The sequence below is a fragment of the Phoxinus phoxinus genome (assembly GCF_949152265.1).
Source record: "Phoxinus phoxinus genome assembly, chromosome: 12".
Taxonomy (NCBI): Eukaryota; Metazoa; Chordata; class Actinopteri; order Cypriniformes; family Leuciscidae; genus Phoxinus; species Phoxinus phoxinus.
The window spans coordinates 32122513-32266691 of NC_136887.1; the positions used below are offsets into that span (position 1 = coordinate 32122513).

Sequence of the window (144179 nt, forward strand, 5' to 3'; positions counted from 1 at the left end):
ATGAAGAATCTATTCATTTGTGCGAATGGGAACGATTTTAACGTGAGAATGAGGGCCTGTCCTTAACTTTTATGGCATAAATAAATGCTTTCAAACTTAAAAAATAGCTTACATAAATTACACACACACACACACACGTATATATACACTATATATATTATTATTTTGTGTGTACAATTATGTATTTATGCATTCATCTAGCTAGCGTGTATATATTTTACATTTAATATATATATATACACATATACTGTATATATATATATTTTTTTTTTTGTGTGTGTATATATATATATATATACATACACACACACATATTATAATAAATATGTATATATAATTGAATTTAATAAAATATAAAGGATATATAAAACATATGAAGGATACATATAATATGATATAAATAATATATTATTTTAATGTGAAGTGTTTATTTATTTATTTATTTTACATATATTCACTTGGCCAAGCCGACAGCTGCATTCATAGTATAAATTTGTGCAGTATGTGTGTAAATAGTTATATAATATATGATAAAATATAAAGGATATATAATATAAATCATATATAATAGTTTGATGAAGTGTATATTTATTTGTGTATTTATTTATTTAGCATGTTTTATTTTACATTTATTACTCGACATTTGCATTCATGTTATACATTTGTTCAATTTGTGTTTAAGATTTTTAATAATTATAATAAATATCTATATATAATGTGATAATATAATATGATAAAATATAAAGGATTTATCATATATATATGACACAATACAAAACAATACTGAGCTAATAATTCTTATATATATATCATTTCCAAATTGTTAACAGCACCCCCTGGAGGTTTAAACTTATGTTAATCTCTCTCTCTCTCTCTCTCTCTCTCTCTCTCTCTCTCTCTCTCTCTCTCTCTCTCTCTCTCTCTCTCTCTCTCTCTCTCTCTCTCTCTCTCTCTCTCTCAGCTCTATAAGTTCTGATGAGGAGACGGTCTCCATGGAAACCCCGAGTACTGAACCCGAGCGAGAGGAACTGCTGCCGGAACATTCTGGAAGTCCAGAAGTGGAGGAGAGCTTCCTGTGACGCATTCCTACTTCCTGTCATCATGAAGTAATTTTAATGTACATTTTGAGCAGATTATTTACAAATTGTATGCATCAATTCAAAAGAAATGTTCATAAATACATCAGTATGATATGCTAAACCTCCTCGTGTGCTCTTAAAGGACCGTCTGTGAAGGTTGAGGCTTGAACCAGATCTGTTTTTAAATTTGTTTTTATTAAAATGGTACAATGCAGTATTATAAACTGCAGAAGGCAACGTTACAATCAGCTGATACTGTACATTATTTGTGTTATTCAAAAGGTACACCATTTAAAAACAAACACATCAGAAATATGATGTTTTACGTTATAGATGGTTTTTAATTTTTACTTTGTGTTTAAATCATTCTCAGCCTATTTTGAATATTATTGAAAAAATTAAGTGCATATTTCATTTCTGTGTTCAGGCAGCGGCCTGTGACTTTTGATTAACTTTTTTTTTTTTTTTTAAGATTCTTGTAGCAAACTTGCACTTTAATGTTTATGAGTAGTTGAAGCATATTTACACACACGTGATTGTTTATGATTCTGTAAAGGGAAGCAACACAGAACACAAGACTACACTGCAAAAATGATTTTCTTACTTGGTATGGTCTTGTTTTCCAACACAAATATCTAAACATTCTTAAATCAACATTTACTTGAGAAGCAAAATGATTAAAGATTTTAAAGTGTTGTTTATTAGAGAAGCAAAAAGACATATTGCGTCTTATTTTCTGAAAAATGTATCAAGTGAGTTTATGCTTAAAACAGGGGAAGAAATGTGGTCAGAAATATAAACTTAATTCAAAGGGGAAACCATTTTGTCTTGTTTTCCAGCTAAAACTTGCTTAATTTTTCAGAAAACAAGTCTTAAGTCTTAAAGGTACACTGTGTAGGAATTTCTACCATCTAGCGGTGAAATTTTATTTTGCATTAAAACGAACAGTGCTCTCCAGCGCCTCGCTTTTTCAAATGCGTGTTGTAACTACGGTAGCCGTTATGTACCGAGAAGCGATGACAACATGTCTTCCAATAGCACTTCATCGGGTTTAACTATACATGTTCTACTGTTATGCTGCCTATATAATGAATTACACAACCAAGCAATGAAAAAAGCTTGTAATTCAGACCGTAACATTATCTTACCCGTCGAAAAGAAACCAGGCAACTTCAGCGTCCCTTTCAAAGTCTTTCTCCTTCATTAGGAGTGGTTGTACATGGGTGGTGTACATATCTACCCTGGTTTTTTTAATTCGCCGGTCACATTTCCTTTTAAATTACATTTTTTGCTTTTTTGGCGTCGAGGATTCCTTCTCCTGTGGCTCGGCATAAGTATGATCCTGCATTATGAAGTACCGTGCAGCCTTCCAAATTTGCCGGGACAGCGACAAGCGCCTCTCGCTGATCTCCTTGTCCGTCTCTGCTGGTTTCAGTCACGTGACACTGGCTCTGAACGAAAACGTGTTGTGGAAACGCGTTGAGGTAGCCTAGTGCTTTTTGTCCCTCTCTGCTATTATAGTTTTTCAAGATGGCGGAACGACATGGAAGCCTCCGTGGACTTACCCGTCCCATGTAAATAAAGATAAGAAATTCTTCGAGTACCAGGATAAGTCGGATCATTGGCCGAGGTCATTTTACACTAATGAGGACATATTTATGAATAAAGACATTGATTTTAACTAATCAAATTCTTTAAAAACTACACAGTGTACCTTTAAATAATTTTGCTTCTCAAGTAAGTGTATATTGATTTAGGAATGTTTAGATATTTGTACTGGAAAACAAGTCAACAATACTGAAGAAGAACATAATTTTTTGTTGTACAGAATCAAGTCGTTCAATGTGTCGTTGATAATAATAGTATATCTGAATGACTCACGGTACATTAGAATCAAAATAGTCTGTTTATCACATTAGTATCAGTCCAATAACCGTTCCACACAATGTTAGAGTACTTCGATTTTCATGCAAACACGTCATATACCCAAACAGAGTTTAAGAAGGTGTTTGTATGGCTTCATCTTGTTTATTCTTCATTGTCTTTATGTCATTATAGCAATTTAAGTGTTTTTATGTATGCACAAGGCCTTATTAAATTGCACATTTCAATACATATATCACATAGTAAAGTTACACACTCTAAGGTACCAAAGCTATATGTATGTTTACAAGTATATTTTTGTATAGATATTTTGTACATTGCTCTTTTACACAGTCTATGTATGATAAACAATAAAAGCTGTGATAAAGTCTTTAATAATATGTCTGTTGTTCTTTTAAGCCCCAGAACAACAATATAAGCGGTTGCTCTTTCACGGCTCAGGAGAGCTAATGGAGATATTAGTTACACCCTAAAGGATCAACTTTGCCCCAGAAATAACAGCAGACTTCAGCAGAAGTCTCCGTTCACTCTTAATTTAGTGGTATTACTGTCTCTGAGAAACATAAATGCATTTATAAATGTAGTTTACCGTAACTCTTTACTCAACATCAGGGTTATAACTGAAACTATTAAAAGCATTTTTGTTAATTGAAATGAAGTTGAAATGTTGGCTAACTGAAATAAGTTTACTTTTAAGCACTTGAATGACTATCTGGAAATAACTGTGGTCATAAAGGGATGGATATGGTTAGAAACAATACTCAGGTCGGCTGTGGTGCTTAAATGATGCTCAATTGGTACTAAGAGTCTCAAAGAAAATATCTCCACAGCATTACAGCACCAGCAGCCTGACCCGCTGATACATGGCCGGATCTTTAGTGTTGTTTACGGCAAATTCTGACCCGACCGTCTGAACCACGCAGCAGAAATCGAGACTCATCAGAGCTTCCAATCTTCTATTGTCTAATGTTGGTGAGCCCGTGTGAATCGCTGTATCTCTTCTGCTTCAAGCTTCAACATGCTGTGTGTTCAGAGATGCTCTTCTGCACTTCGGTTGTAGCGAGTGCTTATTTGAGTCATGTTTCCATCCACACGTTTTTATCCGAATTAAGTGATATCGAATGAAAAATGCCTTATGGAAACAGTAAAATTCGATTGAATTTCATGAAATGCGTTCGATCTCATCGGATTTTATCTTGATCGATATACGGCTTATGTTAGCCTGGCTAACGCCAGACCCAATTCTCGTTGAGACTTGGGTCTGGGAACCACATGTTCATTTTCTCGTATTTGAGGCGTGGTTTACGAATGCGCCGGCGCCGTTTATTGGGTGCTAAGAATGTCTATCAAATACGCCTGTACGTAGCTCATAGCCAATCGTTTCCATTATACCAGATGACGTATGTAGAGAAATGGTTTAACGCCAAACGCTGCTCTTTTTTCTAAATAAAATTGCGTTCTAAACTACTTAGAACAATATCTAAGGCTGCATCAAAAGGTAGCTTCGCGTCTGCTGCCATGTTGACTCCATAGATATAAACAAACTGCTTCGCAAAGATGTCGTCATCGTCTTGCTGCTCCCTCCCCGTTCTGTGATTGGTTCCCTGAACGAGGCGAAAATCAGGTCCATGGTTTCCAGACTGCCTTTCAGCGAGAATAAAATCGCGCTGCGCAAAGGCAGTCTGGGGAAACCCAGGCTAGGCTTATGTAGCCTACGGCTGATGGAAGCGTACTTCGTACTTATTGCCGAATAAATAATGAATAGCGTCTTGTCTAGCAAAACTTTGTTCGCAAATGTTGGCTTGAATGTTGTGCGATTCAGTGCGAAAATGAATGGAATCACCTTAAAATCTCTCAAATCAATTCGATTTACCAATTTGATCGCAAAAAAGCATGTGACGTCATTACGCACAGGTTTTTATTCGCTTTAAAGCCGTTGGATGGAAACACACTTTCACCAGCTTTATTCGCGTTAGTTTTTTAACCGAACTTTAGATAATTCGATTGACAAGTGGATGGAAACTTAGCCACTGTTGCCTTTATCAGCTGAACTAGTCTGGCCATTCTCCTCTGACATCAAGTCATTTTCTCCTACAGAACTTTGGATATTTTCTCTTTTTCACACTTTTACACATTCTCTGTAAACCCTAGAGATGATTGTGTGTGAAAATCCCAGTAGATCAGCAGTTTCTGAAACACTCAGACCACCCCGTCTGGCTCCAGCAACCAGTCATGCTCAAAGTCACTTAAAGGATAATTCCGGTATTTATAGTCAAAAACTCGAGAGAGGAACTATTGTCAAAAAAATTTTGTCCACCACTCTTGTTCATCCAAAACAAACTACAATATAGACTCAAGGTGTTAAATACCGTAATTATCCTTTAAATCACATTTCTTCCTCATTCTGATGCTACAACTTCAGCAGATCATGCATGTCTACGTCTAACTGCATTGAGTTGCTGCAATGTAATTGGCTAATAAATATTTGCATTAACGAGCAGTTGAATAGGTGTACCTAAAGTTGCCAATGAGTGTATATTAATTATGTAATATAGAAAGTAAACTAAAATAACTGCTGGACACTTCAAGAAATTAGCAAAACCTCTGTCAAGCTAATACTGTAATGTTTAGGCAAATATCAGAGGTTTGTCATCAGGATCTATATAATCTGATTTCAGTATATCATACTAAAGACCTCTCAGTACTAAGATCTGAGTGATTGAGTGCACTAAAAAATCGAGTCGGCCTATCTCCTTCTCCAAACCCTCACAGTCCACACAAAAGCAACATAAAAAGCCATAAAGTGAACAAAATCAATTATCCACTGATCTCAGGCAAATACAGCTGCAGTCTTTCTTCATGTGATATTAAAAGAAGCTGTTGATGGCCTGTTTTTCACATGTAAACACTGATGTTCACCGCGCTGATCATGAGGCTGTCTGAACACTGGATGGTTTTGTTCGAGAGGTCACGGATAGACTTCCATAACTCCCGCAGATCTCAGTGTTCAGGACCCGCATTGGTTTCAGTTGAGTACCGCAGTGCTGACGGTTTGGAGGAGTGTGACCGTTCGAGGCCCGCTGAGCTTCAGACTGGACACGCAGCAGAAGGTTTGATGAACGTCTCCTCATCTGGATCTTTAGAGCTTCACTGACACTCAGGTAAATGAACCTTTGTTTTTGTTTTTTGTTGCACTGCAAATAATAATAATAATTATTATTATTAGTAGTATTTTTGTATTTTGTTTTTGTCTTTTTCTGTAGAAATATCAAAACTTTCTTAAAATTGAGATGCACACTTGCGATGCACACTGTACGATATGTTTTCCGATAAGATTAAGTGAGTTTATGCTTAAAAAATATCGGTAGGGTAAGAAAAATAAACTTGCTTTCCTTTTGAATTAAATTTATATTTCTTACCCACGTTTTTTAAGCATAAACTTAATTAATTTTGATCAATCTTTTCAGAAAGCAAGACCTATAATAGGTCTATCTTGTCATTTTGCTTCTCAACTGCAAAAAAAAAAAAAAAAAAAAAATGTTCTTCCACGTTATTTTTGTCTTGTTTTCCAGTACAAATATCTAAACATTCTTAAATCAATATGCATTTATTTGAGAAGCAAAATAACATAAGATATTAAGTATTATTTTCTGAAAAATACTTAAATGCTTATGCTTAAAACAAATAAAAAATATCAGCCAATGAGGACCCTTTGAATGAAGTTAATTTTTTTGACCTCATTGGCCGATATTTTAGAATTGTTTTAAGCATCAATTTTGGCATATTTTTCAGAAAATGTAAGTTACTTAAGTTATTTGGCTTCTCAAATAAATGCATCTTGATTAAAGAATGTTTAGATATTTGTACTGGAAAACAAGACAAACATTCTGAGCAAGAAAATAATTTTTTGCAGTGCATGTTTTTGATTTTGCGTAATTGGTTTATTTTGATTGATGAATGATCAGCATAATTTTTACACACCAATAGACACCAATTGTACACACCAATAGAGTTTATCTCCACAAAATGTTTATTTTTAATTCTGTTTCTAAGGATTTTTGCTCAGTCAGCTAATTCCCCTCTGTTGTCATATCCTGTCAGGCAGAAATGAGAAGTCTGTGTTGAAGGAGCAAAGGTCCTTATTTCCTCCGAGACACTGAAGACTGATAAACTGTTGAACAGGAGCCGCTCTGAGATGTTTGCGGTCCTGTTCGTCTGCGGGATCCTGTTCGCTCGAGCTCAGGGTAAGAGTCTCAACATTTACATTACAGTAAACACAGAAGAAAACTTACTTACTTACTTACTTCTCAGAAGTTTCTCCTGACAAAAGTCATAGTAATCTCACATTTGTTTCAGAAGAGATCTGAAAAATGTCTGAAATATACAGAGATGCCAAACTCTGTATTCAGAAGTCATAATATGAACTCATACATTCCTAATCAATTGGGACCTAGGACCACAAAACCAGTCACATGGGTCAATTTTATGAAATTGAGATACATCATATGAAAGCTGAATAAATAAGATTTCAATTGATGTATGTTTGTTAGGATAGGACAATATTTGCCCGAGATATGACTATTAGAAAATCTGGAATCTGAGGGTGTAAAAAAATCGAAACATTGAGAAAATCTCCTTTAAAGTTGAGCATTTATGTTCACGATTGTGCTGCATTCACTCACAAAAATACATGTTTTATATATTTATGGTAGGAAATGTACAAATTCTTAATCTCCTAATGATTTTTGGCATAAATGAAAAATCTATCATTTTGACCCATACAATGTATGGTTGGCTATTGCCACAGATGTAGCCGTGCGACTCGTGACTGGTTCTGTGATCCAGGGTCACACTTGATCTGATATGCTTTCTCCATTCATTTAATATCTCTTATACTCATGCTTTTGACTCGTGTTTGTTTCTTATAAGCAATTTTAGTAGAAACATCTGAGACAAATTTGATGAAATGAGACGGAACTGAGATAGATCTCCATTAAATCTTAAAACTATGAAAAGGCAGCTCGGTTTCCAAAATGTGTGATGCCGTATGAAGAATCTTGGTTTGTTTTTGTATTGATGTGAACCGGTTCTTGATCTGGTTCTTGTTTCTCACACAATTGTGGATGAAAGCGGTTCTGAGGTGGATTTGAAATGTTGTCTATGGATTGACTCTGTTTATCGTGTCATGTGACCAGCGCGGTTTTGGTTTACTGTAGCTTTTGAGAATTAGACTGAAGTGTGCACTTACCCCGTATTTTTTTTATTTCTTAAATCTTAAATCAAGATAAATTTACTTGGGATGCAAATATATTTTATTTTGATATTTGGGGGGGGTCCCTTTGAATCAACATTTCTTTTTCTTACCCTATTGGCAGATTAGTTCTTGTTTCAAGCATAAACTCTTAAAAATAATGGTTCTTTATTGGCATTGATGGTTCCATGAAGAACCTTTGACCTCCATGGAATCTTTCTATTCAACAAAAGATTCTTCAGATTACTAAGATGTGACCCTGGATCTCAAACCCAGTCACATGTCGCACGGGTATATCTGTGGCGATAGCCAACAATACATTGTATGGGTCAAAATTATCCATTTTTCTTTTATGCCAAAATTCATTAGGATATTAAGTAAAGATCATGTTCCATGAAGATATTTAGTACATTTCCTACCGTAAATATGTAAAACATGTATTTTTGTGAGTGAATGCAGCACAATCGTGAACACAAATGCACAACTTTAAAGGAGATTTTCTCAATGTTTTTGCACCCTCAGATTCCAGATTTTCTAATAGTTGTATCTCGGCCATCTCCTAACAAACCACACATCAATGGAAAGCTGATTTACTCAACTTTCAGATGGTGTATACATCTCAATTAAAAAAATTTACCCATGTGACTGGTTTTGTGGTCCAGGACAAAATGTATTTTTTAGAACATTTCACCAAAAGTGGTTTGTCAATGGCATCACTGCGAAAACACCCTTTTGAAACCTTTACTTTTGAGAGTGTGAGCTTAGCACCCTATATCTGAAGTCATTGTGCATCTCAAGTAAATGTTTCTGGATTCAAACTGTTTTGATATTTGCGCTAGAAAACAAGACAAAAAAAAACTGAGGAAGATCATATTTTTTTGCAGTGAACTCCAAAACTGTTTTTTTCAAGAAGATGCAGATGGTAAATTACTAGTTGTTAATTGATGCTAAATTCTCATTGAAATGAGTTTGAATAAAACACACAAAACACAAACATAAGGCTTGTGCCATTAAATGATGGAAAGAGACGTTTTTCAGTGTTTTACTGTAGACATGCAGATCTTATTCTAGTTCATGCGTCAGGAAAGCAGAAGTGAGAGAAGGATCGGGATGTTTTTGATTGCGCAGTGCGGATCACTGACTCCTCATCATGTTCTCTCACTGAACACACACACACACACACACACACATATATATATGTGGTCAGATTTTGTGTGAAAACCAGAAAACGAGTTACCTGCAAACAGTTTATTTACACTTGTAGGTTTGTGGTTTCATTGCCGGTGAATCTAGATGAAATTTCCAAATAAAACACTTCTACATCTCTATACTGTTTCACATACTATATAAAAAACAGTATGCAGTATATAGTGTGCAGTATGCAATACACTCGTGTTTCAAAAAGGCCTTGTGCTAAATTCAAATCAAGTCACCATTATTTCTTTCTGTAGTGCTTTAAACTATACAGATAGTTTCAGCTTCACAGAAATAAACAGGAACTGAGTCATTGATGGAAGTTATATCAAATATGAGTTCATACTTGTTCAAAAGAGTCATTATTTAGTTGTCTAGTGCTGTGGGAATCTGAACTGGGAGTGTAAAGTTGTAGCGTTTGATGGAGTTTCAGTAATCTGTTTAAAGTGTAAGGACATCTGGGTTAATGAGAGGTCAAGAAAGGTCATTATTGTGAGTTATGAAACATCCATTGTTGCAATATAATCAGAGAAGCTCTGGGTTGTTTATTTCTATCTAAATGTATAGATCTTATTTTCTCTTTAATGGTTTTTGGAGTAACATCTGAAACAAACTTGAAACTATAGAGCCATATTTGATACACACATTTCTAAGGCGTCTAAATGATCAACATGATGAAAAACCTGTCTCACACGATCTACTACATGCCTTCTGCTGTCTGAGGGATAGTTTATACTCGTGATTGGAGATATAGAGTGACGACTGATATTTATAGGGTTATTCTGTTATAAAGATCTCATTGATTTACATTACAAGCTCTTTTACATTTCATCTTAATTGTGCACCACATTACATATTTTTACTCCGTTTGGGCCGAGCTCAAGTATGAGCCTTTCACTATCATACTATGTGAGCCATAAAAGCTTGATGTATCATAGAGGTTTATTAAACTGTGATTGTGATTGTCAGGTTTGTCTGAGCCGCGGATCAGACTGAACTCTGGCGCTCTGGCCGGATCTGATGTGACTCTCAGCTCCGGTTCTCCTCTTCATCTGATTTGTGAGGGCGACGACCCGGTGACGTGGCATCCCCGACTGGCCAAATTCAAACGTTACATCTCCAAAGATGTCGGAAACATCCGGAGCTTCCGTGTGGATAAAGCCGCGGCGGATATTACAGGAACATACAAGTGCAGTTATACGAACGGAAATTACTCAAACGTGTCGTCTTCTGTTCATGTGTTTGTCAGGGGTGAGTGAACAATCTTTCATTTCTCCTTACCAGCTTAACACTTTAAATTTAACACCTGAAAAATTGTTTTTATAATATATATATATATATATAAGGTAGGGCTGTAACCGATTAATCGTGATTAATCGAATCCAAAATAAAAGTTTGTTTACATAATATACAGTATGTGTGTGTATTGTGTATAATTATTTTGCATATATAAATACACACACATGCATGTATATATTTAAGAAAAAAATATTATTTATATATAAAATAGTTATATTTATATATAATATAAATCATATAAAAATATATATATGCAGTATATAAATGCAAATATTTCTCAAATATATACATGCATGTGTGTGTATTTATATATACAAAATAATTATACACAATACACACACATATTATGTGTAAACAAACTTTTATTTTGGATTCGATTAATCGTGATTAATCGTTTACAGCCCTAAGGGATAGTTGACCATATATAGACCAACTTGAGGGTGAGTTTTTGCGTGAACTATCCCTTTAAATCAAGATACATTTACTTGAGAAGCTAAATGACGTGAAATATTAAGTCTGGCTTTGTGAAAAATGTATAAAAATGAGGTGAGTATATGCTTAAAACACGAATAAAAGGGATCAGAACAGACAATGGGATCAGAACAGTACATTTAATTCAAAGGGAAAAGGAGATTATTGGCAGATTTTTGGATATTTGTAATGGTAAACAAGACAAACCAGTGCAGTGCAGAAGCACGTCACGAGAGTAGTTGTGGTGTAGTGGTTAGAGATCTGGTCACTGGTGCAGTTGAATGGTCAATAACATGTGAAAGCGCATCTGTGTGGTTCCAGATCCCCAAAATCTCTTCGTCTCATCGGGTTTCACTCAGCCACTTGTGCGGAAAGAAGGTGAAGATCTGTTGCTGCCGTGTCTTCTGACCGACCCCGACGCCACGGACTTTACGCTCCTCATGGAGAACAGGTCAGCGATACCTTACGGCATGAACGTGACCTTTGACCCCAGGAAAGGTGTCCTGATTCGCAACGTTCAGCCTGGATTCACCGCCGACTACATTTGCAGCGCTAGAATTGGAGGAGTTGAGAAAGTGTCAAAGATATTCAAAATAAACATCAGGCAAAGTGAGTTTTATTTAAGCTGCTGTGTTTAACTCAGCAAAATGTATATATATATTAATATTATTATTTGTATATATTTTTATAAGTATTTTTGTCTTGTTTTTTAGTCCAAATATCAGTATACATTTATTTTTATATCAAGATACAAGATTTGAGAAGCAAATATTTCAAAAATATTACATCTTGCTAGCTCCAGATTTTAAGAATTAGAATAAATTAAAACTTTTTGGAATTTTGTGATTTCACAAACTGTTCCAAATATGAAAAGTTTGTAAAAATTCCAAAATGTTGCAATTTATTCTTAATACTGAATGAATAATGTAAAACAGGGTTTTCCAACTTGGAGTTGATAAAAAGCTAGTAATTAATTAAATCATAAAAATAAAAAATAAATGTAAAATGTATAATTTGAAAAAAAAAATTGATTTACATATTATGTAGTCTGCTATAATGTTAAAAATCTCATTGATTTACAGTAAAAGCTATCAGAATGTCATCTTAATCTGCAAAAGCGTATGAGAATCCATGATGTGCAACATTCAGGACATCAAAATTGTAACAAAATATCAAAGTTAATAAAAGCTACTTATTTAATATCTCTACTGTATTTTTTTAATCAGGGTTACGTTTTCCACCGTACGTGTTCCTGAGGAGAAACGAGTATGTGAAACTGGTGGGAGAGAGCTTTCAGATCATTTGCACCACTAATAACCCAGACTTTTACTACAACGTCACATGGACACACTCCACCAGAAAGGTACGACCTTTGACCTTACTGGGTAAAATATTTTCAGTGATATATCAGGCCTCTTTCAATACACTATATAGCCAATAGTCCATTCTAACATGTTTTTGGGGAAACAATTGATAAATGCTTTTCTTTTGAACTTTCTAGTCATCAAAGAATCCTGAAGAATCTTGCTTTATCTTGGTTTCCACACAAAAATGAAGCATCACAACTGTTTTTAACATAGCTAATAATCAGAAATGTTTTGATCACAGGAATAAATTACATTTTAAAATATATTCAAATAGATGACAGTAATTTTGATCAAATAAATGAAGCCTTGGTGAGCAGAAGAGACTTCTCTACGCATGTAAAGAGTCCAGTGATGTTGTTCTTCTCCCAGCTGCCTCAAGCAGAAGAGACACCAAAGATGCAGGGCGATCGCTTGGCCATCGAGAGCATCCTCAACATCCCGGCTGTTCAGCTGTCTGACTCTGGCAACATCACGTGTACGGGTCAGAACGAGGCCGGGGCCAACAGCTCCACCACACAACTGCTGGTCGTGGGTGAGAATCATGCTTGATGTGTCACAGTTTTCAGTCATGACACAGAGACCTGGAGGGCACAACCATAGATATCATATAATAAAGGCTAGATGTCTCGTCCGCGCTGCTGGCCAATGGAGGTCGACGTCCGCACACGGCGGCCATCTTGCCACAGTCAGCTCGCTCACTCGTAACATTGTGTTTTAATGGTGCATGTACTTTTAAAATAACCATAACTTGCTCAACTTTCTACTAATTGTCAAACGGGTTGGTTTGTTATAAACGCCAGAGATGTAGTTATGACACTGCATACATATTAATAATTATAATATTATACATTTCAACATGTTCAAGAATCCAGATTCTTGATAATTCATCCAGAATTGTAGCCGTCTTTCTTGTAAATCCGTCAAGATTTCAGCGAGATAAGAGGATTTGTGCTTGTGCTGATCACTCACCTTACATCAGGAACCAGAGAGCTCGCCAGAAAGCTTCCCTGTGACAAGATGGCCGCCGGTGATGCCGTTCGCGACTCTGCCTTAAGACATCTAGCCTTATATGGATATCTATGGGCACAACATCCATAGAACTGAAGCACGGGCCGGTTCATTTTTCATTTTGAATATTTAGATCACCTCTCAAAAGAAAATAACTCCAATATGTGAACAGTATTGGGCACTTGTGATCCATAGAAAGCACCATCTGCAGTATTTCAATAGTCCTGCATACGTGAAAAACACTTAACGTGCCTTAATGTACACTGATATTAAAGGATCAAATTCAGTATACAACTTATTGATGTTGCATACTATATACTTGTGTTGAGCAGATGAGCCCAGAATGTGAACAACACGCTAAATGGTTAAGCGTTTTCTTTATAATGGTTTTCTATGGAAAGGCACTTACAGTTTTTTACGATCGCTATGACAGTTTTTTCAATACATTTAACAATTTTCCTAAACTCTTAACGCACCAACACACCTAAAACACACAATTGGCAAAACGGTTAATTTCATGCTCAAAATCACACATTGTAAACTAAACTCCAAAACTATTTTTCAAAATACAATAATACACTAACACAATACACTATGTCTAACAAAACACTGCAAACATGTTTCAAAATCAAATAATTATTCAAAACACTAACACATGTTCTCTTCCAACAGGAACATTTAGTCATTCATAACACAATGACAAAAAAAACACTAACATTAGCTGAATTTACAGAAACTGCATTATGTTATGTGTCAGGTCTGCCCTTATACAAAAGACAGTACATTGTATTGATCATATATAGTGTTTTGCACTGTAGTTTCTTTTGAAGGCGCTCTACATTTTTTTTTGGGGGGGGGGGTTTAGTAAATGCATGCATTTTGTTTCTTTTGCTGCAGAAATTCAATACAAAAAAATAATGACCATCTCAGAGTAGCTTTATGTACAGTTTATATAAAAAAAATAAAAAAATAATATAGCTGCAAGCAGCGATTACGGGCCCAAGCCGGTGGCACCGCCACCCTGGTGCCTTTAGTTACACTAAAGGCACCGGGCTGGCGCTGCCACCGGCTTGGGCCCTCCATCGCTGCTTGCAGCTATATTTATTTATATTTATATATATATATATATAAAAAGCCGCCACCCCCGTTGCCTTTCGGGTTCCTGTGCACGACGGGCAATAACGTAACCCCGCTTTGACTGTCGAGAAGAAGTCTGCTTTAGAGCTTGCATCAGTGTGAGTCTTTCTGCTCCCCTCCAAACACACACAGAAAAGGGGGGGGCTGTCTGTGTGTGTGCCCGACCCCCCCCCCCCCCACACACACACACACACACACACACACACACACACACAGAGAATGGCAGGGGGAACTCTGTCAGAGAGAGACAAAACCACATTCAAACCAAAATATCTGACTTCCTGTTGGTCGGAGCTTATGACTGTAAATGAGAAAGTTGTCCGGATCGATAAGCACAATATAGAGACCGAGTTTTGTGACTGTAGGTAAAAATAACCCACCCACTTTAGTCAAAAGTATCTTGAAAGTAACACACTTCCTGCTGCCAGTTGGTGGCGCTATAACTTTGACTCACAATAGTCACATCCATGTGATCGCCCTCTTACAACAAACACACTGCTGAAGTTTCATCAAGATCAATAAATGTATGAAGACGTTATAACACATTGTGTTTTTCTTTTCTCGCCATAACTTCGTTTCCTCGCCACAGCCAAACCGTTCGAGATATCAAAAATCCGTCCGCAATTTAGCGTCCTCAATGTCTTGACTTCATGCTGACCGAGTTTGGTGGCGATAGGATAATTTTTCTTGGAGGAGTATATCAAATTCCAGGGGCATGCATTTTCATACAGCCCATAATAGCAGACTTCCTGTTGGACTGGCGTAAAACTTAGAGCACGAAAGTTGTTCGGCCCGATTAAATCTATATGTGTACCGAGTTTCATATTATTACATGCAAACGTGTTTGATATATGGACCAAGTTTTTCGGACCACGTTCAAGGGGGCGCTGTTGAGCTCCCCTGCCACGCCCGGGTACCAGCTTCAGCCCAGCCCTGATGGTCGCAGGTTCTAAACTGTGTGCAAAGTTTCAAGAGTTTTCGAGCACGTTAAGGGCCCCAAAAGTGCCCGAGAAGTCCCACACAGCAGAGAAAGGGTTAAAATAAAGCCCCCCTCCTCTCTCACACACACAGACACTGAGAGAGACTGGCAAAATTCCCATCAAATCACATTCAAACCAAAATATCTGACTTCCTGTTGGTCGGAGCTAATGACTGTCAATTAGAAAGTTGTCCGGCTCGGGGAGATAAATATAAATACCGATTTTTGTTACTGTAGGTAAAACTAATACCCCATTTTTGACTAAAGGTGGCGCTACTGAGCCCCTCCACCGCGCCCGTTTCTGAAACTTCACACATGCCTAGTACCTAATAAATCTGATATGCATGTTGAGTTTCATGCAATTTGAAGCATGTTAAGAGCCTCAAATGCACCCAAAAAGAATATTAAAGTTTGATGCGTTGCCATGGCAACAGTATTTAAGATATCAATAATCCTTTCACAGGTCTACATCTGCCGTGTGTTTACATTATACAGATGAAGTTTGAAGCAAATCGGGTAAAAATAAGAGGGTGATTTCAAAGCATTTTGAAAGTGACACACTTCCTGCTGCCAGTTGGTGGCGCTATAACTTTGACTCACAATAGTCACATCCATGTGATCGGCCTCTTACAACAAACACACTGCTGAAGTTTCATCAAGATCAGTTAATGTATGAGGATGTTATAACACACTTCCTGTTTCCAATATTCGCCATAAATTTGTTTCCTCGCCACGGCCAAACCGTTCGAGATATCAAAAATCCCCTCGCAATTTAGCATCCTCCATGTCTTGACTTCATGCACACCGAGTTTCGTGGTCATCCGATGAATTCTCTAGGACAAGTGTTTCAAATGCCAGAACATGCGTTTCCATACAGCCCATAATAGCCGACTTCCTGTTGGGCTGGCGTAAAACTTAGAGCACGAAAGTTGTTCGGCCCGATGAGATCTATATGTGTATCGAGTTTCATATTATTACATGCAAGCGTGTTTGAGATATGGACATGTTTTTGAATCCCATTCCAGGGGGCGCTGGCGAGCCCCCCTGCCACGCCCGGGTCCCAGCTTCAGTCGGGCCCTGATGGCCGCAGGTTCTGACATTTGTGCAAAGTTTCAAGAGTTTTTGAGCACGTTAAGGCCCCCAAAAGTGCCCAAAAGGTAGTAAAATAATAATAATAATAATAAAGAAGAATAATAATCCGAAGAAAAACAATAGGGCCTTCGCCCTTTCAGGGCTTGGGCCCTAAAAAATAAAAAAAAGACAGACACAGAATTGCTGCAGTAAAGACTTTATTTGCAAAAGGACATTACTGCAAGATATACCTCTTCCTTGTCCTGGTACTCGTCTTCCTCTCCCTCGTACAGGCTTTTCTTTCTTTCTTTCTTTCTTTCTTTCTTTCTTTCTTTCTTTCTTTCTTTCTTTCTTTCTTTTCTTTCTTTCTTTCTTTGGTCATGAATGGTCATGCGATTGAAAGAACCTCAACACCCGAGTGTGCTTCTGGATGGGAATCAGCTGTAGTTTATATATTTGCATAACTTCAATAAGCTGTTTCTCAGTAGCAATGGAATACAATACAGGGAATATATTTGTGTTTCAATTCACAATAACAGCTGTTCACTTTGACTTTAGCCTATAAGTTATGTTTAGAACATGATGTTATCTGTTCTGACATACAGTGTGAAAGCATTTGTAAATTTGGCAGTAAAATTACATAGTTTTGGTATTGGTTGAGCTTGTGTGTAAAAGAAGTTCAAGCATTTTAAATTTGTGTTAACTATATGCATTTTGTGTCAAAGCAACAAGAAATGTGTTAATTGTATAGCCTACAAAGACGGATGTTGTGCTAACCGTGTTAAGAGTTTAGGAAACTTGTTAAATGTATTGAAAAAACTGTCATAGCAATTGTAAAAAACTGTAATAAGAAACTGCATGAGGAGATTACTGACTGTGATCGTACAAACCTAATGAAAATAACTGGCGGGCACTGGAGGAAAGCCTTGTTTTTCCCTCCAGGTCGTTTCTATAAGTTGGTGTTGGTGTTGTTTGGTGTTTTTAAAACTATTAAAGCACTTTTTTGATTTGTGGCAGACGAGCCGTACATCCGTCTCTCCCCGAAGCTCTCTTCTAAACTCACTCACCGCGGTCTGTCCATCGAGGTGAGCGAAGGCGAGGATGTGGATCTCTCGGTCTTGATCGAAGCGTATCCTCCTCTGACCTCACACCAGTGGGAGACTCCAACGTCCCACAATGCCTCACTCCCAGAGAACAAGTTGTACAACTACAACGACAGGTCAGTAGAAAGCACACATTGAGTGAATAAATGATCTTATAAATGACAATATATAGCCAAATGCATTGCAAGCGAGATGAATTTCCACACGCAGGCTGTGATGTGTGTGTGTTTTGTTGGGATATATTGAGCTCAGTGTTTGTGGATGTGTAGGTACGAGGCGCTGCTGTTCCTCAGGAGACTGAACTTCCAGGAGATCGGCAGCTACACACTCCATGTGAACAGCAGCATGAAAAATGCCTCCATTACTTTTAATATCAAAATGTACAGTAAGTACAGTTAGTGTGTGTGTGTGTGTGTGTGTGTGTGTGTGTGTGTGTTTGTGTGTGTGTGTGTGTGTGTGTGTGTGTGTGTGTGTGTGTGTGTGTGTGTGTGTGTGTGTGTGTGTGTGTGTGTGTGTGTGTGTGTGTGTAGCTAACATTTTCTGAGTATATAAGCATTTTTTTATTTACATCATAAAATAAATTGATGTTTAAATTATCGGAGCTTTAGTCTGAACTCATTTCACTTTTCTCACTATTTTTTGCAATAATTTTTGCTTTATCACATTATTTTAAGGTGACGTAGTTACATGTTACTACATGTTATACATTTTTAATTTTAATCACAAATGTATTTATTGTTTAGACTTTTCTTTCAAAAATTGAAAGACATTTTTTTCTTAAAAAAATTGCATGCAAATGCTTGTGGTAGGAGTTAATATACACTACCGGTCAAACGTTTGGAATAATTACAATAAAAAAATTATAAAAAAATTATACATTTTTTTGCAGAATGATTTCTGAAGGATCATGTGACACTGAAGAGTGGAGTAATGATGTTGAAAATTCAGCTTTGATCACAGGAATAAATTACATTTTAAAATGTATTCAAATAGAAAACAGTTATTTTAAATTGTAATAATATTCCCATTTTTACTGTATTTTTCATCAAATAAATTCGGTAAGCAATACATTTGGCAGCTTTGCTGAGCATCAGGAGACTTATTCTAATAATTCAAAGCTTTTGACAATGACAGGTAGAGTATTTCATATAACCGTGCACAGGAAAGTCTGTGTATATTTGGATCATTTACTTCAATCACAAGTGCAACGCAAAAATCCCTGAGGAATGAAATCATTTTCTGTGTAATCATCAACACTTCTGATGGAAACTGGAGTTCATTGAACCCAGAACCTTCCTGTGAAGAAATCAGCAACAAAACTCCCGTCTGAGATGTTCAAGCTCACTTTGTTTGACAGAGAAACCGGTTGCGACGGTGAGATGGGAGAACGTCACGACTCTGACATGCAGATCGTATGGATATCCAGCTCCCAGCATCCTCTGGTACCAGTGCGCAGGAAGCAGAACCACGTGCGTGTTTACCTCTCCATCACACGTCTGACAATACTGACACTCATGAGCTGTTGAGTTATAGCAAAATCAAGCCATTTTGCTTTCTAAATATACATTTGGAAATTTATTGTGAATGATTCATTAGTTATCTTCAACAAGACACTCAAATACATCCAATTACAGAAGTGAAACTTGCTATCATATTGTGCTGCCTACATTTAAGATTTTTTTATTTGAATTGATCATTTTTTATTGTGTGGAGTTTGAGGAGATTCCCTGCTTCTATGTAAAGTGCTTTGAGTGCCAAGAAAAGCACTATATAAATGTAACGAATTCATAATTATTATTTAAAATATCTATCCATTTGGAGTATACAGTTTTAACATTAACTATTAAACTTAATGTGATGCATATTTGTCAGTCATATATAACTAAAACGGGTAAACTGCGACTGAAAGTGTTTTAAACACACAACAACACAATATTCATCATTAATAAATGCTCATAATTGTTGTTTGGTCAGACAACTAAACAAAATAACATTTACTAGAGGATCTGGCAACATGTTAATTGCTGCAGGCTTTTTAAAATGTTTAATCTGAAAAAATTTTTTATTTAATAAAAACTGATTGTATAAATGTAATGTGATGCATATTTGTCAGTCAATATATTCAATGAGTTAAAATACAGTAGTCAACATTTAAAGTTGATCAAAACCTTTCATCAAAGTTATACATTAATTTTGAACAAAACCCGTTCTTGTCTCAGAACAACTTTGATGAGCCGTTTTGATCCACTTTAAATGTTGACTATTATTACTACTATTTATTGTGAATGATTCATTAGTTATCTTCAACAAGACACTCAAATACATCCGATTACAGAAGTGAAACTTGCTATCATATTTTGCTGCCTACATTTAAGATTTTTCTATTTGAATTGATAATTATTCATTGTGTGGTGTTTGAGGAGATTCCCCGCTTCTATATAAAGTGCTTTGAGTGCCAAGAAAAGCGTTATACAAATGTAACAAATTCATAATTATTATTCAAAATATCTATCCATGTGGAGTATACAGTTTTAACATTAACTATTAAACTCAATGTGATGCATCAGTCAGTCATATATAACTAAAACGAGCAAGCTTTCTAATTCAGCGGACTGAATGTGTTTTAAATACACAATATTCATCATTAATAAATGCTCATAATTTTTAGTCAACATTTAAAGTGGATCAAAAAGGTTCGTCAAAGTTGTCCTGAGACAAGAACGGGTTTTGTTCAAAATGCATGTATAACTTTGATGAAAGGTTTTGATCCACTTTAAATGTTGACTACTGTATTTTAACTCATTGAATATCGACTGACAAATATGCATCACATTACATTTATACAATCAGTTTTTATTAAATAATAATTTTTCAAGCTGAACCAAATAGTTTATTTTCTGTGTAACCAGGTATAACATTCACCATGTTATGATATTAATGTACCATCATCTCGACATTTGTAGAGTATAGATGTTGTCGTTTATTTTTATTTATTAATTTTATTTAATTTTAATTTTTATTGTAATTATTAATTTTTATTTGTATATTATTTTTCTGTGCTTGTTTTAATGTAAATGTTTCTAAAATCAATAAATACAATGTTGAAAAAAAATAAAGGATCTGGTTGCCAGATCCTCTAGTAAATGACGTGTTAGTTTGATTAGTTGTCTGTTGAAACGGTGTAATGTTTGGACGTGTTAGATGCACTGTAAACGGCAGTGTTTGTGTGGAACAGTTGTCCGGAGAACACCACAGACCTGCAGCCGATCCAGACTCAGACGGTGGAGGTCCAGAAGGAGCCGCACGGGGCGGTGGGAGTGGAGAGTGTGTTGACGGTGGGCCCGAACCGCAGGATGACCGTGGTGTGTGTGGCCTTTAATCTGGCCGGGCAGGGCAGCGACGTCTTCTCCATGGACGGCTCTGGTGAGTGTGTTTCTAGAAGGCCCGCCTCAGATGCTTGTGGTTCAGTGTGGTGACGTGTTGGTTCTGGTCTCAGATCAGCTGTTCACCAGTGCGATGTACGGATGTGGAGTCTCCATGCTGGTCCTGGCGCTGCTGCTCGCCCTCATGCTCTACAAGTACAGACAGGTGAGCAGGCCTTCAATCATTCATCATTGATAGATCTTTCTTTCTTTCTGTCTGTCTTTCTTTCTTTCTTTCTTTCTGTCTTTCTTTCTTTCTTTCTTTCTTTTTCTTTCTGTCTTTCTTTCTTTCTTTCTTTCTTTATTTCTTTCTTTTGTGATTTCTTTCACAAAAATATTCTTTCTTTTTCTCTTTCTGTGCTTTTCTTTCATATCTTTCCTTTTCTTTTCTTTTTCTTTTTCTTTTCTTTCTTTTTCTTTTTGTATCTTTCTGTTTCGCTCTTTCTTTCACTCTTTCTTTTGCAAAAATATTCTTTCTTTCTTTCACTCTTTCTGTTTTTTTTGCTCTTTCTTTCTGTCTTTCACTATTTCTTTGATTTGTTGCTCTTTTTGTCTTTCTTTCTTTTGCTCTTTCTATCGTGTCTTTCGCTCTCTTACACTTTTTCACAAAAATAATCTTTCTTTTGATTTTTTTTCTTCCTTTTTTCTTTTTCTCTTTCTTTGGCTTTTTATTTGCTTTTTGCTCTTTCTTTCTTAATTTTTTTGTCTTTTGCTCTTTCTTTCTTATCTTCTTTCTGTTTTTCTTTCTTTGCCCTTTGTATCTTTCTTTCTGTCTTTCAATCCTTTCTTTTTTCTTTTTTTTCTTCTTTCTTAGGCTTTTTTCGCTCTTTCTTTGCCCTTTTTATCTTTCTTTCTTTCACTCTTTCTTTCTTCTTTCTTTCTTTCGCTCTTTTTTTGCTTTCTTTCTTGCGCTTTTTTCTCTCTTTCTTTGCCCTTTCTATCTTTCTTTCTTTCTTTCTTTCTTTCACTCTTTCTTTCTTCTTTCTTTCACTCTTCTTTTGCTCTTTCTTTCTCTGTCACTTTGAGTTGCCCGTCAGTATCATGTTTATGTGTGTGTAAAGCCGTGGACTCTGGTTTATGCCTCTCTTGTCTGTCGGTAGAAACCCAGATTTGAGATCCGCTGGAAAATCATTGAAGCCACAAATGGAAACAACTACACCTTCATAGACCCGACACAACTTCCATACAATGAGAAATGGGAGTTTCCTCGAGATAAATTAAAACTAGGTCTGTACTGGGTCACTGACGTCCAACACGCTATAGTACATATAGCATTGAGATACTATGATAGTTTTTAATATTTTAATTTTGTTTATTTATTTTTGTTATTGTGTGCTTTTGTTTTGTTTTGTTTTGAAATGTCTATAGTCTTTATTCATTTTTATTTCATTTTTATTTTTAGTTATTTTAGTACATGAAATGAGAAATGTATTTTATTTGTAGTTATTTTACATTTGTTAACATTAGTTTACATGAATGAAAAATGAACTACACTTCTACAGCATTTATTAATCTTAGTTAATTATGTTATTAATCTACTAATACATTGTTAAAATCTAAAGGTGTGTGTGTGTGTGTGTGTGTGTGTGTGTGTGTGTGTGTGTGTGTGTGTGTGTGTGTGTGTGTGTGTGTGTGTGTGTGTGTGTAGGGAAGACTCTGGGCGCAGGAGCCTTTGGGAAGGTGGTGGAGGCCACGGCGTACGGTCTGGGGAAGGATGACAACGTCACGCGTGTTGCTGTGAAAATGCTGAAAGGTCAGAAAATAGTGTCATTATTCCACCAAAATGAAAACCAAAATGGGGTTTTCAGTGGCTGTTGCCAAATATATGGAGATGGTTATATTTACTGAACTGAATAGACCTTATTCAGAGCAGCGCCATCTTTCCACTGTTATTCAATGTGTTTTTGGATTGTTCTGCTTCCAAAAATATATATTTCCAAGAAGTATGAGTAAACAAAAAACAATCCACTTTATACAGTGGATACCATTGAAAACACAGCAAGTCTCTCCCTCACAGCCTCGCTTTCATAACCTGTCATGGCGCTGCTCTGAATGACGTCTATTCAGTTCACTAAATACCATAACCATCTCCATAAAAATTGGCAACAGAAAACCCCATTTTGGTCACTAACATTACTTTTCAAATGAACTTGTTGTTGTTATCATGTTTCACTGACAAAACTATTTTCCAAAGCCAGTAAGCGTATTGACCTGTGTTGTGTTGCATGCTGGGAGCAGCCAGCGCTCATCGAGACGAGCGGGAGGCTCTGATGTCAGAGCTGAAGATCCTCAGTCATCTGGGACAGCACAAGTACATCGTGAACCTGCTGGGCGCCTGCACACACGGCGGTAAGAGCTCGATCCTGCTCGCCCGGAACAATATGATGTTCAGTGAAGAACCTTCCACATCCATGCAACCTTCGCAGTGCACACTTTATAGTGGAAAACGGTTCTTTAGATTATTGTGATGTTCTTCACACTAAGACAAAATGCTTCTTTTAAGAACTGATCACTAAGGGTGTGTTCACACTTGTAGTTCGGTTCGCTTGGTTCGTTTAGTCTGGACCAACAAGTCCTGGTCCACTTAGCGTTCACATCGCCATTTTAACACCGAACCTGAAGATACGGAACCTAAAAGCATAAAGATGTTCACAACCTGATTGGTCGGCTTTTATTACGTACAGGTGAAACTCGGAAAATTTGAATATGGTGCTGTTTGTGGAGCCTGGGGTGTCTACAGAGACCGCGTTTTTTGTGACCGTGCTGTATGTGACAAAAAAATGTTTGGCCTAAAAAATGCGTGACATCGCTTAGAGCACCTTTAAAAGGTGAAACTAATATATTATATAGACTCATTACATGCAAAGTGAGATATTTCAAGCCTTTATTTGTTATAATTTTGATGATTATGGCTTACAGCTTATGAAAACCCCAAATTCAAAATTAGAATATTGTAAAAAGGTTTTCATAAGCTGTAAGCCATAATCATCAAAATAATAACAAATAAAGGCTGGAAATATCTCACTTTGCATGTAATGAGTCTATATAATATATTAGTTTCACCTTTTAAAGGTGCTCTAAGCGATGTCACGCATTTTTTAGGCCAAACATTTTTTAATAATATTATTACCGTGCTGGTCACAAAAAACTCGGTCTCTGTAGACACCCCAGGCTCCACAAACAGCAACAAAAACAAACTGGACTAACCCGCACCACAACATAACAAACAGTGTTCCAGCCAATAACCGACAAGAAGGATTTGGGGGTGGGGTTTGGGTTGTTAGTGCGCGGATGAGGAGGAGGGAGGGTCTAGCTAGCCTCCGTTTTGTTTGGCAATAGTTCGAACGTCAACAAGAAGTGACGTCACCCAGGATCGCTTAGAGAACCTTTAAGTTGAATTACTGAGATAAATGAACTTTTGCACCAAATTTTGCTCGACGGAACTTACCGAACATTCAAAACTATGTTGTGTTCAGGAACCTGTTATCATGTAACCTTTATTTTCTAGAGAGTGGCTGGGGGGAAAAGCGCTCAAACTGGTTTTTATGGGTTTTTAGAGCTCTAATTGGCTTGACCAAGATGTCAAAAGCAGATATTTGCCTAGTTAATCAACTACCAGCTCCAAACCATGTAAACCATCGGAAACTGGTCATGGATTTATATGTTTGTGTTCATCTCTGGCCCGTTCACAGGTCCGGTGCTGGTGATCACGGAGTACTGCTGTCATGGGGATCTTCTGAACTTCCTGCGGAGCAAAGCCGAGAACTTCCTGAACTTCGTCATGACGATTCCCAACTTTCCAGAGCCAACGATGGATTATAAGAATGTGAACAATGAACGAATGTTCATCAGAAGGTCCGTTTAATAAACATACACAAATATATCAATCAAATATAGAAATAGATCAAATATATTAATAAATCATATATATATATATATAATAATATATATATATAATAATATATATATATATAAAATAAACATATTACAGCACTGTACAAACACAAAACTTCATTTAGACTCCGTTAATGTGCAAGATTTTATATATAACTTAAACCTCTGCAAAAAAATCAAGTGTTTGATTAATGTGTTTGATTGAAAGTGTGTGTTCAGTTATCAGGGTTAATTATAGTTAATTAAAACTAAAACAATCAAAAAATATATTCCCTTTACTTGAAATCAAATACATGTTAACTGAAATAAATAAATGTTTATACTGTATATATATGAAGTAAAATGCTTGGTAAAACTTTACAATAAGGTTTCATTAGTTAACATTAGTTAATTACATTATAGTTAACATGAATTAAGAATGAACAATACTTCCACAGCATTTATTAATCTTTGTAATTTAAACATTTACTAATACATTAAAATCAAAAGTTGTATTTGTTGACATTAGTTAATGCACTGTGTAAAGTAACATGAACAATCAACAGCTGGATTTTTATTAACTAACATTAACAAATATTAATAAATGCTATAAAAATATATTGCTCATAGTAAGTAAATATTAGTTAATACATAAACTACTGTTAACAAATGAAACTTTATTGTAAAGTGTTACCAAATTATTTTATTTTTCAGCGAGTTGCCAATGCAACATTTGACATTTTCATGCACTTTAACTTGATGTACTAAAATTACTAAACTAGAATAAAGATTAATAAAAACTAGGAAATATTTAAGAAAAATTACAAACACACAACAAAATTACTAAAAACTTTACCTAAAATTAAGAAGAATAAAAAAATTAGAAAAAATAAAAACATAATAGAATAGAATGAGGCATTTATACAGCGCTTTCATATGTACTACTGTACACCCAAAGCACTTTTCAATCATATCAGGGAATCTCATATCATAATAGCGTCTGAATGCTACTAGAATAGTAGTTGCTGTTTTGTTCATCTTCTGATAACGTTGATTATTTCATGATGACAGTGACAGTGGGATTTCCAGCACATGCTCGGATACCTATCTGGACATGAAACCGGTCACATCCAGACCCACAAACTCTGTTCTGGGTGAGTCCACAAACCACCTTCACATCACAGAGACATACTCATCTTTAATGAATATCATATGTTTGATACCATATTTCTTTAACCCAAACATTTACTGTAGTTGTTTTCTTAATTTTTTTGTTTTAGTTTTTTTTCTTCAGATTTTTGCATTTATTTTGTATTTGCACTTTCTTCAGTTCTTGTGTAGTAATTTAAGATTTTTTTTTATATTTCCTTTTAATCATAAATATTGTGTATGTATGTATATTTTGTACATGTACAAATGTGTCATGTTACACAAGAGAAATGAGTTGAGAACATGGTTTTCATTTTGACTTTACGCTCCCACAATAAGAACTGCTGAACTCTTGTGCTCAGGCTCTTCTTCTGAGATTCAGGCAGAGGATTCGTGGCCGGTGGACATGGACGACTTACTCAGATTCTCCTATCAGGTGGCGCAGGGACTCGACTTCCTCACGGCTAAGAATGTGAGTCCCTAAAATACAACTAGAAAACTTCCAGCAAAGCCTCATAAACGACGAGATCTGGAGGAAGTTGCGTTCATAAACTATAGATAAGCCTGACATTGCATCTTCAGTTAATCTGATCTGATGGGTTGTAAATCTTCACAGTGCATTCACAGAGACGTGGCGGCCAGAAACGTCCTCCTCACCAACAGTCGAGTGGCCAAGATCTGTGATTTCGGACTGGCACGAGACATCATGAACGACTCCAACTACGTGGTCAAAGGAAACGTGAGGGCACAAACAACACAAACACTACAAATCAAGTTTAAATCAAACACTAATGTGTGTGTGTGTGTGTAGGCCCGTCTTCCAGTGAAGTGGATGGCTCCGGAGAGTATTTTCGAGTGTGTTTATACGGTTCAGAGTGACGTCTGGTCTTACGGGATCCTGCTGTGGGAGATTTTTTCACTGGGTGAGACAGAAACACAGAACTTCACCTTTTTATTATGTGGCGGGTCAGTTTGACCCACATATGGAAGTAATGGTTAACCTATGATTTATTTCTTGATATCTTGTGACCGTTTTTGGTCTACTTTAGTGTCATGAACATGCATGCAAAGTTTCGACACTGATATGTTATGGAATGTGTGTACCAAATTTCTGTTATGATTATATACACTCTTAGAAGAAAAGGTTCTATAGGCGCTTCGTATTTGGAACCCCTAAAAGGTTCTACACTCTTAGAAAAAAAGGGTTCATTGGGGTTCTATATAGAACCCATGATCTTGGTGTTGATCTTAAACGCCGTTTAAAATGTGTTTTTTTTATGTGTAAAAATAATAATACTTGAAAACTGAAAATCATATGCTCTCGTGTTTATTTATTTATTTGTTTGTTTATTTATAATGTGTGTCAAAAAAAGTCTTGTGTTTTTGACATACTAGTTTTACATACTGTAGTGTGCACCTGCTAGTCTAAAAAACATCACCAGGTCTCTATAAAACATCGAGTCATGTCCAGTGTCACTGCACACACTGCTGGTCTGAGCTGTTCTTGACTCGTCCGCATGTTTCTGCAGGGAAGAGCCCGTATCCCAACGTCCTGGTGGACTCCAAGTTCTACAAAATGATCAAATGTGGCTATCAGATGTCCAGACCGGACTTTGCAGCTCCAGAGATGTGAGTGAGATGTTCATTCTTTATTATGACTATTTCACACAATTTACAATAATATGAAATCATCTAACTATGAAATTATACAAATGGATGTGAGGTGAATGACGTAGTGATTTCAACCATCTACGTGAGGTGCATTCTGGGATGCTTTTAAACTCTTTTAAAGAAGGAATATGTATGGAAGCCCACAAAGAAAAAAAAAGCATGCTTGAGTAAATCTTAATTATGACATAAAAAGTAATAATTATTGTATTAAAAGTAAAATTATTAGATAGTCAAAAATATGAGATTAAAAAAAAAAAAATTCACCTGTCATAATTTTGACTTATCTCATAATTATGACTTACTGTAGTATGTCATAATTCCTATAATTTATTTTTATGTCAATTCTGAATTACAGAACAATTTTTTTTTTTTTTTAGAAATGCACTTCAGAAATGAAATATGCGTGATGATGATGAGGAGCACTTATATGAGAATATGTGTATATTTTAGTTTGTATAGACATCCATAACCACAATATGCTATTTTCCAAAACTAATTTCACACATTTAATCGAGAACATTCAAATGAAAATATTTTAAATATCAATAGTCTAGTCAGGGTTATTATCATCAACTAAAACCAAAAAAAACATTTTCTTTTCTTGAAAAAAATAATAATTTAAATAAAATGAAATAAAAGACAACACAAAATTAACTTATTTTATTTTTGCTAGTTGCCAAGGTAATATTTAATAATTTCACTGAAAAAAATCAAATTAAAACGTAATAAAAACTACATAGACATATTTGAAAAAAAATAGTTTGTTTTTTAAAACGCACAACAAAATAACTAAAACTTGAATTAAAATTAAAAGCAAAACAGAACATTTAAAAAAGTCATTCAAAATATGAATCAAAACTATAATGATATATCAATAAAATGACAGGAGTTGAGTTGATCATGTAGTTTTCATTCTCTTGACATCACGACACGCATGAATCTTTCTAGTGACTAAAAATAAAGCACAAAAATAGAAAAATAAAAGGCATGAAAAATGTGCAATTCTCCACGAGTGTCTGACTCGGACCCTGCGAGAGTCTCGGCTCTCCTGCACGGATCTTTAGTTCTGCGTGTTAATCACATGATGCGACTGCAAGGCTGTGATTGGTCATGCTCGTCTTTATCCACGCCGTGTGTTTACTCTGCTTCACTGCCAGTGCTCTTATGGGAACTAAAACTATTACAACTGAAATCAAATAAATATGACCAAAAAAAAACTGTTTTACTTTTAAACACTTTTGAAGAATGGAAACCCATTATTGCCACAAAAAGAAAACCAAATGCTTTAGTGAATCTTATAATTATGACATAAAAATGTTAAATTGACATACTAAGGTGTAATTTTGACTTTTTGTTTCATAATTATTACATAAAAAGACAATTATAAGGTAAAGTCAAAATTTTAGAAATAGTAGAAATAGAAAATGGTGATCACATGATCTTGTGTGCAGGTACACCATCATGAAGATGTGCTGGAACCTGGAAGCCTCTGAGAGACCGACGTTCAGTAAGATCGGTCAGCTGATCGAGAGGATGCTGGGAGACACTCCTGATGCGCAGGTACAAATCAAGACATCAGATGTTCATTACCCGCGCCGCTATCTAGAAGAATAAATACACCGTACAGCTATTTAGATAATAAATAAAATAGTATAATAAGAAATACCAGTGAACAGCATCGAACAGCATAAACAAGTGTTTCTGTTCGGCTTCAATAACTAGAAGCGAATGACACACATTTAAGTTATGAATGGCCTATTGTTTTTTTTAATATGTGAAACATTTTGTATTTTACATTTTAATTCAAAACTAAATATACTAAAAATGTAAACCGAAATAAAAAATAAAATAACATTTGAAATCAAATAAACATTAACTGAAATAAAATGCTTTTTCAGCTGGTTGCCAAGGCAACATTTCTCATTTTCATTTAGTTTAACTTGATGTACAAAATAAATACCGGTAACTGATATAAATATACTTTACAAATAAAGTGAATGTGGAATATACAAAAATAATAACGATTTATGAATAAAAAAAACTATAATAGTGTGTCAATGATACTAAAATAACATTGCATCACCTCAGCACATAATGCTTTTTAATTTTGTGTTTTACATATATTGTATGTTTTTCATTTCACATTTTCAAATTTGCGTTAAAAAAAACTTTTGGCAGCCTGATCAAATCCTGAGATGGGATGTTAAAAATTGAGGTTGATATCACTTCAACTGCATTGAATTGTGGGATACGGTATCTCGCACTTTTCACATTTGAAAAATGTAGTCCATCCATGCATATAGTAAAAGCGCATATTGTGCACACTACACACTGCACTTAAAATAGTGTGTTATTTTCAGCAGTCCAGTGTTTGTGAGTAATGAACCAGTCACATTCTGTCATTATTTCCATAATCCTTCTCAGGAGACAGAGTACCAAAATGTGCAGTCTGAAGAGCACAGTGACCAAGAGCCAGAGTCATGTGACCCTGTGAAGCATGAAGAGGAGTCGAATGAGACATCATGTGACCCGGAAGAAGAAGATCAGCCGCTTATGAATGCCAACAACTACCAGTTCTGCTGAGGACACCAACTAACATCAGACACACACATGCATCATTCATTCATCACGCTTTCCGTCACAGAATAAAAAATAACAAAGGTAAATGTGACTTTATTTATAAAGTCACAAGTTTATATCTCACAATGTTGACACTTTTTATTTTTTTGTGAGTGTTTTATAGAACTTTTTCTCTCGCAATTCCACATTTATGAGAAAAAAAATCCAAACTATGATATAAAAAGTCACAAATACCTTTTTATTTGTTTATATTCTGTGGCAAAAACAAGCTTCCATGGTTCTCAAGCACAGTCCCGGTGTGATTTTACACGCTCTGATTTCGTTGCTCTGGTTTAATGAAATCTAGTACACTTTGTCTGCTGAGATTAAGAGTGAGCGAGTTTCACTTCCTGCTCGAGTGGAAAACTCCAAAGCTCGGATTTGGTTGACGTGCCTTTTTTGGCAAACGTGTGCCTTTTTTTTTCGTTACTTGAACTTCTCGGTCGCCAAGGTTGGAAAGCAGTGTGTTCAGCGTTTTACACGCATTGCATTTGCAAACACTGCATGTTTCACTTCCACTTCATTCTTTTGCAATCACTGAACAACTCACAAACAAACAAACACGATGTGCATCTCCTAATGTCAGCGCGGGTTTCATGCGGGACGTAATCAGTGGAGGTCAAAGGTCAGATATGAAATCAATCCTCTGCTCTAGTTCTTACTCAATGCTTGCAGGAAAACACGGTGTTTTATTGCTTCCCGCAGTGATAGCGCGAGGTCAGCGCAGGTTTGGAGGACAGATTCACGTCTCCGACGGGTGAAATATTGACACACTGTTGGTGCAATAATGTCTTATTTCTGCAGATAGCTGCAGGGTCAAAGGTTAAATGCATTCTCATTAACCGACCACCTTAAAAAGCTTTAGAAATAGTGAGGAAAACGACTGACCGACCGCACAGAAACCATTTCAGGAAGGAAAACTAACACTTGCTTTTTCCTGTAACGTCGAATTAAGTTTCATTTCATTTTAATATGCACATTTACACTGCAAACATTATTCTCCTCAGTATTTTTGTCTTGTTTACAGGTACAAATATTCTTAAATCAAGATGCGTTTACTTCAGAAGTTTTTGCTTAAAACATATCGGTAACACTTTACAATAAGGTTTCATTTCTTAACATTTAGTTAACATAAGAATGAACAATACTTCTACAACATTTTTTTTTTTATCTTTCTTAGTTCATCTCAACATTTACTATATGTTAAAGATCAAAAGTTGTATTATCATTAATGCACTGTGAACTAGCATGAACATTTTTAGTAAATGCTATACAAATATATTGTTCATGTTAGTTAAGTGTTAACAAATGCGACCTTATTATAAAGTATTTCTGAAATATCCGTCAGTTGCTTCAGAAAAATAATCTTTTCACTTTGAATTAAGTTTATTTTTCCGACCCAAATGAAAGATATTTACTAATATTTATAAGCATAAACTCACTTGATTTTGATGTTGACATTTTTTCAGAAAGCAAGACTTAATATCATAAATCAAGATCCATTTACATGTGAAGCAAAATTACTTAAAAATTAGATATTTGTAATGGAAAACAAAAGTTTTTTAAAATATTTTTTTTTTCCCCAGTGTGAACTCATCTTTGATTATTTAGTGTGAATGAAATACATTTATATGGTGGGAATGTTTTAAGCTGAATGTCACATTTTGTTTTCAAACTTTCTTACTTTTGTCAAACGTTGTTAGTAGTGAAAAATCAGTGGTTTTGTTCTGTAGTTTAATGTTTGAAATGTTTCTCAGAGCGTATATTAGCATCGTAGCATCAGACACACACTGCCAGAGTTATTAACCTGAGATCTCAAAGCACAAACTGCCATGTGTTTATGTTTATATTATAGCATTTTTTTTTTACATTTATATAAAGTTCAATTATATGAGATTTCTCAATCAGAATGATGTCTTTTCTCAGTGTTTATCTATGTATATTATCTAGAAGTATGGTAATAGTTCCCTTGATGCTCTCATTAATGAATTCTGCACCTTGGAGATCTACAGATCTGTATATTTTTGTTTTGCTACTAATAAAGCAGGAACATGTCAGGTGATCTTGTTTTGATCAGTGTTTATTGAGAGCGAGTGTGAGGTCACTCAATGTCGGCTGCTGCTCCAGTGATCAAGTCAAACACAAACTGAAATATTTGAGTCCGCTTCTGTTACTACAGATCAAAATGCACTCAGAATAAATACTTCAACTTGTCAGAGTCTTTCTATGCATGAAAAAAGCTGTCAAAATATGAAATGAAAATAAATACTGTCGGTTTTCCACCTGTAGTGGGTTTCGCTTTTCTGTGGGCGATAAAAAGCTTCTTATTTACAATCATTAACGTGTCAGAAGAACAAGATTCAGAGACACACAGTTATTAATTTTTCAAGGAAAATGAAACTGCCGGCATCATTTACTCGCCCTCATGTTGTTACAAACTTGTTTTTTTACACAAAAGTACGTTCACGCTGCTCTTTTCCACACAATGAAATGATTTATATGGGCTATATGGGCAACATACGCTAAAAAAAAAAAAATGTAGGTGTAAATTTAAGATGTACGCATTTAATTGCATATAAAATATCCATCCATTTGGATTACACCATTTTAACAAACTAATAAACTTAATGTAATGCATATTTCTCAGACATACATAAATTAAACGCTCATGGTATAGTTTACTATTAACTAATTGCAACTATTTGATTTTATTTCAATTATCATATTTGCAAAATGCATTTATTAAAATTGATTAGAATCAGTATAAATCTGCCGATTGCGAAAATAATTTATTCAGCTATAAAGTAAAATACGGCTAGCTGTGGAACGAGCAATATTTAACTAGTTAAAATATCAGATAGAAACAAACTGTAAATATTGATAATAAATATATAAATATTTATCTTCATATATAAATATGATGATATATATAAATAACAATATAATTATTGTGTATTTATCACATTCACTTACAGAAATGCAGTTTCATTCATGTATGAATGATACAATTTCTCACATTTTATTAGTTAAACTAATTATTTATAAATATGTTAAACCTGAAATCCAAATGGATTGAAATGTTATATGTAATTTAAATGTGTAAATCTTAAAGGGATAGTTCACCCAAAAGTAAAAAATATGTAATTTACTCACCCTCAAGTTGTTGAACTAAAAAGAAGATATTTTGAATGGATCTGAACATGAGTAACTGAACAGTTACGGTATTTGGTTACAGACATTTTATATCTTTTGTGTTCAGGAGAAGAAATAAACTCATACAGGTTTGAAACAACTGAATTTTCATTTTTGAGTGAACTGTCCCTATAAGATTAGTATCTAGTATCATAACAGTAAATGAGTGCTATATTAATTTTCTTCTGAAATCATAAGAGACTTCATAAGTCATGAATCATAAGTGTGAAAAAGAGCAGGTTTAAAACTCATTTTGTGCTCCACATTTCCAGATTAAACACCAACAACATGAAGGTGAATAAATAACGACAGAGTTTATTTCTGCGTGAATTATTCCTCACAGTTTCTGTTTCTCTCCACATCTCTTAAATACAACCTGAAGTCATTTTCCAGGCACATTTCCGGCTCGTGTTTGTGAAGTAACCCGTCCCTGAGTCAGTCGAGCATCACCTCCTCAAACACGAGTCCATCTGAGTGTTTGTCCAGCCCTTCCTCCTCCGGGTCAGTGTTGATCTGTGCCACTCCGAGCCTGTAGAGGGCGTCCCGGATCATCACCACCTCTCCCGGCTGGCAGGCGCTCAACACCTCTGTGATCTGCTGGTTCACGATGTCTCTGCTGCTCAGGAAGTCCAGTAGTCTGTTGTAGAGGTAGTAATACGCTGCGTTCTCGAACACCAGAGCCGTACGCCGGTCGCTGTTGCTGGTTTCACCCTCGGACTGGTCCCACATCTCGGACACCACGCCGGCGTACGGCTCGAGCTCTTTGCAGAGGCTCATGGCGTGCGGGGCGTCGTCGGGTCCGTCGGGTCGCACGAGCCAGCGGGACGAGGATTTGGTGAGCGGGTGCAGATGAGGGTTTGATTCAGTTGCTGTGAGATCTAAACTGTACGGTTGATCCTGAAGCTCGGAGCAGGACACGTACTGAGAAAGAGAAGAAGACAGCTGTGAGATTGACATGTTCAACAGTTGTTTTCAAATCTTTGTTCAAGTTCACTGCAAGGAAAATCTAGAATTAGGTATAGAACTCAACACATCTTTTTTAAAGGGACAATAAGTAGGAATTACTCCCATCTAGTGGTGAATTTGTATTTTGCATTCAAACTAATTTTGCTCTCCAGACTGTGAAAGTCTTTATTACTGACTGTGAAAAACATGAAATATTGTAGTTATGCCCAGGGTGCGATTTGTGGGAAAAAAAAACAGAGGGGGGGGGATGTTTTGAAACATTGTTATTCATAAAAATAAATCATGAGAACATGAACTTCATCACTGCATGTGCAGGAATTGTAAAATCTTATTTCTTATTAACTGAAGTAGCCTAACGCAAAATATTTTTACTCTAATAGATTATCTTTCCCCACACATATGAACTGTGATCATGCAATAACGTTAACTTTACATCGCGATGCTGAGCTACAGTGAAATGATAGAAAATACATTATCTGTGAAAGCCTCATTTGCGCAAACTGGAGTAGAATGAGGCTCGCGTCTACCGCGCCGCGCTAAACACCGCGCCGCAGGACCTCTAGACGCGCATAAACGCGTCTTTACATTGAAATCACTCGCGCCAGACGCTCAAGAGTGAGTGAGTAATCATTTTAAAATAAAATTGACTTTAATCAAACCACGGATCCGTGATCAGTTTTGTGATCCGTCTCGCCACTATGTAGCACTATGATCACTTTGAGGGGAGGATACATTTATCCCCACCGGGGATAAAAATAATTAAGCAGAGGCAGGGATACATTGACCAGAAAGGGGGAAATCCCACGCAAGGCAGAGAAGAGAAGCGACCGAGGTTTGTACAATTTATGTCTCGCAATAGCAATGAATTTTCATTGTCTGTACAGTTCTATGCACGTAGCAAAATATTCACAACTTGAGCTAATGGATTGTTTTTGAAAAAGGAGAGCTATATAAAATTAGCCACATAAGCGACATTAACTCTTGTTTACTGTAATCTACGGTCACGTTTCCTTTTACGTTCTATTTTTGACTTTTTTGGCGACGATGTTTTCTTCTCCTGTGGCTTGGCATATCTATGGTCCATAATAACAATGCAATCCAGACTTTTAAACTTGCCGGTGCAGTTTCAAGCGCCTCTCACTGCTCTGCACCTGCGTTTCTGCTGGTTTCGGCCGGCTCTGAACGAAAACGTGTTGTGGAAACGCGTTGGCTTAGTACTTTTTGTCCCTCTCCGCTATTATAGTTTTGCAAGATGGCGGAACTACATGGAAGCCTCCGTGGACCTACCCGTCCCATGTATATAAAGATAATAAATTCTTCATTTATAAGGATAAGTCAAATAATTGGCCGAGGTATTTGTACACCATTGAGGACATATTTATGAATAAAAATATTGATTTTAGATAATAAAATACCTAAAAAGATACTTATTGTCCCTTTAAAGAAATATTTTCATATATATCACATAAATTAACTAATTTCTGATAATTTAATGTCCTTCTTGGAGTTGTCAGTGTATACATTCCTAAACATTTAAAATAAATAAATATATGAGGGTTTAGGAATTAATATATTATACACACACACACACGTGTATATATATATATCCACTTCAAATGTTGAGAACTGTATATATATGAATTCCTAAACCTTTGAAATAAATGCTTAAATTATTTTTTTGCTTTTTTTGTTTCATTGAAGAAATCACAGCAGAATGACTGATAAATAAATTATAATAAAAATAAATTTAGAAATAATTATATAAAAAATAATAATGCATTATGATAATATTATTAGTATCAAATTATACAATTATGTTGATGATAATCATAATAATGATTGTTATATTTATGTTTAAATATATAAATAATTAATCAATGTAATGTTTGTTAATTTAATGTCCTTGTAGTTGTCACTCTAAGATGAAAAGAAAATTGTGTAGAATGTCTGACAATTTTTTTTTTTTAATGAATAAATAAGGAGATGTATATATGGAATAAATGCTTAATTTATTTTACAATTTTAATTTCTTTTTTGCTTTTTTTGTTTCATTGAAGAAATCACAGCAGAATGGCATGAGGATAAATAAATTATAATAATAAAAATAAAGATGTTTTTAATAATAATTATATAAAAATAATAATGCATTATGCTAATATATATATATATTTATATATTAATTACAATGTATTTTTTGGGTGATCTGTTCCTTTAAATCGGTCACCTGTGGTGTTGCCGTAGGATCAGAAAAACATCCCTGATTCTTCTCCCACATCTGTGAGGCCAGTTCAGGGTATAATACGTCAGTGCAGAGCGCCACCTTCTGGGCACAGTCTGTGACGTACACCGGCGGCCAGAAGCGCGAGGACAGCAGCAGGTCCAGGTGATCTCGAGCGCTCTCTCTGCGCACCATATACTTCGAGCCGCAAACCACCTGACCAGAGACCAGACATCACTCATCTGAACTCAGCATCATCACACACGTGCAGTTCAGAACAGTGTGTACCTGATGAGGACAGACTTTACTGAGTCTGCCAGCCGTCATGAGCGCTTGTGGCTGACGTCCCGTCCAGAGTCCGTTTTGTGTTTGTGAATACAGCAAAGACAGCGACTCCAGCAGCCCGTCCTGTCAAACCAAACCAGAAGTCCAGTCTCTACATGTTCTACATGCTTCTTTGAGTCACTATAACATTAAGTTCTTTCTTTTTTTTTATTGTAAAAAAATGTTTTCTGTCAGGCTTAAGTTTTTAATAACTAGCTCAGTATGTAAGCAATAGAAGTTTATGAAATATTCCCATCTAGATAACAAAGTAAACGTGTTTTGCCGTGTACTTTTGCACTGTCTTCTTCAGCAGGAATCCCACATTTCTCCAGCGCGTCCCTGAGCTCCTCTTCACTGTGCAGATCCATCTGATCGGGAACCAGGAGACCCTCGTGGATCAGACGCACCAGCACTGACGGGTCCCCTGAAAAACACACACACACACACACACACACACACACACACACACACACACACACTGCTTTAATCAAGCTATAAACTTTCAGGAATCTAAAACTTAACCTTTTCGCCTTTATTTTGTTATAGCTTTATACAATATTTGATTTTTTTCAAATCAGCTTCACAGAAATAAACAGTAAAATAGCCAAATTAATAATACAGAAGACAATAGTCATTATTCAGCTCGAGTCAGCTGGTTTGGTTCAATAACTGTCAATGTTGCAAAAGTTGATTGAACTATAAAGTAAGACACTTCACCCTTCTTGTGCTCTTCAGTCATTCTGGACCGAATTATTATTATATATATATTTGTTTTACTTTATCTGAATGGTACGAAACTTGGTAAACTTGCTATGTGAACACACACACAAAAAATCATGGACAAATCATGGATTTGAAAAGGTTAAATGGTTCTGAAAAAATAGTCACATTACATTGGAAATGAATGGGAAACATTTTCATCTAGTGGAAACATTTGGTACTGCGCCCAAACAAAATCTTACTGGACTATATCAAGCTCAAATTTGGAAAACAACTTGTTTAAATTTATGGCTTTGATTTTCTCACAGATTTAGAGTAAAACTTGTTTTGGAAAATATATATTTCATATAAAAATTTTAAATAGCATTTTTCATAACAAACGTAAAATTATATAACTTTGCACGTTTCTATTCTATTTGCATTCTATTTTTTTTTTCACTTTAGCAATAATCTGCCAATTGTCTGCTTAAAAAAAAAAAAAAAGTTCACCCAGAAATGAAAATTTTGTCATTATTTACTGTCCCTCGTGTCGTTCCAAACCCGTAACACTTTTGTTCATCTTCAGAACACAAATGAAGATATTTTTGATGAAATCCGAGAGCTTTCAGTCCTTCCATTGGGAGCAACGCAATTTACACATTCAATGTCCAGAACAATAGGAAAGACATCATTCAAGTAATCCATGTGACTCCAGTGGTTTCACCTTTATAGAGGTAAATGATGTTTTTTGGCTCAAACAAAGCACTTAAAATTAAGGTTAAACCGTTGCTCCTAATGGAGAGACTGAAAATCCTCAGATTTCATAAAAAAAGAATGAACGAAGGTCTGACGGGTTTGGAACGACATGAGGGCGAGTAATTAATAACAGAATTACAATTTTTGGGTGAACTAACCCTCCAAAGCATTCAAGATTTATGACAGTTTAAGTTGAAAACTTAATTTTCAGGTCTATGCTCAAAAAAGTGAATAAATGGATTGTAACTATTGCATAAATATAATTTAGAACCATACGATATTAAATAAATAACATTATCGAACTAAAATATAGTACCGTATTTTCCGGACTATAACTTTTTTTCATAGTTTGGCTGGCGACTTATAGTCAGGTGCGACTTATATATCAAAATGAATTCATACTGACTGAGATGAACCAAGAGAAAACATTACCGTCTACAGCCGCGAGAGGGCGCTCTATGCTGCTCCTGTAGCCTACCCCTGAAAAAATGAACTTAACTGAGAAAGACAAAGTCCCCCCAAAAAGAAAATCCTATTCTGCAGATTACAAACTGCCGAAAACGGTAATCGAGCAGCAGAAAGAAAGTTTGGAGTGAGTGAGAAACTTGTGAGGGACTGGCGAAAAGAGCAGAGGTTACAGGCTTTCAGACAGGACGTTCAGTTGCTGCTCGCGCGCACACCGCGGTCAAAGTTCAAAATAGTTTTGCCGCTGCGCTCTGTGACGATTACCAGCTCAAATCACGTTGTATGTGAAGGGCAACGCTGAACCCAGCGGCCAGCGCCGCGCATTTCACGTCCTGTCTGAAAGGCGCTTAACTGTAATTAAGAAAACAAAGAAAGCTAATCGCGGGCTGAAAGCAAGATGGCCAGAGGACTCGTATGTTCTTTATGCTATTGTGTGTAGCTGAATAACTGTTAGTGTGTGACGTTAACACACCGGACACTATTCAGCTGTTGTTCTGTGTGCTGTTGTGGAGCTGAATAACTTGCCTTTCCAGATTAAATGTCTGTTCTTGGTCTTGAAAAATAAATTTCTAAATACGACTTATAGTCCAGTGCAACTTATATATGTTTTTTTCCTCTTCATTGTGCATTTTTTGACTGATGCGACTTAATCCGGAAAAGACATTAATTTCATTGAAATGCTTGTTTTAACACGAGCAGCACCAGAGGACTGAACACGTGCATCTGTACCTCTGTGTTGAGCGTCAGAGGAGGTCTTGTCCTTCTCCGTGTTGATGGCGACCGTGTTCCTCATGAGCGGAGGGATGAACGGGGCGATGATGGAGGCGTCGAAGCGTGTGAGAGGAACACTGGAGGGAAACACCGCCTGCTCCAGCGCCTCGTTCTCCATCGTCAGCCAAAACTCATCGACGTGCACCTCGTCCGGCGCCTGGAAATCAGGCCACGTGAACTACAGAGAGAACACACACATGACACCAGTGTTCATTTACTGACACTTTTATACTATCACAGTATGTATTCACAATAAAAAAATTAAATAAAAACATTTTAATTGTCATTTTATATGCTTTTGTAATTTTTATTACTTTGTTTTTTCATATTTCTATTCAGCTTTGGGTATATTCAGAGTTTAGTGCTTCAACAAGTTTATTTCAGTTAGTTTAGTTTCATTTCTAATTTTCATTTTGAGTTTTTAAACGTCACTTCCAGCTGATGGTTCATTGGCGTTACCTCCACGTTTTTGAGCAGTAAAGTGTTGTTGGTGTTGCGTTGTGCGATCTCCAGTTTGGGTGCGATGCCACACACACCACAGATCATGTCGTTGTAGTCTCGAACCGTCAGACACTCGAACGCCCAGTAACCGCTGCAGAACAGATCCTGAACATGTGACACCTGCTCCGAGCTCAACACACCGTCTGCACGGGACACAGAGAGGCACGGTAAACACACACACACACACGTTCAGTGTGTGAGAGATGATGATGATGGTGAAGCACCTGTTAGCATCTGTGAGTGTTTGATTAAACTGAGAGCAGCATGTGCCGGTTCCTCTCCCAGTCTGATCTGATGTCTCATCTTAAAGAACAAATCCAGCGTCACCAGCAGTTTATTGCCAACATTAAACACACCTGAGAAACACAAACACACAGAACCTGCAGTAACACATGTTGCATTTATCACATCAGTGTTACGAGAGACGCTACAGCACAGTGTTATTTTAGTATCGTTGAGATAACATTATAGTTTTTATTTTGAAGGAGTTTTCATTTTCATAATTTTCATTTTAATTTAAGTTAAACGTTTAGTCATTTTGTAGTGCGTTTGTATTAGGTTTGGGTTTTTAAAATGTCTATATACTTTATTTTTATTTTTAATCGTTTTTATTTCATTTTTCATTTTTTTATTTAGTTAGTTATAAATATTGTTTATTTAAAGATGTATATATAGATTTATTTATTTCTATTTTATTTTGAATTCATTTTTATTTTACTTTTCAGTTGAATTTAAGGTCAAGGTTTAGCAATTTTGTGTTTTTGTCATTTTTATTATTCGTTTTAATTGTCTATATAGTTTTTTTTGATTAATTTGTATTATTTTGAATTAGTTTTTATTTTATTTTTCATCCTAATTTGAGTTAGTTTTGGTAATTTTGCTATGTTTTGTCATTTGTATTCGTTTTTTCCCCTAAAAAATATGTCTATATTTATCTTAATTTTAGGAAACGTTTTGTTAATTTTGTTGCGTGTTTCTGTCAGTTTTATTATTATTTTTAATTGTCTATATCGTTTTTATACATTTTTATTTTATTTTGAAAATTATTTTCAGATTTTCTGTTTTTATTTGAATTCTAGTTAAAGTTTTAGTCATTTTTTGTTTGTCATATTTATAAAAAACATTTTTTTATTCATTTTTATTTCCGTTTTAGTTATTTTAAATATTATTTAAAGTAAAATGAAAATGAGAAATGTTTCCATGAGAAATGCCAATCCATGACAACTTACACATTTACACAAACAATACCACAAACCGTCATATTCTGTGCTCTGTTACTTCAGACAAAAGCTTAGGATAAAGAGTCCGGTCTGACAAATGCATAAATGAAAATGACAAATTACTTTCATGGCAAAGTAACAGTTTTAAAAGAATCTTTCAAAACAAATTAGTTTAAGTATATTTAACATATTTGGTATAATACCAAAAAAAATTGTCTTTCTTGTTGCGGTAAGAGTGTGTGTGTGTGTTTGTGTGTACCTACTTAACTATATATTGGGGACCAAATTTGTACCCAGAAATGACCAAAACCTGACAAAATCTCCAAAAACTCCCTTTAGGGACGACCTCATTTGTAAATCTGGTATAAAAAATAAAGTTATTAAAGTTTTTTTTTTTTTTATGTAAAACTGCAGAAAGTTTTGTGTGATGGGAAGGTTTAGGGGTCGAATTAGTGTAGCCGGAGAGAATATACTGTACACGTTTGTGCGTGCGTTCGCGTGTGTGTGCATGTGCGCGTGTGTGTTTACCTGGATGTAGGTCTGTGAAACTGTGTATGGCCAGACACTGGAGATTGGTACAGACCTTCAGCTGCAGAGTGACGGGACGAATCATATGATCCGTCAACAACCAGCAATCCTCCAAACCTGCAACTGAACTAAACAACACAAAACAACATTACAACATGAGAATCTCCCAGCGCTCCAGTCCCTTCCTCCAGCACACGGTGCGGTTCCTCTCACCTCGGGTCTCCTCTGAACAGTGAGCACTGACACAGACTGCAGTGTGTGGCCGCAGACTCGTAGAAGCCGGGCCAGCCGCCGCTCTCCTGCGTGTGTGTGTTTTTCTCTTGGCTGTTGAGCTCGTGTATGAGGCTGAAGACGTCCTGGAGTTCACTCTCGCTCTCCGGGAACTGCAGACACGAGCGCAGCAGACTGACGGTGGAGTGACGCTGATGCTCTTTCTGAGACCCGCTCAGAGCTTGAGACCAGTCCAACAGAAGCGCAGAACTGGACACATCCTCAGCGCACGGCTGGACAACACACACACACACAAACAAAAATATGAAAAATAGAAATACAGTAAAAATGGGAATATTCAATATCAAAGCTGAATTTTCAACATCATTACTCCAGTCTTCAGTGTCACATGATCCTTCAGAAATCATTCTGCTTTTTTTTTTTATTGTAATTATTCCAAACGTTTGACCGGTAGTGTATATTAACTCCTGACACAAGCATTTGCATGGACATTTGAAATTGATTTTTTTTACCGAAAGAAAATCAAAACAATAAATACATTTGTGATTAAAAGCAAAAATGTATTAAAAAAATATATATAAAAACAATTGAAAAAAAAAAGTTGCTCTTTTTCAAAACCAAAATTATTCAGATACCAGATATAATTGTTTTACTAGTGTGTGCAGGTGGACACTATAGTTCATTGATGCAAGTGAGAATAGCAAAATCAAGTAAACTGTGAAATATTATTACACCCAAAAATTCTTCATACAGTGACTACCAGTAAAATTTATAAAAATGTGGGACCAAAAATGACCTGAGCATGTCTTGCTGAAGTGTTTTTTTTTTCCGTTTAATTACTAATGCAACCTTTTTTACACTACAGACTGAACATAATGAAGCATTGCTTGGTCATTTGTTGAGCTAAACTGGTATTATCTAATTGTGTAGTGAAATTTAACAGCCGTTTTATGTTTTTTATTCAACATAATGCATGTGTGAGAAAGTCTAACGGAAGGATGGACAAAACCAGTGAAATATGATTTGATAACTCTTGAGTTCTTGTAATATTTTATTACCATTTTCTAAACTATAGCGAATAAACTGTGATAATGTAAGAAATGTTGAAGGTGTATGAACACATTTTAGTTTGACTGTAACATTTACAATGCCAAACTCCAACAGTGGAGCTGAAACCAGGGCTAAACTAAAGCTAATAACACACATTTTCACTTCTTGAAATTAAAGAAACATTTACAAACTCTTACAACTTAAATAACTTAATAACGCAGTTAAATAAAGAGTTGATACGTGTGCGGACACGAACCGTGAGTTTGCTCTTCTTGACGTGTTTGTTGGCGAGCTCGCAGCCACAGGTCGGGCAGTGTTGAGGTTTGTGTCGGTTTTTATAGACGTAATCACACGCCGGGTTCTTACAGCGACCTCGACCTCTCGCTGTAGACAAGCCCAGAGCCTGAAGAACACACACACACACACACACACACACAGCTCTAGTCTGATGATCACAGTTATCAGGAGAACACAGAAGATGTTGAACGCTGGTGAACACTAACTAGGGAGGATCCCGCGCTCTTCTTGAAGGGCACCATGGAGAGGATCTTCACACCGTTGTCTGTGATGATGTACTGGTTACTGCCGACCGTCACCGGCTTCTGCAATCACACACACCGATTTCAGAATATCATCATCATCATCATCTCAGATTATTATAATTTTTTTCTGTTGTAGTTGTTTTTATTATTATTATTATCTTATAATATGTTTATTATTATTTTGTATGGTTACTATTATTTATTTTCTTCTCCGATTATTTTTTCTTGTTGTTGTTGTTGTTTTTATTACCTTATTATATTATGTGTATTATTATGTATTTTACTATTATTATTGTTTTTATTATTATCATTGTTGTTGTTTATTATGGAATTGTTACTATCATTATTGCTATTTTTATTATTCTATATTAAAAGTATTTTCTCAGATTATTATTGGTAGATTATTTTGTTTCCTTCTTACAGGTTATTTTATTGTTGTCATTTTATTATTATTATTATTATTATTCACTCATATTGTTATTATTTAATGTTACTGTTATTATTATTGTTCATATTTTTCTTCTCAGTTTATGATTTATCCTTGTTTTTCTTGTTATTGTTTTTATTACTTTCTTTCAGAATATTTGCATTATTATTATTTTGTATTGTATTCTGTATAATAATAATAACAACAACTACTAATAATAATTCAGAATTATTATTAAGATTACTATAATATTTTTTTCTAATAAAAAAATAAAATAATAATAATAAAATAATAAATATTTATTATTACTACTATTTTGTACTGTTTAATGTTATTATTGTTAATATTTTTCTCTTACTCAGATTATTATTCATTCTTGTTCTTATTATTTGTATTACTTTATGCTGCCTTAATATTTGTATTAATATTTTGTATAGTTTTGTTGTATTGTTAATTTTATTATTAATGTTATTTTTTATTTTAAAAACTTTATTATTCTCTCAGATTATTATTACTATGAACATTACTATAGTTATTATTACAATAATAATATGTATGACTATTATTATGATTGTTCTCTCCAGTAATCTCACCTGTTGTAAGGCACTGGGTGTGGTCATGTGACCCAGCTGTTTGAGGGTGCTGGGCTTCAGACCGGTCATGTGTTCACTGGGTGACGGTTTCACTGGAAACACAACAGATCACAACTAAGAGAGTCAACAATGAAGATAAGATGAATGCAACCCAACAGATACATCATTAGATCACTCCTTGGTGTTTGACTCACCAGCTCTGATGATATTAGTGTCGGTTTTGACTTTATCAGGGGGGACCGTGATCCACTGCACCACTGCGGACTGGCCCGACGCGTCTATGAGAAACAGGCTACATGTAAACATCAGATGCAGTTCATTTACAGGTTCATTAGTGCTTTTTAATAACGGCGGACTCACTGTTCTGGGCGGGTGCTGGAAGAATAGCTCGTATCCGGCGTTTCTGTACAACACTGCTGTTCTTCTCTCGTGAGACAACCTGAACATGCCCACCACCCACTGCTCTGGAGCACACCACACACACACATCACAGAGTGAATGAGGAAAGTTGATCAAATATGCATTACTTATTACTGTAGTACACACTGTATGCAAACGGTACACAGTATGCAATGATATACATTTCAATTTCATACAGTAATATGCTACACTTTACTAAAATCATCTCATTATATTGCATGTTCAGTTTAGCAAGTGTCCAGTTATTTTGCATTTTTAATCCAATATTTTTGTGTTAAAATCGATTAAATAATGAGCCAAGTAAGAGATGCTAATGTTCATGTCACACTCAAAATTTAAAATGAAAACAAAAACTATTAAATATTGTTTTCGGTACTTGTAATAAAGCTGAAATAAAATATAAATATTAGATGAAAATGTTTATGATTTTATTAAATAAATTATTTTACATTGAAGGATTAAAATGATTACAAAACTAAAACTGAAATCAATTTAGTCTAAATAATATCATTAAAAAATAAAATCAATTCAAGCTAAATAGACATTTTAAAAACTAATAGAAAATGACAAAAGCACAACAAAATCACTAAAATTTATACAGGTGAAACTCGAAAAATTTGAATATCGTGCAAAAGTTAATTTATTTCAGTAATTCAACTTAAAAGGTGAAACTAATATATTATATAGACTCATTAAATGCAAAGTGAGATATCAAACTTACAGATATAAACCTTTTCACAATATTCTAATTTTGGGTTTCATAAGCCATAATCATCAAAATTATAACAAATAAAGGCTTGAAACATCTCACTTTGCATGTAATGAGTCTATATAATATATTAGTTTCACCTTTTAAGTTGAATTACTGAAATAAATGAACTTTTTCACAATATTCTAATTTTCCAAGTTTCACCTGTAATGCTGTAAACTGCAGATTTTGTTCAATATAGCCGGTCATCCAGGCATTTATTCTGCATTTAAAGTGTGAGTAGTGTGTGACTGAGTTTCTTACAGGACAGCAGTGTGTTCAGCATCAGATCTGTTGACACCAGCGCCATCAGGTGTGTGAGGAGCTGACACTGCACTCATCCGCTCTCTCTTCCTGCGGCTCACCCTGCGGACAGCCTGAGCTTTATCTGAAGAGCTGTTCTGAGGAATGATGGGAGCGCTCGTCTGCTCGGTGTCTTTGGACGACGTCTCATCAGGGTCTGTCACATGATCTGGAGGCTTGGAGTCGTCACACTGTTTGGCTGAAGACGGGTCTCTTTTTACTGAGCTTCTCTTAGCCTGTAAAACAGGGAAGTACAACTTGTTTATTATAATCAGAAATGCATATTTAAGCACAAAAGACACAGATTTAAATACAGGAAGTTTAAAAGAACTGTTTTCTGTTCTAATATATTTTAAAATGTAATTTATTCCTGTGATCAAAGCTGAATTTTCAGCATCATTACTCCAGTCACATGATCCTTCAGAAATCATTCTAATATGATGATTTGCTGCTCAAGAAACCTTTTATGATCAGTTTATTTTTTCATTACTTTATCAAAAGTAATATAAATTAATAATTTTATTCAGCAAGGATGCATTAAAAATATTTGAGCAGCAAATCATCATATTAGAATGATTTCGAAAGGATCATGTGACACTGAAGACTGGAGTAATGATGCTGAAAATTCAGCTTTGATCACAGGAATATATATATATTTTTTATATATATATTCACATTTTTGCTGTAATAAATGCAGCATAAGTGACCATAAGAGACGTAAAAATGGTTTTACATTTTTTCCAAACTTGACCAGTAGTGTATTTTTCTGTCTTATTTTCTCTGAAAGTTTTGAAATTACCAAAAGTGATTGGCAAAAATCTCAACAATACATGTTTTCAAGAAGTAGAAAATGATGGTTCTTTCCTTCCTGAGAACCACCATACGGATGTTTAGGATTTTTAACTGTATGCTTTTGCTTTGATCATCTATTGTTGTATGAATTTCTTTGAATGAGTGTGGGCCACGACTAAGCTTGACTGAGTAACACAGGATGTGTGAGGACTCACTGCTGCGACCCACTTCCCCCCGAGGTGTTGTCCACAGTCAGGACACTGCGGCGGCTTGTGACGGGTGACGTATGAGAACACACACCCGGGTGTGGTGCAGTTGCCCCGTCCTCTCCGTGTGTATTTGATGGGCTGAAAACAGAACATGTGGGAATTACAGTACATACACTGACCGTTTAATGGCACTGTGCACAGAAAACTGGAATGTGGGTTTATTATATATGAACAAAACATGTTTAAAAGGCTGTGGATTAATATAATGCTTGAGGAAGAGTTTGCAGTTTTGTATAAATATTGTATTACTTATTGTTTTTGCTGATGCAGTAATGTGATCAGCTAATGACAATAAAGGAAAAACACATTCAAAGTTATTTTTTGCTATCCTGGGTTAATTTTAATTTTGACAGGTTTAATCCTGTCTGGCGCCCAAAGTTTTCTTTAAAATAATTTATTTAAGTTAGGGCGGCCACCACCGTTACAATGTGTATACATAACAACAACAACAAACGAGCATTTTAATTAGAATTGTTTATTTATTTATTTATTTTTTATTATTATCATTATTTTTTATGTTTTTATTTTATTAATTTAAATTATACAAATTAAATCAATAAAGAAATATATAACTATTGCATTAATATTATTACTGCAAGATAAAAAACTTTTTAATAATAATATTATATTTATTATTATTAAAATTATAATTTATAATTAAAATTACATTAACAATCAATAAAGAAATATATTACTATTGGATTAATACTATTACTGCAATATTCTTTTTGTTTTTATCATTTAAATTATAAAAATTAAATCAATAAAGAAATAAATTACTATTGCATTAATATTATTACTGCAAGATAAAAAACTTTTTTATAATAATAATAAATTGAAAATTACAATAAAAATCAATAAAGAAATATATTGCTCTTGTATTAATATTATTGTATTACTGTAACAATTATTTTTAAATAATATAATATTTATTTATTTATTTAATAATAATTTTAATTTACTGAATACCAATAACATTAGAATACTATGATTTATGTCTGTCCATATTAAACCTTTATTGTGTAGAAAAACATTTAATAAAGCTTCTTAATAAAGCTTCTCTTTTGTCAACAACAGATTTATGAATGATTCTCAGTATGCATGGTGCATTTTCAAATACACGTTATTATCAGCCACTCCAACTCAGACAGAGGCAGAGATGAAGTTTGTGTGGAGAAGCATTTACACGAGCCCCGGAAACACATACTGGAAGCAAGCAATGCATGCATGAAAGAAATGTATTTTAAATGCATTTGAAAAATCCTTTTTTCCCTTGTATTACTTCTCGGGTAAGAACATACAAATTTGGAAACATCAGATCTCTGCAGGTGATTTACTGACCAGTTTAAAGGAGGGTTTGGGTTCTGGTTTCACAGCGCTCATTAATGGAAACATCATTATTGGGCTGGCCGTGCTGATCACTTTATTCTCGAGGCCCTGAGAAACACATGGCACAGAATAAATATTAATCATTTTGTGAGAAAAGTGAAAAACTAAAGCTGTACATTCATTAGTTTAGCTAATCAAGGCTCCATTCGTGTGCTTTATGTTTTAATGCTGTGAATGTAGCAGTGATGATTGACAGCCCACCTGATTGGGTATTATGGCAACGAGACGAGTGGCATCTGCTTTGATCTGAGGCATCAAAGCCCCGCCTTCCATTCCATTCTCTATCGCTATGGCAACATCACCGTAAGACACCCGAGACTCCTCCCTCTTCATCAGCAGAGTAACAGCTTTGTGACCGTCCTGCCCAAGACTCGTCAGTCTGTCCCTGGGATTGTGGGACGCGGTTGTGTCCTCACTGAGCGCCTCGATGGCGATGCACTGCTCCGAGAGCTCCACCTCACTGCCCAGAGTCATGGGGGACACCAGAGGCTCCTGAGCGGGGGCCCGAGGGGCTCCATCCACCGCCCCGTCCGCGAGGGCATCCATGTCGCTCTCGCCCTCGGCCCGCTCTCCTCCCGAAGAAGTCTTGGGCAGGAGCACATAATTCGCCCTCGGGAGGATCTTGCGGAAACCTGGGACGTCCTGAGAGGACGCAGCTGCTGATTGGCTGCTCTGTGAAAAGAGACTTTTCATTTAATAAAAAATAAAAAAAATAAATCTATTTTTATTATATATATAATATTTATAAATGATATATATATAAAGATCTCTCTCTCTCTCTCTCTCTCTCTCTCTCTCTCTCTATATATATATATATATATACACACATGCACACACACTTAAAAATGTATTATAAATATAGAAATGATATAGGCTATACGCACAAATGCACAATGACAATTAAGTTGAATCTAATCTAATTAAGTTTTAACAATAGGCCTAATTTTCAATAAATACTTTAGTGAAAACAATTTGACGAATTAAAAATAAAATAGGATTGTCTTCTTATTACCAGGAGGATTAACAGAATGAAGCACTTAAAGTCACCATGAAATCAAAATTGACCATTCTGATATTTTTATGGAACATTGCAGTATTTTTTTTAAATGATCTGTGCACATTATTATCATTTTTTTAATTAATGTGCCTACTAATCTTGAACCAAAATAACTTCCCCTCCCTCTTGCAGCTCTTCTCTGATGATGCGTTTACTGGTGTGAGGGCGGGGCAACCTGTCACTCACATGAGATCCACCAATAGCAAACCATCCGATCAATTCCCCACGGACAAAATCAAGTCCCGCCTGACATTTGTTCTTGACCGTGTTTTCATACGTCATAATAGGGAAGAAAAGACATCCATACATTTGCATTGGTCTTCTCAAAGTGACAGACTTACAGGGTCGACGCCGTCTTTCTCCATGCGCGCTCTCTCCAGGTAATAGCCTCGATCCGCCACGTTCAGCCTCTTCCAGCTGTCGCTGATGCATTTGTTGATCTCCGACTGGGGCAGATCGGGATGCTCCTGCTGAACGCTCTGATGCACGTCAAAGTAGTAGAGCAGGTACGCTGACCTGTGACAGCAGACAGGCTGTTAGTGCAGCTCAAACAACCACAGACGTTCAGGTTTCTCCATGAAGGTCTACCTGGGCTTCTTGGGTTTGTCGGAGTTCTCCAGGCTGCTTTTGCTCTTGCGTTTCTTCTTGGGCGAAGGAAGTTCCAGAAGCGTGTAGCAGCTCTCCACCTCCATCTCTCCATAAATGGCCTCCATCTCTAAGAGAAATAGAGAAAGAGAATATTTACATTTAGTCATTTAGCAGACGGTTTTATCCAAAGCGACTTAAATATGAGGACCAAAGCAAGCGAGTCAACGTGAAGAGGCAAAAACAATGCAGGAAGTGCTCAGAATACAAAGTTCAGGCATTGCTCAGAGTAGCATAAGCTAAACAAGGGAGGATTAAAAGAAAAGGAAAGATTTTTTTTAGGTTAGAGAATGAAAGAAAAAGTCAAAATGTTTCAATTCAAGCCTTTAACAGTGTTGTTTTTTTATCCTTTACGGCTAGTGATTGCAAGGCTTTTGACCTTTTTAGGGAGGAAAACATTTTTACAAGAAAAAAGCACTGTACATTTATTATATTTTATATATATTTTTATTTAATAAAATGTTTTATATATATATTATATAACATTTTATAAAATACTTTTTTTTGGTTAAATGTAACTCAGGGAAAATATGTATTATGTTTCAATGATATTGATGTTGAATTTCAAATGTGGTATATTATAAATGTATGTATTATATATGGGAAATTCTTTGTCCGCCAATGTAAATGGGCATCACAAAAACCTTATTTTACTTATTTAAAAAATAAAAATAGGTCACTACATTCATTAACAGCAACAAGAAATAACGCAATAAAGACTGTAAATTACTGCAAAGCCTTAAATATATAATTTGACCAATTGATTATTTGACAATGCACAACATGTATGTTATTGGCTATTTGTATGTTTTCTTTTTCTTTTTATTCTTCTTGTGTTTATCTCGACTCCAACTCCATGAATTATGCAATTCAAGGTGTGTAGTGAATTTTAATAAGTAGTTTGAGACGATCATGGAAATCAAACAGAAGCAGAACTTGGCTGTAAGGATATTTTTATTATCAGCCTTCAGGATAATAAGGCACACATTTGTTTGAAATGTGTTTTTGCACCATGCCTATAGTATAAATAGACAAAATAGACAGAATATAAATAAATAAATCTTTAATTACAAAAAAGACCATCATTGGCATTTTTTCTTTCTGCAAAATATATTTTCTTCCCGTTTTAATTTTCATTTTGGGGTTAAATATCCATGTTTACATGCTCTTTACGGGTATCCTGACATTCCTTACATGATACTAAGGGACTTCAGAGAATACTATAGTATTACTGTACATAGCATGGTGCTACCACGGTACTTGTATACCTAGGTTATGCACTGTTTTGTTAGCATTAGTTACACAGCTGTAACAGATGCAGGTAAACAACAAAAACGTTTGAACAATATCACGTGACACTCCTCAACAGCTTCATATAAAAATATATACGCATATATGATTTTAACTGCAGTTTATTTACATAAAGCCACGGCTAAAGTGCAAAGAGTTTATGCAGACATGTCAGACTGTGTTTTATTCCCTCCCGTCACCGTGTGTGAGTGTGTGTGTGTGATGTCGGTTGTTGTTGAGTGCTGATACTGACTGTCTGCGGCCAATGAGCGCGTGTCTTATTGAAGCCTTACCTGAATGAGCGCAGGATCGGTCCAAATCTAGCCGAATCTCTCAGCATTACACCGGTAAAGCCGCGGGATCGGGGATCTGGATCATGTGTGTGTGTGGTGTGAGCGCTCAGAGCTGAGCCGGTGTTTTAGCGTGTGTTTCCTGCAGAATAGTGCCGTAAAAATGGCGGAGGAGAGATCAGATGAACGACTGGAGGCCCAATGAGAGTTTGATCTACAGCGCTTACAACTGAATAGAGTACGAGCTTTATTTTGCCCTTGTGATTTAGCAGTCTTTTTACACTATTTCAGTTCTGTTACATATGTGTAAAACCGAAGACGCAAATAGAAATCAGCCCCTACAATCTCTATAGAATGGTAACACAAAACTGCATTATGCCGTAAAGAAGAACGACAGCGATTGGTCAATCACAAACAGCGATTAGAAAAGTAACAGGTAGCACGTGACAACCGTCGTTCTGAAAAATAACAGAGAAACTTGAATAGATATTGATTTTTTGTTGTTGTTGCAATAATTCCAAATTAGATATGTATTCGTTCTTTCAACCTTTTTTATGAATGCAAAAGTACAGTGTTGACATGTTTATAATACACAATTGTGTGTATAATACACGAAATTGAACAACAACACAACCATTGTCACCCAACAGGATACAGAGGAAATTATTATTATGTTTTACTACAGAAAAGGGTAAATAAGACCGATATGAGGAGAAAGAATAAGATATTAATTTATACATCAATTAATAATATTTATTTCCCAGGCGACATAAAGTGAATAATCCGTTTAGCCGTATTCAAATCTTAGGATGTTTTTGTCATAAAAAAAATATATATAATTTAAGTCTTTCCAATACAGGAATTCCAAATAAAACAAAATTAATAAGACGATCAACCCCTACAACCTTGATAACACAAACCTGGTAACGTAATGAAGAACGCCAGTGTTTGGTCAATCATTAACAGCGATGAGGAAAGTAACAGGTAGCACGTGACATTGCCGTTTACCCCAGATCGGTCTGGACAATTATTTACACCTGAATAATGATACCAAGAAACTTGAATAAACATTTAGTGGAAAATATGCATTTAAATGTTATATTTATTATTTCGAGCCATATAAAAATAAAACAGCGTAAGTAGTTGTGTTCGAGCGAGTCGTCATTCATTCAGGCCAGATGAGTCGAGCGCACATTGAATCGTCGTTTATCATTTCTGCACTGCAGTATGGCGGAAGACAAGGTGAGAAACTACGGTCTGTCTAAAAATCAACGCTTTTGTAACGAATTAATGTACAGATAGGAACAAAGCGGGTATGTCGTGTATATTTAAGTATTGTGCTATCAATGCCACCTGCTGTTTGTTTGTTTATAAAGAGATGTTGACGCTTTATTGAGTAATGTAAAGTCACTGCTGCCTTTCTGAACTCTTGTCATTTGACGGCTGTCATAGAAAGAAAAGCGTCACACTTGTAAGATCTGATTACCGGTGACTGAAATTACTAGAAATAACAAGAAATATAATATAATATAAACACCTTTTATTTTGAAAAATGTAACGTTAATCTGTAGAATGTTTTCCTTGTGCGATACAAGAAAATATGTAAATTGTTCAGGATAAAATAGTGTAATTTATATGATTTACAATATCAATAAATATGTTGATATTATAAGTCTATACTGTCTGTCTATTACTGTTTTTAAACAGCCACTAAATTGCATTAATGTAACATTATTCAAGTCAAATGATTTATTAAAACATTATAATATGAGGATATAAAACGATTAGATTTTAAACCTGCCAGAGATAAAGAGTAACTTACGTGTTTGAATTGGAATTTGGAAATATGTAATTGTTATTTTTATTAAAAGTAATACATTAATTATGACATACAAAAATGGCCACTGATATAAATTACATCTCTTTTACTTAATTAGCTTGTACCTCCATTATATCATAGTGCAAGCGTTTTAAACGTATTTAATGCTAAGGACCCCTAAACACAATAATAGAAGATGTGTTATATGTATCCTCCTCTATTGTTTGATGTTAAGACTAAGAGTCTTTGAATGTTTTCTGAAAGTAAAAAAAAAAAAACTGAAACTGCTTAGAAATTGAGCAAAGGGAGTTACGGTAATCTGTCAATGAAACGTAATTATAAAATGGATTGTGCCAGTCCTTGATTCTGATTGGTTGAGCTGTGTTTAAAGCCATTTAATATACAACCACACACTTGTGACTGCATTACTGTGTGTTGCTTGACAAACATCCTGCTTATGAACTACATTGCCTGGTGGAAGAATACTATTTTAATTTTTTGGTATCAATAACATTACATGTTGGTGTCTGTGTGTTTATGTTATGAAACCTTGCAGGTATGTGGAATAACTGTTTTATAAAAGCAATAAGCCATGTGAAGCCGTGTTTAACTCTGTACAGTAAATCACGCCACGGCTTCATAGGGTTGATTTAGTGCATTGATGTGTCAGTGGTCTCATGTGATCTGATGTGGTTTTCAGGATCCTGTGACCCGACTGAAGGATCTGGCTCAGCTCAAAGACCAACTGGAGGAGATCCAGAAGAAGGTGGAGAATGAGGTCCAAGCTGGAATCCCACAGGTAACACACGACTGATCCGGCCCGGAGTGACATGTACAGAAACTTTGGTTCTGTGCGGTTTATTAGTTTTGCTTTAGACGAGAATAAATATGTTGTTGGTATTATAAATCGATACGGCTTTGCCTGTTCTTAAACAGAAAATACTCACACTAAATTAAATTCATGTAACATTATTCAAATTTAATGATTTATTAAAACATTATAATGTAAATTAGGAAAGGTTTGAAAACTGCCATAGAAGAAGAGTGTGTGTTTGAATTGGAAAGATGTAGTTATTTAATTATGGCTGATGCAAATGTGGTGCTGAGATATATATATTGTATCCCTATTATTTAATTATATCCTGTATATAATTAGAATATCATTATTATTATTATGTATAATAATATATAACTTTTTTTATGGTTCAAATTTTTTTATTTGATAAATATAAATGCAGCCGAATATTTTTATGTATAAAAATAAATTTATACTCTGTGAGGAAAATATTAAATCTAATATTATTATGACAACAAAATTAAATAATTTTCCAATATGAAATAATTTCCTTTTCATTATTATTATTATAATTATAAAACAAATGAACATAATTTCTCCAAAAAAAAAAAACTTGTATAGCATATCTGAGATTTTAATTGTAATTAATGCCATGATTTTTGACCAGTCTTTAGAAAGCAAAATTAAAAAAAAAAATTTAGTGAAGAAGAAGAAGAAGAAGAAGAAGAAGAAGAACACTTTATACTACATACTTCATTAATGCCTTTAAATTTTGTAAAAAAAAAAATACCGGACATCTCCGTTTGAAACCCCTGTCCTAGTGGTTAAAAGTGGGGGCTGGTAAGCAAAGATTGTGTGTTATATGGATGTTGCTCTTCATATTCTGTAATATTGACAGCTCAATGACTGCAGCTGGAACTGTCTGTCCTGTTTGTGTTCTCAGGGTGGCTCATTATTAGCGTCTCCTTTCCTGAAAGGATTCCTGGCTGGGTATGTGCTTTCCAAAATGCGTTCGTCTGCCATCTTAGGAGTCGCCTTGGGAACGCTGACGGGAATCTGCGCTGTCCAGAGCTATCAGGTGCCCAACATTGAGGAGACCGTACGAGACTTCCTGAACTCTCTGAAGAAAGGACCCAGTGATTAGAAGCGGACTGAATTCAGACTGAAGAGGAGAGCATGTCGTTCAACGTCACAAAACTGTTGATTTAGGAAAAACACTGTGTTTTGAGGTTTATATGTGAGTGTGGATTTGGATTTTATAATGAAGACCGTTATAATGGGCATCATGTAGGGCTGCACGATATGGCTTAGTGCGATTATCACATCGCAAAGGCTGTGATTTAACTAAATAAATGTTTCAGAGTGAAGCGCAGCGCTGTTTATTTACACACGCCGGTGTTCACAGCACGGTTCACAGTCTCTGCATTGTGCAAAAGAGAAGATTCATGGTTGTTTTTCGCCAAAATACAAGTTTGATGGTTTAACGTATGAAGACAGCCATAAATATTAGGATTGTAATTTTACAGTTCTGTCAATTTTACAGTTTACAGAATTACAATTCTTCAGTTACAGTTTTACTGTAAAAAAAATATATTATTTTTCTTAAATTCTTAATTTCTTACAGTAAAATATCACAATAGTTTTTTATTTAATAATAATAATCGTCAAAAATGTTAGTATTTTAATTTGACAGTCGTACTTATTTTTATATTTGTACTGTCAAATTATTATATTATTTTTCTTAACTCATTTTTTATTCTACTGTGAAATATTTCAATAGCAACATTTCTTGTTTAATATTTTTATTTAGTAATTATTACTATTTTATAATTATATTGTTGTATAATTACTAAATCTTTGGCCAAATTGTGCAGCCCTACAAACAAGCACAGCAAACCTCAAAAAGTTTTTTACATCACATTTTAAATCGCAGTTCCAGTTTTTAGCAGGAAAATCGCAAACCGAAGGTTTTCCCAAGTCGTGCGGCCCTAACATCATGTCCATTTTATTTCATACTTTCCTGTTCAAGAATCAAGTTCGTCCTAGTGCTTTTTTTGTTTGTTTTTTTGTAGGGTTTGTGGAGTTTGTACTGTGAAAAGCAGATCGCGAGCATGATTGCGGTAGATAATGTTGGTTCTTCTGAAGCAGAACCTCCACTCAGAAGACGCTGGGTCCTTCTCCTGCTTCTCCTGGTTGTTATTTACGGTTCCCACGCTCCCCTCATCGCGCTCACCAAAGTCGATGGTCACGTTCCCTTCAGCCCGTCGTCATGTGTGGTCCTGATCGAGTTCGCCAAGCTTCTGGTCTCATTCGCCTCCCTGTTGGCATCTGGGAATCTTTCCGCCCTCAAAGTGTCGTTGTCTGTGATGACGGTGGCGCCGTACGCCGTTCCTGCTGTGCTATACGCTTTCAACAACAACCTGGTGGTGTTCATGCAGGCCTACATGGATCCCAGCTCCTTCCAAGTGCTCAGTAACCTGAAAATCGTGTCCACCGCTCTCCTCTACTCGTCCTGCCTGGGGAAGCGTCTCCGGCGCGGGCAGTGGCTCGCTCTCGGGATGCTCGTGGCCGCCGGCGTTTCTCACAGCTACTCCGGTTTCGATCGGGAACCATCAGAGGAGGGCGAATCCACCGGCAGGCTTCACATCACATCCTGGGGTTTGCTGTTGGTGCTCGTGTACTGTTTTATCTCAGGACTGGCCGCCGTCTACACCGAGCGGGTGCTGAAAACACAACGGCTGCCTTTGAGTCTCCAGAATTTGTTCCTGTACGTCTTCGGCGTGGCCATCAATCTGGCGTCGCATCTCTCCGGCGGCGGGCGGCAGGGCTTTTTGGAGGGTTTCTCCACACTCGTTTGGCTCATTATCGCGGGACAGGCCGCTAACGGGCTCCTCATGTCCGTCATCATGAAACACGGAACGGGAATCACACGGCTCTTCGTCATATCCTCTGCTATGCTGGTAAATGGTGTGTTGTCTTGGGGGCTTCTGGGAATACAGCTCACACCTTACTTCCTGTTTCCTGTCGTGCTGATTGGATGGGCTGTGCACCTGTATTACAGGTAGAGTGGACGACGCCAACAAAACAATTCAATAAATGGCCTTTACATTGTCAGTATACTAAAACAAATTGTTGAAATATTTTTTTTTTGGAAGATGTGTAATTTTATTAAGTTGACTGCATATCTGAGATTAACACTTACCACAAATATTTTTATTTAAAAAATATGTAAAAATGTTAAACATGCTTCATTAATATCTTGTGCATTTTGTAAAAAAAATTATAAATAGAGTGTACACCATTGAGGACATCCACAAAAGACTTCATTGCATAACGTATATCATTGCATTTGCTTTTATATCGTTCTTTATGTAATGAACCACAGCGTCTCTCTCATTATTTAATTTCCCTCTTCTGTTTTTTTATTATTATTATTATTTTCTCAGCATGTGCCCTAAAATATCTCTGTTGCCTTTGTCCTCATTCTAGAAGTGCATCTTACTATGAATGGACATCATCTCATGAAGACTGAATGTGTGCTGATTTGTTGTTGTTTTTATTCATATGCATCTGTCAGTATTTATTTTGATTAAATGTGTTGAAGTGAATACGAATTGTACAGCGCTCATATTTAAGACTGATTTATGCAAATAAATATATATGGACTTGGTATAAGTGATTAACATGTTTAATGGTTTTACTTGTAAAGTATGTACTTTAAATTTTCATTTTGCAAAACACACTGGGCAAAGAATGGCTAAATATTTTGTGGTCTTTTAATGGTTTTAACCATTTGAATCACAAATCACTGGTCAGGAAATGAGCAATAATCGCACAAATACTGTAGATAAAGTAGTTGAGCATTGAATAGCCTTCCCATTTGTTTTCTTTAATGTTTAAACTCGCAGACCGCGTTTACAGGAAGAAGAGTCAGTGTTGTTCCACTCAATGTTAATGTCTTCAAACTGTTTATTAGTAGTTGAAAAATGTCTTGCAGTTCGTTTGAGTTTAATATGAGACCAAATATTCACTATAAGGATCAAATCTGGACTCTGACCAGGTCACAACATGAGCTTGATGGACTTGATCTTTGGACCGGAGCATCTTGTTGAAAAATAACATCTGATCATTCCTAGATAACATCTTTCCCTTTGTAGGATGCAAGCCATTCTGCAACATTCTCCTGACTTTTCACAGTGAAGAAGCTCACCAATACCAGCAGTTAACACTGACATTTCCTCCGCGCTTCACTGTGGTAGAGATGCATTTATTATATTTATCACCAGATCTTCTGGAGCGTCACCAACTCGTGTTTCATTGTTTCACACAACCGGCCGAATAAAACTTCCCATTTTCTGCCAAAAACTTCATTCTGTCTTTGATGTTTATCTGAGACAGCGATAGCTTTTTAAGTAGTGCATTTGCTTGCATTTTTATTAATTTCCTGACCATTGATTTGTGTCTGAGACAAATAAAAGCTTAGTGTTTAGCCATTTTGGGCTCTGCCCTCTATATAATCGTATTTAATTTTTTTAAATGAGTGTTTACTGCACCAAATATGCAACGCTTTACATTTTGCTACCAAATTATATGTATTCTCTAGTTAACTGAACTTATACTGTGAAGTTTTCATCGACATCTCACGATTTCACTAGTTTAGACAGACAAACTGCTTGACACGTTACTCGTCATGCAACGCAATGCATTCCTGTTTGTTTTACTCACTGAAGCCCTCCATGGACAATAAGTTGAAAATGTCACGTCATGCCTCCTTTATTAGAGCCTTGTACAATTCAGATTGTTTCAAAGCAGCTTCTCAGTAATAAACAGGAAAATAACAGAATCAACCATGCAAACTTGAGACAAGTTCAAATATGAGACAAATTCAAACTAAAAAGTCAATAGTGTCATTATTCAGCTCGAGTCAGTTCAGTGTTGATTCAGTTCAGCTCATCAATTATGAAATGATTTCCATTAATAATCACTGGAAAAAGCTTGATTTGATGTTTTACAGTATCTTATTGGGCATGTTGTCTCTGTGTGAATCAGTGTGAGTCTGAGTTTTCCGGAGCTGCTGAACCTCCTCCTGGAGCTGCAGGTTTTGTGAGGACAGGTGAACCGCGTCCTGGATGGTGTCTATGAGAAGAGCCCTGTACCGGCTCTCTGACATCCTCCTCTGCTCCTCCAGAACCTCACGAAACGCCCTGAACACCTGAACACGCGTGCAGAACACAGACCGGACACTAGATGACAGTATTCGGATGGGAAATGGAAACTTGGGCACTATATTGAAACAAAACTTTAGCAGATGAGTAAGCCTATCGGTGAATTCAGAACTGGAAGAAGACAGATGAAATATTAATGTTGGGTTTTCTTAATTTCTTAATTTGGTTTTCCAATCATTAAAAGCCGTAAATGTCCCGTGTTGTCACCTGTAGACTCTCCTCTCTGAGCTCATGGACCTCCTGCTGGTGCTGTTGGTTCTGGTCCTCCAGATCCACATACGCTTGCTGGTTCTCCCTGCGCAGCGCCTCGATCTGAAGAACCAGGACGTGTCTCTCTCTGCGCAGGTACGACATCTCCCCCTCTACACCACTCACCTGCGGACGGGACAGAGACAGTCACATGATCAGGACGGCCCGTTTGAGGTCTTTTCGGACGGGACAGAGACAGTCACATGATCAGAACGGCCCGTTTGAGGTCTTCTGGGGCGGGACAGAGACAGTCACATGATCAGAATGGCCAGTTAAAGGTCTTCTCGGATGGGACAGAGACAGTCACATGATCAGAACGGCTCGTTTGAGGTCTTCTCGGACGGGACAGAGACAGTCACATGATCAGAACGGCCCGTTTGAGGTCTTCTGGGACGGGACAGAGACAGTCACATGATCAGAACGGCCCGTTTGAGGTCTTCTGGGACGGGACAGAGACAGTCACATGATCAGAACGGCTCGTTTGAGGTCTTCTCGGACGGGACAGAGACAGTCACATGATCAGAACGGCCCGTTTGAGGTCTTCTGGGATGGGACAGAGACAGTCACATGATCAGTACGGCCCGTTTGAGGTCTTCTGGGACGGGACAGAGATAGGCACATGATCAGAACGGCCCGTTTGAGGTCTTCTCGGACGGGACAGAGACAGACACATGATCAGAACGGCCCGTTTAAGGTCTTCTGGGACTGGACAGAGACAGTCACTCACATGATCAGAACGGCCCGTTTAAGGTCTTTTGGGACGGGACAGAGACAGTCACATGATCAGAACGGCCCGTTTAAGTTCTTCTGGGATGGGACAGAGACAGTCACATGATCAGAACAGCCCATTTGAGGTCTTCTCGGACGGGACAGAGACAGTCACATGATCAGAACGGCCCGTTTGAGGTCTTCTCGGACGGGACAGAGACAGTCACATGATCAGAATGGCCTGTTTGAACGGCTCGTTTGAGGTCTTCTCGGACGGGACAGAGCCAGTCACATGATCAGAACGTCTCGTTTGAGGTCTTCTGGGACGGGACAGAGCCAGTCACATGATCAGAACGTCTCGTTTGAGGTCTTCTGGGACGGGACAGAGACAGTCACATGATCAGAACGGCCCGTTTGAGGTCTTCTCGGACGGGACAGAGACTGCTCTCACCTGCTCCTCTTGTAGTTCTCTCTCCATCTTCATCAGCTCATCCTCGATCAGTCTCTCGTGAGTCTCTCTCAGTCTTGTTCTGCGCTCCAGGAGTTTCTCATGAACCCCCTGAGAGACACACACATTCACACACAGTTAAAACGCCTGCTGTGCGGCGTTACATCAGTGCAATATGTTAACACTTTACAATAACGTCCCATTAGTAAACACCAATTAATGCATTTGCTAAAATAAATGCTGGACTGTGTTATCAGGTGCCAGCAGTCAGACTGAGTTTCTGTCTCCTGATTGGCCACTCACCATGCTAGTGGCGTGTGATTGGTGGGGTTCTCTGTGTGTCTCCTGTAATCTGATCTCCTCCTTCAGTTGTCTGATTCGGTTCATTCTCTCCTGATTCCTCTGAATGCTGGTCCTGCCCTCTGAAATCATCAGCATCAGCATCATCATCATCATCATCATCAGCATCATCATCATCAGCATCAGCATCATCATCATCATCATCAGCAGCAGCAGCATCATCATCATCATCATCATCATCGTGTTAGTGCAAGGATGTAAGTTACCTCCAATAATTAGATATGGTCAAATTGTCCCCCAATATTTGATACTATTTATGTTGCTCTACTGCACTACATTTTTCTTTGTGTTGTTAGGATGACAGTAAGTTTTCAAAGTTATTTTATTAAGCCGATCCGCCTCTGAGGTCTAGCAGTGCTCGTCTATGACCAAATATTTGAGATGGCCAATCAAATAAAAGAAGGCGGGGTTTAATGTTAGTAATAAAGCCGAATATATATTCCAGCTCAATGCTTCCATTCAGGGCTATTATTGTTAATGAGACATTTTGTAGCATTTTGTTCATTGAAATCAAGCTAAATAAAATTAAATATGAATATTAGATTTAAAAAAACTTAAAATGAAAAAAGCACATAACAAAAATGCTAAAATGAAAAAAGCTAATTCATATATTTTTTTAAAACAATTATAGTATATAATTAATACTAAAATAACACTGCTTTCATTTTAACGTTAAATAATGTGATGTAACTGTTATGACAGAAATGCAAGTAGCTAATATCCAGTATCAACAAACTATATTCAAGGTATTTAATTATACACTTCAATACCTCCAATACACTTTAACAGATCCATTTGCATACTAGGCATATGAAATATTATAAACTGTATATTTTAAAATACAAAATATGATTTGCAAATAGTTCAAATACATTACTTTACAATAGATACTAGTTGATTTTCTATTTTATTTTCTTGAATCCCTTAATCCCTAATTTCTTTAATTTATTTGAAGATTTTATATATTTGTGAAAGCAACAATAAAAAAAAACCTAGCAATTGTTCAATCGTGGTTATGGTCAATATGTCAGACTGATGTACCAGTGATATGCATCTCCATCTCTTGTCTGAGGAGCTCCTGCAGATCTGTCTTACTGTCCGCTGTCTCACACACCTCTTCAGCTCTGCCTCCATCAGCCCCCTACACACACACACACACACACACACACTCAACTCCTCCATCAGCATTAAACTCATATATCACACAAAACATGAGCAGTTATGTAGCAGGTTTATCTTATTATTACTCTTTTGTTACTCACGGATGTGTCCATGTTCTTGTGTTAAAGCTGCTCTGAACTGAAGCTCTCTGTCTCTGTGTGTGTGTGTGTGTGTGTGTGTGTGTGTGTGTGTGTGTGTGTGTGTGTGTGTGTGTGTGTGTGTGTGTGTGTGTGTGTGTGTGTGTGTGTGTGTGTGTGTGTGTGCGTGCGTGCGTGCGTGCGTGCGTGCGTGCGTGCGTGCGTGCGTGCGTGCGTGCGTGCGTGCGTGCGTGTGTGAGAGAGTGTGTGGTTTCACTCTCTTGAAATATTCATTACACATACAGTGTTCACTTTCACCTGTGTCTGTATTGTTTAAATGTTGCGTCCAGGGCATAATAACCCATTATTATAGGGTTATAACAAATAAATAAAAAACTTCAAACGTTTTACTTCAAATAAAGCTGAAAAATGAAAAAAAATATGAAAACTATATATCAAAAATAACAAAATGTGCAAAAAAATGACTAAAACTTTAACAAAAACGAACAAAAATCCAAATGAACACTGATTAAATGTATCTGAATAATTCATAATCATCCGCTCAGTTTATTGTGAGATTAATTTCCTCGCTGACCTCATGCATATCTCTCATTACAAATGCATCATTTTAAGGAAGTCACAATGTTTTTTTAACCATGTTCGACATAAACAGGGACATGAAACTGAGCATTTCTGTTTTGAGAAAGAGAGGAAGGTTGAGAAATTGAACAGATGTTTTAGCATCAGCTGAACTGAGCAACTCCTTCGACAGATGATTTCCACTGTATCCGTTTAGTGCTTTCAGTGACATCACACAGTATTTCTACATGAATTCAGAGGAGAACTGAATTAAAAAGCATTAAAACACTCAACAAAACCTCAGATATGATGAAAGAAAGTGACGTTAGTGAAGCAATTATATTAATTTATATATTAATATTATATTATTTATTTATATACTTTATAATAGTGTATATTTATATATTAACTCATGTGTGTGTATATATGTATCATACACACAAGTTTTATATATATATATATATATATATATATATATATATTTACATTTTAGTTTGTCATTTGATCATTTTAAAAAATATTAATTTGATATATTTTTTCAATTGATTTTTATTTTATATAAATTTAATTTCTATTTAGCTTTAATTCAATTTTATTTTAATTTGTTCATCAACTTCAAATTTGTTCATCAACACACGCACACACACACACACACACACACACACACACACACACACACACATATATATATATACACTGTATATTAGTTCATATTTTTAGGCTTTATTTTTATATTTACATATCTTTTATAATATATGAATATTGTAACAACACACCAAACTCAGAAGCAAGTTAGAACGCAGTTGCTGGAGGTTTATTACAATAATAAACTGAGACGACAGAAGAGCAGGAATGCAGGGATCCAGTAGATCTTCAACACAACAGAGATCAGGGGTGGACAAAGTACACAACTTCCTTACTTGAGTAAAAGTACAGATATTACTGGTCAAATATAACTCCGTTACAAGTAAAAGTTGTAAAGACAGATTTTTACTTAAGTAAAAGTACAGAAGTACTGATTTTTAAAAGTACTTAAGTATAAAAGTAAATGTCAATTCATTGTTTTATTATTGTTGCATTGTTGCATGTAATAACCAATTTACAGTATTAAGCCTCTGAATCTCTGCCTACCCTCATATCAATATCACATTTATTTCTAGAACACAGTTCCAGTAGTGGGATTGAATAAGTCACTCAATAACGTCCACAATGGTTTCGGACACACAAATGGCTGTTCCCAGTTTTTTGGCTTTTAGTATGAATATGTTAGCCTTGCTATCTATAAGCTAGTGTGTTCCAAAACAATGACACAATTTGCATTTAGAAGACCAAACCCAACGTTGAAAATTAAAATCATGTTGATGTCAGAATCTAACGTCAGATTGACGTTAATCTCCAACGTTGGACAGACGTTGTATTGTGGTTGAAAATCGGTTGGCGTCAGAAACCAACATCAGTCGAGTTCTGGCGTCAACCAGACTTTCATTTCCAACCAAAATGCAACCAAATCATCCCTGACGTTACTACTCTCTACTCAAGGCCCTTGACAGAAATGTAGTGGAGTAAAAAGTACGATATTTGTCTTTCAAATGTAGTGAAGTTAAAGTAAAAGTTTCCAGAAAAAATAATACTCAAGTAAAGTACAGATACTCAAAAAGTGTACTTAAGTACAGTACTCAAGTAAATGTACTTTGTTACTGTCCACCTCTGGCAGAGATGAACACGTTTACTCAGGTATTTACTCAAGTCTCTGCTTTCTTTAAACAGGGTGATGAAGGAGGCTATCTATGTATCTATATATCTCTCTATCTTTCTCTATCTATTACTTCTATTATTCAGTGAAAATGATCTGAAAGAGGAAGTGCATGACGGGATATTTAAAACCCCTAAGCTGCATGTTTTTCACAGAACTGTTCATGTTTTTATCTCTAATGATTGAATGATGAAATCATACTATCGCATATATGATTATTACATTGATCAACATGCTGATTTATCAGAATCTGATATTTCAAATCATATATGCGATCTGAAAAGTACTTTAAATACCTTTTCCTGCTATTTTATTGCATTGCAAAGATTTATTGTCTTATTTTATCGACATGTGTGATTTATTTAGTGTGTTCAGACAGCATATAATATTATTCAGCATATTTTAACCTCCAGCTGTGGCTTCATGCATTATGTGCACATGATCTTCTACTTTAATGCACAGAGATCATTCAGATAGAGCTGAAAATATTCCTGTTTAATAAATAATATTCATTCTTACACCCTTTTCTGGCGTTTCTAGTATTGTTATAGTGTAAATAGTCTTTAAATAAATACAATTTGACCGTTTCACAGATCACAGACACATTTGGAAAAAGCATGTGTTTATTAAAGGCCTTTTATTTACACTCGTACAATCACTCTGATATTCATCCGCCTCTGACAACATGCCTTGGGTTAAAAATTAAAATAAAGAGATGATATCACACAGAAAACTTACTATAGATATTATTAGAATAAGGGTTAGGCCAGCGTTAACATCTCGTAGAAATATCGCACTTATGTTTATCTATTGAACACAGGTCATTAGAGATCTTAAGTAGAAAAGTTATTAGATTATATCCATTGAATTGCGTTCACATGGACTGATTGATCCTCAGAGATGCAATAGTGACAGTTATTAAGATTTGAACTATTGCTGGAGAAGATGGTCCCGTTGTGGATGTACTGGCTTTAATCTGGAGAGAGAGAGAGAGAGAGAGAGAGAGAGAGAGAGAGAGATGGACATTAGTGCTGGTATTTTAGCACATTTTCACTACATGAGTGTATTGGGGACATCAGTAAATGACACACACAGAGACTTACCCAAAACATCAGCAGCACCTGTGAGGATCCATCATCAGACGAACACACAAAACAACAGAGACAAGGACGTCAATGAATATTGAGTACATGTGATTGATTTATTTTTGATTGACTATTAATTTCTAGTTTATGTTCCACTGGTAACGGTAAACTGTATTTACTGTACTTTGCATTTAATTCAACTTTTTCATGACAAATTATATTAGCAGACAATGTAGCTTTCGGGTATTGAAATAAAGCTGATATAAAATAAAATATAAATATTAGATGAAAAACTTAAACTTAAAAAACTTACATCGCGACTAAAATAAAATAAGTTGAAGTAATAAAATAATAAATTAAAGCTAAATAGAATAGAACTAAAAAAAATGTAAAATGAAAAGCTAATTCAAAATATTAATTAATATTATAACAGTATATAAATAATAGTAAAATGTGTCAAGGTTTATTTTTCATTTTTATGACACAATAAAAAACAGAGACCTGAGTGTTGTTATTGTTAACTGAAACTATTAAAAATGGTTTTCTTTATTTGACATAAAACTGAAATAAAATAAAATATAAAATATAAATATTAAATATTTAAAAAACTTGAATGACCATTAGAAATGTTGCCCTGGCCACTAACTGCAATAATTAAGTTGAAGTATTAATACTTGCAATAAAAATAAACTAAAGCTAAATAGAAATATGTAAATTACGTGTACACTAATAAAAATGACAAAAGCACATAACTAAATGAATAAAACTTAAACTAAAAAAGAAAAAAGTGATAATATAGTATATGAATAATTCTAAAATAAAAGCATAATTTAATATAGCAATTTGAGAGCAGATTTATTCTTCATCGTACCTCTTTTACTACTGGGTCATTTATATTTGTGCAGCTAAAGCACATCTATACCGCTGTCCTGAAACGCACCTGAGTCACAGTGGGGTCGCCCGCGCTGGAGTGTGCCCGAGATCTCCTTGCCGTCTTTGTCCACACACCAGCAGTAGCCGGTGCTGTGCCAGCACTGCATGGGCATGTAGTTGCCCTGCTCGTCACACTGAGGCTGGAAGAAGCCGGGTCTCACCTGCCGCTCAGACTCCAGCTTACACTTGTTCTCCAGTTCAACAGCTGCAGAGAGACACGCGCGTCACGTGAAGATCTGTGTGAGGTGTGTGTGAGTGAGTGTGTGTGTGTGTGTGTGTCTCACCTGACGCAGGTGAGCTCTTCAGCTCCTCACTTGTGTCCACCATTAGAGGCAGACTCCCCATTGGCAGATTCATCCTCTTCGCCATCGGTCTAAAACCTTGTGACAGAACATGCAGAATTAGCAAGAGCTTGTGAGACAGTTTATTGAGAATGTGGTCACAGGTGTTGTTACGCACACTGTAAAAAATAAAAAGTTGAGTTAACTGTCCCACAATTTCCCCATTGTGGGACAAATAAAGGTTTTTCTTATCTTATCTTAACTTAAAAACAATAAAGCAACCAGCTGCAGAGCATTTTTGAGTTTACTCAACTACAGTGGTTGATGTTGTGTCAAAACATTTTTGAAAGTTCTCTGAAACTATTGGTTTAAGTTAAGTAAACACAGTAAGTAAACACAGTAAGTAAACACAGTTAAGTAAACACAAAGTAAATACATCTAACTAGTCATTATGAGTTTGTTGAAAGTTGAATAGGAGGTTGAGCAAACTTTAATAAATCAGTACGCACAACTATATATAGGCCTGAAGTTCAGTAAACTCAAAATGCAGCTGATTGCTTTATTTTTTTAAGTTAACTCAACTTTAATTTTTTTACAGTGCATGAAAACGAGCTTATATAAATAATACGAAAATATTCTATATTTTTCCCATTTTCATTAAGTTTTAGTTTTATTAATTTGGTCAATTATGTGCTTTTGTCATTTAAAACAATATATATTTTTAATATATTTTAGTTTTAATTTAATTACATTTTTATTTGTAATTTTAATACATCCACTTCAAAAAAAAAATCAGTTTTTCGTTTTTCGGCCTGAACGCGTTTTTCCATCTAATGTTTATATATTATTTCATTTCAGCTTTTTTAGATATATAATTTTAATTATATATTTTATATAAATATTATATTTTTATAATATGTTAAATAATGTAATATATTATATTACATTTATTTTTCACATTATTTATTTATCCATCTATCTTGTGTTCTGTAGGGTGATGTTTTTCAAATGTTGTATATTAGCTTTTATTTTTATATTTTTGTATATTCAGTTTAAGTTTTGTTGATTTTTATGTAGGCCTATGTGCTATTTAATTTGTAAAAAATTTGAATATATTAATATTTATTTTTGTAATATTAGTACTTCATCTTAAACATTTTATTTCGGTTAGTTGCGAAAGAAACATTTATAAAGTTTTTCATCTAATATCTATTATTTCTTATTTTGTTTCGGCTGTATTTTAATGACCAAAAATGCTGCCAATCTATTATTATCATTATTATATTTGTTTATAATATATTAAATGATACATTTTATATATCAATTGTGTATTGTACTTATATATATATATATATATATTATTATTTTTTAACTTATTTCTTATACATTTTTCATATTATCGATTTATTCTGTATGTTGGTGACTGTACCGTCCAGTTGTCCGCTGCCCTCTCTCTGGTTTGTGAAAACCGGTTGCAGTTTCTACAGAAAAGAATAAGAAACCGATATTCAGAATTGAATGAACAGAAACCCATGCACCACTATTGCATTTCTGTAAATAATTGTCAGTTTTCCGTCACCAGGAGGGGAGTGCTCTTCTTCTTGTCGGCGGTCTGGTCCGAGGTTTCGTCAGAGAAGTCCTTCAGCAGGGCCATGCTGTTCATGGGCAGGTGCATCACTTTTGGAGGACCAGCTGACAGACCAAACATGAACATGATAAGTCTCATTTGCCTTTTGAACTAATATTTTTAGAAAAGCCCTTTGTTTAATGAGAACAGTGGTTTATAGGCCGGGGATAATGTGCATGAATGATTTGCTGGTTGTATTTCTGTAAATGAATAGCATATAAAGCGTGTTTCTGATGCACTGGTTAAATACCTGACATCTTTCGGGTCAGCTCAGTCTTCAGCTTCTCCTGGCCGCTGCTCAGGGCACTGATGTGTTCCTTCTGACCCCAGACGAAGTAAGCGGTCAGCGCCTGACCCGCCAGGAGAAGACATGCCAGAACCGTCAGTCCGGCCACCTTCAGGGCCTTTCCATTGGGGTTCCTGCGACACACACACACACACACACACACCATTAGACGCGGTCTCAGCACGTTCTGCTCTTCAGGGGAGTTTCCACACTGACGGTCACTGCTGTGGGTGTTTATCTGTAATAACACCATGGTCTGTCCACCAACAAAAGTGTATTCCCCTTCAAGTAAAAGGGAATATTTCTATGATTCACGCCACTATTTTGAATTGTTTGAGATCCTGGGAATTTTTGTTGTGGGTAATTTGCTATTCATTTGATTAAAAAAAGAGAGGGAGAAACTGCTTCTATTTTTGGATTATTTAAATCTCTTTTGTAAATCACTTTGGAGTCTGCTTATTGAATAAATGTAAATCTATATGGTTTAAATAATAATAACTAATATACAACTAATGAATGTCCAATGCAGGGATATTTTAGTTATTCAGAATTCAAATTAAAACCATTTAAAAAAAACGACTTAAAAAACTACATAGAATATTTGTAATTTAAAAAAAAATTATTTGTCACACCACAGGACTTTTTAAAATGTAGGCTACTAGTGAAGGAAAAAAAAGTTATTAAAAAATATAGAGTTAAACATTCATAAAATTCCATTAAAAAAGATCATATTTAAATGTCCATGTTTTTTGTCAACAGCTCATTAAAAAAAAAAACGTGCCCAATATATAAACAACCAATCACTAACGGCAGCGCGTGTGACGTCACGGGTAGCGAGGCAGAGATTTATTTCCATTTATTCGCCTCTATTTTGGAATTTTAAAGTAGGCTAAATAACTTCAGTAAGATATGTATCAAAATGAGTTTGTACTAGTTGCGTCCCTTTTGAGTCACGGAATCATTTTAATAATGATTAATTGTCATTAATAGGCTTAATTAATGCTTTTAAATTTACACGCACAATAGCCTACTGGAGTTTTGCATGCAAGAAAAAGTTAAACGCAGCAAAGCATGCACTCTTAAACATTTACCCTCACAAATGCTAGACTCTATTATAATTGTTATCATGCAATAATGCCATTTAATAATATATAGCCACAACTGAAACTAACAAATTATTTTATTAGCCTATGTCCCACAAACAAACAAACAAATAAATAAACATTACCGAGTTGGTCCGCGAGTCAGGATAGTCTCTTGGCTCGGCACGCGATGAATCAGCGCATCGTTTTGATGATCCTCCATCACTGGTGTTTCTAGTGTGTGTGAGTGAGTGACTGACTGAGTGTGTGTGTTTATTCCGAATGAAAGTCACTGTGTCTCCCAGAAGGTTTTATGCACTACCGAAACCCGCTTTTCAGGATGTCTGTGGCGGAAAGCCCCTGAATCTACAGATGTGAACCTGAGCCTGATTCGCGCATCTTCACATCTCAAATGTGATTGGCTGATGAGAGCAGCGTCATTAGTTGATGGAGAGACTGAAACTTCAACTAATATATGGCCATGAGAAAGTGCTTGATAAAAACAAAACACTGAACATAAATATTCCACTTTCAGTTTTTTATGCAAAATGATCAAATATTTCAGAGAGGGATTTGACATCAATAGGGTGACACTTTCTAATAATTCTGTTAAATCACTATAAAGATCATAGATTAAATGCATTCAGGTCCATATGAAAAAATATGCATCAAAGTGTGACATTTATATTGTCATATTTATAGGCTTTTGTATAGCCTATTGTATACAATATTATTACTATAGTATAGCCTTTATGAAATTCACATTAATGTATATCAAGGCTAAAAAATGTGCTGCCTTAAATTTGAGTTTAAAGTTTAATGAGTTAAAGCAACAAACATATGTTGTCCTTTCTATGTAAACTGCATAATGAGTAAAGTTTTATAGGCTGAGTAACGCAAGTTATTATAAAGTTTTATAAAGTCTTTGCAGGGCTATATAATGTTGTAGGCAACATCACGGTGAAATAAACACATAAACATTGTAAAATGTGAGTGAATTAGTGCAGGTTCTGCTTAGATACAACTGACTCATGCGTCCAGTTTCTCTGATTGGACACCGCAGAACAAAACATTATGACATACAACCTTCCTTTTGCAGAAACATTTATTCTAAAACACAGAACTGAGAAATAAAGAATCACGCCCGCAAAACTCCACCATCCTTTCCAAGTAAAATGTCAAACATGAAGTGAAATCAGAGATATGGTCTTTAGATCTATGGGTTGACTTTTCCCAAGCTCTGATTTATCAGAAATGTGTTGTGGAAGCCGTGTTGTGTTGTGTTGTGTGTGTTGTGGAAGCTGTGTTGTGTTGTGTTTTACAAAAAAATATGTTTAATATAAGCAAAAAATAACACTATTGCAAATTATTTTCTGTTGCTGCTGTAAAAATAATCACTGAATGTGATTTTGTGGGTAATCTGTACATAATCAAATGATGAGATATCCAAACACAGTTAAGTCAAATCTCAGTTTCTATATATATATATATATATATATATATATATATAATATATATATGAATATGAATGAGTGAATGAATGGGTGAATGTGAGGCAATAAAGCACTTTGGTGACCATGGGTCTTTTAAAGCGTTATATAAATACAGTCCATTTACCATTTATATATCAAATGAAATCATCAATACACATAGGCCTACTCTTAAAATGCACAACATTTTTGCATAATATATATTTTTAAAATATATTTCAAAAAGTGATCTACTTTATTAATATATTTCCCAAATGGAGACGTCAGATGTATTAATAGGGACACACACCTTGTAAACATAAACACAACACAATGTAAAAAGATTTGCAAAAGATTTAGTTGTGTTTCAAGGAAGCAGAGGAAGACAACAATATCTGCATACAATACTTTCACTTTTATTTTTGATTAATTAGAATATAAATCGAACTTCACAGTTTTTGAGAACTAATTTAACTCTTAAATCACTTAGTTCAATAATTTAAGAAACAACTCATGTTATAATATTATTGTATACATACTTAAACAAACAACTGATGTTTTTTTCCATGAATGAGATTATCTAAATATCTTAATATTTTATAAAGAGAGAGGAACAAAACAGTTGAATTCAGATTTGCTGACGTCACATGAGAGATAAAGACTGAATTCAGAAGAACCCAACAAGGAATCATTTTAAAGATGACTGAATTACACATAAACACAATCGTGTTCTCAGTGAACGCTCCTGCTGTTAAACTGTAAAAAACACACACTCACAAACAAACACATTTATTCTCCCTCATATAATATTATTTTCCTCACTGTCTCTCAGACACATAATTCATGCAACATCAGAAACACATAAAACTGAAGTCATTGCGAGCATTTGAGGGTTTTGTAAGGGTTTGGATAGTAAATCCTTCCGATGGATTTGGTAACCTTGAGTCATTCTTCACTAGAGTTAATTATATTATGCATTATTATAATATGTATAGTATATAGTAATCCTCTGGGAGGTGGTAGTGGTTATTGATTAGTGAACCACATTCAAGTGAACACTACTAAATTGTTAATCAAAGATTCTTGTTAATTACTAGTAGACTAGTGCATTACTCATTTGTTCCTCAAGTGTTACCATCACATCTTCTCATATCTTTCACATTCACTGTTATCAGCATCATAACTGCAGTGCTGAGGATATACACACTCTCCCTGAGGCCTGGTCCACACTAATACGTTTCGGGGGGTATTTAAAAACGATGACGTACGTTTAGTCATGTGACGCATACATATTCATGTTTATACCAGCATAGTGCCTGTTGTGTGCTATTCACTTTCACACAGTAGCTAAACTGTTACTTTGCACACTCTTCATATCACAGTCCTGCAGAGATGACAGAAAATTCACTCGCATTTGCTGTCCTGCGGTAAAACATGAGAGCAGTTGTGTTTTAGACCACACATAATGGTGAGTCAGTGCTATACCCTGTGCATCAGTGAATACTGAGATATAATAAAATGATCCTGCCAGAGGAATTGTGTGCTAACTTGATTATGTCTTTTATCATCTCAGAGAGCTTTTGTGGGGGTGAATTTGGTGTTTTCCGAGGTTTTGAACGGGACGGAGAGCGTTTTGAAACACAAATCTATATCCGGATTATTAATGCAGGCCTAGACGTATAGCAGATCCTCATATATTGTTTCAGACAATGAATCACCGGCCAGAACTTTCCCTCGTCGCTTCCTCTTCTGTTCTTCCTCAATGTCGGATCCTCTCTCCAATACTACACTGACAAACAAACAAATAACGTCTTTGAGTAAGTAGAAGCTTTTTAGGTTGCATGAAGAACAAGATGGACATAATCAAATCCACTGTGAAAAATTCTAACCTCCCCAACTCAACATTTTCTAGTGACTGGTCACATCTACATTTTTCAATTGGCTCAAGTGAAATTCTGTTTATTGATCAAATTACATTTCTAGAATTTCACTTGGGCCAATTGAAAAATGTAGATGTGACCAGTCACTAGAAAATGTTGAGTTGGGGAGGTTAGAATTTTTTTACAGTGTCCCTAAAAATGTTTTATTATGTGAGAATCCGTTTTATCAAATTGACCCTGATAAATATTAACTGTAAAAAGTAAAACAACTACTCCTTTAGAGCCTTATATTATAGCCTATTGTAAGTTTATATTAATGTACATTCCGCCATATATAATCCACTGTTACTAATTCATATTCAACTTTTTGCTGGCCGTCACATGGACTGCATATATGACAGGGTAAACATCACCATACTTTCCACAGATTATTAATCATAGTAAAGACACTCGTTTTGTGTTACAATTTTCTGAAATGGTCTGTTTAAACACAAAATGTGGCATTATCTAATATCATAATTTTCTAAAATTATCGGTTCATTTTGTTAGAGTTAAAAGTTTTCACAGATGAGATTTTGGATGTCTCTTTTTATAAATCAGCCAGAAAAAAAGTCTTCTTCCAATAGTCTGAAAGAAAACATGTTATGGAAGCAAAAAAAAATAAATGACAGTGATTAATAAACTGTGGCAGGTATGGTGATGTTTACCCTGTTCACCACTAGAGTATTGTCGTGCATGTATAAAGGTCCTAGGCCTATGTCATTTTCAAAACTTTTTTTTATGGAGTTTTCGTATAATGAATGATTCTGGAAAGATGTTTTGTCAGCTGATCATCAATCCATTGAACGCACTGCACTTGTATCACTCATCCTCGGTTTAATTCAGTAATAGTATCCTACCGTATGTCTCTATTTGACTAAGCTCTGGTACTTTGGCACCAGATTGTATTATCGCTCTCTGACCGTTAGTCGTCGCTCTATAACCCATAATTTTATTTTATTTTATTTGTTTCATTATGCTTGGAAACAGAACAGAGATGACAATCGCGTGGTATACAATTTTGTAACAAAATGACAAAAATGTCTGTATAAAATATAACAACAATATGTATACAATGTCATCTGAACATACAGAATAAAGGAAGAAGTTAGCAATGCGTAACTAAAACAAAGAGAAAAATAAAAATAAATGAGAAATAGATGATAGAAAAAACAATAACCATAAAAAAAAAAGATCATGAGGGTAAGATATTATTTTATACATCATTTAGTGTCTATATATGACCCATTAATGTGAGTGTGTGTGTGTGTGTGTGTGTGTGTGTGTGTGTGTCGCCCTCTATCGCCGAATGGTTGTAAAGCATCAGTTCAGCGCACATGTTTCACTCAGCTGGTGTGTCTCTGCGCTCGAGACGCGCTCCGGACCGGAGGAGAACCGGAGTCACCGGACAGCCGAATTTCCCGGAACACCGTGAGAACAGCGTCACTGTCACGAGCGTTTCTCCGGGTGAGCGGTGAAGGAGTGACGCAGGACACGCGCTCGGACGCGTTTAGCAACGCTTCTTCTTCTGCTGTGTGAGAATCAGGTGAGAGGAAATCTGCTGCATGTTCTGACACTAAACAACGGCCTTATGTAAAGACTCTGTGCATTAGACACCTATACTGTACACCGCACCTGTTGTTAGTGCATCATTCAGTGTTCAGGATGTTTACACTCCTGTTTAGTACGTTGTTCTGTAGTTTGGTAAATCATAGTGGATGTATGAAGTCAGTTCCCCTCAGATTTTTGTGTAGCCCAAACAATACTTTCTTTCTGGACTCTTTCTGTTGCCTATTTGTGATGATGTATTTCCGCTGTGGTAAATCATGGTGTATTTGATGTTTTACTGTAGCCTACATCATCTTAAGCATTCATGTGTCTTCAAACAGTCCTGATTGAATAACTCTTCACATGATAAATGGCTTTATTGGGGTTAATTTAAATGTGTGTGAAATCTGATTTACAGTAGATTCACTGGACAATCACATGACAGAGAAAAATTAAAATGGAAAAAAACTGAATCTGGAAAAAAATAAAACCGATTTCATACACTCTTCATTATTCAGGATCTTGTACACGGCTCATCTGTGTTATAGCTAAAGATCACTGATTGTACAGTGAAATCTATTTAGTAATGTATGGTTTTTGATTTTGAGTGTATTGAATCTACAGTCTGTAAACACTCAAAAAGCAAACCATGTGACACAGTTTCATGTCATTTGTAAGGCTTCTGTTCTGGTAAAAAGTGCATTGTTTTCACTTCAGCCATGTTTCTTTACACTTGTGAGGGCAGAGTCTTTGAAGAACGGTATACTAAAACATGGGAAATGAGTTTTGAGGACTCTTTGTTTGAAAGACTCTTGAATCCGCTGAATCATGTTCTTGATTTGAATCTACTCATATCAGCAGGTATGAGTAATTACCATAACCATAATTACCATAACCATACTCAAATTCTTGAGTTAGGTTAGGTTGAGTGGTTGGTTTGGGTTTGGCTTCAGCAAATATCACCTCTGTATAAAGAAAACATTCAGTGTGTGTGTTTGTTTGTGTGTGTGTGTGTTTGCACGTGACCCATGAACTCCTTCCATTTCACAGCTGTCGTGTAGCGTAAAGTTTATTTTTAGCTGCACTGACGCCTGTTGTGTCTTTTCTTGATATTTTTGTGGATCTTCAGAGCTGATTGGTCGATTTGTCTCTTCAGTCCTGATTGATTAGTTGATCGGTTGTGTTTCCAGTGGCATCAGAGTCAGAGAGATTCAGTCTGATCAGATCAGTCCTGACAGGGCTGCACGAGTAATTGAAATAAAACAGATATCGTGAAAATAAGGCTGTAATTTTACAGTTGTAATGTCAAAATAAAATTACTATTATATTATTTTTCTTAAATACATCTGACTGTCTGTACAAAGAGTCACATGATCAGTGACACAGAAATAGAGCACTGAAATAAATTTTTCATAACATTATTTTTATTTTAAATTATTCAAACGCGGTCTGTTTCCTTTTATGACTTGTGTATTTCACAGTGAAATTTTACAATTTAATAATTTAATTTGTTTAATAATTTATTAAATTCTTTTAGTAGTAATTTTTTATTTGTACAGCCATATTGATAATAAAAAAAGCACCGCAAACCTGGAATTTATTTTTAAATTCTATTTTAAATCACAATTTTTATCAGAAAATTGCAATTAGATTTTTTTCCTTAAATTGTGCAGCCCTATAATTTTTTGTTTAAAAATGCACAAAACCCCATTTAAACTGACTGCAGTGCACAGCGCAAATTAGGCATCATTTTTTATTTAATTACATAATTTTGGGGGGTTGGTAATTTAATGAATGACTTTGTGCATGTGCATCATCATTTTTTGTCTCCTCTTTATGATAAAGTGGCCCATAAAGCAACCGTGTGTATGTTTCAGAAAGTGTCTGTAGTTCTGCTGTAGTCGTTGTTGAGATGGAGATTATGATCGTCCTGCAGATCGTGAGCTTCTTTAACCCTTTAAATCACTGCTGCATAATGAGTTACCATCTGTGTTGAAATACAAACACTGGCATTTGTCAGGACGCAACAAACCGTTTATTTATTTTGTCCTGAGGAGAGGCAGGTTGGCAGCTGTCGTTTGGCAGAGAGTGATGGATTGTGGGTAATTTGACTCTGAAATCTTCATCTGCTCAGTGGGGTCTCATTTTGGAAGATGTCATCACTCAAACTGTTTGCCCTTAAGGTGAGCAGGAGGAACCCCAACACACACACACACACACATACACACACACACACACACACACACACACACACACACACACACACACACACACACACACACACACACACACACACAAACGTGTGTGTATATATATACACACATATCTGTCTGTACAGAAGGCTTCAAAAGTTTGTGGCTGCAATTAATTTGGCATCTTTCTGATTAGTCATATATTGATAAATACAACTTTGCTTATGTCCATAGGTAGATACTAGATAGATAGGTAGAGAGAGAGACGGAAGGAGTGAGAAATGTGTTTGTGTGTGTATGTATACAGTAAATACACACAGTATGAGTTTAGAGAGAGATTTATTTCATTGTTGTTTTGCGTCCTTTTTTATTTATATTAAAATTTTTAGTTCTGTTTTTAATTGTAAAATGTCTATGTTTTTGCATATTTTTGGCATGAAGTAAACATTTAGCGTATCATTCTGAACGTGTCATTTTGCACTGCCTCAGTATTGTTGTCTTTTTGTTGTCAAAATTAAGCAAGTTTTTGCTTTAAAAAATATCTGCCAATGGAATAAAAAAAAAATAGAAACTAGATTTTTTTCTTACCCCATTGACAGATCTTGTTATAAGCATAAACTCATTTCATTTTTATCAATTTTCAAGACTAAAACACTGGTCGGGTCCGTGTAATGTGTGTGTTGGAGCGGCACAGAACAGACATTAATCAATCTGTCGGGCAGGTAGAGAGAGAGAGAGAGGGAGTGAAGGAGAGGATCATGGGAGATGTGTGTCTTCTGCAGAGCTCATTCATCATGCAGTGCCTTGTGGGATATGTGAGGTTACGTGTGTTGTACGTCTCACATCAGAGAGCAGGACGTTACACGCTCGCTTACACACGGATGGCTGATATCTCTCTTTCTCACTCCTTCTGCCTGACTGACACATTCCCCGCTGATATATCCTGTCAGTGTCACCGTGAGTCTGTTTTCAGTCGATATTGATGTTATTGTTTTGAAAATGATTTTTTTGAATAGCTTTATTAAAGGCCTGTAAATCCTGCAAAGTCCTGTGTTGACATGTTTCCTCTTCAGACATGAAGCTGGGCTGGACTTTCAGAGACTTCCTTAGTTAATAAATGGACAATAAATAAAATAAAATAATAAAAATTAAAAATAAAAATAAAATAAAATCCGTTTACTACTGTAAAGCCACTTTGAAACAATCTACATTGTTAAAAGCGCTATATAAATGAAGATGACAATAGATTTTAGTTTGTCTTATATAAGTAAAATTACAATATTAATATTTTTGGCTGTATTAATTTGTCCATTTTCAAATGTTAAACCATCAAGCCCCCAACAGTCCGTTTATAAGCACTTATCATTACAAGTTTAAGAAGTTTTTCCAAATGCTCATTAAAGCGACCCAAACTTAGATGATTTCATATGCGGCAGTATATGCTGTGATTCGATTTATAGTGAAGCCATATCATTATTTTTGAATGGTTTAGTTAGAAATCGTTAGATTTCAGAAATGCGTTTGTATCCCTGTCATGAAGCCCAAGAGCAGTCGAAACACAATTTAAGGAAGAGAACCATTATTGACAATTTGTTGATAACCGAGGGTTTCTTACCTAATGGTTTTACTGCAATGGAACCCAAGCCCCGCCCCTTATGAATATTTGCATATAATTACCGTCACTTAATGTAATGGTACATCACTGAAGTTGTGTTTAGTCAGCGACACTACAGCCTGGAGTAAGTAAAGTAATTTCAGAGCCAACAGGTCAGAGGTCACCACACTTGAACTTTACTAGTCAGCAAAAGACAAAAATTGGCGTGAGGGCGGGGCAACCTGTCACTCACATGGGATTAACCAATAGCAAACCACCACCATCCAATCAATTCCTCATAGACAAAAAAAATCAAGCCCCGCATTACATTTTTTTTCTTGTTTGTTAAGCCGTTTCACTCGGTTACGTCACAACAGAGAAGAAAAGCATTGCAACGTTTAATGCTTCTGAAGGGAATATGAAGTGCACTTTTACTCAAGACTGTCCTGCTCTCAGAGGTGTCAGACGACGGGATCATGTTACATCATCTGACCCGTTATGAGCTCTCGGCCAATCCAGATGCAGGCTTGGAATCATATTTAGGTGAGAGGTCACAGGGCACAAGAATCATCTACCGTCCGGCTCAAATCACCAGCGTGTGTGTGTGTGTGTGTGTGTGTGTGTGTGTGTGTGTCGATCTCATTACCCACGTGCCCTGTCAGTTAAAGAGCAGTCAGGTCAGTCGTCTTGATGGTCTCGTGTGCTCACTGTGAGTTTCACGACCCCTGTTGAGGTTCCTTAAATGTCAACATGTTCCTCTATAGTTTTTTTTGTTGTGTTTGTCAACTTTATGTCCATGTAGTTTTTATTAATTATTTCAAGTTTAGTTATTTTAGTACATCACATTAAACTAAAAGATGAGAAAAGTTGCCTTGGCAATAAAATGGGTTTATGTAAAAAAACAAATATATATATATATATATATATATATATATATATATATTTATTTATTTATTTTATTATTATTATTTTTTTATTATTGCAGTTAACGTTTATTTAATTTCAAGTGACAAATAGATTTATGATTTTAGTTTTAGTTAACCATAATAACCCTGATATAGTGAAGCTTTTATTTCACGTCATACTAACATCAGCGAGAATGAGAAATGAAAGATGTCCCGAAATGTCTTTGCCTGAAGTTTCTCTTTCATAACTCAGGAGGGGTTTCACTTATGTATTAAGACTAAACTGAGTTGCTCTTGGATGCATTTAATGAGAAACGTTTGAGTTCATAGCGAGATCTCTGACTTTTGATTGCGTAGAAACACCTGAGAAGCAGGAGACTGGAGCTTTCGCTTTCGGTAATGGAATAAAAATATAAATATTACATGGAAATCTTGCATAAAAATGAAAAAAGTCCTTGGAAACTGAAATAAGTTTAAGTTGACGTAGCTAAATTATTACAATGAACTGAAATAAAAAATAGTGCTATATAGAAATATATATAAAAAACAAGCACAATAAAATTACTACAACTTGAAATCAAATTAAAATATAAACAAACTAATTCAAAATGAATTCTGTATATAAACAATACTAAAATTACACTGTCATTTAACATACATTAAAATAAATTGAGGTGCAAATTATGTAGCCTAAGTTTTTTTTTCTTTGTGCGTGTGTGTGTGTGTGTGTGTAAGCCTGAAGCACATTGTTGTCGACTCAGCAGAGAAAAGCGTGACATGACCTGTTGATCTGGAATAAAAGACTAGATGTTTCACTAGTTCTGATTGGCTTTATATCAAAACCAATGAGCTGTCTAGGCAGTATTTGAAGACATCGGTGCTTCTTGCTACTTTTTGGTGAATTTCAAGGAAACCAATGGGGCTCAATTTGACCCAACAACACTAAAGCTGTACCCAGTTTTTAACAGGAGTTAAATAATGGATAATCAATATAAAACTTCTCTCTCTAGCATGTTTATTTGACCAGCTTATAAATGGCTTCCATTTGTTTTGTTGTGGTGCCACTTCTGTGTGTTAGTGTGTTTAGGAATGATTTGCTCATATGGTTTGAAATTAAAGAGTCGTTCACTTCTTGCTCGTTTTCCATCTGAGGGATTCGGTTTTTCAACTCTAGATTGTGCCTAAAGCTGTTGTTCAGCACAAACACAGAGCTCTTATGATCTCGAGTAAAATCAATCCCGTACAGTCATCGGTGAACACGTGTAATAACGTCCGTCTCGGCGGGGCTCATTATCTCATACTAAGCTGAGGTCATTACTGCCCTCTGTGTTTAATGGGTCTCACACACTTCGTTATGAGGTTTCACTCACTGAAAGTGTTTGACCACAGGCACAGACCTTTAAAAAGCAGTTGACCGAGTTCTTCACTGGCTTTTTTATTGCATATATGTGTGCATGCTGTTCAAAACTTTGGAGTCGGTACATTTAAAATATATATTTTTTTAAAGAAGTCTCTTCTGCTCACCAAGTGTGCTTTTATTTGGTCAAAAATACAGTAATGTTGTGAAATATTATTACAATTTAAAATAACTGATTTCTCTATATTTTGAAATGTTATTTATTCCTGTGATGCAAAGCTTCAGTGTCACATGATCCTTCAGAAATCATTCTAATATGCTGATTTGCAGCTCAAGAAACTTATTATTATCATTATTTAATTATATTCTAGGATTCTTTGATATAGAAATTTAAAAGAACAGCATTAATTTAAAATGTTTAGTCACTTTTGATCACTTAAATGCATCCTTGCTGAATAAAAGCATTAATTCCTTAAAAAAAAACGTATCACTCCAAACATTTGAACGCCGGTAGTGTGTATACTGTATGTAATATCTGCAAATATTGATATTATTTATTTAAATAAAAAGTTTGAGTGAAGGGTTTAAAAGCAAAAATGTTAAAGCAAAATGCATTTTTGTTAAAACGCACAAATTATAGTGATGCACTGAAATTAATTTTAATCCCAAAAATCCTGAAGAAATGCTTTCTGTTTAGATTACATTTTCTTTCTCTTCTGAAAGCACAAATAGCATTTTCAACTGAGTATTTTAGTTGGCCTAAATTTAGCTGGATCCCTGATGAATTCTCTGAATAGATGTGTGTTGTTTGAGTTGTAAAGTTGTTTCATTCGTTCTTCTGAAGTGGGACGGCTGTTCTAGGTGGAGGAACTTGCGAGTGGATTTTTACTCAATTAAAAAGTGCTTTGTGGATATTTACTTTATTTTTCTCTGGTGTTCAATCACATTTCTAGTCAGTCATGTCAAATTTAACTATAGCACTTTTTCAAAGCAGCTTAAAAATCATGATGTTAATGTTTATTATATCATAACTTCATTCCTTATAGTCACTTTTTGCAGATTAGAGCTGGACGATAAAAATACTTACATTTTTAGACGATAAATTAGCTATTTATTGAGCTATAGTTAAGATTTGCTGTATAGTAAAATACTGCATGTGTATATATATATATGTATGTATGTGTGTGTGGATATACTTAACTATATATGTAGAGCTGGGAGATAATATACTTAAAAAAAAGTGATTGACAGCATGTCATAGACGTTGCGTTTTATAGTCCCCCCTTCTAATATATTAAAGGATATGAAGTTTTTAAAAATATTTAATAATAATATTGTTAGTGACAAGGCCACCTGTAGATTTTGCTGCTGTACTTCTGTTCATCAATGAGACGAGCTTTTGTCATCAGGTGATGTTGATGTCAAATAACTCAATGTTGGCAGATAAATTGGCCTGATAAGTCGTAATGGATTTGATTTTTAGATTATAGATTGATAGAATTCAGTTATTTTTCACCCATTAACTTTAAATCATCTGTGTCTTCGATGCACTGCTGATTTGAAGGCATGTAACTGCAGATCTGATTGAGGTTGTTTTCTGTGATGGGTTTAGGCGAGAAAATAATATACAGTTTGTCCATTAAAAAAAAACATTGTGTGTGTCTATGGAAAGTCCTCATAAAACACGGAAACCCACCGTGTGTGTGTGTGTGTGTGTGTGTGTGTTCATGTGTGTTTGTCACATGTGTCCTGACAGCTGCTGAATGATTGATGTGGTGATTTGTGCTTGATGTCCATCTGCTGTAGGATCACACATGTACAGACAGTTGTCTCGCCTCCTGGACTCGTTCGTTTCCTTTCCTTATTCACTGAATAAAAACTGATCAGGTCATATCATCGTCAGTGGAAAATCTGACCCACGCGACATCAAACACGACCACACTCGCTCCCGAGATCCAAATCTCTATAGCATGTTTCATGAGAACTTACCTTTCCGCACATGTCTGATGTTCTTCCAGTTTTTCGATGCATTAACCAGGAAAACGGATGTATGGCATCAGTCATCTTACAGATCTCTCAATCAAAACGGCTCGGATGCTTTACTGTACAACTCTGCTTTATAGACTTTAAAGATAAAATGTAAAGATTTAAAATATAAATTTTTACCTTGATTAGATTTAAAAGTGGCATTTTCTAAAGCACATGTGGCGCTTGCCAGCGCAGAACTCAATGGGATGTGGATCATTACCAGTAAGATGCTTCAAAGTGCTTGCTACATATGTTTATAATTTCACATGTCCCTAATCAGAAAAAAAACATGTAGTTCATATTATCATAAACACCATAAAAGCACTCTTCAAGAACTGATTATATTGGTAAGAATCAAATTCTCTGATCATGGCCAGCGCCGACACACCTGCTCAGAGCAACTGAAGTGATTATTGACTGAGTCTCTTAGTTGTGATTGCAGTTGACGTCTGGATTGCGATTGCTGTTGTTAAATGCAGGGCTGAGTGAACCGGCTCGTCATTGTGTTCAGAGAAACCCACAAACCCCGGAGCTGCCAAACGTGATAAATGAGCAGCCGCTCTGCCCTTCAGGTCTCCCATTGGCTGTCTCCAGGGGAATCTGCGCTGTTTGTTCCTGTAGCATATCCAATAAAATAAACACGTGTGTGTGTGTGTGTGTGTGTGTGTGTGTGTGTGTGTGTGTGTGTGTGTGTGTGTGTGTGTGTGTGTGTGTGTGTGTGTGTGTGTGTGTGTGTGTGTGTGTGTGTGTGTGTGTGTGTGTGTGTGTGTGTCGATGGGGTTGAATTAAGCGTGCTGTGTTCGCGTGAGGTGTGTCGTACACGGCCTGAGGTGTTACTGTTAATTCTCTCATCATGGATGTGTCACTCATGATTGTGTTCCCGCTGATGATGCCTGATGACCTCGTCCTCTCGAGCGGCTCTCTGGGGTTCTGCTTCAATCATCAATCCCACTTCTCACTTCATAATGGAAGTCTTTTATGTCAGGGATCCGTCACAGTCAGAATGCTGTTCCCAGAATGAGGTCATGAGGCGGAATATGGGTTAGATGGTAATGTTCAGAAGAACAGGTTTATTCATTTCATATTTAATGGGAAGTGAGAGAAGAATTGAGATATTGCAGGGTAACGGGAACTATCCAGTGTTGGAATCTGCTGAGAGAATTCAAGAACTAGAGTTCTCGAGAGATCTACAATTTAGAGTTTTTGAGTTCTCTTTTGCTGTATTTTTAACATGATTGAAGTCAGAGTTGACTTGGGCGCCCAAGGCTCATCGATGCTCGAGGACAATGAAGGCTATCCCGTCTGGTCCGAGCCAACAGAAGGTCTACTAGTCTGTGACACAATTTGAATGATGGTTATTGGAGGAATGTGTCACAAAAGTTGATCACACTGAAGCTAAATGATACTCAAGTAATGGTAGGAGTCAAAGTTGACAGTAACTTTAATCCACTCTTTTTTAGCCCGCTGAGAACGATAGGCGCTCTGCTGAAAACGCCTAGCTGTGGACGCTTGAGAGCGCTTTGGCAGTTGAGACGCTTTGCTTGTTATGATACGGAATATCCGCGAAAGTGTTACTAGTATCTCATTTCACACATATTTTGTTTCTGTGTTGAGTCTATATTAAAATGTCGATACAATGTAACGTATTTTCTCTGGCTCTTGTTTTAAATAATTTTGTTCCGTTATTGTGCTTGTTGTTGTATTCTGCTGACGTTGTACAAGCAGAATGTGGCGGTTGGTCGGTGTGGTGTTAGTCCCGCCCCTCCTCCACTGTGATTGGTCGGTTGGGTAAAGTGACAGTGATGAGCGCTGCGTTTTACCCAAAGTTGAACATTCCTCAACTCTCGGCGACCGGTAAAAAACGCTGAGCGCTTCAGCGTGAAAAAAAACGCTCAGCGCCTCGCTACACTCATTGCAGTTTTTTTTTTACGCGGAGCTCCCATTGAAAACAATTTAAAAAATACGCCAGCCATGTGAAAAAACGCTTTGGTGAACACGAGGCCTCTAAAACAGATTTATGAACCAGCCCATGTAATTAAAGTAGAATTTTCATTCACAGTTTCCATTGTGAGTTCCAAAATTCTCGTCTGGAGTTCCAAAATAGATTTCTCATCTGCAGTTGTAGATTTCATCAGAATCCCGCAGTGAACTCTGGTTGAATCCAGGCCGATTGAGTCCCTGCGAAGGTCTCCATTCTGTCACACCGTTTCCACGGCCTTCATGCAGCGTTTCCATGGAGAGCTGGCGGTTGCTACGGAGCGTCGTTTGTTAAGTGTCAGTGTGGGGCTGCGTGAGGATTCCTGGTGACCCGAGGGTTCGGCTGGCCCCTTCTCACAATGGGCCGACCCGTTCCAGAGTCCCAGCGCTGCTTTTGTTGCCACACTCATATATCAAATGCATTCTCCTGCCAGCGGCTCCAACAATGCTTCTCAAACTCTCACACACTCACATCAAAGGCCCAGTGGGGACGTTCTGTGAGTTCGACACATGCAAGTGCTGCAAAATGAGAACAACTTCTGTTCTGTGTGTGTGTGCACTTGTATCTTAATTCTCCTGTCTGTCTGAATGAGAAAAATCGTAATTTCTCAATTTTTTTAAATAAATGTCAGTGATTGGTTACGACGCTAAACCAAAATATTGAATTAATTGTTAAGTTCTAATGTGCATTTTATTATGCATGGTCATTTGGTAACACTTTACAGTAAGGTCCCATGTTAGTGAATGCATTAGCTAATACTATCCAGGAACAACTGTTCATTGTTAGTTCATGTCAGCTCAGGGCCATTAAAATAATATTAACAGACTTTTTATTTGACTAGAGAATGATTCAATTATGAAATTGTCAGTATTTTTCATGTTTACTAATACTTGACTAATGTTAACAAATTGAACCTTATTGTAAATGTTAGTTTTTCTGTTGGATTTTGCTGTAAAAAATGTTTTGATTACATTAAATTACTAACTAAAAAGCTGCAAACCCTGTAAGCACACTTACTTGTGTGCTAAATACACTGCAGTTTTTATCAAACAGAATTAATATAGTCTACATCAGACATGTGTGGCGAGTTGCAACACATCACAAATTAATTGCTCTTTATAATCAACATAACTTGATGGGTCGGAAAATGCTGGGTCGTTTCAACCCAATTTTGGGTCAAATATGGACAAACCCAAACGTTGTAACTGAAATGTAACCCAATGGCTGGGTTTGTCCATATTTGACCCAAAATTAGGTTGAAACAACCCAGCATTTTTTTGAGTGGTTTATGAAACACACCAACTTGTTTTATTCACCTAGTCGTTCTTCAATCAAATGAATTTACTTAAATATCATGAATTTATTACATTGAGTATTTATTAGTTTTTTATTTAAATAAGATTCTGGCTATTAGAGCATCTCATGTCCAGCTAATCCAAGCCATCTTCTGTTCCTGATCATAACACGTTCATCCATTGACGTGCAGCTTTGTGTGCATCTTGATCATTTGTTTTCATGGACTGACTGCATCTGAAACTTCTCTGAGTTTGTGGATGAATCTGATGGGTATTTTTAAACCCACTGAGAATCAGGACACAATTTCACAGTCCCGTTGAAGCACGCCCTGTCAAAAGACAGTGTGAAATCTATGCAAATTCAGCCCAAATAGTTCCTGAAACCCAGCGAGAACAAACCCATCAGTCCACAGCGCCCCACCGCCGTCCAGAACCGCTTCACTCCTGCTGCGTGTGTGAACTCACTGTCTCTAATCTGACTCTGATAGTCCTCCTCATGCCCTGAGCGCGGTGTCATCGCCACCAGAGGTGTGTGTGTGTGTGTGTTCTCCTCTCAGTAACTCAAACACACACACACACACTCATGATTTATCTTCTTCCAATGAGGGAATCTTCCTTATCAGGGTGGTCACACAAAAATCTGTTTTTCTCCTTTATTCGTGTGTGTGTGTGTGTGTGTGTGTAATGTATAACAATTATGATTAATTCAAAAACATGTTTTACTTATTATTATTTTAATGTTTTATTATTATTTAAGAAAAATTATGAGTATTATTTAAGAAAATATTAAACAAAATAATAAATAACTATTGTAATATTATTTTACTGTTCATATCATTTTATTATTAATATAATAATAATAATATCATTATTATTAATATGTAATAATAATATTATTATTTAAAAATTAAACAAAATGAGCAATATTTCTATTGTAATATTTCACCATAAAATAAAATGAGTATTCAATAATTAGATTTTACAGCACAACTATGTGGAGCAGCATTTACTGAGACACTGGATCATGAGCTGCTCACATGTACAATGAACTCAGCGCATATAATAATTAAAATTCAGCCTTTGTGATCTGATAATCTCACTAAGTTGATTTCGGTCTTGCTTTAATTGTTTGGCCCTGATTCTAGTTACATTTTACAAAATTATGATTCTTTCTCTTAATTTTTTTCCTGACATATTTGTCTCTTTCATGTGTGCAGGTGTCCACTGGGATCCATAGCAATGATTGTCGGTGAATCACAGCAGGGCCGGCCCCCGTCATTGGTCAGCTGTCCGTGACCAATCAAGAGTCTCAGAGTGAGCAAGAGGGCGGAGCCAGTCCGATGATGGACAGACAAATCATCCACTCAAGTTTAGAGCCCCGCCCCCTCTCTCCACCTCAGCAATGGTCACATAGAAGCACAGAGACATTTCTGTGTCATGTTCCTCTCGCTTTACTTCCCCAACAGAACGTGAACATGTAGATTGAACTTCAGTTTTCCTTCTTTTAGCTGTTTGTTTGTTTATTTGTGGGATGCCCAGCGTGCTCCGCCTGCGCCGTCTCGTTCGCCAGGTGCCGCTACAGACCAGCTTCATCTTCCTCTTCTTCCTCTGCGTTCTCAGCGTGTTTCTCTCTTCCTACTTCCTGTACGCTGTCAAACGAGAGCTCGAACCGTCGGTCACAGCAGGGCATGCAGCGGATGACCTCTACGTGACCTCTTCTCGACCACTCCCCTTTCTTGCTGGAGTGGGCGGGACGCTGCCATACGATGGCTATCGGTCGGATCCGGTGGTGTTGGTGTTCGTGGAGAGTCAGTATTCGCAGCTCGGCCAGGAGATCGTGGCCATCCTGGAGTCTGCGCGATTCCGGTACCGGATGGAAATTTCTCCTGGAAAAGGGGACATGCCCACGTTAACGGATGGACAGCGGGGCCACTTTGTGCTGATTGTGTATGAAAACATCCTGAAGTACGTGAACATGGACGCCTGGAATAGGGAATTACTGGACAGATACTGTATCGAGTTTGGAGTTGGGATTATCGGCTTCTTTAAGGTAAGCGACTCTATATCAGTTTCACACACTCGCTCATCAGCGTTACTATGGAATTCCAAAGCTGCCAAAACGATAAAAAAAACCCCCATAAATATATGAATAAATGTAAAAAAAAACAATAATAAACAAGTATTTATACTATTATTTCCTTATTTATGTATAATTGTATTTTTTTCCACATTGATTTATTTTTTCATTTATATTTGTTTATTGTTTTGGCAGCTTCGGAATTCCATACATTTCAACTTCCTAGTTCCTACTTGGAAAAGTGCATTGTTGTAACCAGTGAAATCATAAAACATGGAGAAAGTGAATCAATAGTCTCAAAACCACAGGCGACAAATCTAAGATGTAAGATGTAAGATATAGGCTTCTGGAAATTTCAGCCGAAACAGTTATTTTTGGTTTCAGGCCAAAATGTTTTTTTTTTTAGAGGGCCGAAATCAGTGATTGAAATGGATGTTCAATTAGCACTTCTCCAATGGTACATTTTGACAGTGTTCAGGGTCTGTTTGGTGCTCACAACGTAGATAGAGTTAAACATGTCGGACACATTTTGACAGTGTTCAGTAGGGAAGGGCTATGATTACTGGTAATCGAGATTAATCGCATCCAAAGTTTGTGTTTAAATAATATATGTATGTGTACTGTGTATGAATATTTTGTATATATAAATACACACATATGCATATATATATTTAAGAACTATTTATTTATACATCATTTATATTATATATAAATATAAATATTTTATATATAAAACACATTTTTCTTAAATATATACATGCATATGTGTGTATTTATATATACAAAATAATTATACAGTACACATACATATATTATTTAAACACAAACTTTTATTTTGGATGCGATTAATTGTAGCCCATCCCTAGGGTCTATTTCTTGCTCACAACGTAGATAAGACATAAACATTTATTCTTGATTATAATATTCCAAAATCTGCAAAGCTAACAGTAGTTTTGCTGTTTTCATTATACATTATTTTCTCTGAGTGTCGTGCCGTGGTGGTCGGAGATGGCGAGTATCAATATATCCCACATCTGACTTTGGATGGAAGCAGCATGTGTATCAGATCATCTGATGTCACTTCCTGTCTGTCCCGTTAGGCCAATGAGAACAGTCTGTTGAGTGCGCAGCTGAAAGGATTTCCTCTGTTCCTGCACTCCAACCTGGGACTGAAGGACTGCACGGTCAACCCCAAATCCCCTCTGCTCCATGTCACTCGAGCACAGCAGGTCAGACGAGGTTTCAACGCTCATCCGCTGAAGTTTAACACAAATAAAGCCTTCTTCTCTGTGTCTCTGTGTCAGGTGGTCCGCGGTCCTCTTCCCGGGGATGATTGGACCGTCTTCCTGTCCAATCACTCCACCTACGAGCCGGTTCTGCTGGCCAAAACCCGTTCTGCGGAGAGCGCTGGGCTTCTGCACACCTCTGTGGTGCAAGATCTCGGGCTTCACGACGGGATCCAGAGGGTTCTGTTCGGACACAACCTCTCCTTCTGGCTCCACAAGCTGGTGTTCGTGGACGCCGTGTCCTTCCTCACTGCTAACAGACTGTCCCTGTCCCTGGACCGCTTCATACTGGTGGACATCGATGACATATTTGTGGGCAAGGAAGGGACCAGGATGAAGGTGTCGGATGTGAAGGTGCGTTAAAGAGATCGACTCAAACATCTGCTGTTTGCCACTGTTATTAGAAGAACGTGTGGGAAAAAGCATGGAAACTAAGGGAAGATGGAGAGAATGGATTTGGGAAATCACAAACCAGCTGGATTCTAAAGCTAAATATTATCCAGTGTGTATTTTTATAGCAGTATATATTTTTCATGCAACACAAAAAAAAGATATCTGGAACAATCTTATGAAAATATGTCCGGATCATGTTTGCGTGTGTGTGTTTACTCTGCTGTAGTTTAGGGACAAAATCATCTTCAGATTGGAGAGAAATATATGTGAACCTGGACCACAAAACCAGTCACATGGGTCAATCTTTTCGAAATTGAGATTTATACATCATCTGAAAGCTGAATAAATAAGCTTTCCATTGATGTATGGTTTGTTATGATAGGACAATATTTGGTTGAGATATGACTATTTGAAAATCTGGAATTTTGAGGGAGCAAAAAAATGGAAATATTGAGAAAATCTCCTTTAAAGTTGTGCATTTATGTTCACGATTGTGCAGCATTCACTCACAAAAATACATGTTTTATATATTTACGGTAGGAAATTTACTAAATATCTTCATGGAACATGATCTTAATATCCTAATGATTTTTGCCATAAAAGAAAAAGCTATAATTTTGACCCATACAATGTATTGTTGGCTATGGCCACAGATATACCCGTGCGACTCGTGACTGGTTCTGTGATCCAGGGTCACATATTTGGAAAAAAACGCTATTTCATGTGTAAATGAATTATGTGTTGGTTCATCAATATCATAAATGGTGTGTGTATCTACTCAGGCGTTGGTTGAAACTCAGAATGAGCTGCGGAGGTCGATTCCAGACTTCACCTTTAACCTGGGCTTCTCAGGGAAGTTCTTCCATGCAGGTGAAAACTGCACAACATCATGTGATGTGATGCTGAAAATTCAGCTTTTGGATAAATTACATTTTGCAATATATTACAATAGTAAATAGTTATGTTAAATTGGAATAATATTTCACAATATTACAAATTTTACTGTATTTTTGATCACATAAATGCAGCTTCTGTGAGCAGAAGAGACTTCTTTCAAAAAAAAAAAAAAAATCATAATTATTCCAAACTTTTGACGTGTGTGCGTGTGCGCGCGCGTGTGTGTGTGTGTGTGTGTGTGTGTGTGTGTCAGGTACTGATGAGGAGGATCTGGGTGATGATCTGCTGCTGTCATACGTTCATGAGTTCTGGTGGTTTCCTCACATGTGGAGTCACATACAGCCACACCGCTTCCATAACCAGAGTGTGTTAGCGGAGCAGATGAGCCTGAACCGACGCTTCGCTGAGGTGACACACACACACACACACACACACACACACACACACACACACACACACACACACACACAGGTCTGGAGGGTTTTATTCCTCTGTCAGTTTCTGACTGTCATTCTGTTTGATTTTGTCCTGTAGAATCACTCTATCCCGACTCATCTGGGTTACGCAGTGGCTCCTCATCACTCCGGTGTGTATCCCGTCCACATCCAGCTGTACGAGGCCTGGAAGCGCGTATGGGATATCAGAGTGACCAGCACTGAGGAGTATCCGCATCTCAAACCCGCTCGGTTCAGACGCGGCTTCATTCACCGCGGCATCAGAGTGAGTGTGTGTGTGTGTTAGTGAGCTCTGCTCATTAATATAAACCCTCATTATGTTTGTTCATATGTGTCAGCAAATGAACAGTTGAATTGATAAATTGACACTAACAACTGCATACGACTGTCACATTTTGCCCTCAGTGACATTTAGATCTTCACATTGTTATGAAGAGTGACAGCGAGAGCTTTTACTCTCCACTTACTCATCATGGTAGAATGAGTGAATAATGAATGATGTTATTCAACCACACAGAACAAATGACCTGCAAACATTTGGAGGAAAAAATATCAAAATAAAAATGTAATTTTGTAATTATAAAATAAAATAAACAAAATTATATGAATATTTTATAATTAGGAATTTATTCATTATAAATTATAAAATAAATAAATTAAACATGTAATAATTATAAAGTAATTTATAAAATATAACTTTTGAAACATATAATAATTTGAAACAATTATAAAATATAAAGTTATTTGGAATTATTTAATACATACTTGTATATAAGAACTGAAATAATTATAAAATGATTGGGTTTCCCAGTGCTAATAAACATGAATAATTTTGTAATTATAAAATCATTATGAAATAATTTTCATAGTTACTTCATATGTAATAATTATTTTATAATCATGAAATAATATAATAATAAATGATAAAATAACTGAATGCAATGATTATACAATAACTATAAAATGTAAAATAAATAAATAATTACAGATATAAAAAATATCTAAAAATAATTATTAAATGTTAAATAATTGTTACAGACTTTATTCATCCTTCAGAGCTCAGCTCAAATCCGATCCGATTATTGTTCATGTTCAGCTCCCGTATAACTCGTAAACGTTCTCAGTCGTTTGTCAGAGATGGTGTAAAGTTTTCAAGTCATCACTCACGACACAAGACCAGATTCATAAGCCCTGTTACTATCAAAGAAAGGTGTTTGTGTCATGCAAAGACCAAAAATTAACAATATTGGCCCCTGAACCAAGCGTGAAAGCAGTCCGCTTCTCCGCTGACCACGTCTCCGTTGTGCTTTATTTCAGGAGCAGATTAATATTCTGCTCGCTCTCTTTCTTGGGTTTCATAATGAGATTGAGCTCCTGAGTTCAGTGTGAGATGTTATGAATATTACATTAGCTCACGTCTATTTATTCCCTCCGTGAGACAGGCGCTGTACTGCATGAGTGTGAGCCACACACACACACACACACACACACACACACACACACACACACACACACACACACACACACACACACACACACACACACACACACACACACACACACACATTAAGTCAGGCAGGCAGTGTGTGAATGCAGAACCGATTGGGCGTCACATTTGTGTGTGTTTCCATCAGGTCCTGCCCAGGCAGACGTGTGGTCTGTTCACACACACCATCTTTCACAAGGACTATCCCGGCGGGCCACAGGAGCTGGAGCGAATCATTGACGGAGGAGAGCTGTTCCTCACCGTCCTGCTCAACCCCGTCAGTCTCTCTACTTACACATCAACTAACTGTGCGCTTATTGTCAGTGCGACTGGGATATATAGCCGTAAAAATGTTAATCCTTTTCAGCATGTTGATGACATTCAGTAAACTAAATTAAACCCAGATTTATGGGTGTTTACATTTTTTTAGGTTCCCAATCAAAAATGTTTAATACTCACAGTAAAATACACTAATAATGTTAGTAAAATTAATCAAGGCATGTTTTTGATAATTGAATTCAAGAAAGACTGATATCAGGGTTCGTACAAGGTGCTTGAATTTGACTTTTTGAAATTGAAGTCCTGGAAAACCCTTGAAAACAGCCATATTTACTAAGAGGTCCTTGAAAAGTGCTTTACTTATTTAAATACAATATATATAAAATTATTTTTTTTCGCAAAAACACAAATACAATCTTTTCAAGCCAAGTTAACACTGCAGTCCGTCTGATAAACCCCCATCAGACCATTTCTGGATATGTACGATATGTTTCTGGATATATAAAATATTATTTATTGAGCAATAATAGCCATTATAAACGTTGTATTTAATATATATTATTAAATATGTTGTAAGTTGTATTTTGGATACCATATATCTGTAATTTGCATTTAAAAAATCCTATAGATATTGTTTGATAAGTGCGATCTCTAATTGTAGTCCTTGAAAACCAAATAAGTAGGGCTTGAAAAGTCCTTTAAAGTCCTGGAATATCTTTTTACAGTATCTGTACGAACCCTGTGATCTGTCATATTTTTTATTTATCCAAACAAATGACCTGAAGAAGTTTTGAAGGAAAAATATTGTGTTTTCCTGTGCTTATCAACTTAAATAATATTTGTTTAATTACTAATAAATAAATGACTATAAAATGATTATGAAATAATACTATATATTTGTTTCAGACTTCATTATTCATAACATACATTCATGAGCCGTTTAAACTTTCACACTGTCCTGTTGTCGACAGACTCGGATGTTTTAAGAAATTAAACATATGGTACAAAGACCTCTTATATATCAATAGATTATGTATGAAATTTAAACATTTACTTTTTTTTTTGAGTGACAAACAAATCGCAGTATCGGAGTTTTAAATTGAAATGGGCAGTTTGAACGGATTCATAGAAACAAATAAATTTTAAGAGAAATTACACCTTTTTTATTAAAAAAAATTTCTTATGAGAGATGCTATTAAACTTTCTCTGAACACTTTCATAAGAGTCACGAGACAAGATCATGAAACTAGTTAAACACGTGGTACCAGTCAGCTAATTAAACATGCAATGTTTATATAGCACTTTAATATGTTGTGTTTATGTATGGCTGCTACCTGGGCCAAGTGATCTCAATGGATCTCAATGAGACTTCCTGGTAAAATAAAGGCTAAAAAAAATGTAATAAGGTCATGTGACCACAATGTAGCGTCCTATTGTTTTATCATCGCATGCTGTTGACATACTAATTTACAGTGATGCATGATCACAGACCGTATAGAATATATTTGGTGCAGAATATTCCAAGTGGAGCCTTAAAATAGGTTTGATTGGCTGAAGAAGTGTCTTTCTTTCTCAGATTAGCATATTCATGACTCACCTGTCAAACTACGGGAATGACCGGCTGGGCTTGTACACCTTCAAGCGGCTGCTGAACTTCCTGCTCACGTGGACTCATCTGAAACTGCAGACGCTTCCTCCACCGCAGCTCGCCGAGAAATACTTCCACCTGTTCCCGTCTGACGCCGAGCCGCTCTGGCAGGTCTGTGGCAATGCAGATTCATTCATGAAGGAGGATTTCAGAGTACAAATATAAATCTGCTCAACTCTAGAAACATGACGTAAAACAAGATCTATGATCAAATTAAAAACTGATGCACAATGCAGGATCACAGTTGGAAAACGCAAACTTTTTCAAATGAAAATAGTCACAGTCTAGACACGATGAACGCATACAAACTGCATTTGGAACGTGTGATTGGAAACATGCTTCGTTCTCATTTGCAGTTCCTAACACTTTTCTCAGTTCTCCTGTCAGTCGCTCAGTCTAATCATAACTCTGTCTCACTGAAACCTCTCAGCTGTGTGATCTTGTGTTCAGGACCCCTGTGAGGATAAAAGACACAAGGACATTTGGTCAAAAGAGAAAACCTGCGACCGCTTCCCAAAGCTGCTGCTCATCGGCCCTCAGAAGACTGGTGAGGGGCAACAGCGCCATCCCATGGACACAGACAGATCCTGTCAGAATCAAACCTGTTTACACACTACAGTGTGAATAATGAATGCAATATAAAATAGATATATATTGGCACAAAAATTTGTTTTTTGCTTAACTGCTTTAAAATGGCTTTTTGGTCACTTTTAAAAAATTACACATACAGCAAGAAAATATAATTTGACTCACGCTGGCCTATCACTCGAAGCACAAATCCATCATTCTGTCTTTGTAAATGCCTGTGTTAAAAAAGCATGTTCGGGCGTTTAATAAAGCAGGTTTCTGTAGCTGATATCCAACTTCTGGGGCTTGGGGTTTTCCTTCACTTTTAATTTGTAGCTGCTGCTCGAATGGTGCCTTGGTAAACTTGTTGGTAATCAAACATACAATATCTGTACTCTCCATAATTAAAGGGATGGCTCACCCCAAAAAAATCTGTCATCATTTACTCACGCACAAGTTGTTCCAAACCTGTATGTTTTTCTTCTTCTGCTAAACACAAAAGAAGATATTTAGAAGAATATGGTTAACCGAACAGTTGTTTGGACCCATTGACTTGCATAGAATGGAGGAAAATACAATGGTAGTCAATGGGGTCCAAACAACTGTTCAGCATGGTACATTTTCTCTTTCTTTGCTTTTCAGGAGCAACGGCTCTCTATTTATTTCTGGGGATGCACTCTGATCTGACCAGTAATTCCCCCAGTAAAGAGACGTTCGAGGAGATTCAGTTCTTCAGCGGACACAACTATCACAGAGGCATCGACTGGTGAGCAACAAACGTCCCACGCGCTGTTCATCTTCACACTGGTAGAGTCTGTGTATTCATTTCTGTCTCTCCTGCAGGTATATGGAGTATTTCCCCCTCCCGTCCAACAGCAGCTCTGATTATTATTTTGAAAAAGGTGCCAATTATTTTGATTCGGTTGTTGCCCCGTCCAGAGCCGCAGCGCTGCTGCCCAGAGCTAAAGTCATCACGGTCCTCAGTGATCCTGCGGACCGAGCGTTCGCCTGGTACCAGGTGCCTATACACCACTCATTTACCATAGGTTTACTATGGTAACCAACCATTTAGCTGTGGTATTTGTAGTAAAATGGTAGTAATCACAATTAAAATTGTCCTGTATGAAAATTCAATGTTTTTGTGTGGCATCAGTATTTTTATATAACCATGAATTTTATATAACCACTTAAAATCATGATACCTTACTTATTGTACAGTGATGATTATATAGTATCAACATTTCCATGACGAACGTGGTTTGTACTTTAGTCACCTTAGTTTATTTTTATTTTGTCTATAAAATAAAATAAATTACAGTTTAAACCTTCAATGTAGACTAACAATTCATTATTATTTAAAATGTACAAAATTATTTAAAATAAATCAAATTGGGCTCAAAATAATAAATTTTTTCTCTTCAGCATCAGAGAGCTCATGCTGACCCCGCGGCCCTGAAATACTCGTTCCATGATGTCATTACCGCATCCCACAATGCACCTGTGAAGCTGCAGATTGTGCAGAAGCGCTGCCTGGCTCCAGGGTGGTACGCCACACACCTCAAGCGCTGGCTCGAACACTACCACCACAGTCAGGTCTGTGTGTGTATGACTGTATGTTCTAATAATGTGCTTTTCTTTATCATATTTCATGCGTTACGCCCTCACAGATTCTGGTTGTGGACGGTCAGAGGTTGAAAACAGATCCAGCTTCAGTCATGGAGAAGATCCAGACGTTCCTGGGTTTGGAGAATCGAGTCGACTATCACAAAATACTGGCGTGAGTTTGAGCATGAACGTGACTGCCAAAATACATATATATTTATAAGCTACAGTCATGTGGGACGTTTTGATAACCTTTCTACACTTCATGTCTGTCTTGAGAATTTCCTCACATTAACTAAATGATGTTTTGCAGGTTTGACCCAAAGAAAGGCTTCTGGTGTCAACTACTGGACGGGGGACAGACTAAGTGTTTAGGGAAGAGTAAAGGACAAAGATACATGGACATGGACACACAGGTACCACACACACACACACACGCCTAAACGCCAGCACAATCTAGTCAAGTTAAGTCAAATTTAGTTGTTTACCGCTTTTCACAATACACATAATTTTAAAGCAGCTTTACAGAAAGTCGTACTGTCTATAATGTCTTAGTGCTTTACCATAGAGCAAGTTTTAACGTTTAGTTATGACGATATAAAACGATTATACAAGAGATCCTAGATCTAGCTCTATTGCATAATAGTGTTGTCTAACACAGGGGTTTTCAAAGTGGGGGCCGCCAGGGGGCGCCAGGGGGGCCGCAGCTAGTTGGAAGAAGAAAAAAAAGAAAAGAAAAGAAAAAAAAAGTTACAAAAAATTATATTATTTTGAGAATTGTTATGAAATAGCATTATAATAATTTGTCGCATAGCCTATCTGAACATTATACTTTTAATGCTAATCTTTTAGAGATATGGAGACCGGCCAATCAGTCTGACATATGCCAATTTTATGCCGGTCAAATGCACTCTAGCGTCGCATGATTAACATCGCGCAACATCAGCATCACACGTGCACACGGAACACACATGTAGGAAACCTCGTGAATTACGGCCGTTTCACACCGCAAGCGTGAGCAATTAAAGTGAAAGCACACTTTAGATGGACAAAATAAATATGATTTCACACAAAAAGTGCCTAAAATGCACATTATTTGCATGTCTAGTGTGTTTTAACAAGAACTGGACTATAGGCTATGTCAGAAAAGAAAATCAAGACTCAAAAATATATATATTTATGAAATTTACCCATTTAAACATGTTTTTATTATTCAGTTTGGGTAAAACTATATGGTGTTTTATAAAAAAAATATATAGAAAATAAATATTTGTGCGTGCTGTAAAGTGGTTAGAAAAAATAAAATCGGAATCGGCTAAAATCTGTATCGGAAGGTCAAACTCAATGAAAAATCGCAATCGGCCCAGAAAATTGTAATCGGTGCATCTCTATAAAATTTCTGATTGACTGGTATCAAACACCATCACATAATCTGATGTTAACAGATGTTTTATTTATTCATTTCTACATTTGCCGTAGTATTGTCGATGGGTTTAATAACACATCCTGCAAAAGGGGGGCTGAAAACTTGTGGTATTTGGGGGGCCTTGTCATGGAAAAGTTTGGGAACCCCTGTTCTAACACATTTATCAGCGCCGCAGAAACTCGGGCACATGTCTGTGTGTTCAAAGGCAATTGAGAGATTTTAATATTGGTCAGTAATGTTCTATTAAAAGATTGAAATATTGGTGGTCAGTGTTGCTATTTTAAGATATTTAAATATTGTTTAGTTTTATTCTTAAGAAATTTAAATATCAGTTACATTTGTTCTATTAAGAGGCTTAAATGTCGGTCAGTTTTTTTTTTAAAGCAAGGTTAAGTGATTCTCAAAACGTATTAATGAATATAAGATTGGATGTCACCGGTGAAAAGTCTGATGCTCAGACACGAATTATTATTTAATTTAAGCATTTAAGTCATATTTCAGTGGCTGCTCCCAGACTGTGGACTGCGTTACCTTTTAGTATTAGATTTGCTCCATCCATGTCTGTTTTTAAATCTAGGCTAAATAATTTTTATTTTATTTTAGACCATATGCTAATAAAAAAATAAAAGTTTTTTTCATTGTGTTTTGTTTTTGTGTTTTTATTGCCTATTGTATTGATGTAAAGCACACTGGTCAACTGGTGTTGTGTTTAGTAGTGCTATAGAAATAAAATAGACATTGACATTTAAGCAACAACGTTGAGAAATATAGTGTATGGCTCCAATTATGGTATAGATTTTGGTCATATTGCCTGTATCTCCTGTCCAGCTTATTAACTTTTTTCAGTCATTGTACTGAAATATTGCATTTTAAATATCGCATTTTGTACTGAAATATTGCACATTATACTACAGGGCCGTTGAATGCTTGAATCTGATTGGTTGACGAACGTTCTGAGGTGTGCAATTATATTCAGGGAACCGCATGGCTAAAGTAGTTCCGGCAGGTCTTAACCGTATTACAGTTCCATATCATTGCGCGTAGTTAACTGTAATAACGGAAAAATAGGATACAATTCATAAAAAGAAAAACTGCAGCCCCATGCACTCGATCTGCAATTTCCAATGTCTAACTTCACAATCAATGGAAATATGCAGTTTAATTTTAATAAATAAAGTATATATAGTCCTATATATAATCAATAGAAAATTAAACCGAATATTTCAATAAATTGATAGTCCTGCTGCAGATAATATAACTAATAAATAAATATTGATTGGCCTATACTTGTTAAAAGGGCTTTGTGTTTCATTTATTAGGCTAGTCGTCACTAATAGAAAAAAAGAATGAACGAATTAATTAAAACGAATTAAATAAATAAATAATTCTTCTTCTCTCTCTCTCATAACTGCATTAATAACTGCATAAAGCCGGGGACACACTTACTGTAAGGTCGGTTATGAATGTAATTTGATACTTATGACTGCATGCATGCGTGTTCAGCACGTTCAGTCTGTGTTCACAGCGGTGTTTAAAATCTGCTGCATTCACAGTCAGAGAATGTTTCTAGTCGTTACGTGTGTCCAGCATTAAGTGGCCTTTAGTCTGCTATCAGCGGCTCAGACCTCCGTTACTAACTCTAAAATGACGTTTTGGAATTAGCAACGGAGCATGGGTTTAGATGCGCAAGGAATTAGTCCTACATACAAGAGCGTTTTAATGACAACAACTTTACAAACGTCTTAAAATACATAATCTGAACAATATTTCGAGGTGTGGTAACTGTAGTATAAGCGGAATAATTGACTTCAGGCCGTTGCATTACCACCTCGGGTGTGCATAATTTTTCTAATAATTCAACGGCCTGTCGTCAATTATTCCTTACTTATTTTAAAAAGAAGATGTGTAAATTCACATTGACTTTTTGTCTCTGTCAGTCTCAGGTGTTTCTGAGGAACTACTACAGAGACGGGAATATCGAGCTCTCTAAACTGCTGTATAAAATGGGTCAGATTCTGCCCGGCTGGCTCCGAGAGGAACTTCTCAACATCAGGTAACAGAGTCTCTCGCCATGATGAGTGTCACAAACATCTGGAGTGCCAGAACCTCATCCGGACCGGACAACATGTGCAGGAGGAACAGTCCCGTTCTTCCGTTCATCATGGAAACAGTCAAAGCACCTGAAAATGAATTTAAAGAACTTAACTCGCTGATACTAGTATTTATGAACTAACTCATATCTGTCCTGTTATTGACCCTGGATCTGATTTCATGAAGATCGTCCCGCTGAGCAGAGACTGATGTTACAAACTTGTGAACTATTTTTTTACTCGCCAAATTTGATACAGACTCGATACAGTTTTATAAAGAAGACACAAATCAGGACAATGAACTAAGATCGACATCGGCATTGTTTTTTACATTTGTATCTAGTTCTGTTTTTGAGGGTTTGTTTGGGATATTTTTTTGGACGTCGTTTCACTCACCCTCATGTCTTTCCGAACAGAAGGACCTTCTTTCTTCTGTGATCCTCTAAGACTGACAGAAAAGTACCTGACAGTAGTGTGTATGATTTGTGCACTATATTCCAGGTCTTCAGAAGTCATGTGATGCTTTGAGTGACAAACGGACGGTTCATTCTATGAAATATCTTTTGTGAATGACATTACTGCGAGTAAATCCTTGTTTTTGGTGAACTCTCCTTTTAAATTGGCAGCTCTCGAGCTAAATAGTGCAGAAATCTTTCGTTTTTACATCAGCACAGAGACTCATTTCTAATGTAGTACAGCTCTTATAACATGAATTTACCATTTCAAGTGCCATTTAAGTGTTTCTTGTATGAGAACAGCATGTTTTTATAATGTTATCCTCATTATGGTTGAAACACAAAACTGGTGATTTTATTAGAGGGAATGTGTTATTAAAGCAATAGTTCATCCAAAAAATTTTATTCGTTTTTATATTTACTCGCCCTCGTGTCCTTCAAAACCCGTATGACTTCAGTGGAACGCAAAAGGCACAAAAATGTAGTATGAAGTCGGTCTTCTGAAGTTATATGATGTTGACACTGCAGTTCTTAAATCTCATTCACAAATGCACATGTTCAGGTTTGATGTCAGTGGATTCAACAACACTGGCTTTCATGCGTCTCAAACTGCATTTCCCCCTTAATGTTCTTGGCTTTTTTTAGATTAATTAATTATTTTTACTAGGTGTGAATTCTCTCATGCATGAAGATGAAATGAAAATGAATTGACTATGAGGCAGATGATGGAAAACAAAATCACAGATCTGTCCTTTATAGGAAATCTGTTGTGATACCATGGTAAAAACACAGTGGCGTTATCAGTGTGTGTGTGTGTGTGTGTGTGTGTGTGTGTGTGTGTGTGTGTGTGTGTGTGTGTGTGTGTGTGTGTGTGTGTGTGTGTGTGTGTGTGTGTGTGTGTGTGTGTGTGTGTGTGTGTGTGTGTGTGAGAGAAAGAGATCTTCAGATGGTGTTGTTGCTATGGTTACACATTTCCTCATCTCCTAAATGTGTTTTATGAGTTTAATTACATTCAGATTGTGTTTTGGTTTAAAAAGCTCCTCAGAGAGTTTTAGATTATTAATGCGAGTTTCTCTTATAAGCGTAATTTCCAATGAGGTGGGTTTCTTGAAACCTTCAGCTATGGCCAGGGACTTTATTTGTTGCTTTAGAAAGCTTATTTAAATTTCATGACACATTAGTAATAATGTATAACAATGCTGTAGTACATGTGATCAACCACATGGTGGCAGCAGAAGCATCAGCTATCGTGAGTGTTTGAGGTTTGTGACCATCTGAAGAACTTGTAATGTGAAACTGTCCCATGTTTAACATGATTCCCTGCTGGAAAACCCCGGTTACAACCATCATAAATCCCGTTTACAAGGAAAATAACGTTTTAATAGTCATTCTAATTCTGAGAATAATAAGTCCATACCACAAGTATAACGATGAGGAACGATACGGTTTAAAACACTTTCAGAGCTTTTTTTTTTTTTTTTTTTTTCAGCTAATGATGATAAAAACACTGACAGCCAATCAGAATCCACCCAACCCACTGAAGTGTCCCTGAAACCTGCAGCATTATTCATTGAGGTGATGTCATTTCCACTGAAACAGGAAGACAGGGTTGGACATGTTAAACAGCTCCTCCCCTTTTAATAGATAGCCAATAGCGTTTAGTTTATATCGCCGCTCGACTGGAGCTGTTGAGCTTGGTAAAGCTGCATCTGACAGCTAATGACAGTCAAAGTCTAGATTTAATTTGAAACTGTTGCTCTGTGCTCTCGTGTCTCTGGACCGGATCAGACTGTGTGTGTGGTGCGGCGGTTTACGCGAAACCGGACTTCATTCAACCCAATGGAAAGCATGTTTACACTGTCTGAATCGTTCCCGATCCCCTATATAGTGCACTGTGTGCCATTCACCATATAAAATAGTAAATGTGTGAACAAGTTACCGATTTTAGCCGCAGCTTCAGTGTCTATTTATAATGTAGGGGGCGGAGCTTTAGATTATAGAGCGTATTTGATTGGACAGAGAAGCTGAAGTGCGTAATGTCATCAAAATCATTGATCCATATTGGCAGAAGTGAGAGACTGTAAGTTTTGAATGTCTTCTAAATATGATTTATGTCAGCAACATATTCATACTAAAAGCCAAAAAACTTTCATTCTGATTTCATGGGGACTTTAAAGCGGGAGATGACATAACTCCAGTGTTCACTTATAATAACACAACGTTATCATCAGTTGGTGTGGACGCTAATATAGTTAAGTTATAGTTATCATTCTTGGTGTTAACGGCCCTGTAGGGTCCATTGTCTTTTCTTTTTGATTCTCTTTACTTTATTATTATTCCATCTTCCTGGTCTTATTGTGAATGATTCGGTCGGTCCATATATTTTAAAGTAAACGGTTGTAAACTGAAAAGGTAATGTCCTGGCAGAAAATAACCAGATTTTCCTGATTTGACTCTTACAGAGTAAATGCACTGTTACAGTTTTTAAGTGTTTTTATTGAAGCTTTGTGTTAAATGCAAATCTACATCGTTCCATCATCCAGTTCCAGACTAAATGTCAAACTTGCACTACATTACACACGAACATTAATCTAAAACTGGACAAGAGTTTGTCAAGACAAATATTGAATGTTGGCTTGACAGCCTTTAACTAAAAGTTTTTAAAAAGTTAAAGTTTGAAGGATATGCCGTGATATGTGGTTTGAATGCTTGAGCAGAAGAGAGATCGAGTGGAACTGAGCAGAATATAGAAGGACAGACAGGAAAATAGATGTCAAGCAACTTTAGATGTTTTATTAGAAGTGTGTAGGACCGCAGGGAACGCTTTTTATCCTGGTCTCTCGTAGTCACTGTAAAAATTTCCACAAGTCAACTAAAAAACTTAACCCTATAATGCATACTGTCATATTTGATGCATAATGTCTAAAGGCTCGAAATCATGGTTATCTAACCCTCCTCCTGACACACACACACACACACACACACACACACACACACACACACACACACACACACACACACGCTAAACCTTGAACAGCTCTTCATCATGATCAAAACCTTGCTGAAAAACAGCACCCTGTCTACCACATGCCTGACAGATTGTGTGGCAGTTTTTTATAGTTTATACTCTCAAGCACACAATCACACGCCAACTTATTTATTAGCAAGTTAAAGCCCTTTTAGTTTAATAGTAAAAACGTTCTCCTTCAGGTCGTGTTTTTTACGTCTCTTTTTGCTTTGAAATCTTTACAGATTTTTATAAAAGAACAGATTTGAAATTGTTAGTAATATTTCTAGATGAACACTTACAGAAGAAACTTGGGTTTACTTGATTTATCCATACATCATATTTCAGAAAATCATGTTAAAACGTGATCATCAAATATGATCATCAGGTTTTTTAACCTCTTAACCTGTAAATTGATCTCTCAATCATCATTGTATTGCATTGCATTATGTTTTAAACCTACAGAGCTTTGAGCATAAAACCATTTAAATATCTTCTTATATATATATATATATATATATATATATATATATATATATATATATATATATATATATATATATATATATATATATAAGTAGTCGGTTATACTATTATATAGATCTTATTGAACAAAAAACAACAAAACGCATGCAAAAAAAAATTCTTATATTATTTTGTCTAAATTGTTCCTTTTTTTATTTATCTGAGTAGTATTTTGCTCAGTTTAATTTAGTTTAACTTGTATAGTTAGAAATGAGTCAGATTATTTAGATGAGCTGAAGTGAAAAACACATGTTGCCATGATCCAGTGTTCTTTAGATCATGACTTTCATCCTTTATCTCCCGGCTTGTCTGTAAACTAATGTGTTGCCATGGTAACCGTGTTGTTAACGGAGGGTCGTGTCCGGTATTGTTCCCGAAACGCTTCCCCTCCCCCAGAAGCCGGAGTCAGAAACACTCTTCTCCAGCGGCTTCATCAAGGCCTCCGCTTACGGGAACGCATTCCTACAGACCCTCCTGAAGGAATGTACAGGATTCCTATCGGAGTTTAGAAACAATCCAAGAAAGAAATGATGTAAGAATCATAAAAAGATCCTGATGAAATGCTGATTGAATTTTGACAGTAAAAAAAAAAAATTGTGCAAATCCTAAAAACATTGATAATACTGATAATAATAGTAGAACAATAGAAAAATGTGTTCTAAAAGCCGTTCCATGGCCAAAAATATAACAATTCAGATCTCTTTAATGTCTGGATTTCTCTTAGCAATGACATTAAATGTTCAAGTCACATTTATTTCTAAAGTGCTTTATACAATAAGCAGCTTCACAGTAATAAACAGGAAAAAACTGTTAATGTAAAATGAATCATTTTTGAAAGCTGTAAAGTGGCTAGAAGAAAGCTCTCAGTCCAGTTCAGTGTTGGGAAATGGTGGATGTAATATAATGGCTATAATATAATAATAGTGACTCACTTGAGTCTGTTTTTGTTTTACACTCTTAAAGCGATGCAATAGAAGAAGCACTTCTGGTTCCCCAGTTCTGAAAAGAATATTTTTTCTTAATGTGAAGAACATTTGAATAATCCAAAGAACTATAAAAGTTCTTTATGGAACTATCAATTCCAGTAATAAACCTTTATACTTTAAAGCGTATGAGAAACAGGAATGATACACTCAAAAAAATGCTGGGTTGTTTCAACCCAATTTTGGGTCAAATTTTGACAAACCCCAAACGTTGGGTTAAAAATGTAATTTAAAAATTTAACCCAACAGCTGGGTTTGTCCATATTTGACCCAAAATTGGGTTGAAACAACCCAGCATTTTTTAGAGTGTACTTAAAAAGACTTCTGAGTGAGCAGTGAGATTGACTCATGTGCTTTGTTAGAGAGGTGTGATGTAGTATTGCTCTGTTCTGAGGTGTGTGTGTGTGTGTCTGTGTGTGTGTGGTGGGGGTTTCTCTGGGCCCCTCTTTTTCTCGTTTCCTTGGTCACCCTGATGGACACACACACACTTTTGCTATGGCGGCTTTAGAGACGTGCAGCACCGTGCCGGAGTCTCCTGAACCAGAGCCCTGTGACCGACCACAACTGGACCAGGACCAGGACAAGAAGAAGGAGGAGGAGGACGAGGACGAGGAAGATGAAGGATCTGAACTTCAGAACCAGGACCCTTCGGATCCGGAGTGTGTGGAGGAGAGATTCCGGATCGACCGGAAGAAGCTGGAGCTCATGCTGTACGGTGTGTGTGTGTGTTTGATCGATCACTCTATAATCTGTCATAGTTTTCTTTCCAGACGCTTCATTAATCTGTTAGATTTTTCTATGCAAACCCGTTTAGAAACCAGCCTGATTTCCAGCTAAATGTGCTTGTGTGTGTGAGATGGGCTTCAGATGGATGTGGTGTGTGTGTGTGTGTGCTGGCTCTGCTGTGATGAACAGGTTTAATGGTCTGTTATCATGAGCTGTCCAGGAAGATTCTGGAGTTGAGTCGAGTTAACAGCCGGCGATTCATCAACATGAATCCAGTCGACGTTCAAACCCCTCAGAGATGGAGAGCGAGTGACGGATCGAGCTTGTCAGACGAGAAAGCAGGAATCTGCTCCTCCTAAAATCAGGGTTATTCCTCAGAGTTTCTCTTTTAGAGACTGTTCATTTTAAAATCAAGATGTTAAATTCCTTAAAAATTATAAAAAATAAAAAATAAAATAAAAAGTCTTTGTAAAACTCTCTGCTTTGATACTAGGGTTTTGTAGGCGGTTGCCATGGTGTTGCTAGGGTGTATTTGGCTGGCTAGCAGAGTTATTATATTTAACTAAATCCATAAAAGCACATTTTTACTAAATAAATGTGAACTAAAAAAAAGAAAAATATCTAATTATTTAATTTCAGCTAGTTCCCAAGGCAACATTTCTTTTCGTTTAGTTCATTGTTTAACTTCATGTGCTAAAATAACTAAAACTGAAACCAAAAAGTAATAAAAACTGTACAGATACAAAACTGTACAGAATTTTTTTTTTTTTTTTACTTTTTTTACAAGTTTAAAAAAAAAAGTTTTATAAACTTTTAACTAAAATGTTTATAAAAACCAGTATGTAAAATTATAATAAAATAATGCTGTGTTAACGCCATGTCACAATTACCATAATTACGAGATGACAACCTGTGACTTTCTGTTTTTATGGTGTTTTATTTTAACATTATCAATGCCAAAATGAATCTGCAGCGGTCACATGGTAAAAGTCGGAGCTCTATGAAAATTCTTGAGTTGTTTCTACGAGTACGGGAAGTTTTTTTAAATCTCGTGATTACAGTAATTCCAACATGGCGTGAACGCACGTCAGGTTATTAGGGCATAGATTGCTAAATAGTTTATTTCTGTCTGAAGTGTCTCTTGCTGTGATCTTCTGGTCTGTAGATATGACTCGGGTTCCTCCATTGTGTTTTCTGGTCCAGTGTCTGATCACTCACACAATAATCTCCTCAACAACACACATCATTTGAGGAATCATTCATTACTGGAGCTTACACACTTTACTTTCACACTGGTTCTTTCTTTAATCTCTTTTCACTTTCGTGTGTGTGTGTGTGTGTGTGTGTGTGTGTGTGTGTGTGTGTGTGTGTGTGTGTGTGTGTGTGTGTGTGTGTGTGTGTGTGTGTGTGTGTGTGTGTGTGTGTGTGTGTGTGTGTGTGTGTGTGTGTGTGTGTGTGTGTGTGTGTGTGTGTTTGCTCCTTTCACAGGGAGGGGAATTAGTTTTGCGTCAGCATCGTTTGCTCTAACATAACTTTGCTGTTTGACGCCGTTTCTCAGAAGCGACTTTGTGGTCTTTTTCTTTTTTTTTGTGAAACACACACACACACACACACACACACACTGGTTGTTCAGTCATTCTTGGTTGCAGAGCTGTGTAACCCGTGGTGACAAGGAGCGGCAAATGAAAGGAGGGATGTTCTGCTTAACCCTGTAAATGTCACTCTGGGGCAAATGTGTTTAACTTTACCACCCCTACACACACACACACACACACACAGAGAGAGAGAGAGACTGTCTTTACTCTTTTTAAATCTTAAGATGTTGTTTGAGTTGTGTAGTTTCTGACAACTCACCCAGACAGTTTTAACAATCCTAAACACACACGTCCGTCCGTCCGTCCGTCTACATATAGTTTAGAAATAGGCAATGTGTAAACAGAGCACAGTATGGAAAATATGGTATTAAAATGCAAAATTTGCAATATGAATTTAGGGAACAATCACATGAACACAGTTCACAGAACACACGCACAGTGTTTATGTATTTAATTTTGATATATTAATTATTATGTCTTTATTTATTATGTATGTATTTATTTATTATTATTATTTAATATACAATTATTTATGAATTATTATTGATTTTAGTATTCATTATTTATCGGTAAACCATAGAAAAAATTATAATAAAATTCAAATGTTTATTGCGAACTATCACATGGAGATAAAATTGTAATTATTCAAAAACACACACAGTGTAGAGCATGCAAAATATGCAATATAAATGTAATATTTAAATTATGTTCATTATTTAAAATTGTATGGTATATAATTTAAATATCTGTAATAAAATATGATATATCACCTTGTCTTTAGCTCCTGCAGAATGTTCTGGATTGTCAGGCGAGGAGTTCTTCGAAAAGGTAAGAGTTAAAATAATACATCTAATATTATATTTAATCAGCCTTTATTAATAAGTGCCTGATATGGACCACATTCTCATGTTCATATTTAAGCGTTTATGTGAAGAACCTCATTATAAATCAGGCTCTTTTGTGTGACTGAAGTACATGACCATCTAGACATCGTGCGTTCAGATCCGCTGCTGTTTTAGCATGGAGATCACACGCTGGTGCAGTTTCCCGAAAGTGGAAGTCACTCGAGTGATTTAGGTCCAAACACACTGAACAGATGAAGGTGTTATGAAGGCAAAACGAGGAGCTTTGAGATGCTAATGAGCCATTGTCTCTGATGAATGGAGGATCTGAAGATGCAAATTGAACGCTGAGTTTCTGTTCCTTACACACTCATTGTTTCAGGTGATGAGAGAAACACACACGCAGGTGAAATGGCCGTCCAAGCTGAAGATCGGTGCCAAATCAAAGAAAGGTGAGTGATGTGATGTCACATTTCTGTCATCATTTACTGACCCTCACGTCAGTTCAAAACACAAAAAAGAGGCATTTAGCTTAATGTCCGAGCGGCTGTTTAAGACCAAAAAGTTCAAATGCACCATAAAAGTGCACTCAACGTTGTAAATGGCACAATGATTATTGTTGTACAAGAAAATACTTATCAATTTCAGTTTTTCTACTTATAAATGTCATGTTTAATTCAATGTGTGTCTTACCGTTTCTTTAATTATTTGAGAAATTGACGAGTTTCAAAGGAAATCCTCATTTTTGTTCTAGTGAGTCATAAAACTAGTCAGTATGACACATGCATGATATGCCATTGGCAAGTGTTTGGTTACATGCAAATGCGTTTGCCATCATGACATCTGTCCTGTCCTGCTGCAATGCATCTTCATACATTATGTTTGAATGTGCAGATGAGATTTAAGAGACAGAGACGAGTTTAGAAAGACATGTGGGGAGTATAAAGCTGTTTCCATCCATTTATATTTATGATATTTTGTAAAAAAAAAAAAAAAAAACGCTGGCTGGAAACGCCAAGATGTGCATAAATTCTAAAAATGCACATAACAAATGCATGCGCTCAAATGAGGCTGATCATTTTTTTATAGTTAAATGATTTTTCTTTTCTGCTGACAGAAATCAAAGCCACTTTTTATGATCTAATCAAAACCCAATGCATCTCCATCCACGTGCCATCCAAATGCATTGTGAGGATGTGTGTGTTTCTCTCCAGATCCTCATGTTAAAGTGGAGGGGAAAAGAGCAAACGTTCTGGAGGCCAAACGGATGATTCTGGAGCTTCTTGAGACTAAGGTGAGATTTGATCTTTCATTTCTCCTAAAGGGATAGTTCACCCAAAGACGAAAATTACCCCATGATTTGGACCCTAAACCTAACCCTATGTGTATATGACATTCTTCCTTCAGACGAATACAATCGGAGTTATATTAAAACATGTCCTGGCTCTTCCAAGCTAAATAATGGGAGTGAATAGGCGCTTAAGTCCATACTAGTGCATCTATCCATCATAAAAGTGTCCTCCTCATGGCTCCGAGGGGTTAATAAAGGCCTTCTGAAGCAAAGCGATGCGTTAATGTCAAAAAAATATCCATATTTAAAACTTTATCGACTAAAAAAAGCTAGCTCCTGATCGATTTACTAAACTTACGCTACTACATCCTACGTCATATATCGTCAAGTGTTACTCTTGTGGCGTAAGTCAACTTGCGTAGGCCGTCTGTCGGAAGCTACCGGTAGTTATTTTAGTCGATAAAGTTTTAAATATTGATATTTTTCTGACATTAACGCATCGCTTCGCTTCAGAAGGCCTTTATTAACCCCTCCGGATCCGTTTGGGACACTTTTATGATGGATATGATGCACTTGTATGGACTTAAGTGCCTATTCACTCCCATTATTTAGCTTGGAAGAGCCGGGACATTTTTTTATATAACTCATGTATTTGTCTGAAGGAAGAATGTCATATACACATAGGATGGTTTGAGGGTGAGTAAATCATGGGCTGATTTTCATTTTTGGGTGAACTATCCCTTTAAGGAGTGTGTGTGTTTATCTGTCCTGTGGAGATCTCACACCAACACACACCTGTGCACAGGTGAATAAAGTCACGCTGAAGATGGACGTCACACACACGGAGCACTCTCATGTGATCGGGAAAGGGGGCGGGAACATTAAGAAGGTCATGGAGGACACTTCCTGTCACATTCACTTCCCCGATTCCAACCGGAACAACAGCGCAGGAGAAAAGAGCAACCAGGTACTCGGATACGAACCCACAGCATTTCTTCTCATCATTGTATAGCGTACTGTTTAAAACTCATTTTTCTCATACCTGCAGGTGTCCATCGCCGGGCCGCTTCAGGGGGTGGAGTCCGCGCGGAGACGGATCCGGGTCAGTGAGGCCTCGTTAGAATAAACATTCACTATATCTGACTTTATATTCAGTATTCATACATTCATATTCAAATATGTGTTTTTATGTCTCATGTTTCTTGGAAAAAATAGCATACAGAAAAGTTACTTGTTTTTATGATAATATAACACATTTTTTATATTTAATTAATATAATAATGACAATATAAACCATATAATGTAAATTAAAATATATTAAATTATATTCATTCTAATCTTATTTTTGTTAGTTTAGTTTTTACATATATTTTTTTTAAAGTTTACAATTTTTTTTGTGTTTTGTAATTTGTATTAGTTTAAACAAAAAAGTTTTCATTTTAAGTTTTTTTCTAAGTTTTAATGAATTAGTTACTTTAGTGTTTCAACTTAAATTAAATGAAAATGAGAAATGTTTCTTTGGTCACTAGCCGAAATTTTATTTCATTTCAGTTCATTATTTTATTTCAAGTCATTTTTAGTTAACAATAATAACCCTGATTATAATATTGATATAATATATATATATATATTACAAAATATAAAATATTAAAAAAATGATCATTGTAGTATTTATTCTACCTTTCAACTTGACACTGATTTAAAAATATTGTCCTACAGTGGTGAAAATCTAGTGAGCATCACCATGAAGAATAATGGGAATGAATGAGGCAGTGATAAATGTGTGTGCATGTGAATCTGGTGTGATTTGCGTACGTTTGTGACCTGCAGGATCTGCAGCCCCTGGTGCTGACCTTTGACCTCCCCGTGACCCTTGTGGGGGGTGTGGTGGCAGATACAGGGTCTCCGGTGATCCAGCACGTGGCTCAGGCGTTTGGCGTGAGCGTGAGCTTCAGATCGCAGCCCAAGCTTTACTGCAGCTCCTGCAGCGTGAGAGGAGTGCAGGGACACACAGCTGCCCTGAAGGTGATCATGTGATCAGATATGACTTCCATAACACAACCCTGCATCTTGAAATATTCCGCTGATTTGCAAAAAGGCTTGATATTACCCAATTTGACGATGCTGAGTTAAAAAATACCAGTAGAAACTTTCTCTAATGTACTTTTTTCTTCTTTTTTTTTGTGCAAGATTTTTTAAATTATTTATGTATATGTAGGGAGCCTAAAGAGACACGGTGAAAGAAAAAAATACAAGATGGGGGGAAAAATGATATGTCAACAACGTTCCCTCGCAAAACTTTTGGGTTCAACTGAGAAATGTTGTGTTTGTTCGCGAAGAACACAATATTAACTGTCCAACACCCACAGATGAAGCAGAAAACATCTGGTCATGTTTGTATTTTCTTCTGTCATTGGCCATACTAATTCTAAACCTGAAATAAGGATTAGGAATAAAATAATGCCATATATGTGACCCTGGATCACAAAACCAGTCACGAGTCGCACGGGTATATATATATATATATATTTAACCTTTATTTAACCAGGTAGGCACATAGAGGACTCATTCTCATTAAAAACGGCGACCTGGCCAAGATAAAGCGTCATGGTGCAGACAACATAAGTTACACATAAAGACAAGACAGTGTAGTACAGGTTACAAATAGTTGTTCAGTCGAAGCACATCATACAAAAACAAATCAAAATACAATAACTAGACAATTCCTAGGAATCAGTGCTTAAGAACGTACTAGGTAAATAAACTATATAAAAATAAAGTGCAGTTTGCATTAATAACAAGTAACAATGCAGATTTTGTGGCAATAGCCAACAATACATTGTATGGGTCAAAATGATCCATTTTTCTTGTATGCCAAAAATCATATTAAGTAAAGATCATGTTCCATTAAGATATTTAGTAAATTTCCTACAGTAAATATATAAAACATGTATTTTTGTGATTTTTAATAGTCGGCCAAATATTGTCCTATCATAACAAACCATACATCAATGGAAAGCTTTCATATTATGTATAAATCTCAATTTAAAAAAATTGACCCATGTGACTGGTTTTGTGGTCCAGGGTCATATATGTGGAAATCAGCTGAGAATAGAAATGATAGTTATCACAGGAAGATAGGAATCATGTCTCTGTGGTTTTACTGGTTTTAATGCAAGAGTTCTTCACCCTACAAATGGATGTCTAAAGCATAAATGCTACAATATACACATCTTTTTGTGAGAAAGTGATGTGTTAGAGATAAACAAGCACTGTTTTTGTAACCAAAATGAGTAAGAACCAAGTATTAGATTTCACTCAGCGAATCTGTTTCAGGGTGGTGTGACTTTCCCTTGACCTTTGACCTCTGCAGAAGGCGACCTGTGTCCTCATGGAGCTGCTGCTGGGCTCGGGTTTGACAGGAGTGATGGTGAGCACACAGCTGGACGTCACCTCACAGCAACACTTGTTCCTGTTGGGTCAAAACGGGGCGAACTTCCTCACCGTGATGCATCAGACACACACACAGATCATCCTGCCCGACCTCAGCGCTCCGCAACACACACCCTCGCTCCTCATCCAGGGCACGGCCGACGGAGTGTGTCTCGCTCGACAGCAGCTGATGGTACAAACCTGTGTGTGTGCTCTTACAAACAACTATTAGCATACAGTGTTCATAAGAATTTACTTCAAGTACAGTTAAAGTTATTTCAAGTAGGCTATAAAAATCAATACCTAAATAGGAATAAAGTAGTATGCTTAAAGTGCAAAAATAATATACAGGTGAAACTGGAACATTTTTAATATGGTGCAAAAGTTAATTCAACTTAAAAGGTGAAACTAATATATTATATAGACTCATTACATGCAAAGTGAAATATTTCAAGCCTTTATTTATAATTTTGATGATTATGGCTTACAGCTTATGAAAACCCATTCAAAATTAGAATATTGTGAAAAGGTTTTCATAAGCTGTAAGCCATAATCATCAAAATTATAAATAAAGGCTTGAAATATTTCACTTTGCATGTAATGAGTCTATATAATATATTAGTTTCACCTTTTAAGTTGAATTACTGAAATAAATTAACTTTTGCACCATATTCTAATTTTTCGAGTTTCACCTGTAAATAAACTATAGGTATGTGTGTGAGATTCAGTGTTACTTTAATATATTTAATATAGCTTATTATTATTGTTTTATTCATATTTTAAAATACTTTAAAGTACTTTCCAGTTTCATTTTTATTTTAATGAAAGTTTCTGTAATTATGCAGTTTTTGTCATTTTAATTAGTTTTTTTTTAAATGTCTCTATATAGTTTACATACATTTTTATTTAAGTTTTTAGTCATTTTAATACTTACATTTAAACAACCATTAGGAATGTTGCCTTGGCATTTAACTGAAATAAAATAAGTTTTTTTATGTTTTACTTTATTTCAGTTAGTGTTGTTTTTGTTATTGATAAAAAAAAATCATGTTCATGTTTATTCATGTTTTTATTTTATTTAGTTAACTATAATAACCCTGGAGAGATAAATGTGACCAAAAAAACATTTTTTCATTTAGAAAAATTACAAAAACTTTTTTTTTTTCAATAAATGCATAATGTTCTCTTTTAGGGTTTGGATCAGTCCAGTTTTGTTATTGTAAACTAAAACTTAAAATAAAACTTTTAAAAGCGTTAATTGAAATTAAATTAAATAAAAACATTTTTTTTTATTTCGTTTAGTTTAAGTTGTTGTACTAAAATGACAAAAACCTGAAATCCTGAAAGAATACAATCCAAATAGACATGTACACACACACACACACACACACACACACACACACACACACACACACACACACACACACACACACACACACACACACACACACACACACACACACACACACACACACACAAAATGGAAAATGGGATAGAAATATGAATAAATATTACAATAGTGTATTAATGATACTAAACTGGATCAGTCTGTACTCAATATAATTAACTGGTCATTTCTCCCAAAGTGTCACATTCATCAATTTTATTATTTTTCAAACTACAGTAGAACAAACAAAATCTGCAACATTTGCATATACATAAATGTTCATAACATTCATTCATTATACTGTGGCCACAAATGTCTGAATGTCATTGCATTAGGAAAGATCAGAGAAAGTGTAATTTAATGTGATAAGACACCTTTCTGACAGGATTAGCAGCATAATGCATTGTCACGACACGCATTATATAATAAACTATAAGATATTTATAAGAATCTGTCAATGTGTTAGTCTGGTCTGGGCCGTCCTGCTGCTGTCTGACTGTGTCTGTCCTCATGCAGGACTGTCTGCCCGTCTGTCTGATGTTTGATTTGAAGGACGAGGGAGATTCTGACCCTCGGAAACTCGCTCAGATGATGCAGAACCTGGGAGTTTTTATCAGCGTCAAACCGAAGGTCAAGCAGACAGCGAAGGTATTACAGCACAGCACCCACAATGCACCTGTCAAAAGAAGCTATGCATACAAATATGAAATTCATATACTTATACTACAGACTAAAAATACGAGTACATACTTCAAGACCCTGAAGTTCACGCTGTTAAATCACTAAATTCGTTATCTTAAAAGTATTTAAAAGTAAAACCCCATAATCAAACAAATAAATAAAAATGTATATAATATGTAAAAAAAAACATGTTTTGCTCATAGGAAATTAAGCTTATTTTAGGACAGCAGTGTGACATTTATATAATAAAAATGATCATTTAAATCATATAAAAATATCTACAACTATATACAAAAAAATATAGCATTTTATTAATATTATATTATATTATTAAACAACTAATATTAATATATTATAGAGTTTATAAAAATATGAATATGTTTTTGACAGATAGTGTTAAAATGTCAATACTGATTTATAAGTATTATGTTAACCTTTTTACTAGCAATAAATATTGTTTAAAACAAATTTCTCAGTGTTGAAACAACAGCTACCATTGTTTCAACCACATTCTGTATTATATAAACAAATTCTGTATTATACATTTTTCAAGGCTTTTACCTTGGAACTTATTTCATGGTTTGCGTTCTGGAGACACCAGGCACTGTTTTGTGCAAATGAGCGGCCGGATCGCATTAAGGGTTTTCTGTTAGAACGGTGTCGTGTTAGCGTCCCTAAGTTAATAACTAATGATCGTTGCGACGGAAGTGAATCAATCCTAACTTTAGCTGGACAATAACTTTATTCTGCCGCTGTAAAGCCAAAACAATCTCTGTTACATTAATTTCCTATTATCACTGTAAAGCAGCTTTGATACAATCTATATTGTTAAAAGCGCTATATAAATGAAGGTGACTTGACTTCCGGCTGGTCTCATTTCTTTTTCTGCTCATTTAAGCACGTATAACTGTTTAAAGTGTCTGTGTGCAGTCAGTGGTTGTGAAAGGTTTGGAGAGGAACATCATGAACCTCTATGAGGCCAGACGTCTGCTGCTCGGGCTGGACTCCAGTGAGGTCTCGGTGACGGCCAAGACCCCTGTGGACCCCCTGGTGGCCAATAATGGAGTCACGGGCTACTGGCTCAAGGTGTTAATGCAACAACTGTGCCTCACTGAGACAGGTGTGTGTGTGTGTGTGTGTGTGTGTGTGTGTGTGTGTGTGTGTCTGTCAGTGACTCATGAGTGATTTCATCCTCTTTAATTTCACTGATGCTTGTTAGTTGTGCTACATAAACTGTTTTTGTACCTGTCATTCTTCATGCACTGTGCCCTCTCCAGATGCTGTGATTGGCTCTCCCACTGGGAAGCCCCGCCCCACACCACCACCCGGATTGGCTGTTACCTCAGAGGATGGACGGATAGGACTCAAAGGAGTGGAGTCTAAATTGGAGAAGGTTTCAACGATCAGAATCCTGATTATATTTAAAATAGACTTACTATATATATAAAATAATTGATATATAATAAATAAATATATAATATTTAATTTATTTAAAATATTTATTATTAAAAAACGTATATATTACATTTCAAAAATATTATTTGAATTTGTAAAGTATTTATACATCATGGGTGTACTGTATTTGTTATGCTGCTTTTTAATTTTTATGCTGATTTATATAAAATATATTGTACTTCATTAATCTACTCTAATGGGAATTCCTATTATGAATAACTATTACTACTATGAATAATTACAACAACAAAAAAACCTGTAAAACTGTGAATTAGTATGATCATGAGAATTGAGGGGGAAAATGTGCTTAACTACTATAAAAAATAATGTCACAATACACAAAAAATGGTCCCAAAATAGGTGTCATGATTAAGGTTATTAATTTTTAATGCCGTTTTGTGTAAAAATGTCTTAACTTTTGGCAGGCCGATCAAATAGCGAGTTAATAATGTTACAAAAGATGGATGTTATAAATCATGGTTTACAACATTTCCAGTTCATTCGTCACTTTGGAAATGGACAGTTACGTTGAAAGCATTGCATTGTGGGATACATTAACCATGCATTATAACCAATCATATTGATTGATCAACTTACTGCATGATTCACGCTACTTATACTTCTTCAATTAAACTGTATGTTTATTAATATAATGCTAAAGTAAATGAGATTTAATGACAGTAAGCGTGTTTATGAGTGAACAAAACCAAACGCTTGTATTAATGTCATTGTATCAGATTCCAGAGAATGAGGATCCGCAGACACAAGAAGAGACGGGGTCCTGCGTCTCGCCACATGCGGAGGTGACAGAGGTCAGAGAGGTCGTTGCCAAGACAACTGTCTCATCAAGGAGAGGCAGCCAATCAGAGGCCTCGAGGGAGCCGCTCACGTCTGAGAGGTAAAAGCCTCCGTCCAGACTGGCAGAACATGCTCTGGATTACACTGGAAGATATCACTGAGTACAACTGTGTGTGTGTGTGTGTGTGTGTGTTGCAGGACAGTGGATGGTGTTTATTTGAACAGAGACAGACGCTGTAGTCTGAGAATATTCCCCTCCGTTGACCCTCATAATAAGGTTTCTTTCACTTTCAAATTTTTTTAAACTGTACCTATTCATCAAAAAGGAAGGTTTTGTCCGATTTAGCAATTATAGTTCACAAAATAAAAGCATTTGTCTTACCGGTTTATTTAAACAATCTTTGTTTACTGTTTGTGTAACAGGACCATGAATACGAGAGAAAAAAGCTTCTGGCAAATCAAGGTTTGTTTGTTTTTATTCAGGACTTGAAACATTAGATCTAAAATATGTTTTATTATATTATATTATATTATATTATATTATACTTTATCACTACTAGTAATATTTTTTGTTGTTTCAGTATTATTATTATTTATTTATTTAAATTATTATTTAGAGGCATTCAATTAGTACTGTATGAACATCTGTATTCACCCCATAATAAAAAAAACGTATAAAATATTATATATTTTCTAATAAAAAATTAAGCCTATTTTAGGAATGTTAAATTACCATTAAATAATGTCACAATACAACAAAAACTGGGCTGATTTTTTTATATAAAACTATCCAAAAAGATAAAATTCAGTTTTTTAAATTCAGGACTTGAAACAGTAGTACTAAAATAATTTAAATAACTTCTATATTATATTATATTATGAAAATGACAGTGAGACTGTTGTTTCTGAGGCTTTTGTGATGCATATTTATGTTTTAGATAAGGTTCATACACTCTCATATTTAGTTCTTACCAATGAAGTTTAGATCAACGTGTTCATTTTCTGCATCATTTTCATGGTGTCTCACATCAAAGTATAATCTTTGTGTGATCAAATGTGATGATTAAAAGCCAAACGATTTAAGTTGTGCCCAATTCAGATTGTTATTCTGGGCCGTGACTGGGTGGACTTGTGTCTGTGTGCGACGGGCCGCCGCAGGCTCCATCTATTTGGCATTCATCATGCTGTATAAACCTCAAAATGGATTAAAGAGCTTGAGTGTGCCAGAGAGGTGATATAGGGGAGCCATTTAAGCGTTACGCAGTGCCAGAGAGGGTGATAGAGGGGACCCATTTCAGAGTAACACGCTGCCAGATTTATAATGGACTGCAGCCACTCAACCCACAGAATATGCAGACAGATGAGCACACACACACACACACACACACACACACACACACACACACACACACACACACACACACACACACACACACACACACACACACACACACACAATCATTCTGGCTAGTTGACATGAGGCGTGACGTGTTAGACTAAATTAATTAGTTCTGCACCTCTTTCATGAGCTCATGTTAATTTACAGATGAGGAATATTTGTACTTCAATTTCTAGTACAATTTAAAATGAACAACTTTGAAGCAATTTTCACTCAGAAATTGCTAGCGAATTTGCGAACAATTTTATAGAAATGGATGAATGGCAACGACTGAAAGAGTATTTTCTTGTAGCCTAAAACCAACCCGGTCACACTAAATGTGACTCTACAGCACGCAGTGTGTTTATCGTGCAATTTATATGCGGAAATGAGTTTTTACCTGCATAGGATACGCACGGGTTGGTTAGGGTAGGTTTGGTAGTAGTGTGGGGTGCGTGTGTATTATACGTTTGGTTTGGATTAGTGGTGTGAGGTGCGTGTGTATTACACGCAATGAAGTGCGTATCAAATGCACGCGAAAAATGTGTACCATATGCACGTAAAAACTAATTTTCGGGTATAAATTGCACGATAAACACAATGCATGCTATAGAGACGCTACTCCAATAATCCTTGTTTTATTGACAATTTAGAAAAAAAAAATTTTTTATAGTGTAGTATAGGCAAAAATGTGATTTGGATTCATAAACATTTTACATAAACATTTTATCCTAAAATCTTGATTACATTTATGCATTTGGCAGATGATTTTATCCAAAGACACTTAAGCTATACAGTTTAAAGTTTAAACGTTCATTTGATTTAGTGATTAAAAATAAAAATCCATGAACATATGTTATCTACCCACAAGCACACAAAACACACTTGCGTATTTATCCATATTTCTGTCTGAAGTGAGTGGGTTTGATGTATAAAGTAAATTATGTAATAAATGTAAATTATTCGAGAAGCAGAGTAATTAAGACTTGTCAGACAGAAAATGTTTGGTTAGTTAACTGATCTTAATATGAATATGGCACTCTTGCTTCAGGATTCGCCACACAAAACCTCAAAAGATTATCCTACTAATTTCAAGAATGTGCATGTGTTTTTTAATCTTTAATCTCACACGCTGTGCACCTCAGAAACAGACACTGTTAGTTTAAACAGGAGCTTATTTAAAAAGTGTTTCATTCACAGAGAGAGAGAGATGTAAAGGTATAGCAGCACACTCTTCTGCATGACTGATTTTGATTAAGTTGTTTAATTAGGTGGCAGGTGTTTAATAATTCAGTGGGACTTACACACACACAATGCACAATGCCGTTAAAAGCGACACTGCACACACACTTTAATTAGAGCTGCTGCTGTATGCCAGTGTAAATCTGGACCTGGTTCTGAGCGTATAATGTTTCCAGGCGTTCAGGCGGTTTGTGTGTGTGTGTCTAATAATGGCTGTAATTTAATCTGTGTAATGTGTGTGTGTGTTACAGCCATGCAGCAGACACCCGTGGTCACTGAGGTCCGGACCCCCACAGACACCTGGGCTGGCTTGGGCTTCTCTAAATCGATGCCCACCGACGCTGTGCGCGAGCTGAGAGCCGTGAGCCGCCGCTGCTACAGACCCTACAACAACCAGCAGCAGGTGCACACACACATCCAGCTTTCTAAATGAGGACGCACAGTAGACTTTTCTGTTATACGAAGCTATTTGGATTTTCAAAACCTTTAACACTGAGTTGTATCAGAGTTTATCATGTGTGCCAAATAGTGAGTTTTGCACCAGCAAACACCACTCACATTTTCTTCATGAAATGTAAAGGTTAGTTTGACAAAGATTTTACCATGTACACCAATTTGTGGTCTATTTTTAGATTTTTAGATTAAGTTGGTCAAAAGTGACAGTAAAAACGTTTATAATGTTACAAAAAAATTCTGTTTCAAATAAATGGTGTCCTGAAAAATAAAATATTGAATGGTTTCCACAAAATTGTTAAGCAGCACAACTGTTTTCAAAATTTATAATAATAATCAGAAATGTTTATTGAGCAACAAATCATCATATTATAATGATTTCTGAAGGATCATGTGACACTGAAGACTGGAGTAATGATGCTGAAAATTCAGCTTTGATCACAGGAATAAATTACATTTTAAAATGTATTCAAATAGAAATACGTTTTTTGAATCGTAATAATATACTATTACTATTTCATCAAATAAACGCAGCCTTAGTGTATGGAAGCATATGTGTAGCAATATGTAGTGATTGACAGGGTGGCAGGGGGCGGGGCCAACGTCACGCAGTGATTGACAGGGCGGGAGGGGCGGGGATCGACTCAGAATCCATTTTCAATTTGCACATTTAATTTTTCTACATTCATTGTGGGACATTTAATGAAAATTCAATCGCAAGTGTCTTAACTGTGAGTGTAAATGCAGTTAAGAAAAATAACATTTAAATTATCATTTTGCTACAGTTTTTGCTTGAACATGTTAAACAGATCTAATCATTTCTTTAATACATTTTCATTTTCATTTTGCAACTTATAAAGCGTTAAAATATGTATTCAATTTACATATTAAAACTAGTGTATGAAATGGCAAATGTAAATTATATAATTGAATTGTCATTTTCATTTTGCACCAAACGTTGCACAAATGTAATGGAAAATGTATATTTAAAATACAGGAATGCATTGTCATTTTACACATTGCATTATCATTTTGCATATTACATTTCAAATTGAATATTGCTACCCATGCTTCCATATTAGTGAGCATAAGAGACTTAAAAAAGCTTACCAAACCCAAACTTTTTTAACAGGAATCTTAGATTACATTTATACGACAACGATGTACTAAAAGTTTTTTTTTCGTGTACAGAGGACAACTACAAAACACTGTAGTATTCATGTCAGGCCAGTAGTTGGTGATGTCACTTTGTAAAGAAACACACTCTCCTATAGACTGAACATGTAATACGTATGTATTTTTGTTGTTTACATACAGGCGATCACTGTATAATTTTCAGAAACTTGCACTGTTTTCAGTCCCCCAAAACGCTGTTGTCGTAAATGAAACATATCAAAAGTTTTCTGTTTCTAACTAAAACTATGTGATACTGGTTTGACCTACATGATGAGGAATCAAAGTCCTTATATTGTAGTGTGTCAAATTGCTCATAAACACGTCATTTTTTTTATTAAAAAAGTCCTTATAATGATATGTGTACCGTGTGTGTGTGTTCTGAACTAGAGACCTCAAAATTACCCACCTGTGTGAGGAAACTTGTGTGTGAGTTTATAAAAAGATTCCTTTCTGAGTACAGTGGTACTGTATACACACACACACACACACACACACACACACACACACACACACACACACACACACACACACACACCTGTCATTCAGAACAGTGTAATTATGGAGAAAAGACTCTAAACTCCAATCACAGAAGTGTGTGAGCACACAGCGCATCACTGTTTCCTTCACTTCCACCCTCATTTCCTCTCTGCTGAGATAATGAGACACTCTCAATTAAAGATCTCATTGGAAGAGGTTTAGCGCTGCACTGACTGAATCTGTTTGTGATTGTTACTGCTGTTTGCGTCGCATTATTTCTGAGAATAAGTGAAACCCCTTGACGGATTCAAATCAAAAAGTTATGGAAATCTGTTTGTCTATTTTGTGCAATCAAAAAAGAAACTTGCCATCAACTGCTCATATAATTTAAAATCTGTCAAAAAATTATTTCCTGTAAAAGCATTCTTTTTTTCTGTGGAATACAAAAGAATATGTTTTGCGGAATGTTCACGCTGCTCTTTTTTTTATATAATGAAAGCAGCTTTCAATCTCCAGAAATGAAAAAAAAAATTATAAATCAGATTTTTAAAATATTTTGAGAGAAGTCTTTTCAGCTCACAGAGGCTGCATTTATTTAATCAAAAATACAGAAAAAACTGAGATATCGTGAAATATTTTTACAATTTAAAATAACAATTTTCTATGTGAATGTATTGTAAACTGTATTTATTCCTGTGATCAAAGATGAATTTTCAGCATCATAATTCGTCTGTGTGTTTGTAGGTGTGGAGTTCACAGAGTTTAAAGGAACGCTGTTGGAACGGCAGCGACTCGGGAAACTGGAGAGAAAGACGTGGATCTGCATCTTCATCACCACCTTCATCATCATCATCATCCTTTCTTGCCTATAGTCTGTCATCAGCCCGGACATGTATGTGTGCTGCTAAACTCATCGTTCTGCTCCCTAATTACAGAGGGTGTGACATACAGTATCATGTTTAATTAACAGTAACTATTAAATTAGTTTGGCTGCTCATTACAGAATTAAACTCTGCCAGCAGCTTCATTTCAAGGTGGAACAATCATTTACGCTTGTCGAGATCCAGGACCTACTGGGAAATTTAAATATCACACCAGCTTTATGTGCTTTTCATTTCTGACCTTTGACCTGCAGCGGAGGGCTTCCTGACCAGCTCTGAGGGCGGGGCTACAGTGTCCAGACATTTGATTGGCAGCTCTCCCAGTCCCGCCCACGCAGATGATCTTATTGAGTTACTGGCACAGCTGGGTCTGGAGAAATACATTGATATTTTCCAACAACAGGAGGTAAATGCACAACCCACACACACACACACACACACGTCCCAGACGGCACACCCACAGACCGCCCACACACGCCGCTATTGTCTGATGCATATTGCACACAAACTTGGCAAGCTCTGACTGGATCTAACCTTGAGGAATGAGGGTGCACAGGATTATTTTAGTCTACCTGGAAACAAAGTCTTGTCTAAAAGTTTGAGGTGGATCTAGTGACTGGGTTTGCTAAAGCTGGCCAGGCTATTTGCATCAGATCTTTAAAAAAGATTTCCATGAGCAGAACTGTACAGTTTATTCTGCTTTGTTTTTGGTTTGTATTTGCAATCCGTATTTGCACTGGAAAAAATGATGGATTTCAATAAAATAATATTCTTAAATCAATATACATTGACTTCAGATGCAAAGTAAATAAATTTATGAAAATAAGAATATTATCTGCTGATGCAAAATGTTCAAAATCAAATCAAAGACCAGCCAGTGGGGTCAGAAAACTGGCTGATATTTGCAAGTATGTGTGGAATATTTTATTTATTTATTATTTCTGATGCTCACCAACACGACATCTATTTGCATAAGTTTGTTTTGCTATAGCTACTTGTGAGGACATTTCAGGACATAGGCGTAATGGTTTTTATACTGTACAAACTGTATATTATCCTCTTACACTTCCCCATCCCTAAACCTGCCCATCACAGGAAACATTCTGCATTTTTACTTTTTTAATAATTTTTTTTTTTAATTATGAGGACTCATGAAATGTCCTCATAAACCCCGTTTACGTTGTAATACCAGTGTAATACACATGTCATTATACAAATTTACACACACACACACACATAAATGTTGTTCTCTCATCTATCAGATCGATTACCAGACGTTCCTGACGCTCTCAGACGAGGATTTGAAGGAAGTGGGCGTGAACACGTTTGGAGCGCGGCGGAAGATGATTCTCGCCATCACGGGTCACTTTAATTAACCAATCTAAAATATACTGTTGGCTGATTTGACTAAGAAATCATCATGTCAACACATGGTGGATAAATCTAAACATTTGAAGCATTTCCATGTGAAACTTCTGCATTTTTCCTTCATCAGATCTGAGTAAAAAGAGGACATTTCCAGAAGCGCCCACTGTGAAGTCTGGATACCTGGAAGGCGGAGCAAGCGGACGTCTTCCACGAATCATGGACGAGGACTTGGCTGCCAAGAGTAACCGCTGGTGACCGGATCATGTGAACGCAAAAGACTATAGCATTACCTATAATGCACCTGGGGCCAGTTTGTGCTTCCTGTCATGTGGCCCTCAGGGACCAATCAAAGTATGACATGACAGATGATTTCCATATAAGACCGAGAGGACAGATGTGCTGTGACTCTCAGAGGAAACATGCGGAGAAGTGTGACCTTCAGCATGAACCCACTGCCCGTCCAACACCAATACTTAGTATGCAAGTCTGTCTCTCTGACTCTCTCTACCTCCATTTCTCTTTCAACGGCTGTTCTATGCAAAACTTTATTTCCTTCATGGATTGTTCAACTATAAGAATGCTTTCAGACAATGTTTAAATTTGGATCTTCCATTAAATGAGACACTAAAAGCACATCATTTCCTTTATTAATTTCAGAGCTATGGTGCATTGCTCACGACACAGCTCTGAAAACCATTCGGAAAGAAACAGTTTTCACTCGGAAATTGCTAGTAAATTTCACAAACAATCGGCAAGCACAAAAACGGCAAGCACCACATTGATTTAAATGTGAAATTTTGAAGTAGAAAAACTGACATTGTTTTCTTGTACAACGCACTCAAATAATCTTGGTTTTATTTTAGTGTATGGTTTAAGTCCACTGTCTTCTCTATTAAAAACAAAAATCAATCAATGACAAAAAAGAAAAGTAATATTGAATTTCTGCAAGTATGCATTGATCAAAGGATATATATTTATAGTTATTCAATATAGTTATGGAATAGTTATTCAATTTAAATCATTGGAGGCACAAAACCTTTAGCCAATAGAGGGCGTTCTGTCACTGTCTGTTCCTCTATGAGAGCTTTACTTTTGTAAATTTTTCCTTGGAAATGAACAAATTAGCCTATATAATTTCATAACCTCGACAATTACCAGCGTGCGCACTTCTCTGTTAAGTAAATATAGAGTATGCTAAAAGAATAATTAGTTGGTTTTGTTCAGCAGAGAAAAATGTGAAACCGCTCTCAATATTCTGGCGTTGCACCTCGGTGCACAAGTGAAAGTTTTCAATTAAAATTATCTGTTCTGCGTGTGCTCAGCGTTTCTCTCATTTACAATTTAATGCATCTCTCATATGCATGTCAATCAGCTGGAGTTCAGAAATACATCATGCGGGTTTAGCTGTGTCAATATCTTGGCTGTGGCTGATGGGAATTTACACACACTAACATTTTCAAAGTGTAAAATGTTAACGGCACATAATCAGAAACCACACTGACCTACATTACCCACTTTAAAATATTGCCACTTAACATTAACAGCATTAAGCCAATGGAGTGGAACAGAATAAATTACACACACACACACACACACACACACACACACACACACACACACACACACACACACACACACACACACACACACACACACACACACACACTTGACAGAGAGAAACTGTTGCTGCACACATGAGCATGATGGATGGCATTGGCGGTTGCATCATGTCTCGAGTCTCGTCGCAGGAGGTTCAGTGTTTTAAAGATGACAATTCATGAATCAGACATTGCAGGGTTAGAAGAACCATCAACCTTTTATTTACCATCTGTGCAAATATTTAACCACCGAGTCACACCAGCCAATAAGTCATGTTCAGTATCTGTGACTTCTGAACTGTATACTCATGCACTAATAATGCTATGACTCAACACAATGACCAACACCAAGGTCATCATTAGTTCGATTACGATGGATTTAGTGATAAATTGTTTTGTCATATTAAAAGGTCCATAATGCATTAATGTGTAGACCTATCTAAAGGCTGTACACAATTGAGTTAAGGCTTGTTAGCAGCTCTGACCCATCTCAGTTCCTAGAGGCTCTGATGTGGTTTTGCTTCAACAATAATTATATTTTTGTTATAATTTCACATTTTCATTCATGTTTCTATAGAAATAATGGTAACACTTTAGATTAGGGTCCAATTTTCTATTGACTGACTTTTGCCACGATAAACTCCTACTGCTTATTATTAGTTAGTTAGTAAGGTTGTTAAGTTTAGGTACTTAATCGGTGGATTAAAGGATGTAGAATATGGTCATGCAGAATAAGCCATTAATATGTGCTTTATAAGTACTAATAAACCGTATGCGAATCAGCAATTAGTTAAAAGTGAGAATTGGGCTCTAAAATAAAGTGTTACAGATATAATTTTATATTATATTGATAGATCAATTTCATGAGTCATTCCACAAATTAGATGCCCTTTGTGTCACTTATGCACTTGAATAGCAACTTTTACTGCACAGAACATTATTACAGGTAATTAAAAAAAAGTCAATAATTCAGTAACCTTACTTTATTATACACATTTTCTGCCTTTTTGGCCTATCCCCTGTCATGCTTCCAACTTCTCGTTTGCACATTTATATACATTTCGATTGAAAAATAAAAGTATTAACATTTTATTTATATATATCTTTAGATTTTAGTGTGCATAAAAATGATAAGTGCATTTGCTACCAGGTTATATGTCAATCATGTTACCATCATATAGCCTAGTATATAAATAAATAAATAAATAAATATAGATATAAAACTGTTATAATAGCATCACTTGCAGGCAACGAACTCTTCAAGGACAACTCTTCAAGTGTCCCCTCTTTATATCACTTTGTTATATTATGTTGGAATGATTAAAGCACTTTATTTTATTATTTCTGGAATGAGCTTTATACCATTATTTCAGGAATAGTAATTTCTGTAGCTATAAATGTATGCCGCCTCTGCGCAGCATTAAACAGTCTGTGGACGCACCGTCTCGTGGTTTATACACATTAAAAGCGGCTACTGCCTTATTAGCAGTGTAAAGGTGTGTGTGTGGTGCTGAATGGACAGCTCCCCCACACACTCACTGGATCAGCGGTTCAAACCCCGATAGAGAGCAGAACTGAACCACTGCACTAGACTACGCAGAACACCTACAAATATCAATCTCAATACTTTCCCCGCGTTATGTTTACTAATGAGGTTAATCCATTGACTTGTTTATTCTATTCAATTAAACATGAGCCAATATTCACATCCGTCTCCCTGCAGCTGAAATCACTGCAGTGGACAGCAGCAGTTTAGAGCCATTACTGCCTGATTTCAAATGAAAACGGAGGCTGGTTTTAATTTGTTAGGAGTGATCAGGGAGTGCGCGCGTGTCGGTGTATTGATTCCCTCAGCACAGCACAGGATGTTTTACAGCTTAAAGTCAACACCTGCGTATTACTCCGCCAGCACACCTCAACGCCAGCGAGCGCGTGTGTTCCCGACTGAATGCACCACTCCCTTTGTTCTACATCCATCGCTCAGAGAAAGACTGAAAAGTGTGTGTCTGAGAGAGAGAAAGAGAAAGAGAGAGAGAGCGAGCGTATGTGTGTGAGAGAGAGAGTGATGTGTGTGTGTGTGTGAGAGAGAGAGTGAGAGTGAGAGAGTGTGTGTGTGTGTGTACGCGACAAAACTAAGAGAGTGTGAGTGATGTGTCTCTCTCTCTCTCTCTCTCTCTCTCTCTCTCTCTCTCTCTCTCTCTGTGTGTGAGAGAGTGTGTGTGTGTGTGTGTGTGTGTGTACGCGACAGAACTAAGAGAGAGAGTGAGTGATGTGTCTCTCTCTCTCTCTCTCTGTGTGTGTGTGTGTGTGTGTGTGTGTGAGAGAGAGAGAGAGAGAGAGAGAGAGAGAGAGAGTGTGTGTGTGTGTGTGTGTGTGTGTGTGTGTGCGACAAAACTACAGCTTTCCGTTATAATGGCCTATACAAAGTTCAGCAAAGAAAGCTTTCAGAATCATAACAGCTGCGTTTCGGTTTAGTTATTAGTTTGCGTCACGCGTTATCACATAACGTCGAGTCCCTCTGAGAGAGAGAGAGAAAGAGAGAGATCGAGGAAAAGTGGGCGGAGTCACGGTAGAGGGGGCGGAGACGCTCACCGTTCCATTACACGGGTCCGTTTCTCCCGGTCGTGTTCAGTGCAGCAGCTACAAGATCTGAGGAAACTCACCCACTCTCCCGTGTCTCGGATACTTTACGGTCCCACGGACGCGCCGCCCGCCCGGTCTCCAATCACCCGTTCAGTTTGGCCCCGGGAATCGAGAACAGTCCCGTCTTGAGGTGAGTGAAACGAATAATGTCGTTATAATACTATGAAGCCTATTAAACCGGAAGGCAGTGAAGCTCGCGCTCAAGGAGTCGAACGCGGGAAGCGCGAGCCGTTTTACTCGCCCGTAAAGTCCGTTATTTTTGTTTGTCAGTCACCTCAGGATTTTCTCGACCTCAGGGACGATTAATCGTATCAGATGGACATATTCAGCGGATTTCTAATCCAGAAATAATCCGCGCCCTGCCTGTGAGGCTCTGGAGTTGTTTATTGGATACGAATTAAGCTTTTTGATGTTTTATTGTTTGGGCTTGTTTAAATGAAAGTCCTCTCAAACTCAAAAAGGCTTGACGTCTTTACTTTAAGTGTCCCGTGCTTAATTTCACCTGCTCTCTCTCTCTCTCTCTCAGATGATGTTGAGTCTCGGTCTGTTCGTGTCTCTGGTGGTTTTGACGGTGTCGGTTACCGGCAGCAGTGACGGAAACCCGCTGGACAATGATAAGTGGATGAGCACCGTGTCCCAGTACGACAAGAGCAAATACTGGAACAAATTCCGCGACGTGAGTTTTCCCCCACTATATTTCCTTATGCTACTGCGTGTGTGTGTGTGTGTGAGAGAGAGGCACGTTTTGCTTTCTAAATTTCTATGGACCAAATGTCCCCTCAAAGGTCTGTAGTCATTTCGCTAAGTTAATTAGTTTAATTCAGAACAAAAGTCAAAGGAAGGTCTCTGTGTTTTGTTAACCTGCTTGGGTATTCTCTAAAAAGAAATCCCTGAAAAATAGCAAAAGCTGAATGATCTTTCTTTTGTTGTCTTTCCCACTAGGTAAAAGCTTCATAAATTGTCAAAATGGTGTTTTATTTAAAAACAAAAATATGCCAAAATGTTTATTTTAGGGTTAGGGGTTATCTAGTGTTACACCTCATATATTCAAAACAATGGATATGTGTGAGCTTGTGTGTGTGTGTGTGGCTGTATTCAAATCATCCAGTGTTTGTATACTGTCCCTATATGTAGTATGCAAGATTAGGACTCGTACATCCAGAATTAGATGACATTGAAAGCAGTATGCGAAAGTGATAGCATACAATTACTGTTAATAACATGTTTGTGCTTTTTGGGGCGAATATTACTTATATATTTTTATATTAATATTACTTTTATAGAAGCTCAATATGCACACTTAGCCTAATATCTACTAGCCTATATATATATAGGCTAATATGCAATCATGAGTAGGGCAAATTATGTCTGAATACATAATAGCACAGGAACTGTCAGACTCAAAAAGTTTAAAAACATGACAACTGTTAGGACTTTTCAAGTGTACAGTAAATGTTATTGGTTAGAAAGTTGTGGTTATACACATACTTGTTTTATGATTTTGCTCCAGGCCCATAATCACCTTAAACAGAGAGTAATCCAATCAGATTTTAGGTATCAGATATCAATGGTTGATTCTTCAGCTAGAACATTTGGCCCTTAAATCCTAAATATGTGGTTACGGTCTTGTTTACTGCCGTACTGGGGTACTGGTGTGCATAGTTTTAGTATGCAGTCAAAGTAAGTATGCCAATTGTGATGCAGCCCGTGTGTTGCGTGCATGTGTTGTGTAATCCGCACTGGAGATCTCGAAACGAAGCACCTGTCCATAAGTGTGTTCAGCGCTTCTCAGCTGTGGGATCTATGTGAGAGTGAGATCAGGGGGGTTCGGAGGCTCTTTATATGGATGAAGTGATTGCAGGAGGTGAAATGAAGAGTCTCTTCATGCATTTCTCTTTCACTATGCATCTCTCTCTTTCTCTCCTCTCATTCTTTATCTCTGCCTCTCTCTTTCCTGTGTCAGTAATTTTTCTGTTAATGAGAGGTGATATTATGAATGCTGATGCAGTCAGAGAATCTTGACAAGGACATTAGCACATAAACGGACACACACACACACACACACACACACACACACACACACACACACACACACACACACACACACACTCTGGAAAAATCATTAGGGGTGGGTGGGATGACCAACAACTTGGGCTACATCTTGATATGAGAGTGTGTAGATCACAATGTAGTCATTTTTCTGAAAAGCCGATGTGCAAATGGTTTATATATTAAATAACCATCTGGTAATGGTATTTTTAGATAAGCCAGTAAATAAAAAGCTGCACAAATGAAAGGCACTTCATCTCTTTTGTTTTCTTTTTATTTGGAGGACACGCAGCAAAAGATCAGACTATTCATAAGAAATTAAGTCTGGCATCAGTGCAAAACCAGATTCACAAAATATATAAGTGCAAAACTAGTATTTAAACTCATTCAATTGACCCTTCGCAGGGAGTTTGATTGACAGGCGACCTGACCAATCATAATCCGCCATCCTCCGAATCCGCCATTTTTGTCCGACAAAGCATTCAGGAGAGTTATTAGATTAACATGGGAGGACTTGAACTTGAACACTTGAAAACCGAGTGTACTGGAGCCTTTCCGCGGTTAAAACAACATTCCTTCTGATGTTCATTCATGTTTATTTGATGCTATAAATGAACTAAAAGGAAGAGATGATCGGTTCACGAGCAGCTTTAACTGAGGTTCTACAGCGATCTGTCACGACACATTAAAGAGCCACAAAACGGTATTTATTGTTTAAATTTCTTGACAAAATTACAGAATTTGAAAGTTGAGACTTTGTTTCATATCAAAAGTAAGCTGGTCTGTCCTGTCTATCAGTGTCTCTGCTCCGCAATGTATTTTTCACTGTGTGAGAACATGGTGGGGCGTGAGAGCGGCGTAGCTTGTCGGACATAGCAACAGTAACTAAAGGGGGCAGGTCTTTGCGAACGGTCAATTCTCATTCGATCAAACAATCAGAATTCCAATTTTAAAGAAATGCAACAGGTAATGGTATTCTGGGAAACACAGCGTTCTTCCACCTTGATCCATAAAATGAAAGTTAATTGATTACATATGAGGATGCATATGTAAATTAAGTACAAAAAGTTCTGCCTTTTTTTACTTTGTATTGCAACTTTCAGACAAGGCTTTGTCAAGCCATCGTTTAAAGTTTGTTTTGACAAGCTTTCTTTATCTAATTCGAAATTACACTAACTGCAGTATGATTTTCTTTGCATTTAAGTTCAATTTAAATTTAAATTGCAGTTCTCAATTCTGTTTGCTACCTCAACTCACTTAATTCGAATTCAGGAATCCAAATGGAATTTTAAAAGCATTGTTAATTCAATTCTGAGCGCATAGCCCTGCTGTTATTTAGCTGATCTATGCACACCTGCGAGTCTGCAACATATGTTGAATTCTGTTTTCTCTTATATAAAACAGTTTTGCTATAATATGTTTGCAGTTTAAAAGGAATAGCAAAATCTCTGACACAAATTATACTGTTGTGTGTTAGAAGTCTTATTTGGCTCTATAGTGGTGTATGTGTGAGTGTGTGCTGTGTGAATTTGAGTAATAACTCCAGAAGCTCCATCAGTCTGTCAGGGTGAGAGATGACAGGTAGTGTTGAGCCCACGGTTTAAAAGCTTTAAACTAAGGGTTTTCTGAAGATCCCCCCCCACACACACACACACACACAGAGAGAGAGAGAGACACACATTTTGAAAGGCTTTCTTTTTCAGTAACGGTCTGAAGCCTGAAATTAGTGGTCGTTTTAAAGGTCGTTGTGAAATCTGTGTGGGCCTGCCTAATGCAATGCTCTGGCTGCAGCAGGTTTTATTCTGCATTGTTTTTCCTCCCACTTGGCAGGTTTAAAAGCGAAAAACCCTATACTTACGAATAATAATTTTTGGCTGCATTGGGTTCTTAAGTTGCTACAGTTGTGTATGGTGTAATCTTAGGTGTAAGTATGTATTGTGTAAGTATGGTTCTTAGGTTCTGATGGGATGCAGAGAATTTTTTTTTGTTGGCCAAAACCCAAAAAAACGAGTTAGCATTTCAAGTCAAGTCACCTTTAATTTATATAGCGCTTTATACAATATAAATCGTTTCAAAGCGGCTTCACAGTAGGCTTGCTGAGGTCGTCAGTGTTACCGGTGTTACATGGTATTGATGGTAACTTGCCCACCGCGGTACCGTTTTGCTTTTTTATAGAAATAAAAACAATTTAGTTGTTAGTTATAACAACATTTACAATTATAAACTGAAAGCGTCTGCTCTACAGCATGATCTGCAGAGTCGCAGCACAGTACAGCAGGAGTCAGATTTCACTTTTCACGTAACGACAGTGAGAAGAGATGACTGACAAGATGATGATGGAGGATCCTTATTGACAAATATCTTATCGCTTCCAATACACTGAGTATGCGTGGTTGCGAATTCGAAAGTGAAAAGCAGGCATGCATTCAAAAGCGATTTTAATAACCCGTATAATAATATCGGGTTATACGCAGGGTGCGATTTGTGAAAAAAACAGAGGGGGGGATGTTTTGAAACATTTTTATTCATAAAAATAAATCATGCAACATGAACTTTATCACTGCATTTGCAGGAATTGTCAAATCTTTTTTCTTATTAACTCATGAAGTAGCCTAACGCAATATTTTTACTCTAATAGCTTATCTTTCCCCACAATCTTTCCACAGAACTGTGATCATGCAATAACGTTAACTTTACATCGTGATGCTGAGCTACAGTGAAATGATAGTAAAGACAGATGCATTATCTGTGTTAGCAATTCGCCTCATTTGCGTGAACTGGACGCGCGAATTAGGCTATAAGCCCCGCGCCGCGCTAAACGCCTCATTCGCGCCACAGGACCTCTAGAAATCACTCGCGCCAGATGCTCAAGAGTGAGTGAGTAATCATTTTAAAATAAAATTGACTTTAATCAAACCACGGATCCGTGATAAGTTTTGTGATCCGTCTCGCCGTTAGTGTAGTAGCACTGATCACTTTGGGGGGGATAAATTTATCCCCACCGGGGATACAATGGCAGGGATACATTGACCAGAAAGGGGGAAATCCCACGCATCCCCCCCGGCAAATCGCACCCTGGTTATACCGTATAAAAATATATTTTTTTGAATCATAAACTTTTGTTTAAGCTCATTTTCTGCTATAATCCAAAAGTCCTATTGGGTTCTTATTGTGGAGGAAACCAGAGTGTTGCTAACTTATGGGTCGGCTCTGCAGAGCTCTTTTGGTTAAGTGATTTTTTTTTTTTGGTTCTAATCAAAATCTTTACTTTTTGTAAAGACCACAATAAATCAGAGTTGTTTAGTTTTTAGTCAGTGTCTATATCTTTTTAGTTCATTCGAATGCTCATTTGTATGCTCATAAGTTTACAAAATTACACTTGCAGCATATTTACATATTAAAAATTCTCCTTTAGGAAAACTAAACACATTTTTTTGATGATTCATCTTGCATAATATGTTCTGCTGCAGCTTCCTGTTTCATCAGGACACACATCAACACAGAAAAGAAAATGACCTTGTCAAGTCGTTTCTTTAAATGTGAAGGACTGACTATCCTTCCTAAGGGCTGATGGGAAAGAATTGGATGCAGTTGGACAGTAGAGGTGAGGTTACAGCTGTCAGAAGATGTGGAAAGACTGGATGTGAACATTTTTTTATTTTAAATTGTATTAATGAAATGCTGCAGGTCTTGCTTTGGGTTTGCTCATTTTTTCACATTATTACAGATGTCTCTTTCTAGTAAGGAGAGGGGTGCACATTTCCGTGCAAAGCTAAGGGCAGATCCTGCATCTAGAGAGGAGAACCTAGCCAAGAGGAGGGAAAGGTATAACTGTGAGAGTATATGATGACATAGTCTCTCCAGCGTGTCCTAGGTCTTCCCCGGGGTCTCCTCCCGGTGGGAACAGATCCTCGAGCCACCTCAGCTGACCCCTCTCGATGTGGAGGAGCAGCGGCTCTACTCTGAGCTCCTCCCGAGTGACCGAGCTCCTCACCCTATCTCTAAGGGATCGCCCAGCCACTCTGCGGAGAAAGCTCATTTCGGCCGCCTGTATCCGGGATCTTGTCCTTTCGGTCATGACCCAAAGCTCATGACCAAAGGTGAGAGTAGGAACGTAGATTGACCGGTAAATCACCACGACAGACCGGTACATCGACCGCATTACTGCAGCAGCTGCACCGATCCGTCTGTCAATCTCCCGTTCCATCCTTCCCTCACTCGTGAACAAGACCCCAAGATACTTGAACTCCTCCACTTGAGACAGGAACTCTCCACCAACCTGAAGTAGGCAAGCCACCTTTTTCCGACTGAGGACCATGGCCTCGGGTTTGGAGGTGCTGATTCTCATCACAGCTGCTTCACACTCGGCTGCAAACCGTCCCAGTGCATGCTGGAGTTTCTGGTCTGATGGGGCCAACACGACAACATCATCCGCAAAGAGCAGAGACGAAATCGTGTGGTCCCCAAACATGACACCCTCCGGCCCCTGGCTGCGCCTAGAAACTCTGTCCATAAATATTATGAACAGAACCGGCGACAAAGGGCAGCCCTGCCGGAGTCCAACATGCACCGGGAACAAGTCTGACTTACTGCCGGCAATGCGAACCAAGCTCCTGCTTCGGTCGTACAGGGACCGGACAGCCCTTAGCAAAGGACCCCGGACCCCATACTCCCGGAGCACCCTCCACAGGCCGCCACGAGGGACACAGTCGAATGCCTTCTCCAAATCCACAAAGCACATGTGGATTGGCTGGGCAAACTCCCATGAACCCTTACTGTTCTTTTTAAACTAAATGTTAAAAACAGATTTTTTCACAAGTTATCTCACTGTTGTAAATCTGAATGATATTGTCATGTATTACATATAGCACGTCCTATGTGTTCCTTGTACTGAAAGAGAGTTGAGTTGACTAAAAGAAATATTCATGTGTTGGTAAATATATTCTACTGTTAATAAAAGGTTCACTTGAGATGCCTTGTGTTTCTTTGAAATCATTTTGAATTGGCCTACATGTATTTATTACATTAAAAATGCAATGAAACATTGAAATTGTACTATGTCATACGGTAAAACAAAATATGTCATATGGTAAAACATTGCATTTTAAAATAAATAAAAATAAATACTTTGTTTGTTCACATGGTTCATGAAAATAATGGAGGAGAGCTAGTATGATATACATATATATATAACATCAAGGCATTTTTGACTAATTTCTTTAAAAAAAATAGAACAAATGTCCATAGATGATATGCTGAAGTTGTTAAAAAACAAAATATTTAGTATTTGTGGTGTAGGTGTTTACATTTTGCAACTTGTTATAGAATACTTACAGATCAACTATTGCATTCATGGTTGTATTTAACTGTGTCATGAATATCAAATTTAATTTATTTCTAAAAATCACTTCGTTTTACCTTATGACATTTTCAAGGACTGTATACAAAGAAACACATTAAAATGTCATATATTGTTATTTTTTATAAAGGGCACTAATAAAAACAAAAAATATACACATAGATTTACACAAAAAATGCTATATTTAATTTGTCCTTTCATTTTTATTTTTTTACTGTTTTGAAATTCTAAAACGTCACTGACCCAATTATTTGTTATGTATTTTAATTTTCTGTGCATAATTTATTTTGTTAAACTACATAAATGCCATTATGTACCGTATCCCAACTGTTACAATAAAACATCATTTGAGCAATATAACATGCATTTTTGTTCAGTATATAAGCAATATTTTGCTTTTTATGTTAAAGACACTATTGATACCGTGAGAAATGTACATTCTCAGGAAAATAGCCGCTTATCAGTTAATCGTTAATCGATCGATAAGGTCAATCAATTAATGATTAATGAATTAATCGATAATTTGCATCCCTAGTCGTACGCCTTCCACAGACAAGATATAAATATATTTAGACCACTTAACTTAATGATTGCCATCAGGATGTGAAGAGACTTTCAACCAGCATAACAAAAAGTGTTTCTGGAACAAATCACCCACCCTGCCTTTAAAGTACGTCTGGGATACATAATGTCATCATTAAATTGAGTTTGAATATTGAAATCAATAGTTTGTCAGAGCTAAATACAGCAGCATTTAGACAGCAGAGATCCGACCATCATTTGATCATTGGAAAGGTGCAATTTCAGGAGGTGTTCTACTGTCTGTACAGTTCAATTTGATTCGATTCTGTGTCCTTTTAAGTCATTTATGAGAGAACTCAAAGGGCACAATCATAAGAGAGACCTTGTGTGTGTGTGGTATGGATCCACTGGGACCGCTGTGACTGCCATGTAAATGAGCCTCATTACTGAGAAACTGCTCACCGTCTAAAGAGAGGAGCGCTGAGGACAGCAGAGGAGAGTCTGGAAATTTGGGTTTTGTCTAGGTATGCATCGGATTGAAAATTCTGGCCCGAAACCGAACATTCAGGATGCGCTTGGCCAAAAGCCGAAACCAAAAATAAATAATAAAGTAATAATAAACTATAAAAAAATTATTTTTATAGTCGTTTTTAATAATTAACGCATAAGTCGCTAAAATGGAGTTGTACAAACTAGGGATGCTCCGATCAAGATTTTTGCAGTCTATACCAACTACCGATTTCTTGTCATCATGATCGACCGAAACCGATCCCGTTTAAGTCAAGTCAAGTCATCTTCATTTATATAGCGCTTTTAACAATGTGAATAGTTTCAAAGCACCTTTACAGAGATAAACGTATAATTTAAGGTAACAGAGATTGTTTTGGCTTTATAGCGGTTCTTGAATAATGTTATTTTCCAGCTAAAGTTAGTTTTGATTGATTCACTTCCGTCGAAATGATAATTTGTTATTAAATTCTCTCTAAACAGACTTTAAACGCAAACCTGTGATATGTAAGCTCTCTGTTGACACTCAGTTTACACCCTGATTTCAAGTGGCATACATAATGATTTCGCATGATATCAAGTGGCATACTTATAATGGCTTTATAAATCTGCAAAAAAATAAGATATCATCAAGTACATGGTCTCATTTGATAGAAAACCTTATGTTACAAGACTGCCGAGAAAACCCTTGAAAAAGTGATGCAATTTATTGATTTATTTTGTTGTTGTTCATGCTTGACATGAGGACTTTTAGAAAGTATATACTGTATGGCAGGCCATCAAATTGTTTGGCTTTGTTCACAATCATATCAACTGCATCTGAGCCAAAATGTGTGCTGCTAACTTGTGTGCTGCTAATTTGTGTGTGTGAACCTTTATCAGACCTGCATTTTCAGTGACTTGAGAGATGAATAATGGCTTAACTGACTGTCTGTCTTTTTGTTGATTGTTAACATCATTGTATCGTTCTATCGATCATTCCATTTATTCCAGTTATAAGAATTTCTTGGATATTTTTTTTTATAATTTTGCTTTCTTATGGGACAGGAGACAAAATGACCATTGACAAACTGATCCAGTTTGGGAGACCAGCAGTGGGTTATTATTATAAAGCAGCAGATTTGGCTAGTTTGTGAGGAAGTGCATAATGTTCAACTGTCAGTGAAACTTACACAAAACTGCCCAACACTGTGAACATTTAAAGCAGGGCTATGTAGTTTCGGGAATTTCTTCGCTGTATTCTCGCTTTTTGCTCGCATGTTTCTCTAGAGAGCTCCCCCTACAGCTTCGGAATAGATATTTGACAGCTCTGTCGAAAAACTTGTTGGCGACTCTCAGATACCAGAGGCTAGTAGATCAACGACATCAAAGCAGACGGGACATTCTTTACAACGTCTTCTTCATTCGGGTTCGAACAGCGTGAGGGAGCGCAATAATTACATCATTTTAGCAGATTTTTTTTGCCGTAAAGCAATTTGTTACATCCTGAGACCTGATATCACGCGATACTCCCTGACGCTGCGGCCGCCGGCCCAAAGTTGCAAGGGTGATTTTTCCGCTCACAGGCGATAGGAGGGTGCGAGACGACCACCATTCAACCCGAAAAAAGTAATATAACCATTCCAATGACTCCGAAGCTGTTCAGTTAAGGTAAAAAACCTGCATAGTTCACCTTTAACCCAACAAATTGACCCAACAGGCAGAATCTAGCAGTTTGGGTAAAAAAATAATCCAGCAAATTTTAGTGTACATGCAAATTCAAACTGCAGTCTGTATTCTGTTTGCAGCCCCAATTCAAATTCAACAATTGAATGCACTTTAAAAGTTCAATCCAAGTAAGTAGTAATCAATTCGCCTGCATAAAATTTGTAAATAAATTCATTTTAATTCAGATAGAAGGACAAAACAGAGTGGCTGGAGTTGAGGAGATTTGCTGTGTGATGAAAATAAGAACTGAGTGCCTGTCCACTGAATGTGAATCACGCTGCACCTCAGAGCAATGCGTCTGGCACTTTAAATGTACTCGGATTCTTCATTGTTTATAATGAAGGGTTTGAGTTTATTTGGGGTTTTAAGTTGTACTGAACTTGCCGATGACAATATCCTGCTCTCTGCCTTCTGATCAGAACTATTCTGGCTGCTGGTTGGAGACCTGCATGTTTAAGGGGACCTATATGGAGCCCTTTTCTAAAATCATTTCCTTTGTCCTACGTCTGACTTCCCTTCCCCCTTCTCTCTCTCGTTCTCTCATTCACTCTCTTTGACACATTCTGACCCTGTGCTCCATCAGCCGTGAAATCAGCCCTGCAACACACACACACACACACACCTGCCTAAATCAGCTGCCATATCGCTGACTGTTTTCTGCCATCATTAGAAGGGTCATGCACCCGGATCCAGATTATATTTTTCACAGGTTTGTTTTTGCATCTAGCTGTGCTATCTTAAAGTTGGTTCCTTCTACCTTTTGTGAGTGTGTGTGTTTCGACTGTTTCTATTGATTTGTTAATTCATTAGACTGGGCAGAAAAGCCAAACAGAATTGCTGAGGGAACATGACTGTAAGAGAGGCAGGTGTGTAAACCCACGGGATTGAACAGTGTGTGCGTGTGTGTGTGTGTGTGCATGTGCGTGTGCTGACAGACGGTATTACACTGAGTGCTCACAGCTGGGACTATGATGACTGTGCTGAGCAAGTTTCTGTGAACGTGTGCATGATGAGAATAGAGGGATGAAGTGAAGGACTAGGAGAGCTGCAAGGACAGATTTAAATTCTGAAGTGTCTTCGAAAGACAGAGAATTTGTAACAATAGAAATTTTCATCTGTCTCTACCTGAGGCTGTGTCTCTCAACCTAGTGAGCTGCACCTTTAAACATCAGCTTTGGGCATCATTGATGTGTTCAGATGTGCCTATGATGCACAAAACATTAGCTTTTTGAAAAGAGACATTAGTAGAGAGAGCGAATCCTGCCTGTCTGTCTATGACAATCAGATTCAGTCATTTTACTGATATGGTAAAAAGCACTACATTGCTAAATGTTATTGCATTAGTCACATACACGCACTGTTTACACGCATACTATTTTTAGCATCATTACTTCAGTCTTCAGTGTCACATGATATTTCAGGAATCATTTTAATATGCTGATTTGCTTCTCAAGAAACATTTTTTATTATCAATGACATGTTGATAACAGTTGTGCTGCTACTTATTCTTCAATGAATAGAAAGTTCAAAAGAACAGCATTTATTTTGTAACCTTACAAATGTCCCTTTTGATAATTTGAATGCATCCTTGCTGAGCAAAAATAGTATTCAACCCTAAGCTTTTTGAATGGTAGGAAATATAAAATTATAAATATGAAATCATTTTGTCTTTCTCTCTGTGGTCCATCATGGCAGACCGTGATCTGTGTTAAAGTGTGAGGGAATGTTTGGCCTATTGACAGGGCTGCAGACACACCACCAATCAATCGATCAATCAGGCGCTTGAAAAGTGAGCAAAGTCCTACTGAGAGACCTGGATCACATCATGTGGGAGTGTGTGGGAGTTAGGAGGTTAGTCTCTTCCCAGGATGCAATGCACTTTAATAGCACGTTAACTGTTAGTTCAGATTTGAGGCATTTAAACACCAGAGTAGGGCTGTCACATTTGAGAAAAATCAAATTCGAACGAATATCAAATACCAAGCTATGTATTCGAATATATTCTAATATCTACCGCCCCCCCCGAGAAAAAAACCCCAAAAAGCGGAGATTCAATCACAACTTAACAGTCATGAACAGGACTTCGAAAATTACACTTATAGGACTCGATATCCTTGCAAATAAACCTTGCCTTTACACGTGCATCTGGCAATTGGTGCCAACCGGTTGTGCAGGAAAGTATGCAGTCATACGATGTTGGACGCCTGGCGATGCTCTGGCCGCCTGCTGTGTTTCTGGGGCTGTTTACACCTGGCCACTTCATGCGTTTTCTCAGATCGGATAGCTATCTTTTTTATCAAAACGATTCCATTTACACCTGGTCACATAGGCCTAAATGTGTTTTTTCAAAAAGGATATAAATCCGATCTTCAATTCCCGCACTATGGATTTATGTCACCGAAAGCAACAGATATGAGCTGCATTTTATTGATTGATCATCAGCTAACATTTCTAAATCAAAGACTGCAATAAGAGAGAGCGGCAGCCCTGGTAAGATAATTTCGTTTCTTTACTTTTAATGAAGATTATCATTATTGTGTGTTAAAGCGTCTGCGACTTACTTTCACTTTGATTTGCGATAGTTTGCACGTTGGCTTGACGCTTGATGAATAGATCATCTGCGGTGATACGTGTTGCAGCGCACCGTCATATCTGACTATAACATACAGGCTGTAACACGCTTTCAAAATAACATGCTTTTTAAAAAATATCATAGACTGTAAAAAATGCGCTAGACATGGCACTTTAAAAACCGGATAGTTTATTTGTAGTTCGATTACGGATATTTCACGTCATGTTTGAATGCATATTCGAATATCGAATAAAAAGTGACAGCCCTACACCAGAGGTAAAGCAGTGGATGAAAAATTAAAGCTGTTTGTGTGTTGCCTCTCTTACCTCTCCACTGTGTGCAGCCATTACTTCAAAAACAACTTAAGAAATGAACCCATAGTCCAAATGTCAGCTAATTTAGTTTGAAAAAAGATTTGTGCATTTGATATGATGATATTTAAGCAGAAAGCAGGACCTGCCTTCATGTGTGTGTTTGAACCTTTGGCTTTCACCCAGTCAGTGGCTTTAGCAAGTGAAATATTACGTGTTTTCTTCCATCTCAGACAGATAGACAGGCACAGTGAGGCAGATTCATGTGTGTGTTTAACAGGCTGTTTACATATTAAAGTAAACTACAAATTTTCCCATCCGTATTATTAAAGGAGGCGTGTGTTTTACTGGATGGTGAAGCTCTATCTCAAGGTTTTTCCAGCTCACTGAATGGAGGATTTCTCTCTCTCTCTCTCTCTGTCTATGTGGGTGACAGTCTTGTCAGCGTCTCTTTGATGGGAGAGAGAAGCAGAAGTTGTTTTCCGTCCGTCTGGTTTATTGTTGGCTGTTTTTTTTTACCTCCACCCCTGTCTTCTCTCTCTGTATTCATCTTTCTCTTATTTCTCATATTCCTTGAAGCAAAGCAAGTTGCTTTGTGTGTGTGTGTGTGTGTGTGTGTGTACATGTAGCTGCAGTTTGGGTCAATTATAACATGTATTTGGAAACAGAACATGCACCAACCATCTCCTAGGGATGGGCGATATATTATCGGTTGCGATATAATGGTAAAAAAAGCTCTTCACGATAAGAATTATGAATCTTCCCTCGATAATAACGATAAAGCCGTGCAGAGCGAAAAACAACTATGGCGGAAGGTGGACGTGAAGCTGAGCAGTTTATTATATTTTTCCTCGCCGAACACTGACTGAGCGCTTGAGAGTTTCGCTCTCCGTCAAGAGGTCCGTAAAGCACACTTTTTCATTTTATCCCAATGAATGCACTGTGCATTTGATTGACACACGGTAAACACTAGTGTGAGGCGCCCGACTCGCCGTCGCTTTGCTGAGAGCGCTCAGTGTTTCTCACACACTCAAAGAGAGATTGAGAGAGTCTTATACCACGCAGAATTGACGTGCTACATGTAAACGATATTACCAGTATTTGTTGTATGTTCCTGTAAAAATAATGAGTTCATTTGGAAATTATTCAGTCTTTATGAGCAAGCAGAAACTAATGCGCAAAAGGCCATCTCATTGGCTGCCGCTCACCTATTACTGTCTCTGTTTGGATTTCAGCAAATCAGTTCGAGCGAAAGCAGACAACGTGATTAATATTCATCAAGCCAGCAGCTCATCAATCCTTAGTGCGGTTTGTTATTAGTAGTAGTATTACCGATATATATATATATATATATATATATATATATATACAATTAAAATTTAAACACAACAAAATTAAAAAATTAAATGAGGCTAAAATAACGCTGGATCTTGGTTTTAGCACTTAGGTACATGCTAGCAGTGTTCAGTTGCCTTAATTCAGTTGGTATAGACTCATGAAGGACTACATGTCAATAAATCTCCAATTGTTGGTAAC

General features: G+C 36.5%; 10 protein-coding genes across 17 annotated transcripts in view; 7 read left to right on the top strand and 3 right to left on the bottom strand.

Moving 5' to 3' along the window:
* The window catches only part of pdgfrb (platelet-derived growth factor receptor, beta polypeptide), a 43192-nt gene extending 39855 nt beyond the window's left edge, over positions 1-3337 (top strand). For 6 of the 7 annotated variants that reach the window (XM_079631166.1, XM_079631170.1, XM_079631169.1 and 3 more), the window contains one exon: positions 962-3337. In XM_079631166.1, the coding sequence (XP_079487292.1) occupies positions 962-1079 (118 nt within the window). In that variant the 3' untranslated portion in view covers positions 1080-3337. The remainder of the gene's footprint in view (positions 1-961) is intronic. The other variant, XM_079631172.1, reaches the window with a different exon arrangement.
* A 2523-nt stretch (positions 3338-5860) lies between these two features.
* Positions 5861-32928, top strand: csf1ra (colony stimulating factor 1 receptor, a). 2 transcript variants are annotated; one of them, XM_079630948.1, is made up of 22 exons: positions 5861-6124; positions 7069-7207; positions 10378-10659; positions 11500-11787; positions 12405-12541; positions 12915-13077; positions 17758-17959; positions 18113-18228; positions 19201-19312; positions 21079-21266; positions 21340-21431; positions 22366-22492; positions 22914-23018; positions 23504-23614; positions 24958-25120; positions 26210-26292; positions 26650-26759; positions 26904-27026; positions 27099-27210; positions 27817-27916; positions 29410-29518; positions 30383-32928. In XM_079630948.1, exons 2-22 carry the CDS (start codon positions 7159-7161, stop codon positions 30539-30541), a joined length of 2931 nt encoding a protein of 976 aa, XP_079487074.1. In that variant the 5' UTR covers positions 5861-6124; positions 7069-7158; the 3' UTR covers positions 30542-32928. The 2 variants fall into 2 exon arrangements, with proteins under 2 accessions (XP_079487074.1, XP_079487073.1); XM_079630947.1 differs by having other exon boundaries at positions 5975-6124; positions 7065-7207.
* Positions 32929-33992: 1064 nt separating this feature from the next.
* On the bottom strand, positions 33993-52701 carry hmgxb3 (HMG box domain containing 3). Its single transcript, XM_079630945.1, has 21 exons — positions 52267-52701; positions 50627-50753; positions 50380-50554; positions 49183-49653; positions 48934-49029; positions 47539-47670; positions 46493-46767; positions 45421-45524; positions 45255-45338; positions 45061-45152; positions 44002-44100; positions 43755-43901; positions 42431-42720; positions 42218-42345; positions 40694-40825; positions 40428-40612; positions 39927-40146; positions 37568-37701; positions 37242-37361; positions 36960-37169; positions 33993-34690 (listed from the first exon to the last, which is right to left on the bottom strand). Exons 2-21 carry the CDS (start codon positions 50749-50751, stop codon positions 34205-34207), a joined length of 3705 nt encoding a protein of 1234 aa, XP_079487071.1. The 5' UTR covers positions 50752-50753; positions 52267-52701; the 3' UTR covers positions 33993-34204.
* A 718-nt stretch (positions 52702-53419) lies between these two features.
* On the top strand, positions 53420-56022 carry LOC307008256 (SLC35A4 upstream microprotein-like; the record flags this gene model as incomplete). Its single annotated transcript, XM_079630951.1, has 3 exons — positions 53420-53505; positions 54783-54881; positions 55822-56022. Exons 1-3 carry the CDS (start codon positions 53491-53493, stop codon positions 56020-56022), a joined length of 315 nt encoding a protein of 104 aa, XP_079487077.1. The 5' UTR covers positions 53420-53490.
* Positions 56023-56989: 967 nt separating this feature from the next.
* On the top strand, positions 56990-57943 carry LOC307008254 (putative UDP-sugar transporter protein SLC35A4; the record flags this gene model as incomplete). Its single annotated transcript, XM_079630949.1, has 1 exon — positions 56990-57943. One exon carries the CDS (start codon positions 56990-56992, stop codon positions 57941-57943), a length of 954 nt encoding a protein of 317 aa, XP_079487075.1.
* Positions 57944-59760: 1817 nt separating this feature from the next.
* On the bottom strand, positions 59761-63179 carry LOC307008255 (uncharacterized protein). The gene is made up of 6 exons (XM_079630950.1): positions 63131-63179; positions 62910-63009; positions 61812-61930; positions 61512-61619; positions 60311-60478; positions 59761-60090 (listed from the first exon to the last, which is right to left on the bottom strand). Exons 1-6 carry the CDS (start codon positions 63140-63142, stop codon positions 59887-59889), a joined length of 711 nt encoding a protein of 236 aa, XP_079487076.1. The 5' UTR covers positions 63143-63179; the 3' UTR covers positions 59761-59886.
* A 2864-nt stretch (positions 63180-66043) lies between these two features.
* On the bottom strand, positions 66044-71148 carry cd74a (CD74 molecule, major histocompatibility complex, class II invariant chain a). Its single transcript, XM_079630360.1, has 8 exons — positions 70879-71148; positions 69615-69784; positions 69317-69429; positions 69167-69218; positions 67741-67836; positions 67464-67661; positions 66542-66559; positions 66044-66414 (listed from the first exon to the last, which is right to left on the bottom strand). The coding sequence occupies exons 1-8, from the start codon at positions 70953-70955 to the stop codon at positions 66410-66412; spliced, it is 729 nt and encodes a 242-aa protein (XP_079486486.1). The 5' UTR covers positions 70956-71148; the 3' UTR covers positions 66044-66409.
* A 4241-nt stretch (positions 71149-75389) lies between these two features.
* Positions 75390-103045, top strand: ndst1a (N-deacetylase/N-sulfotransferase (heparan glucosaminyl) 1a). Its single transcript, XM_079629833.1, has 16 exons — positions 75390-75666; positions 88235-89067; positions 90195-90323; positions 90399-90734; positions 91556-91643; positions 91924-92078; positions 92205-92390; positions 93760-93888; positions 95467-95649; positions 95989-96085; positions 96748-96871; positions 96949-97123; positions 97528-97698; positions 97773-97882; positions 98021-98123; positions 101071-103045. Exons 2-16 carry the CDS (start codon positions 88549-88551, stop codon positions 101188-101190), a joined length of 2625 nt encoding a protein of 874 aa, XP_079485959.1. The 5' UTR covers positions 75390-75666; positions 88235-88548; the 3' UTR covers positions 101191-103045.
* A 3643-nt stretch (positions 103046-106688) lies between these two features.
* bicc2 (bicaudal C homolog 2) lies at positions 106689-126001 on the top strand (the record flags this gene model as incomplete). The annotated part of the gene is made up of 19 exons (XM_079631235.1): positions 106689-106908; positions 109296-109342; positions 109739-109808; positions 110571-110650; positions 111453-111614; positions 111696-111749; positions 112478-112672; positions 114021-114272; positions 115983-116114; positions 117078-117267; positions 117425-117540; positions 118340-118500; positions 118599-118677; positions 118824-118863; positions 121272-121423; positions 123871-124018; positions 124262-124413; positions 125270-125369; positions 125503-126001. 19 exons carry the CDS (start codon positions 106689-106691, stop codon positions 125628-125630), a joined length of 2478 nt encoding a protein of 825 aa, XP_079487361.1. The 3' UTR covers positions 125631-126001.
* A 3872-nt stretch (positions 126002-129873) lies between these two features.
* spock1 (SPARC (osteonectin), cwcv and kazal like domains proteoglycan 1) overlaps positions 129874-144179 on the top strand; it is a 181968-nt gene continuing 167662 nt past the window's right edge. Inside the window, 2 exon segments of the mRNA XM_079629988.1 lie at positions 129874-129981; positions 130143-130292. Of these exon segments, the coding sequence (XP_079486114.1) occupies positions 130143-130292 (150 nt within the window). The 5' untranslated portion in view covers positions 129874-129981.

Coding starts and splice junctions, on each gene's coding strand:
- csf1ra (XM_079630948.1), top strand. CDS start 7,159: ATGTTTGCGGTCCTGTTCGTCTGCGGGATCCTGTTCGCTCGAGCTCAG. Junction 12,542..12,914: donor GGACACACTCCACCAGAAAG/GTACGACCTTTG, acceptor TTCTTCTCCCAG/CTGCCTCAAGCAGAAGAGAC. Junction 27,027..27,098: donor ACTACGTGGTCAAAGGAAAC/GTGAGGGCACAA, acceptor GTGTGTGTGTAG/GCCCGTCTTCCAGTGAAGTG.
- hmgxb3 (XM_079630945.1), bottom strand. CDS start 50,751: ATGGAGGCCATTTATGGAGAGATGGAGGTGGAGAGCTGCTACACGCTT. Junction 42,346..42,430: donor CTGTTCAGAGGAGACCCGAG/GTGAGAGGAACC, acceptor TGTGTTGTTTAG/TTCAGTTGCAGGTTTGGAGG. Junction 40,613..40,693: donor ACACTCACAGATGCTAACAG/GTGCTTCACCAT, acceptor TGTCCCGTGCAG/ACGGTGTGTTGAGCTCGGAG.
- LOC307008255 (XM_079630950.1), bottom strand. Junction 61,620..61,811: donor AATCACACGCCACTAGCATG/GTGAGTGGCCAA, acceptor TGTGTCTCTCAG/GGGGTTCATGAGAAACTCCT. Junction 60,091..60,310: donor TCAGAGAGGAGAGTCTACAG/GTGACAACACGG, acceptor ACGCGTGTTCAG/GTGTTCAGGGCGTTTCGTGA.
- cd74a (XM_079630360.1), bottom strand. CDS start 70,955: ATGGAGGATCATCAAAACGATGCGCTGATTCATCGCGTGCCGAGCCAA. Junction 69,430..69,614: donor GCTGACCCGAAAGATGTCAG/GTATTTAACCAG, acceptor TTGGTCTGTCAG/CTGGTCCTCCAAAAGTGATG. Junction 67,837..69,166: donor GGGCAGCGGACAACTGGACG/GTACAGTCACCA, acceptor TTCTGTCACAAG/GTTTTAGACCGATGGCGAAG.
- ndst1a (XM_079629833.1), top strand. CDS start 88,549: ATGCCCAGCGTGCTCCGCCTGCGCCGTCTCGTTCGCCAGGTGCCGCTA. Junction 90,735..91,555: donor TGAAGGTGTCGGATGTGAAG/GTGCGTTAAAGA, acceptor GTATCTACTCAG/GCGTTGGTTGAAACTCAGAA. Junction 92,079..92,204: donor TGAACCGACGCTTCGCTGAG/GTGACACACACA, acceptor TTTGTCCTGTAG/AATCACTCTATCCCGACTCA.